Source organism: Amblyomma maculatum, chromosome 7, assembly GCF_055883805.1.
Source record: "Amblyomma maculatum isolate TAMU_Amacu chromosome 7, ASM5588380v1, whole genome shotgun sequence".
In the NCBI taxonomy this organism is placed as follows: Eukaryota; Metazoa; Arthropoda; class Arachnida; order Ixodida; family Ixodidae; genus Amblyomma; species Amblyomma maculatum.
In genome coordinates, this window is record NC_139350.1 from 107011598 (window position 1) to 107137376 (window position 125779).

Consider the following 125779-nt stretch of genomic DNA (forward strand, 5'->3'; position numbering starts at 1 on the left):
CTGCTTCGCTCCCTTTTATGTGTTGTGCATCCACTGCCAGGCCCAGGACTGCCATCTGTGGACGTCTCGCTTCTCGTGAAGCCTGGCAGACCTCCAGCAGCAGTAGTAGGTTAGGCAGAGCATGCAATATAGGGTTTACAAAAGTACGTCTCCCAACCGTGAGCGGCACGCTGATCCCGCGCTGGCCGCCATATTTTGTTCGCTCCATCCGTTCGCTTCGTGTCCGTCCGTCAGCGCTCGCTGTTCTGTTCGCCCTTTTCACGTTTTAACCTAGTGTGCTGTGCTTGGACCTCTCTTCGGTCCCTGGCGGTTTCTGTTAGCGATGCCTATAAGCGTATTTTGACAGCCGAGACGTGCCAGGGCCCACTGGCTGCGCTGCCGAGCGCAGCTACAAATTGCTCTACGAGTCGTGCATGGGCGCCTCGGCAATCCACAGCGTCATCCCTATCCAGGTACAGTATCCAGAGTTCTGTAATGTGGTTTTTTTGTGTGTCTGTGCGCCTTTGCTGTTTACTTAAACGCCTATGAGAGATCATCGAGAGTTCGCTTGGTTTGCGCAATCACCGTCGCTCATCCCACTGGAAGATACTTGGTTGGTGAAATGAGCGAGGATGCATTTTATTTTATGATAAAAGGATCGTGCGTAATTTGAGGTAAGTTGGACTGGCACTTAGCTCTTTCTTTCCCATGCCATCGACGCAGTAGTTGGCATTAGTCTCGGAAATAATCGGGGGTGCGTAAAAAAAAAGTGCCATGGTAATTTGTGCTTCCAGTGATTGAGTATTGGTTAGTGTGCAATAGGCGATGACGAGTTAATAAAATCTTTGTAATTAATTGATCAATTGATGAAATAAAGAAACGAAAGAAAAAGGAAAAATTGGAAAGTAAGGGTTTAAAGGTGTCAGACTGAAAAACCAGTGCTTGGTGATGCTAAGGAAGAAAATTTAGAATGTGTAATTGATTAATTGAAATAATTGAAGAATGTGTTCAAAAGCCGATTGTTGCTGACGCATGCGTATTGGTGTATAAAAATATAAAACGTCAAATAAAATAAAAATAAATAAAGAAATGATAGAAATATAACGTTATACATAACATAGAAATTTTATAACAGATAACATACTACACTTGTGTGTAGTATGTTACTTTTGACGAATTCATATTTCACTGCATTGTATTCTTTTCGCCCCTCCTGCTAGGGCCCAGTTAGGGCCTGTAGTATTTGGTAAATAAATAAATAAAGAGCTAAAATATAACACGTGAAGAAAGAAAACATTGTGCGTGTGTGTATGAGAGAGAGACACTATCGCGTATACATTTAACGGCGGAGCTTAAGTGACCCCCTAATTTTTCTAGAATGATATATAAATCTGATTTAATGAACACAGCCAGTTGCACAAAGCACAAACACTTCGCAGTGATGTGAGTTGACTTTTTCAAATTTTTCGTTTCAGCCGAGTTCCTCCTCCTCCGAGTTCCTCGAAGCTTCCAATGTCAGTGCTTTCATGAGATTACGGCTTCAAATGTTTACTTTCTGACAGAGGGAATAAACAAGAAATCGACATATTTAAAAATTCCAGTGAATTTCAGGTAGCTGTGAACTAGCGAACCATCGGGTGATTCGAAAAAACACAAAAGCGAGGCGCACGCTTCGTTATTTTATCGGCCGCGCTGGCAGGTATAAAACCCGAGCTGCGCGCTCTGGACGTGGACCGGTCGAAACCGGCTGCGCGTGAGCATGTTACAACACACTAGTGGGGTGTCATCTTTTCCTGCTTTACTAGACGCCGCGGGTTTGACAGCCGCTTGCTTTTGCAGCGTGAAACACGCATCTCAGGCGCACTAGACAACCGTATTGCTCTCTGCACCAAGCACTACCATTTCGTACGACTGTGAAAAGTAGTTTCGGTAATCATGCCCGTGTCTTAAATCCAATACACAATGGTAAATGCAACCTACGTACAAAATGTTTCAAAGAACGTATTTGCACAGCGTTCGTTATACATGCATTGCTCCTTCTCCCGTGTCCTCCATCGCGGCATAAGCTTATCCTTCAAGTTCACAAGGCTCCATAGCGCGCAAAACAACCCTGCTGTTTTTGGTGATAGCACATTCTCTGAGCCAACTCCCAGTTAGAGGGACGTGCAGTAATGCTTTACATGATGCAAGGGACCCTTGTAAAGCCGATTAGGACTGTAAACGAACGGTCGCATACACGCGTATACCTCGATTCTGTGCGCGTCTACGACGGTACGCTGGCTGCAGAAAGGCACGCAACATGCTGGCATCATTCCGAATAGAGCTTGGAGCTAACAGCGACTGATGTGATGTTAAAAAATGAAACAATCGCTTGTGAGCATTCAAATGCACCTTTTGGTGCATGCACGGGTTCTACGAAGGCGCACATTGACAGCATACTCGATGGGAGGCGCGGGCGGGCTGAACAAAACATGGCCGCCGCGCAGTTTGTTTCTTTCACTAGATGGCGCTAACTTTTGTAAAGCCGGAGGCCAGAGGACAACTGGCTGGCATCTTTACGGGCATAATTCAGGGGGCTCCGGTGCCTGAAGACTGGCGTCACGGAAGAGTCACCCTCATACACAAGCGAGGAGGGGACGCAGCCAGTCTTCGATCATACCGCCCAATCACTGTCACGAGTGTCATGTATCGGCTGTTCGTGCGTGTCATGAAGGAGTGGCTAAGTGGGTGGGCCGAGGCAGCTGGTATCCTCACCGAACTTCAGAACGGCTTCCGCCCGGGCCGTCGGTTGGACGATAACCTTTTCGTCCTCACTCAGTGTGCCGACATTGCTAGAAGGGAGGGGCGCTCTTTGTTGTGCTGCTTCCTTGACGTGGAGCAGGCATACGATAATGTTCCGCATGCTGCCCTGTTCAAACGCCTGTCGGAGCTGGGGATGCCCGAAGAGTTGCTGCGCACCATTCGTCGCCTCTACGACAAAAATGAAATCGTCGTGCACTTCGGCGACGCAATATCGGCTCCCATCACCGTAGCAAAGGGCCTACGCCAAGGATGTCCCCTCTCCCCACTCCTATACATTTTGTATGCCACGAGCATTGAGCGGGCCCTGCTGCAGGCACACATTGGCTTCCGCTTGCCGTACTCGACCAGCGGCTGTGACGAGGACCACCGGTTGCCGGGCCTGGCATTCGCAGATGACCTGGTGCTAACAGCGGAATCGCAGGCGGACATGCAAGCTCTGTTGGACGTCTGCTCCGCCGAAATCAAGCACCTCGGCCTGAGGTTCAGCAGCCGGAAGTCTGCCGTCGTTTGGCTGGCGGGAGGAGATGCGGAAGCTGCGGATCTCACACTGGGCGGAGAGAGTATCCCGGTGTGCAGGGCATTTAAATACCTTGGAGTATGGCTAAGCGCAGGAGTGGGCTTGTACGACCTCCACGAGGCGCACCTACGACAGGCCGCTCTTAAGGCGCAGTCCATACTTCGCCGCCGCTGCCTCTGGGGATACAACCGCTACATCATGGTCCGAGATCTGTGGAAGCTGGTGCATGTGCCGGGCCTTACATTCGGCAACGCGGTGGTATGCCTCTCGGCGGCGACGCGGGACTGGTTGGAGCGGCGACAGCGAGATGTGGGCCGCACCGCGCTCGGATGCCATGGCCGGGTGGCGAACGAGGCCATTCAAGGCGACCTGGGGTGGTCGACCTTCAAAGCCCGGGAGGCCAAGAGCAAGTTGGTCTACCTTGGCCGCCTGCGGTTCCTGCCCCGAGACCGGTGGGCCCGCCGTGTGTTTGAATACCTGGCAGCAACATGCGTCCGCACGGCATGGACACGTCGCCTCTACGCGATAGAAAAGGACTGCGGCATTTTTCGAGATCGAATTGTGGCCGACACCGTGACGAAGTGGACGGCTGAAGTGCGTGATCGTGTGCAGCACATTGAGCGGGAGGTGTGGGCTGCAAATATGGAGAAGAAGTCTACTCTCTTGTTCTACCACCTGCACAAGACAGACATCGCGCCTGTGCCGCTATATGAGAACAGCGGTGCTAGCAGCCTCCTGTTCGAGGCCCGGGCTGGGGCTCTCCGTACGCTGCTGTACCGCAGCCGCTTCGAGACAGCAGTGTTGTGCACGCAGTGTCGGGCGTGTGGAGTGGCGGGAGAAACAGTGGAGCACCTCGTCCTCCATTGTCGCGGACTCGAGACACCGCCCCTCGAGGGCGCTACGCTGTCAGAAGCTCTCGGGTTTGGACAGGTTAAACCGGCAGCAGTAGCAGCCTGCAAGCGCCGCCTGGCTGAGTGGTGGGCCGTGGTGCGTGGTGTGGACTGATGGTGCCAGGAGCACCGCTAGCGCAGCACATACTTGTTTTTTTTTTTAGTGTTGTACTTTAATTTTTCATTTTGGTCGGACTCGGTTAGCCCGACGTCCACCCGTTGCAAAGGGCACGACCGTTATATCATCATCATCATCACCTCTATTGTTGCAGCCGATGTCTTGATATTTTTGCTGTAGTACTTGGCAGACTAGAGCACTTCCTGTAGGTGTGAGCAGCCTCCTTTAATTAGTCACAAATAATGTGAATCCCTGCCATCCCATTCATTTATTGCTGACACCATACATCGATGTGCCTCCTTACTTCCACGGTCTTTATCAGCAGTCTGCAGCTCCTCCATGGAAAGTGAATCTGTTATCATGGCCAAAAAGGCACAATGGACAGCAAGCGGATGGCAACATGCTTGCCACAATTGAACCATGGGCTGCAAGAGCTGTGCAACCGAACAGTTTTCAATCCTGCCATTGTGATCAGGAAACTTGCGTACCTGTTCTATGAACTGCAAGGCACAATGATCAGCTTGTCGTTGGCAAACCATCCTACCACAGCACAGAACTTGAGAGAATGAAAAGTTATCTTGGGGTGAAGCACCAATCTGGACGTGGACTCTCTTCGTGGTTCTCTCCACTTTGACAGCACGTTCACAAGTGGCTCTGTCTCCGTAGCAGTAAAGCAGAAGGCACTCATTTTATGACAACTTGACATCACAAGGATTCTAATCAAGAAACGAGCAATCCATTGTGATCATGCAGGCTCCTCTGGATAGGAGGTCCCAATGACTGTCACAAAAATTGGCACACATTTTGCAAACTCAGCATGGCGCAAAAGTGCACGTGCCGCTGCGCATATTGTTCGAGAGCATTGGAGAAGCCTCATTTTCATACGTGGAGAGCGCGTAGCCTTGTGTGCATCGTCACTCCCTCCTCACCACTCGATGGTGGCAATGACTCACCCAGCAGAGAAGCCGCTAGTAGCCTCCAGAAAATTCCGCAGTGCCTGATCAATGACGACACACCTCTCGGTGGGAGGAAGACAAGACACCATATTTACGTGTATGTGTGCACACCTGCCTTGGTGCGTTATGACAGATGTGGCACGCAGTATAAATTGAGGTTGCGTTGCTTCGGCAAGCCAGCGAGTGTTGCTGCGAGTCGAGTGCTACTGCTCGGCTCCCGGGGTCAAACCGCTGTTCGGCAAGCCCACTGATCTGCGAGGGAGAGGTGCACGTCTACGGGACAGCCACGATGCGATTCCAGACGTCGGACTGCGACAGTGCCCAGTGAACAATTTGGTGTTTATTTGTTCACTCTCTCATGTACTGTGTTGTTGTGAAGGCTCCGTGTTGAAAGCCTCTAACTTGCATGCTTTACATTGCCCTTTTGTGAACCATGCCTGTGTGCTCCATGTACTAGTGTTAATTCCTCGGTATCGTCTCCTGCCGAATAAAGTTTGTTTCGATTGTTAACTCTGACTCCGACTCTTACTCTAGCTTGAACCGGCAAAAGCTGGGCACCAAACGGCTGCCATTACAGGTAGACAAGTTCCGGCTGAGCTTGTTGACCAATAGTCTCCTATTAACCCTTCTGCAAAGTGAAAAAGAATTATGATTTGGAAGTTTGGGCTTTTAAGTATGATGGTGGCAGCCGGCACTCAGCTGCTGTACTATTAATATTTCAGGACTGATGAAGGAAGATGACCTAACTCCAATAGTAGGACTGCTGCTATCATTCAAATCTGGTTCTTACCGTGACAATCCCAATGGCCAACCTGTTATATGCTTTGGGCAAACCACTTAAAAATGTCCTGTCATACCACTAGGAATGTGCAAAACTTCCATCTGGAACATGCTGTCTGCCTACCTAGTCAGCCTCCCAAAGCTGTGCATTTAATACAACCGAAAATGCTTGGGCTTCAAAAAAAATGTCTTTCCAGCATAAATCTTGGAGCTGTCAGGGTGCTCAAACTGTGGCAGGCATTTCCAGTCATCAAAAGTTCCTTGATTAAAACTCATAGAAGCTATCAATTCTTTGTGCCCCCACTAGGAACTGATTCACGTAGGAAAAAAAAAATGCAACAGTGTAACCGCTCGCCTTTTTTTAGCTTTAAGCGTTTCGTTTTTAAAAAAATATTTTTGGTTGATACAGGTGCATTAATTCTTCAGTTATTTCTTCCTGAAAATAATGTGGCTTGTCGTGTAAAATGAATATTCACTTTGAGTGTACCATATTTTCCGGTGTAGAGGATGCACCCTAATATATGCAGGCTTTCAATGATAAAGTTGGTATATAAGACACACCGCTGTATAAGACGCACCTTAATTTACCTATTTCGGGCAACGGGACTTGACTATACGTGCTTGCGCGACCACCACTAAATGTTCAGTGCCTGTGAGAACACTCCTTGCACAGTGCGATAAGATCGAAAAAAGAAAGTCAATACTCACGCCCAAAAAAAACTCGCATCGGCACAGCAGCACCACTTTTTCACTCAAAGCCTTCAAAGGTTTCGTCTTCAAAGGCGCCATCAAAAAGTTCGCAGATTTCTTTCGGGCGTGAAAAAATCCATCCTTGCACTTAAAAAAGCACTTCTCAAGCCAGACTCATAATCTCTTCGTCCATATATCCCTTCTCATCAGTTACAACAATGCCAGGTGGAAAGCTTTCCTTTGGCCTTGTTTTTCTTTTGAAAATGATCGGCGGCAGCTTTGTACCGTCGGCAGAGCACGCAAGTGTGACTTTTCGTGCCCAGTGGTTCCGATTGTCACTGTCTTATCGCCTTTCTGCGTGACACTCTTTGACATAGGAATGCCGAACGTTAAAGGCACTTCATCCATGCTAACGTGGCTGTCAGTGATGTTATTGTTGTCAAGTTCTCTCTTCACAAATTCTTGAAACTTCTCCACTTTTTCTGTGAAGTCTGACAGCTGTTGGCACATTATCGTTCACGCTGACTGAAAACACTTTGCGACACATAAATCTGTAGCACCATGAAGGCCCGCCAACAAAGCCAATGGGACCCATTTCATTGACCAGTGCGTGGGCTTTTAAGTGCAACTGCACGGTCGACAATGCCCTACCTTCAGCTCATTGTTCAAGAGCTTACTTGAGGAGCCGGTCTTCAAGTTCAGGCCATCACACCTTTCCACGGCTTTTCATCACCTGTAGCTTGCTAGACAACTGCCGCCACATGCGAATCATTTTCTCGGTGACTTCGAAACGCCGTCCTGCAGCCCGGTTCTAGTGTTCGAGAGCGTACGCGAGAGCGCATAACTTAAACTTCGCTGTGTAGCTCTAGCACGACTTCGGTGGCATGCTGTAGCAGAGACACGCGCAGTACACGCAGGAAGTCGAAAACACGGCAATGTTCTTAGAGACAGTTGGAAAACTGCGCGGTGCGAAGTGGTCCAAAACAATGGCCAGTCCGGCTTGAGTTGATCGCAAAGTGACCGCAGTGCCCCTCTCCCCTGCTGCGGTAGATGGGTGAGGCCATTGAGCTAATACACAGGCAGAAATTTTAAAATACTATTAACCCTCTTCTTTCAGCATAGCAACAAAAAATAAAATTGTATTTGCCTTTTCTAAGCACCTCTTTGTACCCATGAAACACCGTGTTTACAGACTTATCTCAAGCAGGCAGGTAGCAGACGACACGCTTGAGCCACGTCTGCAATCTCCTTGCTTCAGACGCATAATTAGACTTGATGGCTTTCATATGCGTGCAAAAGTTGGTTTAAAAACGCAAACGCAAATTTATTATCCGTTGAATTGCTAAGAGAAGAGTGTTAGTAGTATTTTAAAATTTCCGCCTGTGCATTAGCTCAATGGCCTCACCCACCTACCGCAGCAAAGGAGAGGGGCGCTGTGGTCGCTATGCGATCAACTCATGCAGGAGCGGCGACTGTTTGGGCCCACTTCGCAGCACAGCGCGCCAGCACAGTTTTCTAACCGTCTATATCTAAGAACGTTGAAACACATGCAGTAGCAAAGTTGCAAATGGCGACTGTGGAAATGTGGCTATGATGTGACTGTGGAAAAGTGAGTCGGCTTATCCTGGCTTGTATTGGCAGTGTGAGTGGACAGGAAGTGCGGATGACACCATCTTCTGGCATTTAAAATGAAAAAAAAGTGCATATAAGACGCACTAGCAAAATTTTTGAAAAAAAGTCTCGTCTTATACACCGGAAAATACGGTAATAACCGAAAATAAAGACAATGTTCGAAGCATATATATAAATGTACTCTTTATGACATGAACATCACTAGTGCTCCCACAGATATTTATTTTGAAACCACAGGTGCACATTCAGGCAAAACTTGATCTTTTGGCCATTCCTGTGACTGCAGCCAGATGTAATAGAGTGGCTGCAACTAAGCGGTGCATACAGACTGGTGCCAACACTAGCAGGTGCTGTCAATAGCAGAAAACCCACAGTGTACCCAGAACAAAGCAACCTGCAATGTGACTAGTGCACAGGATAAGTTTTTTGTTCATCCTACACAAGATGGCTTCATGCTCTTCCTGCATAACACAAGCTCAACAAAAAATGTAGCAAAAGCTGATCTCCAAAGATGAAACTCATTTTACAAGATGACCACTAAACAGTGTTACACAGCTTCACCGGTACAGTTGCTTTAATCAGAGCTCCATTAGTATAGGCACATCTAACTCATTAGTGCTGGAGTTGATCGCACGACAATACACAATGCCCTAAAATGTGACACTTGGATTACAGGATAGCCAGTAGGCTGAACTCAATGTTGCCATGGGATGCAGTTTTCCATTTCAAGATCAAACAGGGCCAACTATTAAGGGTAAAACACTCAATAGGCACAATGCTTGTGATTATACTGTAAGCAGCATTAAAAGGAAGAGCTGAGTAATGGAGCTGACATTTCACAGTTCCTCAAAAAGGCAGAACACCAAGGCCCCTCTTCGCATTTCCATACAGTCGAACCCGAATATAATGAACTCGAAGGGGATCAAGAAATAGATCAATAATGCAATAAATAAAAAATTGCTGTAGATAACCTTACCTGCAACCCAGAAGCGAGAATACATTGCACCCTTGCTTAGTGACATAGTTCTTACAACGACTTGACATGGTGCCCGCCAGAGTGCTGGCAGCACAATGCTTGCCAGACATTGCTATGTCTACCCTGCTTGAATCAAAGCCACCCTCGACAAACCTTTGGAGCTGGCCGCAGCATATTATATTTAATCTTATCACCCGTACACTATACATGAAATAATGGCTCATTAACAAAGGCACAGTTTGTTTCCGCAATGCGTTCAGCAGCAAAGCATGCCACATTAGGGCTGCTACTAGGCTTTAGTTAGCTTGGCATCACTGCATGCCAACAGGTAGTTTTAGAACAGGGTCAGAGTAAATAGGGGGATGCTAACCATACCGAGCCACACCCTTCACCTTTTCAGTGTAGCAATCTATGCATGCACACTGATGTGTCCCTATCTCCCTAACGAATAGGATAACCCTATTCTATAACTCTCTAGTGATGTGGCATGAAAGATTAGTACAAGAGAACAATGAACATGCTCAAGCCCACTTCACACTCATCTTATCATTTGGCTTGAGAGCTGTAGCACTGCCAGCAGTACGCAGTTTGATATACTGTCACAAACCAGAAGTGCAGCCGCAGACCTTACACCGGTCAAGCTAAATGCCAAAAACAGAGACCAGCCTAAGCGCTCATCCTCATGCAACTGTGCCTGCTTTGCCATCCTCACGGCTCAGCACGGAGGTCGTGCTGGTCGGACACATGGCAATTTTAAATGGCTGATGAATTTAGGTTCCAATATACAGCACAACCTTCCTGTACTAATACATAGGATGTTCAGGAAGATAATCTGTGAATTCAATGCAGCCAACTGTTCAAAACATTCAAGTTCAGCATATTCAGGTTCGACTCTAGCATGGCCCCTGGAAAACAAACACAGCCAGTCTGAGTGTAAAGAACTGAAGTTAATACCAGACTTCACAAATTATGCCACATCTGACACATATTTGTACGTTTCATAGGCATTCCAGGCCAGAAATCACTTGATCAGATACAAGCCTTAGGAAACAAAGAAAAATAATTTCAATAGGGCAGCAACAAGAGGCATTACCAAAAGCGATCTGTGCTTGGCCACATATACAAAAATATGGCCACTGTGACGACAAGCAGAACCTGCTTGCAATGTTCTTTTCCCCTTGCCTATTCATATGTGACTAATAGTAACAGATGAAGGAAAAACAAGACTAAAGCAGTGCAAGGTTAGCTTGATGGAAGGTAACGCGTGCTGTAGCAGGCATCAATGTAGGCACATGCCAGCTCTTCGATTACTGAACGGTCAGGGATGCTCTGAGCCATTCCATAGATTGCAGCCTGCAACAAAACAGGAACATTATTGGCATATCAATACTTGTGACAAAAAATAAAACAGCATGGGTAGAAATGAACATTAGGCACGGCATGATAAGTCATCCCTCCACCAGGTTTGAGGCTCAGCATTGGTTGCTAACTGGCCCCAACGTAATAAAGCACATGGCAATGAACGTACAAATATGTTGCCAAAAGCGAGGTTCAAAGGCCTAATAAACTACCAGTGGTGGCGAGTACAGCTGTTAAGCAAGTGGCTTTATGTGCCTTTTAAGTATTTTGTCACACAGCTGGGTTAGACTTCCAGTGGAGGACAACAACAGAACAAGCCTTCCTATTCAACTCCAATGTACTGAGCTAGCACAGAGCATTTTATGTGAACGCAACTCTTGTGTACCTCTCTCTTAAAGGGGCCCTGCAATACTATTCAATAAAGTTGTATGTCCAGAATACATTTCATGAATATCCTGCAGCAAGAATTTTTTTCTTCAAGCATCTTGTAAGTGGTAAGCTGCCTGTAGTAAGCGTAAGCTGCCTGTAGTTAACTGAATTCCTGTGTCTTCATGGCCCTCTCCATTTTCTTGTCATTTTCTGCATGCTCAAAGGTCCCACCGCCCACTGACAGGTTACTGGTGGACCCACAGCCAGGTTACTGACCAACACGGGAATTCCCCGAGTAGCAGAGCTTCCCGGCATGATGGTGTGATGCAGCTGACTGCCTGTGCTGATGGCAGCCCCATGATGTCTCAAAGAATCTAACCAATAGCCGTTTCTAAACAGATATATGCAGTCACGTTACACAGAGGAAGGCACAAATGTGGAAAATTTGTTGAAGAGGGCTTGCCAACTTGAGCATGTTTGTGGGTTCTCAGGTGCGCATACAAGCATATATTTTCGCTACACATTGATGACAAAACATTCTAGTGATTAGTGATTTTATACACTATACAGTCGAACCCGGATATATTGAACCCGGATAATTCGAATTTTGGTTATATCGAACTCACGCAATATTGTGACAGCACATGCGCATGCACAAGGCTGCGGATGACAGTCAGTGACTCATGGACACTGCTGACAGCACCATGTCGGCGTCGAGTGGCCAAACTCTAGGCATGCCCATATCTGGTATCGTGGCACGAAAACCTGCCCATATATGGACAGCCATTGACTACTCCCTTGGAACGAGACCTGCGAAAGGGCGAAAGCCGCGGGGTAGCTAACAAAGGCAGCCGGTGGCCGCGGGAACAGGTCAACCCGTGAAAAGGAGGCGCAACAATGAAGCAAAAGGGCTTAAGAATGGGAGAGCGGGGGTAAATAATTGCAGGCAGCGGACGAGATGGGTGAACGAAAGACGAGTAGGGCAGAAGACTGGGGCCGCGCCACCACTGAGAGAGCCTGGGGTATAGCCACCATTCAAGTTCGGTCCCTCTCATCTCACTTCCAAGCCTGGCAGCTCATCCCACCGTCAGCTGAACGAAAGCAGCAGTGGCAGCATTCAGCATTCCACCACCTGGCCTTGACGAAAACCCAGCCCTTCTTCGGAGCCCATGCCGACACAGCGACACAACCCAGGGACGACGAACTGTAAGCGAAACTGTGCCAGTTTTAATTATGTTAAAAACTATATCTTGAGTGTGTGCCTCCATCTCCTCATGATCAGTGTGGACCCAGGACCACTTTAAGTAACTCGAGTCATCACAATATCGCCTTGAAAATCACATGTAAAAGTATAGGAAAGTTGCATCATATATCGAACTCCAATTTCCCCGATCGTTAGATATATGGAACTCCACACCACGCACTGGAAGGTGCGCCTTCACCAGAGATGATCGCATCACCCTCGGCCGTTTTCCAGCCACGCCGCCACGCATGGAAGGAGTGAGAGAGAACGATTCGGCAACAGCTGGTCTAGAGCAGCGCCGCAGCCTTTCCCCAGAGATGTGCGCATCTGCGATGATCGTTTGCTGCACGCAGCATGTGATGTCTGCAAGCTATGTGCGTGAAGAAACGAGAGGGAAGCGGTTTGGCAATGGCCGGTACGGAGCATACGCAGCCAATGCAGCTGTGGTGTTCGTGAGAGGGAAACAACGCGATAGAGCGAAGTGCAAGGGTGTGCCCATTCTTCTGCCAAGCTTTCTCTCTCCCCTTCATCTCTTTCCCGGTCTTTGTTCGCAACAGGACACACTATGCATGTGCAGACAAGCCAGCTCAGCCCGTGGTAGACAGAACATCGGATGCTTTCTCCAGCATGGTCTCCATGTTCTCCAGTGTGTGCTATGAACCCTTTGTGTGTGGCAGGTGGCATGCGGTGCGTGCCTTGTGTCATGCTAAACGTGCGGCGTAGCGTAAGCTATGCAGGCTATGAATATTGATACATGGCAGAAGGTTAGTACCACAACAGGGGAAACCACAACAGGTGATGAGAGACTAGGTGTTCAGGCAAGCATCAACCGTTTTCTTCAGCTTCGTCGTTTATCACTGAGCAGTCCATCGTCGTCCTCTTTAGTGGTATATACGTAACGTTACCCCGGCACGAAAAGCACTTCCCGGTGCGTACTACGTCAAGGAAGAACAGCTGGAGTGGTACGACTTCATGCGAGCGACATGAACAATTTCTGTACGGGGCATATCGAACTGTCGATGTGGTTGCACAAGGGTGACCTGGTATGTCACGGAAGTGACTGGCCGTAAAACACGGTAGGGGCCTGTGTAGCGCGGCAAGAGCTTCTCACAGAGCCCTTTTCTACGAGCGGGAGTCCAGAGCAAGAGAAGAGAGTCCGGAGAGTAGTGGGCGTCCCTATGACGAGAATCATGGCAGCGTTTTTGAGAGTTTTGGGAGGAAGCCAGTCGGCGGCGAGCAATAACACGAGTGGCGTCAGCTCGGGATATGGCGTCACGAACATAGGAGCTTGCATTCGCGGTGGGAGGCAGTACACTGTCAAATAGAAGAGAAGGGTCCTGGCCGAACAGAAGATAGAACGGCGAGTAGCCCATTGTATCGTGACGGGATGCATTATACGCAAAGGTCACAAACGGTAAGGTAATATCCCAGTCACGGTGATCAGCCGATACATACGTTGACAGCATGTCCGTGAATGTGCGATTGAGGCGTTCGGTAAGGCCGTTCGTTTGTGGATGGTAAGCGGTGGTGAAGTAGTGCTTAATAGAGCAGTATCAGAGAATTCCTTCGACTACTCGAGCAAGAAAGCAGCGACCACAGTCAGTGAGCAGCTGGCGTGGTGCACCGTGGAGCAGGATGACGTGGAGGAAAAACACTGCCACGTTAGTTGCACAGCTGGTGGGTATCGCTCATGTAACGCCGTAGCGCGTAGTATAGACCGTAGCCACCGCAATCCATTTATTCCCCGAAGCAGACAGAGGAAAAGGCCCGATGAGATCAAGGCCAACTCAGGTAAATGGGTCTACTGGGATGTCGATTGGCTGTAGGGATCCAGCAGGCACAACCGAGGGTTTCTTCCGTCGCTGACACCTGTCACAAGAAGCCACGTAACGACGAACACAGCAGTAGAGGCCTGGCGAAAAGAAGCGCCGGCGGACGCTGTCGTATGTACGAGATACGCCAAAATGACCCGCAGTGGGCGCGTCGTGCAACTGCTGAAGAACAGTGGCACGCAGGTGGTCGGGGACTACGAGCAGAAGCTCAGCGCCATCTGGTCGCATATAGCACCTATATAAAGTGCCGTTGTGGAGCACATACAATGCAAGGGTAGCGTCAGGGTGATCAGTGCTGAGGAGGTTGATAATGCCGCAAAGCGTGGGATCCAATCGCTGCTCATGACGAATATTTGAAAGGCCAGAGATCGACAACACACAAGGGTCATAGTCACACTCACTTTCAGACAGCGGATCTACCGGTTTGTGGGACAGGCAATCAGCATCAGTGTGTAGCCGGCCGAACCTGTGGACGACAAAAAGAAGTATTCCTGAAGACGCAGCGCCCAACGCCCGAGACGACCAGTAGGGTCTTTCAGCGAAGAAAGCCAACATAAGGCGTGGTGGTCGGTGATGACGGAGAACAGGTGGCCAAACAATTAAGGGCGAAACTTTGTAATGGCCCACACGAGAGCTAAACACTCACATTCTGTGATCGAATAATTTTGCTCAGCCGCTGAAAGGAGGCGACTGGCATAAGCAATGACGCGAGTGCGACCCGTCTGCTGCTGGGCGAGAATGGCACCAATACCGTGACCTATGGCGTCGGTGCGTACCTCCGTTGGTGCTGAGGGGGTTGAAGTGTGCCTGGACGGGCGGGTTGGTGAGTGCTGCGATTAGTGCAGAAAAGGCTTGAGATTGTCGTTCTTCAGAAAAAGGGTGAGTGAACGAGCCGTCTCCGCAAAGTTGGGGACAAACCGCCGAAAATATGAGCAAAGGCTAAGAAAACTGCGAATGTCACTGGTACAGCGGGGTGTAGGAAATGCACATACAGCACAAATTTTGTCAGGATCAGGTTGAACACCGTGGGCATCGACCAAGTATCCGAGTACCTTGAGTTGACGTTGGCCAAAGTTACACTTCTTTGAATTCAGCTGAAGGCCAGCTCCTCGGAAGACTCCAAGAATGGCATCAAGGTGGTGAAGATGGCTCTCGAAGGTCGAAGAAAAGACAATGACGTCATCGAGATAACATAAGCACGTCATCCACTTCAAACCACGTAGAAGAGAGTCCATCATACGCTCGAATGTAGCGGGCGCATTACACAGGCCAATAGGCATCACCTTGAATTGGTACAGGCCATCGGGAGTAATGAAGGCAGTCTTCTCTCGGTCCCGTTCGTCAACCACGATCTGCCAATAACCGGAACGAAGATAGATTGAAGAGAAATAATTGGCACCGTGCAAGCAGTCGAGGGCATCATCTATCCTGGGAAGTGGTAAACGTCCTTCTTTGTAACTTTGTTGAGGTGTCGGTAATCGACGCAAAACCTCCAGGTATTGTCCTTCTTTTTAATAAGCACGACTGGTGGCGCCCGGGGCTGCTCGAGGGCTCTATAATGTTTCTTGCCAACATCTTGTCCACTTCGTCTTGTATGACGCGACGTTCAGAGATGGTGACTCTGTAAGGCCTTCTGTGAATTGGGCTGGTGTCTCCGGTATCGATACGGTAAGTAACGAGGGACGTTTGTCCCAAGGGTCGGTTACCAAAATCGAAAATGTCACTGTACGAGGCCAGAAGGCTAGTAAGTGCTTGAGCACGATCAGGACACAAGTCAGGAGCTACCATTCCTGATATGCGGGCTTCCGCAGGCGGGGATGGCGTATGTTGTGTCGATACTCCAGCAGTAGGGTCAGGTGAAAGTGTACGCACATTAAAGTCAGACAAGGGGTCAGTTCGGCGAGAGAAATGCCTTCAGGAAGAACTTGTACAAAAAAGCTGAAGTTCAGGACTGGAAGATAAGTGTGGTTATTCGCTACATGCACGATATTGTGAGGGAGGGCTATGCTACGTTGCAGAGTCACATCGGTTAAGGGGGAAACAACGTAGTCGCCATCAGGAATTGGGGAAAAGGTGACACGAGCACATATACAGCGGCTTCAGATGGCAGACGAGTAAATGCAGCGGAGCGAAGACAGAGCATTGAAGCTGCATGAGCTTGTTCATCGGGACAAGACGGCAGGTCTAGATGAAGCAGTCCAGAAGACAGTCAATGAGAGCAGAGTGTGCAGTTAAAAAGTCGAGACCTAATATAACGTCTTGAGGGCAACTGGTGAGGACTGTAAATAACACAGGGATGTTGTGGCCGGCAATGCTAATGCGTGCAGTACACATACCAATCACAGTAGCTGTGTTGCCATCCGCAACATGAACAGTAGATGAGGTGGCGGGTGTGAGGACTTTCTTGAGGCGTCGGCGGAGCGAGGAACTGAGGACAGAGATGTGGGCGCCAGTGTCAATAAGTGCAGAAATTGGGACTCCATCCACAAGAATATCAATGAGATTACGTCTAGGTGCAGGGTTCAGAACTGGGTTGACAGTAATAATGGCAGTCGATAATGCAGCGCCACTCCCGGGCGCTGCATTCGCTAGTTTCCCGAGTAGGTGCCGGCGTATGATGAGGAGGAGCCGCGACGAGGTACTGGTGAACAGGATCGACGAGCCCTGGGATATGGAGATTGGCTGTAGCGAGGAGCTATTGGGATGGTTTCGGTGCGAGGCTCATCTAGTTGAGGAGGAAAGCGTCCAGGTCGATCATAGGTGGGCGGGGCTCCTCTGATGGGGCAGCAAAGCGTCGAGGTCCATAGTAATACCGATGGTCAGAGTTGTAAAAGGAGCAAGAGACGGGGAAAGTCCAGCTACGGCAATACCGCGAAGTGTGGCCGGCTCGACAGCAAATGGTGTGCGCCACTCTGCAGGATTGTGATCAAGGTAGCAACATGGGGAGGCTGTGCTGGTGGTTGTAGCAGCTGCCACTAAAGAAACAGGGTGCGATGGTGGCGGGGGTGGCACGGAGCTAGAGGAGAAGCCGACGTTTGCAAGTTCCTGGCGGACAACGGCCTGTATCATGGCCACGGTGTCGGGCAGCGGAGACGGGAGTGGTGCAGGAGTTAGGGCCTCGAGTTCTCTCCGGACGATTCGAGTCACGGTCGTGGGATGGGAGGGCTGGTGCAAAGGGGCCAGGTCATCGCAGGATGAGGTAGCGGCCATGTTCTGAAGATGCTCAAAGCGATGTACGAGACGTCTTTGTTTAGCCTGCTCGAATTTTCGGCAGACTTAAAGCACCGAGTCAATGGTAGAGCAATTCATAGAAAATAGGATGTGGAACGCATCATCCGCGATACCCTTGAGAATATGCCCTACCTTGTCACTTTCCGGCATGGAGGTGTTGATCTTGCGACACAACGCAAGCACGTCCTGAATGTAGGCGAGGTAGGACTCCGTGGGGGTTTGAACATGGGACGAAAGTTCCGTTTTTGCAGCCAGAGCATGTCCAATTGGTTTCCCGAACAAGTCCTTAAGCTTTCGCTTGCATATATCCCAGGTAACGAGCTCTTGTTCATGGTTTTGAAACCATGTTCGAGCTGTTCCCGCCAAATAAAAGATGATGTTAGCGAGCATGATGGTGGCATCCCAGTGGTTGTTCCGGCTGCAGCGCACATACTCATCTAGCCAATCGTCAACGTCTGGGTTGTCGTCACCATTAAAGATGGGAGGGTGGCGAATTTTCCTTAGAACAACTGGCTGAGGCGATGTTTCTGCAGTGGTAGGGGCTGCTTTGGAGGTCATCGTGGCTGTTTGAGACGTGGTTGTGATCTCAAGTAGGTGGCGACTGCTTCGCAAATCCAGCTTTTGGCAGTGTGAATGGGCTAATTGGCACGTACGGGGATCTTGATTCACCTCCACCAAGATGATACGTGGCAGAAGGTTAGTACCACAACAGGCGAAACCACAACAGGTGATGAGAGACTAGGTGTGCAGGCAAGCACCAACTGGTTTCTTAAGCTTCGTCGTCTATCAATGAGTAGTCCATCGTCGTCCTCTTTAGTGGCATATACGTAACAATATGAAGCAGAAAATTTTTGTTTTTTTTTTTCTTCTTTTTGTGAGTCATCCATTCTTGCATCTATGAATCAACGAAAGCATGCAGTCAGCTGAGATCATCTTCAAACGGCATTTACAGCTATCACACTTTTCAATGATTTTGTGGCAATGGACTCCGCCTGCTATAAGCGCAGCGTGATATATAGAACCAGGCTTGTGCAGTCAAGCCATCACGGACAATCTGTCAAGTTCTCTTCCTGCCACTGCAGGAGCGAACATTAAAAGTATACTTAAAATATAAGCACGCCCGTGACTTTATTGCTTCGCAGCACCTTTATGCGCTACCAATAAATGACCTGTGGATGCGACGGCCAAAATAGAGGAAAACGCCATCAACTAACACTTTTTTTTTTCAAATTCTTGGTGGTAAAAGATGCGACGGCCAAATAGAGGGACACGCCATCAACTAACCCCCTTTCTTTTTTTTCAAATTCTTGGTGGTAAAAGTGGTTGGTGCGTTCATTACATGAGTGGGTTGATTACACGACAAATATGGTACAGTAAAAGCTAGTTAATTCGAACAGCCAGTTAATTCGAACTGATGCCCAGGTCCCTGCAAAACCCTGTGTATATCAATGGGCCAAAACTCCCGATAATTCAAACATGTCCATATCCCCGTCGGTTATTTTGAACTAGGAGCCGGTGGCTGACATTGCTTCTCGTAAATAGAAGTCGCCTCGTAACGAATACAATCCATTGAATTTTTTTTTAATATGTATAACGATGAGAAAGAATAAGGCAGCGCGTATTATGGCATGCACGAGGCGAGACGAATTTCGTTGCTGGAGCCTCTGGCGCATGCCATAGCAGGCTTTCGCTGACGCGCGGGCGCCACCGATGGGCCGATGCTCCGACGCAAGCCACTGCAAGTTTTCATTGTGCTGCAGCAGCTCCGATTGGTGGAAGCAGCTCCACAGACCTCGAGTAGTCTTTTGTGCTTATTGCCGCGTGTTGCGTGAGCTTGCTCGTTGGTTTGGTGTCTCGCCGGTGACATCTCATGAACTGTGCGAGTCATGGTAAGTTGTGGAAAGTACTCGGCAAAGGATTTAAAAACAAAAATGGAATTACGTATTGCAGATGGTCGAACGTGGTCTCTTAACAAAGACAGCGATTGTCGAGAAGTATGCCATCAAAAAAAGCACGTTGTTTACTTACATCAAGAACAAGGACTCTATCATCAACACCTACCAAAAGGAGATTGAGCCCTCGCAAAAAAGACTACGAACGTCGGCTTACCCCGAGATGGAGACTGCTGTCATTACGTGGATAAAGGATGTTCGCAGCAGGAATATTCCATTAAAGGAGTATAGACACCAGTTTTTGAAGCGTCGGAAGGAATACGATTGCTTTCCTGGTTATACAGAGATGCTCCCCCAGCAATCCCAACCTCGCACTTTTCCGCGAAGATATTTCAATTTGATTTTAAAAACAAGCCAGGCAAGTACTCCGTTTTTCAAAACCCATTGGCATCGACACCTCTGTGACGAAAACGTGTACATAGGTAAACGACATGACGTTATCAAACAACTGTGACGTGGAGTCGGCAAAGCAAAGAGCAGTGACGACACATGGCCGGACTCGAACAGCGCCGCCGCCGCTTCTGCTCGCTTTACTCGATGGCTTCTTCATTGGTGCATGTTACAATTACCTCACCGGTGTACGTATGGAGACTGCCTGCTAAACTCAGGCCCCAACAGCATGCCTGCACAAGTGCAGGGCTTACGGCAACGGTGCCTCTCGATGACGCGCCGGGAACATACTGCGCCGCTCCCCACCTACCCTAGACGTCGCTAGCCCTAGCTGGTTTCGCATCGAAGCGTCAGCGAAAGGCGCTTCGGAACGGGCTAACGCTGTAATAAACGTCGGAGTTTCGCGCCGCTTTACTGGCACGCCCATCTTGTAAAATAATTTCTTGCTTTGCGCAGCGCCTTCAGCAGCGGAGCTAGCAGACATCTGGTGCGTCGCACCGGGCAGCCCAGCTGTAGGAAAAAAAAAAGTTCGCTTGTATCACTGTAATTATTTCTACCAGGACCTCTGTATTGGCTGAATAATCCTCGCAATTTAATCGTCACTGATAGTCCTTTGTACAAATAGCTATGTAAGCGAATGAACAGCGATCTGCGATAGCTAAATTACCGATAGCGGATGCTATGAGGCATGACTTCTGAGTCGAGTGCGGCGGCCACGGCTTTACGCACCCAGATTGCCTTGACTGCGCCAGATGGCGCCACATGCTTGGACGGCGGCACGCAGGCCTGCCGCGTCGGGACCAATCAGCGCGTGAACAGGTGTGAGCACGGGAGCCATCGGGAGAGCTTACGGGTTACGGTGGCTGATCGCGTCATTACTAAAACATTTTTTTAGAACAGCTTGGCTCACAGCGTTGGCCAACCGAACTGATAAAGCAGCATCTTCACGGTTCCTTTGTTCAACATTCCTACCAGTTGACATTTCCTGCGTGTCAACCCACCAAGCTTTCGTGGCTGCTGCTGATTCCTGCTTCGTCGTTAGAGTCGCAGGCGAGCGGGTCGGGATTAAAGTGCCCGGCAATGTTAGTAACATCCACGCTATTGGGCGAAACAACGTCGCAGTACTAATTATGCTACGCTGAAGCGCTGCTCGACGACGATATTTTCTTGCACGTGCGACAGCAAGCAGACGAAAAACGCGACCCGAATGCGTCATCAGATTTTGTGCTTACGCGATCACCTACCTTGCCAGTAGGGGGCGCTCGTGTGGCGTTCTCGTATCTTTGACGTCATCGCGCGCTCGTGTCCGGAGAGATCGAAACCGAAACTGGCCCTGATAAATGCACTGATAACAAATTAATTGATCTGTGCTGGGGCTTTTTGGGTCGCAGTCACTCTGTTTTGGCCCACTGTGGATCGATTAAAGCAAAAATACCGGAACAGAAAATGTACGTGTCTATACTCCTTTAAGTGGACCCATTGCTGCGAAGGCAGCGAACTTCGCCGGCCAAATGGGCATCAGCAACTTCAGCGCATCGAAAGGCTCGTTATTTCGTTTCAAGGCCAGCCATGGGCTGACATTCAAAAACGTCTGTGAAGAGGCAGCTGCAGTCGACAAAGAAACCTGTGAAAATTGGGTCTCAGGTGAACTAAAGGAGTAGTTTGCTGATTACTCGCTCTCTGATGTCTTCAATACTGATGAAACCGCACTTTATTTTAAGTTGCTTCCAAACAAGACTGAGTTATAAAGGTGATACGTGCTCTGGCAGGAAGCGATGCGAAGAAAGAGTTACCATGCTAGTGTGCGCAAACGTGACGGGCGCGGAACGGCGCCGCTTGCTAGATATAGGCAAAGCAGCGAAGCCTCGTTGCTTTAAAGGCCTGAAGACTCTACCTGTAAAGTACACTTAGAACAAAAAGTCATGGATGACACGAGCAATCTTCACGGACTGGTTGTGCACACTAGACAAAATTCGCAGCACAGAATAAGAGCATTCTTTTGTTCATAGACAACTGTTCTGCACATTGTGATGTCAACGGACTAAAGGCAATCCACCTGGCATTTTTGCCAAAAAAATATTACTGCTGCACTGCAGCCTATGGACCTTGGGATTATTAAAAATCTCAAGACACTGTACAGGCGCCACCTCCTAGAGCGGATTCTTGTATGTATTGAAAGCGCCAAGCCGTATGATGTCAACCTACTCTGAGCTTGCCACATGCTAGCAATGTCGTGGAACGCCGTCAAGGCAGACACTATCGCAAACCGTTTCCGCAAGTGTGGCTTCAGTAAAACCACAGAAGCCTGCAGCACGACAGACATTGATGTTCAAGTGGTCCAATGGAATGACTCCATCGTGCTGAACCCTGTCTACGCTGTTTTATCGGAAGGTGTTGACTTCGAGAGCTTTGTAGACGTAGAGAACGGCATGGAGACAACGAGGCCTTTAAGTGACGTTGAGATTATCGAGACTGCGTGCAGTCAGCAGCATGACTCACGCGCAGCGAGCACGCCGGACAGCGACGACGAGTCTGACAAAGAGAACGAACCGTTGCCACCCCCGAGCGCATGTGAAGCTGCATCGGCACTCGATCTGGCAACGCGCTATTTTTCTACTGATCAAATTTCGGATGCTGCGCTGGAGATGCTGGGCATGTTGCAGACAATGCTTCTCGAGTCACCGCAAAGAAAGTGCAAACAAATGCAAATCACCGATTATTTTTTAGACTGTGAATCGAAGCATAAACATTTTTTGAAGCATAAACAGTGTCATATTTCATTATTAAATTTGACACTCACAGCAGTACATTTCTTATTAGTTCCAGGCGTGTGAATTTATTGGCCATCTTTATTTCCTTTGGTGTTTGGACTCGCATGGTTTTAATACCCACAGTCACCCACCGCAAAGTTTAGTAGTGCATAATCCATGATAACGATCCCAGATATTAGCTATTTTGGCTTCGGCCCAAGCAGCCAGATGCGATGACACTTTGTTTTTGTTTCTTTTGCCGCCCGCTCCTTAACTCAAACTCCGCTTAATTCCAACAATTTTCCAGTTCCCCTCGAGTTCGAATTAACGAGCTTTTACTGTATCGTTTTTCACGATCATAAGCGGCATCTCAAGCCAATTTCTGTATATCGAATTATTGATACATCAAACTATTTCACAATCCCCTTCGAGTTCAATATATTCGGGTTCGACTGTATTCCCAAAGTGTTGCAGGACCCCACAGAAAAGCAGTCAGGTGCATCAGCAAAGGTCTCATTACACCAGGCCTGCTCCATATTCATGCTTCAATGATACTCAATGCTTCAATGGAGAAACGATACTCATCAGCCCGTTATTATACAGGTTTTTCAGTAAACATTTAAAAAATTTCTTAAAATAGGGGGTAAAAATAAGAAAAAATAGATGTTCGGAACAATCAAACAATGCACGGGGCTCTAGATGCTTTCGTGTGTAGTGAAATTAAAGACAAGAAAGTGAAGATGCAAGATTCAATTGTCTTACAGCTGCTTAGAGACCAGTTATGGAGCTTGTGTCACTGTTTAGCACACAATATCGTCTGCAGGAACATGAAAAGTACTCAGAATGTGCTCGGAGTCTAACTCAATATGGCCACCAGCTCGGAAGTTTTACTGGTGGACGGAGTTTCTCGGCTGCCCGAGGTACCGAGGAAAATCGAACTCCGGACTCCTGTCAGCAAGTTGTCCGGGACTGCCCGAGACTGAAAATTGAACGTACCCACTGACAACCTTGCCAATTACATCACGACATTCCTTGAAACACCACCATCATCCAGCACTTGCAAAACATTTCTCCTCCCAAACCATCATCATCATCAGCAGCCTGACTATACCCACTGCAAGGCGAAGGTCTCTCCCATATTTCTCCACTTAACCCAGTTCTGTGCTAGCTGCATCCACTTGACCCTTGCGAACTTTTTCACCTCATCCGCCCACCTAACTTTCTGCCGCCCCCTGCTATGCTTTCCTTTCCTTGGAATCCAGTTTGTTACCCTAAGCGACCATCGGTTATCCTCTCTTCGCACTACATGTCCTGCCCATGCCCATTTCTACTTCTTAATTTCCACTAGAATGTCGGTAACTTGAGTTATTTCTCTAACCCACTCTGCACGCTTCCTATCTCTTAATGTTACTCCTACCATTTTTCGTTCCATAGCCCTCTGGGTTGTCCTCAACTTAAGTAGAACTCTCTTGGTTAGCCTCCACGTTTCAGCCCCATAGGTGAGTACAGGTAAGATGCAACTGTTGTATACTTTCCTCTTGAGCGATACCGGTAAGCTGCTAGTCATAATCTGCGAGTGCTTGCCAAATGCGCACCATCCTATCTTATTCTTCTTGTTATTTCCTTTTCATGGTCCGGATCTGTGGTTACTACCTGTCCTAAGTAGACATATTCGCCTACTACTTCCAGTACTTCGCTACCTAATGTAAACTGCTGCTCCTTCCTGAGGCTGTTGAACATTACCTTAGTCTTCTGCATACTGATTTTCAAGCCTATCTTTCTACTTTTCCTGTCTAGGTCATCAATCATTATTTGCAGTTCATCCCCCGAGTTGCTTAGCAAGGCAATGTTATCAGCAAATCGCAGATTACTGAGGTATTCTCCATCTACCCTTGTCCCTAACTGCTCCCATTCCAAGTCTCTGAATACTTCCTCTAAGCAAGCTGTGAATAGCACTGGGGAGATTGTGTCTCCTTGCCTAACAGCTTTCTTTATGGGAATTTTGTTACTTTCTTTATGCAGAACTATGGTTGCTGTGCAGCCACTATATATATCTTCCAGCACTATATATATCTTCCAATGATGCAAGCCAAGTCTCTGGCTTGCTTCTGAAGTAGTGCCCCGCTCATAGCCATATTCTTTAACCCAGTGACCCGAAACCTCTTAAATACCGTATATTGCCGATTATAAGTCGACCCCCCACCCTGTGAAACCTTCTTAGCAGAAAGAAGTTTGGCCCCAAATATAGGTAGACACTAAATCGCACTGCAGCCATAGGTCATCAATAAGTTTTTCGGAAGACTGAGTCATTCAAAGCCATTTATATGTGTACATGAAATACCTCTTATGATCTGTCATCGCTCGCGAGGACACAGTCGCGGTCATCTGAGCCACTGCTGTGGCTGGTCGTTGGAAGCGGTGATAAGATGCTATGTGGTGAATGCCCCAGAGACCATATCAGTTGGCTGTCGATACAAAGCATCATTGAAGCACGTGCCTTCGCATCAATTTCACTATTGCAAACACCCAAGCTCTTCCCCTCATAGTCATGAACCGCATTTTCAATGGCAGGGTATCGTCCAGACTTTGGTCCACAAAAGGAATGGCGCGCAAAAGCACATAAAAACACCTTCCTTTTTTTGTTTTCGCTAATTCGAACCCATCAAACCTCCATCCTGCCACAGCCTTGTTTTCTGATTCTGATCACTTCCCGCTTGAAAGCCATGCTGTATTGTTGCCAAGGTTGTGGTGGCATGTTGGCGTCTGTCGGGCACACAAGCCATGTGGACCACTGACAGTCAACGATCGGTGAAACGCAGTAATGGTGACTAGGCATGAAAAAAATGCACGAAAATGCTTCTGAAAGCATGTGACTGGTCACGTAATTTGGGATTGGATTGAATATCAGGCACAGCACTGCCAGTTTTACATGAAATGCCCACATTTTTGCCTACAAGTGTTTCCATCGTATGAAAGCAAACATTTGGGGCAAATCTTTACATAAATTTCCATATTTTAAGCAACCCACTTCAATACCACATCTGACAACTATTGTGGAAGTATGCATGAACATGCGTACATCACCTACAGCTCGGCCGAAACTGCCTTCGACCCCACATGTAGGTTGAATTTATGACTCTGCACATAGGTCGGCTCCAATTATGAGTCGACCCTCAAATTTCAGGCCATTTTTCGAAGAAAAAAAAAAAACAAAAAAAGGTTGACTTATAATCGGCAATATAAGGTACATCTTCTACACCTCTGAAAGCTAGGGCTCCCAGTTTCCGTCACAGTTGATTCCACATGCAACACCATCGATGATGGCCCGCTTGTCGCTAAAATCGTCGACAGTATGCTCGGTACAGCATCAAAATCTTCTGCACCTTCTGCCCTTCCCTCTCCAGTCAAGAGCTTTATTACTGGCTGCCTTCTGATTCAGCAAAATGGTCTTGTGCCTCTCTTCCGTTTCGGTTCTCTCAGCTAGCAGAGCAGAGCACAGAAAGGATTCGATACATGCAGCTGTGTGACAACTAATATGGAATCTGCCTTTTGCGGAAGGATGTGGCGCCATCATGCGGGAGCGGGCAAGAAACACACTGGACGGCAGTGTAGCAGACGACGCGAAAACGCACCATACGAAATGGCCACGCCAACGCAGGTAGAAAGCGAAAGCTCCCCCCCCCCCCTTTTTTTTTGGCCTCGGGGCGATAAGTAGTGACAGTGATTGCAGTACAGTAAAACCCCGTTAATTCGGATTTCGCGGGACCGGAGAAAATGTCCGAATTAACCGAATGTCGAATTATCGAGAGGGGCAAAAAAAAACGCAACAAACTGTCCCACACCAACATACCTTTATTTTTTGAAAAAATCTGTTATAGATGTCTGCTTTGTGCGAGAAACTTGCATCGCAACTACTATCTTACGCACCTCTGCCAAATGGTGCAGTGCACGTACGCTGTCTGCAGAGCCTGCACAAATGTCCTCCAGAACGCTCAGGGCGTCAACAGCCTCCGTCACAGTGTGATGCGGCAGTTCATCACATGCATCGTCATCGTCTTCGGAACTGGGCTGTTCGCTTCCTAAGGCTTCTGCGATGATTTCACCGTCGATGAGGTGGCCAGCAACGTCACTGTCGATAGCGACGTAATCACTCAGCCGAACATTTGATGGCAGAACGCTTTCGTAGTCTTCATCATCTTCATTGGCATCGAGGCCGTCCACACCGATGGAGTTGGTGCTATCACCGAAACCACTATGTCGGAAGCAGTTGGCGATCACTGCAGGTGGTGTGCCTCTCCACACGTGCACCAGTATGTGTAGTGCACTTAGAAGTGTGACGTCATACTTGCGTCCAGCTTCCGTGCATAAGAGCATACGTTGAAGCACCTGCTTCCTGTACCGGCTCTTCAGGTATTGAATAATTCCCTGATCCATCGGTTGGAGGGAAGCAGTGGTGTTGGGTGGCAGGAAAAGTAATTCAATGTTTTCGAGCCCGGACATATTGCTGTGTGCACTGCAGTTGTCAACGACAAGCAGCACCTTGCGTTTTTGGACTGAAAAGCCGCGGTCAAGTTGTCGTAGCCATGCTTGAAATATTTCCGACGTCATCCAAGCCTTTTTGTTCGCTCGGTATTGTACCGGCAGCTGCTTTATATTCTTGAAGCACCGCGGCTTTTGAGATTTCCCAATAACCAGCAGTGGCAGCCGCTCCGTGCCGGTCATATTCGCAGCAAGCAAAACTGTCTCTCTGTCCTTACTCCGCTTGCCACTGACACACGGGTCCCCTTTAAAAGTGATTGTCTTATCAGGCAGAGCCTTGTAAAAAAGTGCCGTTTCGTCTGCATTAAATACATTGCAGGGCTCATAGGCAGCAAGGCGCCTCGGCAGCTGAGCCCTCCAATCGTTCTCGACGCCTTCATCCACAGCGCCTTTTTCGCCGCAGACACTACGGAAGACTAGATTATGCCTTTTCTTAAATCGGTCAAACCATCCTTCTGATGCACTGAAGGCTTCAATGTCCATCATTAGTGCGTACCTTTCTGCTTGTGCACAGATGAGGGGTCCACTCAAGGGCAGCTGTGCATTTCGCGAGTCAGAAATCCACCGAAGTAGTGCCTCTTCTAGCTTTGGGTGTGGTGCTGTCCGGAGTCTTTTTCGCTTGTCGCTGAACTTCTGTCCGTCGTAGGCTTCGAAAATCTCTGAGCTTCATTTTTTATGTATGAGCTCAGTGTGGACCTCTTCACGTTAAACTTTGCCATGATGACTTGTCGAGGCATTCCTTCCTTTAAGGCTTTCAATATCTTGACTTTTTCTCCCAAGACCTTCGCTTTGCAGTACTTCGCCCGCTTTGCTGGGGCCGCGGTAGCCATCGCGGGGGCCTAAGAACGCAGCGCTATCGGGCTTGTTCCACGGGAAAAAATGAGAACAGGGGACTGCTGTCCACACTTCAGCACCAGCTTGACGCACACACCTCGCGAAAAAAAAAAGCGCACACCTTGCGTACGACACGCTCGCAACAGCTGAGACAAAGCGCGCTCTACGATGCACACGGAAAGAAAACAAAGGGAAAATGGCGAACTACGGCCAGCAGCAGAAAACAAAAAAGTATCCCATCGTGCCTTTTCCCATTTGATGTTTATAGCAATGAGTATGGTGCTGTTACATTTCGGTTGAACACCAGCACCACCCGTGCTATAGTGGCCAGGCTTATCCCTCATTCACCATCATCATCATCGTCAGCCGCCCTCATGGCCGCCTTTTACACATACATTCAAGCTCCGCTGCCTGTCCGAATTAACCGAAGGGCGGCCAAATTTGTCCCAATTAACGAGAGTTTTGCGCCATAGACAAGTAAATGCGGTTGACGGGACCGGATGGGCTGTCCGAATTATCCGATTTTCCGAATTAACGAGGGTCGAATTAACGAGGTTTTACTGTATATCATGTTCACGCAGTATGGGGGAATGTACAGCGTTTTCACAATCCACTCATAACGCACGCATATACAGTCGAACCCGGATATATCTAACTGGAAGGGGATCGCGAAATAGTTTGATATATCGATAATTCGATATACAGAAATCGGCTTGGGACGGCACTTGCGATGCGAAAAAGCGATACTGTATTTGTCGTGTAATCAACTCATTCGCATAATGAACCCACTCTCCACTTTCGCACTCGAGAATTTAGAAAAAAAAAAGCGTTAAGGCCAGCTCGCTCACATGCAAGCGATTAAGCGATCTCAGCGACGAGCGGCAGCGACAGAGCAAAAAATTTACAACTTGTTGGAACTGAGTCCCTCTGCCGTACGAGCCATCGCCACAGCTCAAAACAAGATTTCTGTGTCGCCGCGGCAGAAATCGCCAGCGTTATCGCTTGCACGTCGCACTCCGTTTCGGTCGTCTCATCCACAGCTCATTTCTTGGCAGCGTGCCAAGATGCTGCGCAGCGATAACGTCGCGGCGTGTTTATCTTTTGATAGCTCCTGCTGCAGCGGGGAGCGAACTTGGCAGACTGCCCGTAATGGCTTGATTGCACAAGCCTGGTTCGATTTATCATGCCGCGCTTGGGGCGGGCATAGTCTACTGCCACAAAATCAATGAAAAGCGTGATAAAGTAGCTGCAAATGCTGTTTGAAGCTGACTGCGTGCTTTCGTTGATTCATACATGCAAGAATAAACGACTCCAGCAAAAAAAAAAAAAAGCCGCTTCCTAACGCCATATCTTACGCTACGCCGTGCGTACAGCACAATGATAAGAACAAACGACTCTCGCAAAAAAAAAAATAGATTTGCTGCTTAACTTCTGCAGGCGCCATAGCCACGTCAGCCGCCGCGTACAGAGGGTTCGCAACACACGCTGGAGAAAGCGTCCGACGTTCTGTCTGCAAACGGGCCGAGCTGGCTTGGCGCATGTGTAACGCGTGCTACTGCGAACGAAGGCCGGGAAAGAGGAAGGAGAGAGATAGCTCGACAAAAGAATGGGCACACCCTTGCGCTTCGCTCTATCGCGTTTTTCCCCTCTCGTTCCCGCCGGTTCTCTCTGGTTCATTCACGCACATGGCTTGCAAACGTGACGTGCTGGCGCGCGGGAAATGATAATCGCAGATGCGCGCACCTTTTGGGGAATGGACGTGGTGCTGCCCTAGCCGAACTGTCCCCTCTCATTCATTCCACGCGTGGCTTGAAAACGTCACGTGGCAAACGGCCGAGGGTGATGCGATTGTCATTGGGGAAAGCACACTTTCTAGTGCGGTGTGGAGTTCGATATATCGAACGACCGGTGAAATTGAGCTCGATATATGACGCGGCTTTCCCATACTTTTACATGGAATTTTCAAGGGGATATTCCGTGAGTTCGATATAACCAAAATTCGATATATCCAGGTTCGACTGTACTATCTTCGTATTGTAAGAGTGTGTAGCGCGGGCCGTGTTCGACGTGACAGAATGAGACGCTCTCAGCGTGCAGGTTTTCGGCAGACAGGAGAGCACGGAGGCAGAGAGAGAGAGAGAGGGGATCTCAAAAAGCAAAGCAGCCAGGAGTTTGTTGATGCTGCAGAGCTAGGTGGAATCGTCTCCTGTGACTCTGAGTGGCGCATATGCGCGGGGTGTCTTGAGTTACCGAGCACACTGCGGTCATCGCAGCGCCGGCATGGTGCAATGGGCGTCGCTTCCTCCTGGCGTCATCTACAAGCGTGCGGCTACAGTTGAATCCCGCCACAACGAATACCGCCACAACGAAATTTCCGCGACAACGAATAATTTTTATTCCCCGCGAGTATCCTATAAGAATTAATGGCCTAAATTTCTCTGCACAACGAACCATTTTTGCAGAGCGTTTCCGCTTCAACGAAATTTTCGCGGGCAAAATCAAAACCGAAACCAGTTTTATTGACGAGAAGTCCAAGTCAAATCCAAAGCCACATTAAGCATGAAATCACGTGATTGCAGTTCTGCCATTTTGGCTTTGTGTCGTGGTCGCGTTGTTCACTCGCTGCCTTTCTCTTCGACAACGACGAGTTTTCATCCGCAGGACACGATGGCAACGCAAGTGAAAAAACGCAAAACTCTTTCCCTTGAGCAAAAAGCTCAAATAATCGCCCAAGCAGAAAGCGGAAGGAAGAAAGCGGCAATTGCTGAAGACTTCGGAATTCCTGCAAGTTTGCTGTCAACGATTCTAGGCAATAAGGACAGCGTGAGAATGGCACTTGCTTCAGGCACATCCTCGAAGCACAAAAAGGTGACGCGGCCCCTCCATGAAGAGTTGGACAAAGCAGTGTATGCGTGGTTTGTGGAAGCACGAGCCAGCAACGTCCCCCTGTCCAGAAGCATCGTCCAGCAGAAAGCCTTGAACTATGCATGCCTACTTGGCATTGATGATTTTAAAGCCAGCATTGGCTGGCTAAACCGTTTCAAGGCCCGCCATAGCATCGTTGGAAAAATGTTGAGCGGCGAGTCAACGTCAGCAGACGTGGACTGAGCAGCTGCTTGGAAGGCGAGTAACATGACCGGAATTTTAAGCAACTTCGCGCCTGCAGACATTTACAACACCGACGAGACCGGGCTATTCTACGAGATGTTGCCGGCTAGGACGCTCTACTTCAAGAAGCAGCGCTGTCACGGCGGCAAACACAGCAAAAAACGCATCACAGTGCTGCTTTGCACAAACATGGATGGCTCGGACAAGCATCCGCCGTTAGTCATAGGCAAAAGTGCCAAGCCGCGCTGTTTTAAGGGAACTCGTAGCCTACCTGTGCAGTACAAGGCGAACAACAAGTCATGGATGACCCGCGTTATTTTCACCGAGTGGATGGTGGCATTTGACCGCGACATGAAACGGCAGGGCCGTAAAGTTTGCTTGCTTCTGGACAATTGTTCAGTGCATCACTCCGACGAAGTCAAGCTCACTAACACGGAGCTGAGGTTTTTCCCTCCCAATTGCACGTCTGTCTTACAGCCTCTCGATCAGGGCGTGATTCTTAGCCTGATGCGCGCTTACCGCGGGAGGTTAATTCAGCGGCTGCTGTTTAACACTGAAACCGGCCGAGACACGAAGGTGGACTTGTACGTGGCACTGCAGATTATGTCTGCTGCCTGGTGCACACTGGGGCGCTCAATAATTGTGAACTGTTTCAGGCACGCCGGATTTGCCGAAGGTCGACCCGTACACTCTGCTGGCCTAACACCAGGCGTTACAGATGACGACGAAGAGGCGTCACCGGTTCCGGGGATCGCGGCCGCCTGGAAAACGCTGGAAGAAATAGGAACCGTGCCGCCTAATCTCGAGCTCGACGAATACATCGGCGCTGACGCTTGTGCTGTTGTTCACGAAGATGTGAGTGATGAGCAGATCATAAAAGCTGCCCGGAATGATAAGGACTCTTCCGATGAAGAAGACGACGATGTACAGGAAGCGCCGGCTGCGGCAACCGCCGTACAGGTGATGGACGCTTTTGATGTCGTCAGGAATTTCGTTGCTGTCTGAGACGACGATGTTGCAATGGGTTTGCTGACCGAGTGCGAAAATCGCGTGACGGCGTTGCTCGCCGTGAAGCGTAAGCAAACCAAGCTTACAGATTTTTGGCATTAAACGCCTTTGCTGCTGCTTGGGCAATTCTTTCTGCGTTTCACGTCAAATTTTTGCGATAATGAAGTTCCGCGAGAACAAATTTTTTTTCGTGCACCGTGAAATTCGTTATAGTGGGATTCAACTGTATAGGATTTCATCTACGAAGCTTGGCAGAGAGGCACTTATACACACCCCCTGAAAAGGGCATTGTCCCGGCCGGAATCACATCTGCAGGAAACGCGCAGCATTTTTCTGGCAATGGATGATTCAGCGCTGTAGCCGGTTTCTGCCCTCAGGAGTCAGAACGGACGTGGTCGCAGTGGTGAAAAGGTTCTCGGTGCACAGAGAATGGTCATTCTGTTGTGAAAGGATCCACAACCTTTCTGCCTCCGCCGCAATTTCTGCAGAATCAACGACTTGGTGACACATGTGCATCTCCTACATATTGGATGCGCATCTCGGTCAGGAACCAACCCTGTTCTACGTCCAGAGCGATCCACTCTGCAAGTGAACGAGCACGAACCCTCCAGGAGACTAATTTGTGCCGGGCGGTTTCCTTGCCGTTGCAAACGGTTGGACGAAGATGACAATTATCAAGGAACAAAATCCGAATGCTTTGGCATGCACGAAGGCGAGCCTTTAAGTAAAAAAAAATATACTGTGCGTCGTGCAAGAGTACGTCAAGTGCGTCATATGCTCCGAGCGGCAAAAACACAGATACTACAGGTATGTATGCATCTAAAGGAAATATGCATAATGAAAAGTACCTACTGGAGTTTGCACCCAGCCTGTAACGCACCAGTGATAGCTGCAATGAGGATTTCTTCGGTGCATGATTGCTTTAGTTGCGCCGGGGCCTAAAGGTGATGTATTTCGTTGTTTCTTTTATGTGCGAAAGAGCTAGGTAGCTTAGATATCACAGGCAGCTGTGTGCACTAGGCCTTAATATTTAGCATGTTTTATCGTGACTGCCACCTGACTAACAAGAAAAAAGATACGGCGTTTTAATGCACTGCCGTTCGCGAGCCTTATGACCAGCTCAACCACTCAACTCGCGAACGGCGGTGCGTCACAACAAACGCCCAATATTTTTTTCTTTTTAGTCAGGTGGCAGTCGCGATAAAACATTCTAAATATTATGGTGTAGCGCACACAGCCACCTGTGATATCTGCACTACCCGGCCCCTTCGCACATAAAGAAAACCAACGACAAAATACCATCGCCATCAGACGCGCTGAACAAATGCTCATTGCGGCTATCACTGGTGGGTTACAGGCTTGGTGCAAACTCCGGTAGATACTTTTCATCATGCACATTTCCTTTAGATGCACACATACCTGTAACTAAGTGTTTTTCGCATAGTCGAGAGTATGCAGTCTGTTGCTAAGGTCGGCCATTCACATCTTAACGCTTGGTGGCCCTAATTCAAGCTTCACGTCGTTGTTGGTCGCGACTCGCTGAAGGAAACCTGAAAAACCACTTCTTGCATCTCGGCACGCTTAGAGAGTGGCAACCGTACGCGGCAGATGTGGTTGGCATCGTTCTGCCAAGCCTGTGACGGTCACCATGCCGCCCGGTGCCGCCAGCCCCCATGCACTAGCGGCGCCGAGAAAGGCCGTCGACGCTGTCCAATGTGTTTTTATCGGTCGCCGCTACTACTTCGCGCATGCGCAGAAAAATCGCGCAAAAGGCGGATTGCTAACTACATTGCAGAACCGACCGAGAAGCAATGTTACACCAACTAGCCTGCAATAACACCCCCGAGAACCTAGTTCCTCCATGCCGTGCTCAAAAAGGCACCACCATGGCACCAAAAATAGAATTTGATGCCGCCGTGCCATTTGCTGTCAACTATGTCTGGTGTAGTTGAGAGGAAAGCAGAAAATAAAATCTCTGCAGCAAGCCCCTTGGCACAGGAGTTTTGACCCATCCTTGTGACTGTGCACGCTGCGGTATTCTGAGCCACCAGAGATCAATTTAATCAGTGTGTAGCTACTATAAAACGTTTTCAAGCAAACAGGCTCGTTATATCCATTGCAAGAAAATGTTTGCTTCGTTTAGCTGAGATTTCATATACAATGATTTCTATGGCAATTTCAATAGGAATTCTGATCTACTTCTATATATGCACTAGTTCATTATAATTAGGTTTGTCTGTATTAACGCAGCCTGGCAGTCTGGAGGTTAGTGCCACTGGCAGTTAACAGCCACAAAGAAGATGAATCTGTAGCAATTTCTGAAGCACAAAAGTTCTTGAAAGCCTTTCAGCACAAGAAAATCTAGGCCCCTATCCAAATTTGCATTCCTTTTCCAAACATCCACTTGGTGACACACGAATGACTCAAAGGGACATTTGAGAAAGGAATGCAAATTCCCTTATAAGTCCAGGTGCCTTTTTTGCTACTGTTCCATGGCATGCATTTTTTTTGCTTTGTCACTAGCCAGAAAAAAAAAAAAAAAAAAAGGATATTGTAACTATGTGGTTTTCATTTGTTTAGAGTGGTGAAGCAAAAGAAAGCGTGCACAGCAGTTTGAATTTGACACATCAGGCTTTGCAATACATCACCAAAGGGGATTGCATCATGGTACAAATACAGTTAAACTTCTATATAACGAGCCTCAATGTAGCGAATTCCTCTATATTACGAAGTTTTTCAATTCCCCATTGAAGTGCATGTACAGTCTAACCCGGTTATATCGAACCCGGATATATCGAATTTTGGTTATATCGAACTCACGGAATATCCCCTTGAAAATCCCATGCAAAAGTATAGGAAAGCCGCGTCATATATCGAACTCAATTTCACCGGTCGTTCGATATATCGAACTCCGCACCACGCACTGGAAAGTGTGCCTTCCCCAAAGACGATCGCATCACCCTTGGCCGTTTGCCACGTGACGTTTTCAAGCCACGCGCGGAAGGAATGAGAGAGGACAGTTCTGGACAGCGCCGCGCCCATTCCCCAAAGGCGCGCGCATCTGTAGTTATTGTTTCCCGCGCGCCAACACATGACGTTTGCAAGCCATGTGCGTGGGTGTGCCCATTCTTTTGCCGAGCTATCTCTCTCCTTCAGCACGCGCTACGCATGCGCCAAGCCAGCTAAGCCCGTTTTCAGACAGACGTCGGACGCTTTCTCCAGCGTGTGTTGCGAACCCTCTGCGCGCGGCGGCTGACGTGGCTATGGCGCCTGCGGACGTTAAGGAGCAGCAGCTCTCTCTGTTTTTCTTTTTTCTTTCTTTTTTTTTTTGCGAGAGTCATCCTTTGTTATCGTTGTGCTGTACGCGCGACGTAGCGTAAGATATGGCGGCTGCGGACGTTAAGAAGCGGCAGGCTTTTTTTTTTTTTTTTTGGTGGGAGCCGTTTATCTTTGCATGTATGAATCAACGGAAACACGCGGTCTGCTGCTGCGATTATGACGCCCGCCCCAAGCGCCGCGTGATAAATCGAACCAGGCTTGTGCAATCAAGCCATCACGGGCACTCTGCCAAGTTCGCTCCCGGCCACCGGAGGAGCTATAAAAAGATAAACGCGCCCTGACGTTATCGCTGCGCAGCATCTTGGCACGCTGCCAAGAAATGAGCTGTGGATGCGACGACCGAAGCGGAGTGACGCGCGCCATCCACATGCAAGCGAAAACGCTCGCGATTTCTGCTGCAGCGACACAGAAACCTTGTATTGAGCTGTCGTGGTGGCTCGAGCGGCAAGAGGGACACAGCTCCAACAAGTTTGAAATTTTTCGCTCTGTCGCTGCCGCTCGTCGCTGAGATCGCTCAATCGCTTAGATGTGAGCAAGCTGGTCTTAACGCTTTTTTTTTTTTTTTTTTCAAATTCTCGGGTGCAAAAGTGGAGGGTGGGTTCATTATGCGAGTGGGTTGATTATGCGACACATGCGGTATCGTTTTTTGGCATCGTAAGTGCCGTCACAAGCCGATTTTTGTATGTCGAATTATCGATATATCGAACTATTTCGCGATCCCCTTCGAGTTCGATATATCCGGGTTCGACTGTATTTGAAAACTCCATGTAACGAACATGTCGCGGCGGTTGACCTTGATATAACGAACTCGCGGCGCCGACTGCCTCTTAGCTAGTGCCGAGCAGTGTTGCCAACTCAAAAATAAAAAACCCGCAACAGGAACTCCCAAAACCCGCTAAAAACCACTAAATGTATTTTTTTTTTGCCAAAAAGTTCATTTTTATACATTTTATTAAGCTTGTAAATAAATATAACTAATAATATAAAAAAGAAAGAAAGAACTTTTTCTTTTCGACTAAAAACCGTCGACTATATTATTTATCGACTAGAGACTACGTACTTTACGCTAAAGTTCAAAAAACTATTTTTTTTTTAAGTTTCAGAAATGGAAAGTACTGACTAGACACTGCTGAGTCCTGACTGACTGCAGGCACAATCACAGAAAGATATCTGCTTCATCTATAAGCGACTGTCCACTCGTACCGCTTGTCCCAGGTCCATGTAGGCTTCCAGCGCTGTTGGCAGCGTACGCCTCCATCGTGCCGATCTTTTGAACTACATTTGGCGGCAGTTCGTAGTCTGAGCAGCATTTACCCTGCCTCCGGAGTCCGGCTCGAATAGTCAAGATGGCATTCGTCATATCTGTTGACAATCTGTTCCTCTGTTTACATTTGATAACGTTCAGCTGACTGAACACGCGTTCAACTTCTGCGTTGGACCAGGGCAGAACCAGCATGGCAAGAGCAAACTCGGCCAATTCGGAGAAGGGATTTTTGTCGGAAGCGTCCCTGTATTTGTTGACTTCGTCCCAGAATGCAACTGTGCTCGCACGGTTATTCCAGCTGACTAGAGTGAGCTTCTCCCATTGCAGTTTAATGGCAGCGATTTTTTCTTGTGGCAGATCCAGGAATTCCATAAGGGGCACCAACGAGTCTTTAACTACACGAAGTGCATTCCCAACTGAGAGCAGGGAAACTTGTCTGAGTATTCGCATGTTGTCGGGTAATCTTTGCTGGAGCTGTTTCAGCAGATGAGACAAAAATCCGACACACCGCTGTCTAAATACGAGCTCGGCCTTTCTCAAAAAACCACCCTTTCTCAGCTCGTGCAGCTTTTTTTCAGTCTCCTAGCCGAGGTCCGACGTCATAATAACATAGCCGTCGACGCTTGAACTGAGTGGGTCTGCGCGGCACGTAGGCACGACGAGCTTTTTTGACAGCCCTTCAATTAGTAATGTTAGGTCACTTAGCAGCTTTAGGCTGTCAGCCGAGATGGACTCAAACGCCTTGTTCACACTTTGTACTTCTGCAAGAATCGGCTTTACAAAAACAAGGTAAAGCAAGTTCGTCGTGTCGCACATCATCGAATGCAGGAGTTCTGCTGTGTAACACTTCTCAGTTATCCTTGCAGCTGCAAAGTGTGACAACGATTCCTCCCATTGCTCCAACACTCTACCGACCGCTGTTTCAACCGACAGCCATCTGGTTTGGCAAGAGTGCACTATCTTAAGCGGATCGTGTCGGTTGCTGAGTCTTCGATAGAGTTCCCGGTAAGACAGCTGTCTTGATGGTGACCGAGAAAACCAGTTGAAAGTTTCGCTCACCAAATATTCGAGATTTCTCGGAAGTGCTTCCGCCACGGCACTCGAAACCGCCAAGTGCAGCGAATGGCAAACGCACCTGACCAACAAGAGATGAGGAACATCCATCTTAAGCTTCTGATACACTCCGTTATTGACACCTACCATCACACTGGCGTTGTCTGTCCCTATTCCCATCATTCTACGCAAGTCAATTCCAAAATGAGCCAGGCATTTTTTCACTGCATCAACGATTGACTGAGCTTTCGAGTCGTCGAGCTCGACTAAACTTAGAAAGGTCGACACTACTTTGCCCATCGTTTCGCTGTAGTACACAATGACGACTCCCAATTGCTTGGTCACAGAAATATCCGTTGATTCAACAAGAATCAGGCTGTATCGCCCAGATCCTAAGTCGGACAGCAAATCTTCAATGAAGTGAGGGTATAAGACATACTTGATCAAAGCGCTGCACTTTGATCGGTGAAGCTGGAGATGCTCAGCTCCCTCGCTGTCGCGAAACTGGCTACGGCACAGCTCACCAAGGTGGTCTGAAGCCATAACTGCGGAGTGCGCGCATATGAATAAAGCAAGGGACCCTTCGGCAGTGCGTGACTTGTCACACTTGCGACTTACAACTTCTAGAGTCGTCTGCCTTCCGGACGAAAATGGCGCTGTAGCCGAGAGGTGCATCTTCGTTGTGGTGTGCGCGACCAAATCCACATGTTTGGCAGAAAACTCAGTCTTGCAGTAACGGCATCGCGCTCATCTGGCATCATTTGGAACTTCCAGTAACCAGTCTCTAAGCTTAGGGTCCTGCAGCCACTCTTTCCTGAACTTCTGTGCATACTTTACAGGTCCCATTTCTCCCGGCAGGTTCGAAGATTAGGTTCAAAAGTGCCGCAGAAATCGATTCAAGGCGTGTTCCGATGTTCCCCACAGTAGCATAGCGGCATTTCAGCGACGTCATGCCCTCACAGCGACATGGTGACGTTTTCTCGCAGACGAGACTAGAATTTTAAGACACGTTTACTGTTCAGAAATAAAATACATTTAACTACCAAAAACCGCCAAAGAAACAGCCAGAAATTCTTAAAAACCGCTAAAAATTCCGCCTCCCGCAATACAAGATTTTTGCCCGCTAAATAGTGTAAAAACTGGCTAAATTTAGCCGGAAAATCGCTAAATTGGCAACACTGGTGCCGAGTCACTGGAAATTTGGCACAACTCCGCAAAATTCAGGACTATAATACATGAACTGGAGTGAGAGGAATGCCTACTATAGCAACGAGCGACCACAGTTGGTCCAGAGCTTCCATTTCAGCGCCGACGCCGCATTTGCTTGGCAGACACAGCAGTCTCCGCTGCTTTTGCTGTCGGAACATGACACCTAGGTCATACCTAAAAGCGGCAAAAATAACAGAAAAAAGACGCGGGGCGAGCAGGGCGCGTCCATCGCTTCCATGTTGTTGTTCGCGGGCTATCGCGCGTTGGTAGCGGGAACGGCGGAGAGCGCTGGCAACGCGAGGTAGAGTCGGTTTTCTGGGGCAACGGTGGTGGGCGTGCGCGCGCGCGGCAACAGCGGCGCCAACATGCGCGCTCTCCCACAGACCGATTCCTCCTCCACCTCCTTTCCCCGCTCCCTCGTGGACGCGTCGCACGAGCCGCGGCAGAGGTGGAGGCTACCGTCGCAGTTGCACCGCACTATCAGCGCGAGCGCGAAACATTTCCCTCCTTCCATGACTTCGAATAATTCTGATTTACTGTAAACACTTTCAAGGTGGTTTCCCTTACATCAATTCATAATCTGGTTTTCGTTCTACATTCTCCTTTTCGGTATTCATGCGAAAACTGCATGTAACTAAAACCTGGATGTAACGAAACATTGCAGACATTTTACAGTTTCGTTATAACCAGGTTTAACTGTATAAACAAGTGCTGCTGCTCACCTTTCCACTGCTGGGCAGCCGGGGGGCCTGCATGATGTCTGCCGTGCATTCGCGTATGTCAGAGACGAACTGTTCAGCCACATTTTCAGCTACATGCAGCAGTGTGACGCAGAGGTGGAAGCCTGAGGGGTACTGCAGAGGGTTCAGGTTCCAACCGCGGTGTGACAGCTTGTCCAGCAGCTGGAAGATGTCAAACTCATCCGAGCCGACAGCCACCACGCTCACATCCGGGCTGCCCAGTACTTTGATGCCAGGCACTGTGTGCAGCCTGCATGATTGTACCAAGAAGCTTGAACACTGTTCTAACAATCATACACAAGTCGAGAGCCAGCAAAGCCAGTCTCGGTAAGCACTGCAAACGAATGCCCTCTCTCGGTGCCCCATTTCATCCTGTAACCATTGTTAAACCTGTAAGCGCATAAGAATTACCCTGATATCAATGTAGAGGCACCACTGCTTTTCTTGGCCTTTTGTAACACTTACTCGTTAACGATCTTTCGTGTAGTGGTGATGATCTTGCGTGTGGCCTCGACATAGCCTTCCCGGCCGTAGTACAGCAGAGAAGCCCATGTGCAGGCCGCCACCGACCCTGGTCGACTGCCTGAAGGCAAGAAGAAAGTGAATAGTCATTCATTTTTCACAGCATGGCAGATAAATGAAGCAAATATCAAGCGTATCTGCCACAAGCAGTCTAAAGATGGAACCATGGAATAGTTTGTGCAAATGACTCGAGAAACAGAATGAAACTAAAGTATTTTAGAATCTTTAACATGGAACAAGCAGCTCATCATTCAACAAATACAGTCGAGCCCGCTTATAACAAACCTGAGCGTCACGCGGCGTCCGTTCGTTATATCCCGAAGTTCGTAGTAACTGGACCACAAACTAAAAAAGGAAACAAAAATTGGCGGTCAAAACACGAAATTTATTTCTTAGCAAAAAAGTCTGTGATGCTCGTCTGTTTCTGCAGTGCAGATGCGATGAGGGCGGTCTCCAGTTTATTTAAAGCACTAGCGTGCTCTTCGCCGAGTCCCTTGGCATAGACAAGTTGTCTGAGGCCCTCTATATAGCCTATTGCTACAGATGTGCTTACGGGTGCTGGCTCAGACGTTTCATCTTCATCCGATTCTTCCGCGTCGCTCTCGGCCCGCACTTCAGAAACGATGCCTTCGTCCGTGCACGGTTCCGCAATATCCGCGTCTTCATTCGCAGAAATAAAATCCTGCCAACCAATGCCAGGGCCTCCCATGTCGGAGTCGACGACGTGCTGCCACAAATCGCCGCCGGAATCATCATCATCGGTGGCATCAGGCCCGACGTCCGGTACTGCGTCGATGAAGCCGGCCTTGCGGAAACAGTTTCGCACGCAAGCGGTCGTCACCTCCGCCCAGGCCGCCTTCACCATCTCAAGGGCTGAATACAATGAAACTCGGAGCGGCAAGCTAGCAGCCGGACGACGGTCAACGGCGATGAGCAAGCGCTGCACAATGCGGCGCCTATACGATGCCTTAAAGGAGCCTATTATGCCCAAATCAAGAGGCTGCACTTTAGAAGTGGTATTGGGGGGCAGGAAAAGTACAGTCACTGCCGTCAGAGACGTTTGCACGTGGTGCGCTGAGCAATTGTCGAGCAACAGCAGCACGCGCCTGCTTTGCCTCTGCATGTCGTGGTCAAACTCGCCCAGCCACTCTGCGAATAAATCCCGTGTCATCCAGGACTTAGTATTGTGCCTGTAGCGCACGGGTGCATGGTTCCGAAAGCAACGTGGCTTCTTGGATTTTCCGATTACAAACGGCATGCGCTGGTCGCTCCCATTCATATTAGTGCACAGAAGAACTGTAACGCGCACTTTACTGTGTTTACCGCCAGCGCATGACTCCCCTTTCATGGAGTGCGTCTTGTCTGGAAGCATCTGATAAAATAATGCAGTTTCATCTGCGTTATACACATCCTGCTCCGCGTAGCTTGCAATAATGGCTTGGTTTGTTGCAAGCCAATTGGCAACGTCCTGGTCACTTACCGAACGCGCCTCACCGACAATCGATTTAAAAACAATCCCATGCCGCACTTTGAACCGATGTAGCCAGCCATTGCCTGGGCAGAAGTCGGGAAAATCTAGTAGGAATGCGAAGTCTTTGGCTTTGCCCAGCATCATTGGTCCACTTATCAGAATGTTGCGAGCCCATGCGTCGACGAACCACTTCAGCAGCGCATCCTCTACGTCCACATAGGTGGCCTTCCGCAGGCGCTTTCTGTCCACTGTGTTGGCGTCGGAGCTGGCGATCTTTTCCTTATTCTTCAGAACTGTCGAGATGGTTGATTTCGACACGTTGTACTTCTTCACCAGCTCGCAATCTTTAGCACCTTGAGACAGTTCCGTCACAATTGCTCGCTTCGTTGCCATGTCCAGCGCTTTTCGTTTCGTGACCGCTGGAGGCAGGCAATTCCCGTCCGCCATCCCTAATTATACGACTCAGGCCCGACAGACGAAACGCTCACACCACACACACGAAAATGACAACAAAGCGCTACAACTGACGGAGCACGTGCGCACGTGCGACAATCACGCGAGGCAAGCGAGGAAGTGCCTAAGGAATGGAACGGAACGGAACGGACACACAGCGGGGCATGGTATGCAGCGGGGAGATCAATGAGAGGCATCCCTGAGCATCAGTGCTGCCACCTGTTGGCTCCTACCGTAGTTGCTTTCAACCACCCATGGCCTCCGAGATTACCTCCGCAAATCTCGGAGGCCACAAACCGTCACCGCCGCTGAATGCGCAGTGGCGCGCGCGTGCCGCTGCGCATTCAGTCCGCCCGTGCGAACAGTACAACCGCTAGCGTATGGAGAGGCCTGCCTCCTGGCGCCCCGCGCCCCTGGCACGGCCGCTCAATGGAACAGCCAGGAAACGAAACGACGAAACTTCGAAGACTATGCCGGCGGCCGGCGCCGTGGAGACAGGCGAAGACGAGGGAATGGCGAGAGGAGAGGGGAGCGGAGTTACGAAGAGGGGCGGCAGCGTGGCCTTGGAGGCCACACCACGCGCCGACACTCGTAGGCGGCGCGCTTCGGCGAGCAAAGGGTAGCTCGCTTGCGAGGAGAATTGCGAAAACAGACCAAAAGGGATAGGAGCCCATCATTATCTCGTATCGGGGCGCCGGGTTTACGCTGTCCGTTCGCTGTAACCGATCAGCAGCGCTCATGGACGTTCGTTATACGTGCGATCTTGTGCCATTGAAGTAATGTATATTTTGGCGGTCGCTCCGGTCTCGTTCGTTATAAGCGAAAGTTCGTCTTAAGTGGGGCCGTTATAAGTGGGCTCGACTGTACTGCAAGCAAAAAATGTATTAAGGGGTCTTAAAGTATCCTATCCACCACTACCTCTCATGTTTCAGACAGGAAGCAGCAATGGAGGAAGCGGCAAATGAAAGGCCGCACGGACACCTGGATCGGACACTTGGTGAGGTCAGCTTCGTATATGCATGAATTGCCTTGCAACGTTATGACCTGTCGTGACGGTACATTGCGCGCACCTTGTCGAACACAACCAGCATTTCACTGAACGCATCAAAGTTCACCACCGTACTATAATTCGTTTACAGGAAAAGAAAGGCACAGTATCTGACACTCGTGAAATCCTGCTATCATTCTCACTGTAGACAAGAGGAATCATGAAGAGCGTTTCACGATCCGGAGCGTGGCGCAGTGGTAAAGCGCTGGGCTGGGGATCCAAAGGATGGAGGTTCGGTTCCCCGGTGGAAGACAAGGTTTATTCATTTATTTTTAACTCTCGCTCTCAAAATGCAGACACATTTGCCGACACAGCTGCTAATGCCAGAATGAGGCATTAAAGGAGTATAGACACCATTTTTTGAAGCGTCGGAAGGAATACGATTGCTTTCCTGGTTATACAGAGATGCTCCCCAAGCAATCCCAACCTCGCACGTTTCCGCGAAGATATTTTAATTTGATTTTAAAAACAAGCCAGGCAAGTACTCCGTTTTTCAAAACCCATTGGCATCGACATCTCTGTGACGAAAACGTGTACATAGGTAAACAACATGACGTCATCAAACAACTCTGACGTGGAGTCGGCAAAGCAAAGAGCAGTGACGACACATGGCCGTCATTGTTCATTCGAACAGCGCCGCCGCCGCTTCCGGCCGTGCCTGAGAAAGAACTCCGCTTCTGCTTGCTTTACTCGATGGCTTCTTCGTTGATGCATGTTACAATTACCTCACCGGTGTACGTATGGAGACTGCCTGCTAAACTCAGGCCCCAACAGCATGCCTGCACAAGTGTAGGGCTTACGGCAACGGTGCCTGTCGATGGCGCGCCGGGAACATACTGCGCCGCTCCCCGCCTACCCTAGACGTCGCTAGCCCTAGCTGGTTTCACATCGAAGCGCCAACGAAAGGCACTTCGGAATGAGCTATCGCTGTAAAAAACTTCGGAGTTTAGCGCCGCTTTACTGGCAAGCCCATCTCTTAAAATAATTTCTTGCTTTGCGCGACGCCTTCAGCAGCGGAGCTAGCTGACTACATCAGGTGCGTCGCACCGGGCAGCAGCTGTCGGAAAAAAAAAGTTCGCTTGTATCACTGTAAATATTTCTACAGGACCTCCGTATTGGCCGAATAATCCTCGCAATTTAATCGTGACTGATAGTCCTTTGTACAAATAGCTATGTAAGCGAATGAACAGCGATCTGCGATAGCTAGATTACCGATAGCGGATGCTGAGGCAGCAATGACTTGGGAGCCGATCGCGGCGGCCACGGCTTTACGCACCCAGATTGCCTTGACTGCGCCAGATGGCGCCACATGCTTGGACGGCGGCACGCAGGCCTGCCGCGTCGGGACCAATCAGCGCGTGAACAGGCGTGAGCACGGGAGCCATGGGGAGAGCTTACGGGTTACGGTGGCTGATCGCGTCATTACTAAAATATTTTTTAGAACAGCTTGGCTCACAGCGTTGGCCAACCGGACTGATAAAGCAGCATCTTTACGGTTCCTTTGTTCAACATTCCTACCAGTCGACATTTCCTGCGCGTCAACCGACCAAGCTTTCGTGGCTGCTGCTGATTCCTGCTTCGTCGCTTGAGTCGCAGGCGAGCGGGTCGGGATTAAAGTGCCCGGCAATGTTAGCAACATCCACGCTATTGGGCGAAACAACGTCGCAGTACTAATTATGCTACGCTGAAGCGCTGCTCGACGACGATATATTTTCGTGCACGTGCGACAGCAAGCAGACGAAAAACACGACCCGAATGCGTCATCAGATTTTGTGTTTACGCGATCACCAACCTTGCCAGTAGGGGGCGCTCGTGTGGCGTTCTCGTATCTTTGACATCGCGCGCTCGTGTCCGGAGAGATCTAAACCGAAACTGGCCCTGATAAATGCACTGATAACAAATTAATTGATCTGTGCTGGGGCTTTTTGGGTCGCAGTCTCTTTGTTTTAGACCACTGTGGATCGATTAAAGCAAAAATACCGGAACAGAAAATGTACGTGTCTATACTCCTTTAAAGGCTTTTGCCTTAAAAGGGTGAAAGACTGTTCTCAGTCTAAGTCTCAACTGGAACACCTAATTTGGCAGCTCACTGCAACGCTCACAGCACTGTGGCTGCATTCACAAGTCCCTTTCCATAGCACGTGAACAATCTTGGTGCTTTCTGGGGAAGAAGAAAAAAAAAATCTTTACATTCTTTTCCCACCACAAACAGCAAAATTCGAGACAGTGGGAGCTGCAACTATTCAGTGTGGTTCAAGTAGTTGGCTCCCAGGTAATTTAGCTTAACCTTGTCATATTTCCTGCTTAAAAAATATAGTTTTTATGCAACACAAGCACAGCTCAGACTTTGCCAAGCTACATAGCCCACATGACGAAAATCTTGCGGAAATCCAAAGTAACAACAACAACCCTCCATAAACAGGCTAATTATATGGTTGCAACTACACCAGAGTCCGTATTCAGAGTTTATGTCGTTTTCAGAAGCGTCGTCTCCCTCGACGTTTCCATCAATCAGGTTACTCGAGGTCAGGGAGATAACGAAACTTCTGAAAACAAAGCAAACTCGAAATACAAACCTAGGGAAAGGGTACCTCACCTGTACAAGAACAAAGCTTCCCCTGCAATTGCATTAAGTACCAGTCAGCTGTTCAAGAAACTTTCAGCCTGATCAAGCTCAATGAGAATCCGATTTAATTTTCTACATATAACGTTACTCTGACTGAGAAAGAAAAGCTTTACTGATGGCTGTGCAGAGTGAGGCTAAGAACTGCAAAACTGTGCATCTTGCAGTACTTCGCACATCAGCTCTGGGTAAGAAGATATTATCTTTGATACCGATATTCGACACCGTGAGAAACTATTTCCGATGCCTGCAAACCCAAATCGATTTTCAATACAAATGATTGATACTGTACCATCGTACTTTGATACATAAATGAAATATTGCATATACATAATAGCTGTAGTTTCATGATTACCAATGTTTATATCAATGAAATTGCAATAAAATAAAGCAATATTATTAGCGAAGTTGGGAAGCTTCTGCATATTTTCTGGAGCCTTAGTGTATTCTTGTAGTGCCCTTTTTCTCAAAAAGCATAAATGAATACGAATCCACGGCTGTGCAGCTGGGCTTCTTAGGACTTTAGATTAGACAAAAGCCAAAATAATGACACACATTTTGCGCATTTTAAGAAATTTTCAACTCTTTCTACTTTTTATAGAGCACAGTCACTGGCTGCCACACTCACAGGAAGAAAGTCTAGACGACCGTCGAGATTTTCTTAGTCGGCTGTTGTGAACTGTGAACTGTAGCACGGGTCACCGTGCTTGGTGCTAAAGCGGCAGTTCTTTAGGCATGGCAGATGTGGAATCTACACTTCAAGTTAAATGACCACGCCCTTGCGCACAGAGCATCAGTCAGCGAACTCCTGGAAGCCGTAATGTTGGTCCTCTTTGTTTTTGATTTGAACTTTTTTAAGGGCTCATCGAGCAGCCCCTTTTAGCGCCATTAAAATGGGTTTGTTTCAAAGCGAACACTGTAGACTCCAAGAAGAGCAGTAAGCCAACTGCATCGTGGTTGACTGAGGCCTTATAGAAGCTAGCATTCTCGCCACTAAGCACCACTGACACAGACCCCTGGGCTTTGAATAAGTGTTGTATGTAATTCATTGCATTCGACACAGCACCGCTTGATAAAAACCAGATGCCTCATAAACAGATAGGGAGGCGGACGGCAAAGGGTGGAAATGCGACTAGGGCTACAGCAGTGCGGGCGGTTCCTACTGCATGTTCGCCTTCTTTAATGGTTAAGAATGACAAACAGCTTTATGGTACACATTATGTGCTCACAGGTAAGCAAACTCGTGAGCATTAAAGTGCCATGGGCTCCTTAGGTTTGAATCTGGAGAAAGGAAGACAGGGATTTTAAGGGGACTCCAAGCAAGAGGGAACTCGGGTGGTAGAACAAGCTGGCTGAGCTGTTGCCCAGCCACCAACGCGATGCCTTACTTACAGCGGCCTCAAAATTTGCAGGTTTTTTAGTATCGAGTATATTGTTAAAATACACGATACACAAAAATGTATTTTTGATGCTGCTACTCTGACACACTCATTTTCAGCACACAACACCTAACACCGATACAGAAAATGTATCAAAAGTAAGTATAGTACCAAAGATACATGTATCTTCAATACTGTCCATGAATGTCCCACATCAGCTATTAATTTACTTATTGTTCATATAGACAGCAACAACTTTGATTGTGACATACACAATAAAAGTTAGTGCAAGAAATCACTGAATGCATCAAAACAGCACAAAAAGGTCAGCAGTACTGGAACAACCTATAAAGCCTATAAAGCAACCTATAAACCTATAAAGCTAGCCTATAAAGCAACAACTGTGTGCACATTAATAGAACACACTGTTATAAAAAAAAATTGAAGTGCTGAAGTCATTTTGTTGATACATCAAAACATATTGATCCTAAAATGTCACAGCCATGTCAGACCAAGCAAACATTTATAAAGGAAGAAGACCCGGCATCTCATTTCCCTCCTTTAAATCAAGTCTTCAATTCAAAATCGCACTTTCTAAATAAATGCAGTAGCCAAAACGCTATAACAAAATTGCATCTAAACACAAATAAAACTGTATCTAAAGTTTTCAACTCCAGTATTATGAAGTTCTAAACAGTCAATAAAAATTCTAATCCAGAACATACAGGCAAACAAAATGGTCTTTTGAAGGAAATAGCGTGCTACACAAGGAACAACAAGACAAATGAGGCAGATAGGATAAGCGCACACTGACAACTACGATCTACTCAGACAAGAGGTACAATTAAAAACAGTCTATGAGCATCCTCAGTTAAAAGTACACACTCACTGCTGTCTGCAGTGTCACATCCGTATGCCACACCTACACTTCGTTATTAGTTTTAATTCAATTGTTAACATGACTGGTGGTGTGCTTATACACTTGTCTCCCCTAGCCTCCCATATGTTAACATGTGCATCAATGTTTACAGTGAAAATGCACAAGGAAGGGAATCTGTTTCAGATCATAACTGATGACAGAGACACTTGGCAAATATGTGCGGCTCAATTTCTACAAGAGCGCATTTCAAAACTGCAGCTGGATGACAGGCCATGCTAACAAGTGAGGAAATAAAACTAAAAGAAGTGTAGGTGCGTACAGATGTGACGCTGCCAGCGGCAAAGAGTTTGCATGAATACTTTGAACTGAGCATGCGCATGAACTGTCTTTAAATGTACCCTTTGTCTGAATAAACTGTAGTTGTTAGTGTGCGCTTGGTCCTGTGTGCCTCGTTTGTCTTGCCATTCCTCGTGTAGCGTGCTAGATGTAATAAAATGTGCAACCAAGTAGCCCCCATTGCTGCCTTACTTGCCTAAAGTGTGCTTATCAAACAATGAGAATCTGTGAATCCATGAGCAATGTTACCAGCAAAACCACGCAAGGATGATGCAGCATTGGTATATATGTTCATGAAACCTGTTCCTGTAACAACTGCCCTTGTAACAGCAAAGATACCATTGTGCTTCACTTTCACCAGGTTGTCATCATTACAAGAAGGGAGCAACAAAAAAAAAACATGGACACAGTCACAAACAAACACAATAACTGTCGACGATACTGGAACAAATAAGGTTTCAAGTAAGGCAATTAGAAGCACGCCATTTTTTTCACAATAAATGATTCGTATGGAGAGGTATCCCAAAGACAATTTACTCCAGCAGTCAGAAGCCAACACTGTAAGGCATGAAGGCACCTCATGCAACAACCCACTTAGCATTGTCATCAAGTAGAATAGTACTTTCAGACTGGACGGAGAAAAGTCTCCTTCATATTAAAGGTTGTGTGCCTTCCAGTGAAGAAGCTGTTTGAGAAATTTATGCACAGCAAAGGTGCCAGTTTACTACAGAGCCATCCAAGCACGCTATGCAGTACAGTATGTTTCACAATATGCGCCTAAATATAGACATACTAATCTCGGTATTCACAAAGGTAATCACACTAGTATATGTAGAGTACTGTCACGTGGTCCTTGTTCTTCCATGAGTAATGACTAACCTGCTTGGAAAGATTGCAGAATGTACTGCAGTATCATATAAACTAGCCTTGTAGGCCCTGCTAAGAACCAGCAGGAGTAAGCCGACTTCTGAAGATGGCCAGTGGTAATACATTCATGGCTTCAGTAATGATGGCAGTAAGAGATGAAGCAGCATACTTATGTAGAAACACTGGTTACCAGTCCACAAATTCCAAGCACTCATAGATTTTGCAATGGCTGTCTTGAGATAGACATGGCTGCTCACTGAGGTGAAATGCAAGCAAAACGACACATCAGATACATTGGTTCTCTAAAGGATCATAGTCACCATTCTAGTGGTACCACTACAAAAGCTGGTGACAGCCAAGGCAAGCATTTCATGCTACAGCAGCAAATTAGGTCACCTGTACAAGTTAGAGAAAAGGTGCAAAAAAGAAAAAATCGGAGCATCTGCTCTGTTCACAGCTCGAAATAAAATTTAAAGAATCGAATCTGATACTTGAAACACTAAAGTTATCCAATAAAAGCATGCAATGTTTAGTCTCATCTCTGCTGGCCAGCAATCTTTCAATCTATGCATAAATTTGTGCCAGTGAATGCCTGGTCGGAAAATGGCAATATCCAGACAGCATGCTATGCCCATCTGAACACCTGAACATCTGACAGGGCTTGGCCAACAGAGTGGGCCATTCTCGAACCAAAGATCACCAGGTGTGCATGCTTCTACTACTGCAGCTAAGCCCAGTTTCTTTTCAGGGCACTAGTTTGCCCAAGCAAATGGTTTGTTTTTCAATTCATCCAATGCCCCCTTGTCTGAGTGTCATCTGCAAGTGTTACCTCTGCCTTGTCTCTGAACTGCTTGATGTTTTAGAGCAGACGACGCACTAAGATTCATTTTATTTTTTTTCTAGCCTGCTGTCAAGTCACATCCACAGGTAAGTGAGCCCGAGTACTGTGCTGTTTCCACTTATTGTGTCAGCTACCCAGAGACAACATTCTGTACATGTAGGCTGGATTGCATGCCATATTGCCTCCCGATAAGAAATTCACCACTCCCTTAATGCTTCCCCTCAGGCCCGAGCAGAAACAGCAAGTGCCAAAGCCCCTTCGCACTGATGCATAACAATTGAGGCATCATTTACCAGACATGGTCGGTGTGGCGTAGACACCACCTGGCCAGTCAGTGGCCACTGAGAACTGGTAGTGGTGGTGCTTGCGGCTCCGGTACATAACCATCGATGAGCCCTTGGGGGTGTAGCCATACTGCATAACGAGCATGACCACACTGAGGAGCTGCTGCCGGCCCGGAAGGTCACGCTGTTAAAGCTGCAATGAACTCTTTGCAAAAGCTATGTTCCTCTTTTTGTGCAACTTTACTAATGACAATGACTATAGGCCAATACTACACTGGCATTTCACAGTCCCACAGAGAATATCCCCAACAGTTACTTAGTCACGGTTTCAGGAGCCAGATTTACTGCGAACCACAGCTAGGGCACCTCAAAAGCAAGACCGCCATTGCACAAGCACCATGCCCACTCTTTCATGCTGCTGGTTTTTGGGGGAAGGGGAAACTTTTGTAATGCCAATGAATTCACACACATACTTTTGACCACAAGAAGAGCAGCTGAGACATCAATTCAATGCCAGACATTTCACAATTTTGCGAACTTATTGCCAAAGAACTACAAAGCCAGCACAATGATTTCAAAAAGCGCTGATTGCAACCTGCCTCATTGGCCCATCTGTAAACAGTTTTATCTTTTGTGAAAAATGGTGAGACCTTGCATATGGCTTGCACTAATAAAGTTGCTCTGCACAATGGCTTCACACTGGTAGACTGGGTGGCACGTGAAGTGAAAGCCACTCCACTACTTTTGTATTTCAACAGCGCTTGTCAAGCTGCCTTCCAGTTTTGACACCTTAACTCCCTCCCTCCCTCCCTCAAAACAACATTACATATGAGCCAATTGCAAGACAAGCCAACTATGGCCAGAAAAGAATTCAACTGACCAAGAGCAGTTACTATAATTCTCAAGGTGCATTGCCACTGCCCTTTGCTTTTATGCAACTTCTGGGCAAGCAATTTAGTTAATTCAAAAGCTCAAGGTTAACCCAGAATTTTGCTGCCCATTTTTTCTCTGATCACTGCCATTTTCAAAGCAGCATGCAGCTAGTTTATTAAACATTTCTTAGGTTAGCAAGCATTAAAAACAAGGAATGCACACCAGCTGGTATGCATTTTAACCAAGGTTAGAACATCTTAAAAATCTACATTAATCAGGCCACTAATGACAAAAGATACATTCTAGCACTTCACTTGGCCTCTGAGAAAGGTGGCTGAGCTCTGAACAATACTGAAAAGCTGCTTGAGTAGCATTTGCTTCTAGAACACAAGGTTAGATATCTTGACAATTACAGTTGATTTTAAATAATTGGCTTTTTTGAGAAACATAAGAATGTGCAATAAATCGACAAGTGCTTGCTCGCCTAACAGCGACGCTGCATGAAATTGGATGTGTTGACTGTAAAATAAAACATTTTTTCCTCAATTCTTCTAGTTTTGTGAATGTGATCAAAATGTGGTTTACTATGACCTCATCACCACATATTTCACATACAGGTCTGTCTTTCTTTAAAAGTAAGAAATTGTGTGTAATGTGTGCGTGTCCTATATGTAGACGACATAAAATCACTTCAATGGAATGCTCCTGATGTTCCTAAAAAAAGCTGCTTTCCATCAACCCCTGGGAACCACCAAAACATTTACATTTGCAAAAACTGTCACATAATTTATTTTCAAATTCTGCAAACTTTCTTTACAGCCCGAAAGAAGAAAAAAAAAAAAGAATCAGGCAAAAGTAGGTTAGAACACACTTCAACTGTATTTTGCCAAGATGGCTGTACAGCTCCTCTGATTATATTTGTACACAAAATAAGAGAAAAGAATTGCACATTTGACTTTGTTGCACTAGCTGTAACAAAGCATATTACAAAAAAATCGTTTCCCAATGCACCACTTTTCTGGAATCCTGGTGCCAGTTTGCCGGCAAATACTCAGAATCAATTTGCCATGAAAAAGAATGTCACCTTGTGCGTGTCAGCCGAGATGCTTGTGACGCCATCAAGGCGGAAGTCAAAGGGAGGCAGAGGGAACCCGGCATCATCCATGAAAGGAACGAGAAAACCTCCGAGACAGGCATCAACATGGACAGGGATGTTGTACTTTACCCCCAGCTGCAGCAAGGAGGTCAGCAAGGTTAGCATCACCAAGCTATGCACACCGGTCACTTACTCGTGCGTCCAAATCCCAGCAATAATAATAATAATAATTGGTTCACAGGAAGGGAAAGGCGCAATATCTGTCACACTTGTTTCTATGGACACATGAACTGCGCCGTAAGGGAAGGAAGGGGGGCCAATCTCAGACGGCCACTTGCACACGAGACATGACTGCTAAGCACCTGTGTGCAACCATCCAGTGATCTCAGCTGCAGTGGTTACACTCTACACATTTCAATATAAAACTTGCCTGGCTTTTTACAATGTTTTTATAGCTTTTTTTAGGCTGTGCTGAACTTTGGTGAACAAGTTCAAGACAGACCTGCTTGTCTGAAATGAATCATTTGTTATCACTTATGACCAGTTAGAGCTAGTAGTTAGAGCCTATTGTGAAGAATGGCTAACATACCTTAAAAAACACAGTGAAATTTTATAAACAATGACTTAAAGAAGGCCAAGCAACTGCTTGCATACCAACTTCATGTCAAATTTCTTTCACAGGTAACTCCAACTTTAGTGAACTGAGGCCCTGCACCTAACAGGCTAAAGCAAACCTACCTCAGCAATTTCTTGTATGGGGTCGATGCAGCCATGAGGGAACTGAGGTGCGGATCCCACAAGCTACAAAGAGAACACGCTTTTTAGTTACTTTTTTTTTTTTCTGTGCAATGGCAGAAAGTAAAAAAAAAAACAACCAGCACAGATATCACTGCTGTTCGCATGTCCTGCCTGGACCCCCCCCCCCACAAACTTTAGTATGCAATAATATTTCAAGCCTGCCAGGAAACAAAACAAAGTTTTATGTTAGGAAAAAAGTAAAAACAACAAACACAAAAAGGAAAGAAGGCATGGTGTGAAACTAAAGCTTCTTTGTGCCCAATATTTTTTATGCCCTCTTGACGTGGGGCCACACCAAGGCCAATATAATCTGATGATTCTAAAACTGGTTCCATTTTTATGTACTTCTTGAAGGAGTGAGTGAGGGAGTGGGGAGGCAACTTTGGGAAACACAGGAAATGTAAAACCGGCATAGAAATATTATACTTGCCCCATTTGATGAAGTCACTCACCATGATGGTGTTGCCGGTGATGGCCGCCTTCATTTTCTGCACATCGGCCTTCATCGTCTCGGGGTCAACCGGAATGTGAATCACCTTGATCCTCAGGTACTCTCCTGCCTGAGAGGAGACACGCAACATGCCCATCTCATTCATCACTTTCTGGTCAAAAATGGCAACAGGATCTTGCTGAGCAAAGAGGCCCTCAAGGTATGACTCTCTCATGCATGGCAGACATACAAACTACGCAACATGGTTACCTCTGAGCGCTTGACTACTGCCCTGCTAAACCTCCATTTTCCAGCACCCCCATCCTTGGCCATCGAATACGAGCACATTACTGACCGGATGTAACACACAAATCTGAAATGACATCAAATATATCATTGTAGAAGAGGAAGCAATATCTCTGCATGTTATTACACAGCTTCAGATTTTTTTTTGTATTGCCAGTAATGTGGTCATATTTAGTGGCAACATGTATGTGTACGCTAGGGTATAAAGGTTTAAAATTATTCCCAGCTATGACTGAACACCTAAAGCTTGATTACCATACAAGACAACTAGCTACCTGTGCTATAACAGCTTTGTCACCACCTCAAGTCAGAAATTCACACCGCCGCTACTGTTATTAGGCACCAGGTGCTACCCTGGCAACTTCCTCACATATTTCAACAAGTGGCACCATCAAATACTGCATTGGTACTGTTTTGGAGTGTTCAACAGTTTATGCATGCTGCTTCCATCAACCACCAGGCCACATGCGAACCCTGCAACGTACGCAGAAGGCTTTCCTCAAGGCAGCAAACTGTCCCCAGTTTAAAAAAGTTTGACAGATACACGCTTTGCAGCAGCTGCAAAGAAACGGCATTCGTGCTTTCAGAAAATGAAGGACGGCAACAGGACGGGCAGCAAACATCAGGCACCGCCACTGGCCAATAAAACAGACGCCGGGACAAGCGAAGCTTCTCATTAGCATATCTCATAACGAATGCACCACATGATAAAAAGAAATTCAATGTTCAGCCACCTAGATTAATGCTTGCTGGTGCTCCAATGTGTTTCCGGTATTGTTCAATGACTACAGCTTACAAGAAGAACTTGCTCCAAGAGGCCAACAGTCACTGATGCTAAGAAACACAAGGACAGATGGACGTCCACTGTGGGTGGATACTCTGTCCAATCACAAGCAATTGACTCTTCAGGTGCACCAGCATGAAGGGGCCTTGAGACATTTGCTCAATTCCAACTTATGTGGTCAAGAGGGCTCTTTGAGCATTGCAAAGACTAGTGCGAAAAGATACATTAATGACTACGTACAAACAAAGGTCATCCCCCTTCAAATATTAAATATTAAAGCAGTCAAAAGAACACAAGAACCACACCTCGTGCACACACATGCCACAGCTGTCCTGTCTCTACAGTTTCTGTGTCATCCCATTCATGCCTTCAATGACATCATCAAGATGCACAGATCAGCCGTAAATCCAACAGATCTCCCCAATTCTCGCAAATAACACTTTGGGTGCAAGCAGAATTGCACAGCTCTTTTTCTTTTATTCCTCCTCTTCTTTTATAATTTTTTTTTGCGCTTTTCTTTTCCTTCCTTTTACCCACTGCTCCACTGTATTTTCTTTTATCTTCTGATTATTTCTCGTTCTTAGAGCACATCATCCCTACAAGAAAGCTTGGAATAAAAGGGAGAACTGGGACTCCAAGCACTATTTATGCTCTTTCTCATCAAGTTCTGATGTTCATTGCAATCTTTTCTTTCACAAAAAGAGCATGAAACTAAAGAGCACTGCTCTTTGCTGCCATCTACCAAATGCAAAAAAAATGAAATGCAATCTGAACAGCCAACAAACCAAGACAGCAGCCTATGTTTGGTACCTCGTATAGATCGCTGAAACTGATGGTATGTCAAGAGACAGTGAGACCGAAATGAACATTTTATTAACATTTATGCACTAGCACTGGGTGTTAAGGCTTCTCTAATATGACAGCACACAAATTATAAATAACTACATGCCTGATTTATAACAGTGACTTTTTGGTGACTAACAAATATTCCTCAGGTACCCTCCCCCCCCCCCCCCCCCCCTCCTCCTCCAGAAATGCTGATAGAAAATCTATTAGGTTTTTTATTCATGGGTGATAATGAGCTCCTTTAAAAAAAATAAAGCATAACAGGCAGTCTTACAGGCTATTAGATTGTCTGGTACTGTGATGTTACTTCTAGACTAGCGATGGGACAAAGTTCATCTGGACCGCAATAAATGCTAACATCTCTCAGTAACACAAAGATATCGAAAAGAGAACCAGTATAAATATAAATGCAAAAGTTCGCAGTCAGCCTGCACAAAATGATAACTGTAGTTTATCCTTATGTACCACTTCAGAATGGCTTCCTGACAGGTAGCAAGCTGTTGGTCTGCCAGTAAGGTAACCAAAATTAATCTCGATGCTTTGAGTTAATTCAAGGCTGCCATAAGCACCTACCTAAATTAGAAAGCAACAGCAGAGGCTCCCATGGAAGAGTGTGTTGCTTTACCTAAAATCTGCAAACTGTACAGGTCCAATAAAACAGATAACTCCCGTGCTGGCACAACACCTTGGCCTACCATATAATTTGAATGGGAAAAACAACAAAAGCCCCACATATAGGCAAGACCTTTCCTTCTTACCATCGCCCCTGTTACGTAAGTTATGTGATATGCAAAACTGACTGTATGGGCTTTCTCTTTGTATTCATAACACCGATAGATCTAAATATAAGGGTATATTTCATGCAATAGTGGTGACATGCAAAACTTGCCAATAACTAAAAGCCCAACAGACATCATTGTATTTAACTAATTGGCAGATGCAGATCACTTTTCCAATAGCAAATCCAATAAAATTGATAAATGTCTGTATTAGACAAACACAATGCTCAAGCCTCTCATACACAAGACTACCAGATGTTTACTACAAATCTCTTAGAATATTTAGAAGAACATCCTGTTGTGTGACTCATTCTGTACACTGGCACTTTGGTCAAGTTTGAACCCAAGCCTGCCATGAGGATTTCGATGGCCATCCAATAAGCCTCACACATGCCTTGCCAGTAAATACAATATACTGTTGTTCAAGGGCTTAAGTATGCTGCTCGAGAGCCACAGTCACACCCTGCTTACTGCGAGATATGTACCGCAATCTAATGCTTTTAGAAATGACTTGAGCACTCCTTCCTCACCTTGTCAAAGCCAGCATGCGCTGTTGCAGGAACCACCCTGGAAGATAAATTGAGCCTGCTGTAGTCAAATCACACCTCAACAATGGGCAATGCAGCCCAATGCACACAAAGCCATGCAGAGTCCATGCTTCTCTGTGACCTTGTGAAGTGGTGCCACCACCACCTGCAGACAACAGAATTACCCAGCAAGCACAGCAGGCCCTGCTTTTAAGTTGAGACAGCCACTTGTGCTTGTCTTGCCTCTTTTGTGCAGAAGCAACATTCAGGCAATGATGGCACTGGCTCAATGAACCATAGGTGAGCTACACATATTTATTACAGCCACATCAGGGGCATCTTGAATGGCTTGTGGTGAAATTACTGGAGAGCGGAATAGTATACACTGTGATGAAGGAGAAGCTAGCACACCTCATCGTGTACAGCAGATGTTTGCAAAATGTCAATGACATGCAGTCACGACAAGTGTCCTGCATAAGTGCATAGTTCTGCATCAAGAGATTTTTGCACACACAACCAGGTGCTACAGAGAGAATGTAAGACACAGTTGATTTGTTTTGTTTATGGAGTTTAACATCCGAACTATGACTAGAACTATGAGAGATGCCATAGTGGAGGGCTCCGGAAATTTCGACCACCTGGGGTTCTTTAGCGTGCCCTGACATCACACAGCACATGGTCGCCTAGCTTTTCACCCCCATTGAAAAGTGGCTGCCACGGCCGGGATTCGATCCCGCATCCTTGGGCACAGTAATCGAGCTCCCTAACCAATGCACTACCACGGCGGTGCAGGAGAACAATAGGCGGGCTTTCTGATGTTTAGTAGGCAAATGTTACTGCACAGTACGAAATCTTCAAAACACGACCTCTAGAATCCATTCTGTCACTACCCCCAAAACTGGAGTGCATGTTAAAATCTCCTATTATTAAACAATGGCTCTGGTAGCTGGTCTAATAGATTTTCTAATTCATGGATTGTTACATTAAGATGAGGCTATATGTAAACGCAGCATAAAGTAATGGTTTTAAATACGTGTAGGATGGCAGCCATAGCTTGAAATTTGATTTTAAGCTGATGTTCTCAAGCTGCTACTCCATTATTTCTTACAGTGATAGCAGAGCTAACCGAGAGGCTGGTCACCTGTTCTTGGTTGTGGAAGAAGACTATAGTTTTAATATGTTCTCGTGCTTGGATCCTAAGTTATAGCTTCTTGCAAACACAAAGTTACAGGTGAATGTGTGTGTAGTATGTCTTATACAATTCAGGTTAAGTTTTACTTAACCCCCTGCAATTTCAATATATGAAAGCCATTGAGCATTATGTATGTACAGTAGAGCTAGGTTTCGTTTTCGGGCCTCTTGATTCGGGGCTTCTCTTTTTTGTTTCGATCCAAGGTGCCTCGCTGTCCATCTGATGTAGGTGGTATGGGACCGCCTTGGCTTTTATCCATTGCATCCTTCGATACGCAGGACGTCCATGTAGAACACATGAGTATGCTTGTGTTTGGCCTCACCGTGTTGCAACAGGCCTTGGGGCCCATTGACCAGGACAGGTCCACGCGGTCTGTTTTCAGGGTGGTAGCACAGCACTAGCCGCTGCCAACTGGGGCACAGGTGGCCCTGCTCCAGGCTTATTTGCTATTGGACATTGGAGGCCACTGTGGTACTGTGCCCTGTTGAACCACAATGCAGTAGCTAAGTCTAACAGTGAAACATGCTTTTGGGCTTCCTGGGAAGTTGTGTTTTCTTTTATTTTGATGGCGACAATTTCTTTTTTTATTTCCATACAGGGCATGTGAGTGAGCATGCAGGATGGCTGCCCTCACAATTCACACAAAGGTGTGCTGAACTTCACAGTTGTGTTTGTTGGAAAAGCACTTAGCACACGTCAATTGACCTAAGCAGTTCTGAAAGTTATGGCTGCGGCATTGGCACTTGAAGCAGCATCGTGGTTCAGAAAAACACTAATTAGCGTAAAATGGCCCGACATGTTTAACACAGGAAAATTAGGGCACAAACCAAAATAACCACCGAAAGGAACGCCACATGACAGGCACTATTAGCACTTGTCCCGTGTTGTTTCTTTCCGTGGCTGCCTTTGTTCACACTACAACCTTCCAGTCTTAAACAGCACAGCATCATGGCTTTGGAATATATTGTCTGACCTGCAGCTTTATGCATCTAATTCTATAGATTCCAAAAGTATGCTTGATGCAGAAGTCAGTACATTGTGCTTTCTGGTTTGTTCCTTGTTTTTGCACCTGCTTTTTATCCTGTGTACATTGGTCATGCTTTGATCCTTTAAGCCTTTTAAAAGTACCTCTTCGGTTTAATATTTAGGATCATCATCACAGACAACTCCATGGACAGTGTTGAATAAGCAGTGTGTGTTTATCATTACTGCGATTCCTCCAAAGGATTTCAGTTCAGACAGTTGCACTTGTTGGTATGATTATAGAGCACTTTTAGAAGTAGATTGCCATTAGCGAGTTTTTTTTTTATACTTTTCCTATAGCATTTGGCAACATTTTGGTAACAAAGAACAAGGAGAGGTCAAGCGGTTCTCTCCACGTGTTTGCTACAAAGAATGTGGAATCGTGAAAATCTGATAGCATTTTTTTTTAACTATGCTGCCTTAGTGTGCCCTCTCTTTTAAGGGTGATCAGAGTGAAGAAGGTGCTAAGCCATAAAAGATTAAATTCTCGACCGTGGTGCCAGCCTCAACATGGGAAAGAGACAAACTTAACAAGTGGTGCCAACTACACATCCTAACTGTAACTTAATATGGGACCACTCAGGGTATTTACACCCCAAGGTTAACCCTCGCCAAAAAGAAAAAAAAAAATCTAAAGTAGGAGGAGACAGGAAAGTTGCAAGAAAGGAGGAAAGGAAAGGTAGAGTGGAGGATAGGAAAAGGATAGGTAACACCAGAGGTGCCGTTACCTGTGCCGTTACCTGGAATTGGGGACCAAAGTGGCTTGTTGCCTTTGCCAATGAGGGTGTCGGCTTAACTACTAGGATCCCCCAAACACTGCAATGCCAAACAGATAACCGTGGGTGCCCAGGGTCTATGGCGTCACATGGTACACCAAACAGCTACTTTAACAGAAGCCCCTTATAGGGCTGTCGACTGTATAACTGACCACTGAAATCAGTTACGTCTTAGATACGGTATTAATTGGTTACTTGTTTTCTGCAATGTGCACAAGACTCCTTAGAGCTTCATCCGAGAAAGATCAGAGCGGATCATCACTGAGCAGAAAGAAGGGGCATCACACACAGGTTCTTCAAGAACGCTGCACATGACATGAAACAAAATGTGCAGTTCCTAATCAAACGTTCGTGCACTGTGTGGCATCCCTGTAGCAGGTGCATTTTCTTCCACCAAGCACTATCGTACAAAATAAAGTGCATGCAGCTAGGCAAGAAGAATGCCCCACTAGCCATACCTTTAGCTTGCCACCCCCCGAGAGCAAATGACGGCCTCCTCTGTGTCCCCTCTGTCCTTGCAAATGATGAAAGCGCTTATGTGTGTTAAGGCAGCGCAAGCTACGTGGCAGCAATGCCACAGCCTCTGGTTCTCCGTAATGGATGACAAATTTATCAGTTCAGTTCAGTCGTTCAGTTGTGTCCGACTCTTCGTGACCGTATGGACCATATCACGCCACGCTTGCCAGTCTCTCACTATCTTCCTAACATCACATAGCTTCATCAGCAGCGCCTCGAGGATGCCATCTAACCATCACGTTCGCTGCCTACCCCTTCTCCGGTAACCCTCAACCTTTCCCGACATCAAATCTTTCTACAGCGACTCCTCTCTTTTCATCAGATGACCAAAGTAGCTGAGCTTTAACTTTAGAATTTGACCCTCCAATGAGCAGTCAGGGTTTGTGGTCGACAATATCGACTGATTTGATCTTCTGGCCGTCCAAGGAACTCTCAAGAGTCTCCGCCAGCACCACAATTCAAATGAGTCAATTCTTCGGCGGTCAGCCTTCTTCACAGTCCAACTCTCGCATCCATGCATCACAACTGGAAAGACCACAGCACGAGTTATACGGACCTTGGTTGGCAGTGTAATGTCTCTGCTCTTTACTAGGCGGTCAAGGCTAGCCATGGCTCTCTTTCCCAGAAGCAGGCATCTCCTAATTTCATGGCTGCAGTCTCCTTCCGGGGTAATCTTGGAGCCCAAGAAGACAAAATCTGTCACAGCTTCCACTTCTTGTCCCTTGATGCTCCAGGACTTGATAGGACAAGACGCCATGATCTTTGTCAATTTAATGTTCAGTTTAAGCCCGAACTTCTCACTCCCTTCTTGTACGCGCATAAGAAATCTCTTGAGTTCCACTTCACTTTCTGCCATTAAAGTGGTATCATCCGCATATCTAAGGTTGTTGATACGTTTCCCAGCAATCTTCACTCCAGCTGAAGATTCGTCCAGATCGTCCTTCCTCATGACGCACTCAGCATATAGGTTAAATAGGCAGGGCGACAGTATGCAGCCTTGTCTCACTCCTTTCTCAATCGGAAATCAATCAGTAAGATCATGCCCAGTTCTGACTGTGGCCTCTTGCCCTTCATACAGGTTCCTGAGGAGACAGATAAGGTGAATTGGAACTCCCATCTCTTGGACAGCTTGCCACAATCTGCAGTGATCTACGCAGTCAAACGCTTTCGCATAATCAATAAAGCAGAAGTAAATGGGTTTCTGGAACTCACCAAACCTGACTCAGTGAGATTACCAGCCTCTCCCAATGAGAAAGTAACCTCTCTGGTCTACATACTCACATCTCAGGGTAAACGATGCCCTTTTCAAAGTAGCCGTAGTCTCTGTGAGCTTTACAGGCCAGAATGAGACTCTCCGTGCCACCAGATGTCATCTGCATAGAAATAAGGCTCCAATACTGACGCGTCTGCTTCAAGCTGGGTTCACTGGAGACACGCATTGTTTCAAGCTTCTGCTCCAGCAAGATCATGCCTGGGCAAGTATGAGAACTATGTGGCAAACTTCACTGTGCAAAAAATGATCATGCAAGAACTAGCACACATCTGCCATGATAGTCCTTGCCCTGTCATTTCCTGCATTATGAAAATCGCCACTTTGTTCCAGAGCATGACACGCTGCAATATCTAGCAATTTAATCGCCAAAGCGCTTATGGAATGTTGTTTAATCATATTAAACAGGTTGCCTAAATGTGTTTAATACACCTTAAACCACTGTAGTAATATGTACGCTGACACATATTTCAGCACTTTGCTCCAAGCTAGGCTGCTCAATTCTGTGGCTACTAAACAAGCCTCATTTTTGCTGCAACCTAATGCGTCGCTTTTGCAGGTTCAGGCCCGCACCGTAAAATGTTCGCACCTTCATATCATAGCTACCTTCATTGCACCATGATCCCAGTATGACAATGTGCTCCTTTCTCTTAAATGCTTTCAACCCTATGAGGAGTTAGCAAATAAAAAAAAGAGGCCAAAATATAAAAAAAAAAGTCCATTAGTTTTCTGGGGGGGCTCCTGAAGGTGAAGGCACTAGAAAATATAATTTCCTTGAAGAAAAGTGCCCCTAAAGAAACGTATGTGAGCATGCTAGGTGTGCACACATACATGTTACAAGAAAACGGAACTGGCCAACTAAGCATGCATATATTGAGGGTACACTGGTGTGCCCTTTCCACTTGCTGCACGAGATGCATCGTTCCTAATATTTTCTAATCATTACTGTAACGCCCTGCCTTACAGCACCAGTACTTCACCTGCACTAAAATATACGATTCCCACTATCTACACAATTTCTATCCAAAGCACACAAGCCTGTACCCCTACATAAGCAAGACACTTCCTCGCATTTAGACAGCTGCAATGCAATGTTGGCCATCTCCAAAACTGCACACCACTAAAAATTATCAGTGAGGTGGGCGCAAGCAGAATGCAGAGAGAGCATATGCGGCCCATGCACACAGTCAATTCTTCCACATATCAAAATAAACGTAAGTAACACAATAACTCAGGCGTGTTGGCATGAGTGCATCTTGAAAACTGCGCAAGAACTGATAAATGAAAGGCCAGTATTCATCCTTTCCGCACAGTTTTTAGGTAGCGGAGGCTTTAACGAAGTATGTTAGCATCATTGCCTTTGCAATGAGGTAAGAAAAAGAACCCCTTCTGAATTAGTGCTTTCTACCAGACCAGGACTTGATGTTCTCTCTGCAGTAAGTTAATATATAGAAACCACCTACCATAAAAGACCTATGCTTTCACTAGTTCCATTGACTCGTGACTTTTTTCATTAAAAACATGCTACATTTTGCAATGAACTGATCAAGGTAATATATTCTTGCTCCACCAGGAACAAATCATGCAAGAGCTAGCACATATCTGCCATGATAGTACTTGCTCTGTCCTTTCCTGCACAGTGAAAATCGCCACTTTGTTCCAGAGCACGACATACTGCAACATCTAGCGGTTTAATCACCAAAGCGCTTATGGAATGTTGTTTAATCAGTCTATACAGGTTGTCTAAACATATTTAAAATACTTTAAACCACTGTAGCAATATGTATGCTGACATAAAATGTGCCCGCAGCCTAAACTTTTTACTCCCAAAGAAAGAAAGTTCTGCTGGGTGTGTAAAGAATAACAAACAAACCTGAAAAAAAAAAAAAAGAAAAAGAAATGCTACCAGCTAAGGTACAAGAGCTCACTTATAGCAATTAACTATCCAATATTATGTATCCAGTAACATGCTGTAAAAATAAAGAAAGCAATAATGTATTGCATTGAGGAACAAACTGGACAGTTAGATGTTTTCAGTAAAGAAAATTTTACTTCACCAGCGTCAGCTCTTTTCGTCTTAATCCTCTGCCAAGGTGGAAAGAAACGCTGACATACTGCATCGATGCAGCCACACAAGTGTCTTAGAGGAGCTGCCGGAATCCCCTGTCACATTCAAAGAGAGTCTATTCCAAATTTCTCTAACCGCACTCAGCCCCTAATGCAGACGCCACTCACCGACCCACAGCTGTCAGGACCTCCATGAAAGATCTTGCAGCACCAACGAATCACTTCTGCCTCCATCTTGCGTACACCCACAAAAACGTCAGAATGCAAAGGGTTTGATCGAAGATGTCGCTCATAGACCGAGATCATCATGGCCTCCAGGCGGGGGTCATGCTCTGTGTAGATTGCGCCAGACACCACCCCCTTCTTCCAATCTACTTTACAGAGCCCGTCATTGCGGTCCATCTCTTCAAGGATGGCCTCCTGCGAATGGCAAAAGCAATCCCCGTGCCTAAGTTTGGGAATGAAGTGAACCAGTGACATTGAGAGCTAGATGCCACCAACTATACAGAAATGCACTTACTGTCATGGTGGAAGAACAAATGTTCACAGATATGAAGCAGACATTTCTATTTTACAGTCAAGACTCAAACATTTAACTCTCGATTCTGTTTCTCTCTCGTATCCCCACTGGAAGTCTTCTAATGAAATCACGCCATACTGTGGATTATTAGCAGACCACTAAACAATTTCTTTTTCTGAAAGGAAAGGAGATCTAAAATTTCTCGTATACTGTCTTATTAACTGGCTCAGGCTAACATAGCCGACCATGCCTTTATACAGACATGGTAACAGGTGGTTGAAGCCTCTCCAGTTTTCAGAGTATATACCAAAGCATGCAAGTTTTCATTACAGATCAGAAGAATAACTTGAGATTTGTTACACAAGTCTGGAGGAGCTTAAAGGTGCAGACACACCAAAATTTTAGATGCATTTTTATCTCTTTGGAATAATGTGCAAGACAATGGATTCGCCTACATCAGCTAAATAATATGCAATTGTTTCTTTTTTTTTCTCGTGCAGCTTTGGGCTTCATTTCACCCACTGAATAATAGTGCGACATCACAGACAAATTGAGGCCACGTGAGCCTTAATTAAAGCTGTGATACAATTGCTGCTTATTCATTTTTTGCAACTCTAGCTCTTTGGCAGGATTGCATGAGTTATGCAAATTAAAATAAAGAAAAAACCATACTACAATTTTTGTATGCCTCATGTGACCTCGGCCCGTCTGTGATGCCACAGCATCGTTTGGCAGCTGAAACCGAACTGCACTGTAAAAAAAGAAAGCAAATCAATAATAAGCATTAAGTGCAATCCACTTATAACGATACCACATATAACGATATATTGCTTATAATGATAAATTCTTGAGATTTATCAGTTTTCCCATAACCAGATATAATGATCGATTATCGGCGGTACATCGAATATAATGATAGCTTTATCGCCGCCCGATAGGTGTTTACCACAAAAATTTGACTGAATATTCAATAAAAGATAAAATAGTGAGAAGACAATGACGTGAAAATGCGACATATGCGGCGAAAACGGAAGAAAATGAGCACTGTCATCATCGCAATCGCAGCCGCACAAAGGATGCAGCTGCGGCCGTATCGTCATCGCCATCACCGAATCTGCCATGGCGGAAGTAGAATGGTGGCGAAGGCTGGGCCCAAAAGCGGTTCAGCGGTACCGCAGCATAGGCACAGGTCGCGGGGCCAACCACTCAGATTAAGAAATTATACTACCACAAATTAAAATGTATCAATCAACATAAAAAGAATAGACATTTTGATAACTTCGCTTGTGAATGAGGTAAGGTATTTTATAAATACATTCTTAACTTTTTTTTAAATCTTGCAACACTCTTATCGCCCCACTCCCTTGATGTTGCATCGGTCAGGAGGCGCTGCCAGAGGTAACCAAGGCAACGGACATAACGAAGCTGACGAAGCACGAAACGGTTTCTTATCGCTGTCTGCTCCTCGTCTGCTGTGGTGCGGGCCTTGGTGCGCCCGGGAAAGCGTAATTTAGTTTGCAGGTCTGAAAATGTCTTTTTTGTGAAGATTTCGACGTCCTTGCTGGTCGCTGCTATGTCGCCTTTTGGTGAGATTTAATATCCCCCTGCAGCCGCGTTTTTTTGGTTTTGTCCCCTTCATCGTGCGGGCAGTGCGAAGTCTTTTTTCAGTATTGTATTGCGCTTAGCGTTTTATCGCAAGATGAGCCCGCACAAAGTGAGGAAGCGATGCTCTGTGGCACGTTGCGACAGCGTGGACTCAACTGTCGGTGTTTTACCGCTTCCCGGCTGGCTTTCACCAGTGAGCAGTTCTGGAGGTTGCACACAGACTCAATGTATGCTCTAATGCTCCTGTGTTAAGCACGTTTGTTGATTCTAAAGCTGTCTTGACTGGTGCAACCTTGAAATTTCTTTGAAAACTGCTGTATACTTTCTGCCGAAGAATTTAAATGTGAAGAGTGATACCAGTGCTCTATGCTCCACGTATGTTTTGATGCACTTACTAATTCATGACATTTTTATTTCAATTGCAGCTGTCATAGCTTTGTTTTCTGTACATGCATGTTTCTTATCTGGTGATGGTTTGTGGCAGGCATTTCAAGCCTTTTTCATGCCTCGGCTGTGATCATTGAGATGATTAGCCCGCTTAAACAGCGCTACTGTTTGTGCTGTTTGCGACATGCATTTTTATTGTTGTGATTTGTTGCTGTATTTTATTGGTTGATGCAATAAACCATGAATATGAAAACCATAATTGTTCACTTGGTACACTCTGTTGCGAACTGGGCACAACTGCCCTGTTGTACCAGTATTTCTGGACCGCACCTTACTGTGCTGAGGGACAAAGGAAATGGCCAAAGTACTTGCATGACTTACAGCAGTATTTGTATTATGAATTTGCATGCGTGGTCTCTATTTGAAAGTGTTGCTGCCTTTCTATGCCGCCACCTTTGCCAACCACTTTCATAGTGCTAGAGCAACTGCTTACAAACAAGGGCGTAAACAACAAACTCGAGTTCTTTTAGATGGTAAAGGTTGGCGCGCGCTGAAAGGCAACAACCTTCAAAAGATGCAGGCTCATCAATGCAACGCGGTGGTTTTTTTTTAAAAAACTTGTTTATAATTCGCGCCAAAGTGAACGTATGTGTGACGTTATTTGACATCATGGCCCCCCAATTTTCATTGGTCGCTGGAGCCCATGCACCGCCATGTTTTGTACGTATGGGCGTCTATGGAGCCTTCGCTACCATAGTACATATACCTTGAATCTGCGTCCGTGGAAGACGGCGGCAACCACAGTGACGGACGGCGCAATAGCTCACGAGATGAAACGACACATTCATTGCGATTTTTGGCAGGATTTCAAGGTTGGAGCCTTGTAAAAAAATACGGACATTCTCATTCTACGATTTTAACGATCATCAAAGCTGGGGATGTCCTTTAGTTCATTCAGCCACTAATCGCTTTCGTGCACGCAAAAAGGACTGCCGCCAGCGAAGCGATGCTCACAGCGATTGTCAAGCTTCAGCTGCTGCTCAAGCGAGCGCGAATTTCCGACTTCTTTAAGTATGCTTAAGTTATTTTATGGGTATTGATGTATACTGTAATAAAGTGCCTAGTGCTCTTTACGATGATTAGCGTTGTTCAACCCGATTTACTCGTCGCTAGTAGTAGGCAAGCCTGCGTACTTGCCTACTACTACAACTTTTTTTTTTTTTTTTTTTTCGCCGGTCCAGATATAGGCACCATGCAAAAACCCAGGGGGCAGCACTCGTGGCGAACAGGCAGCGCCACGAGTGAGCGCCGGAACAGTTTGATAGGGAGATGCGCGGCCGCCTAGGCAGGGCGCGCGCTTGAAAAGGCGGCCTGCACATCGAAATGGTAGCAGTTTCAGCCAGCTCGAGCGACGTAGCGAAGCACAAACGATGCGAGAGCCACGCGACACAAGACGCAGAGACAGAGACGAGCCCTGGCCGCCCGCTGGGTGTTTATTTCTAGGCTGAAAACACGCAAAACGGAAGACGACAGGAGAAGTGCGCGCAGTTGGAAAAGGCCGAGCAAAAAACGAAGGGGGTGGGAGGGTGGGGGCGTAAAAAACATGGTAAAAATGTAGAAAAATACAAAAAACATTTGTAGCGAACGCCCCTCCTCCCAAGTGTGGTACAGCTTCACAAAGGCCAGCTCGAACGCCCCAAGCTGGGGTGGGTGAGTGAAAAAAAAAAAAAAGAAAGATGCGGGGTATCGAGCGGCCGAGAAGGGTAGAACGAGTATGGGAGAAGAATAGGAATGAATGAAGCTGTAGTCGAAGAAGATAAAAAAACCTAAAAAAAAGGGACAAGCCTGAAAACTCGATCGAGAACGCAATTACCGGGGCCTGAAGATGACGCAGGCACTTACATTACGCAGACGGATTTTGAAGAGCTTAAGCTGTTTTCTGGTGAGGTGGTTGCCACTTTTCTTGACAATAAAGGAAAGGTTCCATTCTCATAGCTGTGTCGCTGTATCAGCGACACAGCTATGAGAATGGAAACTGCCTTGCAGCACCGCACAAACGATCTACAGTTTCTAATACACATTCATGTCTTCCTCTCTGTCACATGCCAGAATTGTAGCATGCTTAATTTTCTTTTTCGTTGAAAGAATGTCCTGCCTCATCCCGACTTAAATGCTAGTTTTCTTTTTTTTTTGCTTTTTTTAACGATCCTTAATGCCTCTTTAACGGTACTTTCAAGTCCTCTGCCACAAAATTAAGTTTTGACAGGGGAAGGTAACAGGTGGCAGCCAGCCGCTCGACAACTTGTTTGGAGCAGGATGGCATGTAATGAATGCAAGATCTGTTCAGAGTGTCCACGAATAAGTAAAAAAAAAAACATTTTTTTTTACTTATTTTTTATTATAATCTTGATTGAGCAGTATCGCATGAGAAACAGCTTATCATTCGAGGTTCAACAACTGAGTAGGCATTGAAATGTCATTAACACAACTAAATGAATAAAGCATATGGAATGGCACCTCCTGAATCACATCTACAGAGGAGGGCGAAGTGGACAGCGATGGATGGCGAGGAAAAAAAAAATATATCAGGCTGGGGGACGGACAAAGGAAGCCACCCAAGAGGAGAAGGAAAGTAGCGGCATAAGCGTGGAAGGAAAGGGTGTGGAAAGAAGAAAAGGAACGAGCTGAGAGGAGGAAAAAAATAATGAAAGCAAGCAAGCAAACAAAAAGTTGCCAAGGCAAATTCGCGAAACTAATGCGCAAGACATAGTAAATACGCCATTTAAACACTCCATTCCTGTTGATTACTCTCTGCATTGTACTGGTGCTTATGCAAGCTATCGTAGACAGGGAAATATAGACCACAGGACAGCATAAATAAAAATTATGCAATGAACAATTGCATCCACGAGCGCGGCCCACAGGCGCGCACGGCAGTCCCAGTAGCGCTGATGCCTATGAGTTGCCCAATTTCTTTAAATATTATTCTTTTTTTGCGGGTTGAGAAAGGATGCTAATGCAGGTGAAGGTATAGTCTGTCCTCTTTCGGGAAAAATGCTTCGCGGTAAATCTGGACGCGGCAATACCCGGGCATGATTGCCAGCTCATTGCTCGTTGGAAGGCAGCGATTCGCCTTAGCGTCGCTTCGCTTCGTAAAGCTTATTCGGTGGCGCGAAAAATATTTTATCAGGCCAGTGAAAATGTGTGCAACAGCAGCAATCCAAGGTCTGCAACCTAGCAATTCATTTGTGCCCATAGAATGCCGCGAATCGAAAGAATGAACGGCGAATGCGCCCCACGCACAGCAGATCCGCCGCGTCTTCGCTGCACGGCCGGGTGCACGTCTCCCTACCAAACTGTTCTTCCCGCCGCGAGGGGCGCGCGCGTCGCACCGCGAGTTACTCCTGCACGGTGCCTTAACGATAATCGGTTATAACGATCGGATTTTCAGGTTTTCTCAATATCGTTATAAGTGGAATGCACTACCACTGTTTTGCATAAACCACCTGGGCCCGTATTTCGAGTTTGTGTCGTTATCGAAGTGTCGCTATCTCACGTGACCTCGGGTCATCTGATTGGGCGAAACTCCAGACCTGGGTGTTGCCAATACGGAACCGGATGAGGTGGCCACATCATATTCCGGGGTTTCCACCAATCAGATTACTCGAGGTCAAGGAGATAGCAACACATTCGATAACGACGTACACTCTGAATACGGGCCCTGGTAGCTCATGTCTTATAATGTGCTGCGCATCATTTCAGACAGAAAAACCACGCAACTAATATTTGGTGTCTACTCCTTTGACACTTTCTATCAGCCAAGCTCTATTTTACTGAAGCAATTAATTTTTGTTTTGTTTTAAACTGTGATCTATGAACTGAACGTTCAATTAAAGATTTCTTTTCTACATACAATTTTGCATGCTTAACTTTGAACTTCAAGACTATAGGTCTCTCCATGAAGGGCTACAACAGAAGTTTGAGTGTTTGCCAATTGCAGAAAATTGGCACTTTCTCCCACAATAAAACAATGCAAGTGGCAAATGTTTCAGCCAGTTTTTAAACACCTTTCTTTGGTGACAAAACTTATTTGCCGCCAAGGCTTCTTCACCTCTCAGAAAAAAAAAAGAAAAAAAAAAGATAAGCATGTGCCGGACACCGCCCATGCAACTTTCTCATGGCTAAGCCAACCATATAGAACAGCGCTGTTGAGCCAAATACAGAGACTATGAGCAGGACGACGGGTTCTTTCACTACTGCTTCTCTCTGACAAGACACTTTTGAATGTTTTCTTGCACTTCTATAGACGTCAATTGTGCCTACACAATCAGTGCTGGCTGCACAACAACAGCGATTGCATCGCATCATAGCCACACAAGCGATGTAATCCAATTATCTGAAGAATCCGACACTGACCTCCACCCCAAAACATGGCAGAAGGGGCAAAGGTTCATGCCTTCATGTATTCTGGGAACTAAGGTACCCCAGTAACAAAGTCTAGTATGTGGTTACTGGAATTTTTCCATTTGAAATCTCAAGGAATAAATTCGATCCAGTTAGGTTATCAGACTTTTCCAAACATTTCCAAGAGGTTGCGATTAATACTAGCTGGTATCCACATCGGATTTATGAAGATTTGCTGGATCAAAGTGAAAATTTTCCTAATAGAACAGGTTAGGTTTTTTTATTGTTCCAACTGGTTCCGACAGCAGCAATCCCACTGGCAAGCTGCAATGTGGAGCAATTTTCAGAGCACAAAAAATTCCGATCTGAAGCACTTTGAAGCATAGGAATGCCAATTTAGGAGCAGTCTGGAGCATAACACGTCTAGTTTCTAAATCTGTTAGATTGGCAAACAATGCTGCAAAAATTGAAGCGATGTGCAAGGAATGCTACACCATTAAGTTTGCCGTTATTGCCACAGTTGCACCTAAGAGGCTTTCAGTTATGTTTTATGCTGTACAATTAAAAAGAAAACTTCAAGATATGCATAGCAGACAATCATTAATTCAAATTTCAAAGTCTGAATTATCAGCAGTTCAAATTACCAGCACCTTAATGTGATTCAAGGCTAAAAGCACTATGCTTTATGGATATATCCGCCCATATACCTGAGCGAAATGAGATGCAGAGGATGTACAGAAAGAGGAAAACAGAGGATGCAGTCCCCTGCCCATCTGGACCACCATTCCCCGGCAAGACAGTCAAGTTGCTGCAAAGTGCTCACAAGCCTCAAGGATAGATTGCCCTGCAAGCAGCCCTGGGCCCAGCGGAAAGCATCGGACGGTCTCGGCAAAACATGAGGCATTGTCTAGCAAGATTTTCCCATTTTTGGGAGTAAATAGTTTATCAGCACCATCATCTAACAAAAACAACGCTTAGGCCTTGCACAGTGTAAAAACGGCCAGTGAAACAGTCCAAAATGAGAAAAGAGATGCGTTAACACAGAAGGTAACACCACCACGTAAATACTCTCAAAGTCCACAGGGAAAGGGTTCAGAAAAGCGCAGGTGACAGTCCTGCCATCGTGTGCAAACATGCATCACTGAGGCAGACACGAAAACGCCGATAAACCTCTTCGCCTTAGCCGAGGGTGACGACTTCCTCCCCCGAGCCCCGCGCTTCGACAAGCTTTTGTGCGCGCACAGAGGAAGATACGTGCTAATGGAACATGCTGGAACATGTCAGAAGCAGCCAGCCAGAGCAAATGTTGGGCGCCTGTCTACACAACACTGACATGGCCCAAAATGTCCGCCACTCTGATTGATGCATTCGGATCCGCTGCAGCCATACCAGTGACCCCACACGACCAGGGCAAAGACAACACTGGCCGGCCAAAATTTCGAAATACGTTTGAATTAAGCAAAAGTATGAATCACCCGAGTGGATGTTACGAGTCTACTAAGTCATACAATGTTTACTTAAAGAGCACCTAATTTGCAACAGTCGCAAACGCATGTACAGCAGCTTAATGTGCTGATGTGTGACTGTTCACTGTTATTCTTCTTTTGCAAAGCAAAGGTTTTATTATTGAATTTTATGGTGCAAAAGCAACTGATATCTATAATGCGACAAACCCAACGTTAAATTTAGACTTTATTAAATCTTCACATTAAACCCTCTATACATTTTCATTTATGTCAGCCACTTCTGCTGCATTTTATCTACACTTAATTGTACTTCCTTAATTAAGAAACAATTGGACATGGTCCCCTTCTCCATCCTTGTGAGCCGGGCCAGTCTTAACCAGGTCTTTGGCCTGCCAACCGCAATCTTATCCAGAATGCGCACAAAGCCTGCGCTAACCCTCCCCAATCCTTAATTTTTAAAACAAACAGCGGGGTGCCTGAGGCCACAATGCTGCACAAGTGAAACAAATTGTGAAATGCAAACAGAACAGCTCCACCCAGTTGCACCCATTTGGACGGGCGGATCACACCTAGCAGCAAATCTCACCGTCAGACTCACTTCCAGAAATTTTCATGAACAGACTTTAGAAGAGTGACTGTCATGCTCCAAAAGCTCAACTGCATAGCAAGAAACGCTGTCTATGTGTCATCGTCGACCCCATTCATCGCGTGGGCTGAGCTCTCTCGATATGCTGTCGCTCGTTAAGCTCAGCAAAGTATACAGTGTGCCATATTTGCACTTTTGATCGGTTGACTCATCTGAGGCCTAATCGGCTGGCTAATTGGATTTATGCTGACAAAAGCTAACCTAAGACGCACAAGCCTGACTCCTGAGGACGTCGACCTGCCTGCATCTCGATATGCGCGCTGCACAAAAGGGCAGTGGCTCAAAACGGGTGCCGAAACTTCACCGGACCGACTCGGCTTGTGTATTACTGTCAAATCTACACTATGCAAGTCCGCGTTGCCGCGCGTCATGATAACAATCATGAGCAGTGAAAGTACCATGCTGCCGCCTTACCAATGATTTCCCTATACACCCCCTAAAGTAGCGTACAGTCACCCAAATCTATAACTTGTGTGCATGACGGCTGAATTTTATGTGTTTCTGAGCGTTATAAAAGAGCTAACCTACGAAAAGTCCAAGTATAAGCAAGGGCTCACCAAGACCTTGCTTAATCTTGACCTTCCGACAACTTTTATCGGCCCTAAGGCACAGGAGCAGAGAAAAGGTGGCCATTGCGCACGCAGATTTGGGCGACTGTACACACCCCCTAGTTTTTCTGAACACATCCTCTTAATTCGAAACATTTTTTTTTTCTGCACTGACCAAAGATGACTATTGCATGCTTCTCCTCTACCCTTAAACACCTCCCCTCCTGTAAAAATTTAGACTACACCCCTGCACCACAGACTCGCACGATGCGATAACGAATGCCCCAATATCTACGCTTGTTGCACTTTACTCATTCATTCATAAATCTTTACTGACAAGGAAAACCTCAGGTCTAGAAAGGGAGTGGGTGGGTTAGGTGAGGGCTTTGACTAAGCCCTCTAGAAACAAGTGACTGCCGCATCACATGCCAGTTCGGAGTGCCAGCACTCTTGTTGGTGTCTGCCTTCCTTGCCTGTGTCTACATAAATCTATGCAGCGCAGTTCGTATATAGTAACGAAACACACTGTACATGTAACAAAGATGCATGCATTACAAGAGCGGCACTCTCCGATTGTGACCTATAGGAGTGCATTTTTTTTCAAAAAGGAGTGAAACATGGCCAACCATCTGCTCCATCAAAGGGAATTAATGCTAAGACTCACCGGTGTCCAGCGTTTTTCAGGAAGCTCAAGGATGAAGTGGCAGTCGGCGTAGAACTTGTTGAGTGACCGCTCCACATCTAGCGCGATAGTGTCCATCTTCTCGCGGACGTAGTCGCGCACGATAGGCAGGCTCCTCAAGGTAGCCAAGAAGCCACGCCTCACATTGGGAACGAAGCCTGCGCACACGCAGCAGACGCACCCATCACGAAAAGCACACGGGCACTCCGTCTTGAGCGAAGACGTGGGGGCCACACGAGAGAAGCTAGGAGACAAATTGGATGGCCTAGAAAATGACAGTACATCGGGCTACGAGCGCTCTGCAAGCACTGGCCTTGCAGCACTATACTATACCAAAGCTGCAAGGAGTGCAGAGGTGGCACCCTGACACTGCACAGTGTAGTACCAAAATAAGACGGGCATTTGGGGCAAAGTGCCTCAAACTGTGCATTCACCAAACGCCATTTCAAATCCCAAAAGAGCGCGACCAACAGGGCGGCACATTTCGAAGCAGAACAACTGACTTCAAAGTGAGCTCGTCGCTGTTGCTGTGGCTTTCTGCACGTTAGCGCCTGTGTGCTGTGTAATTTCATTGCACGCTAAAGATACCCAGGTGATCGAAAATATTCTGCAGCCCTCCCAGGGTGTCTACCAAGCTGATGTTTCCAAGTTTTCCCTGAATGCATTTGTAAAATTCCCAGAGTGATACAGTACTTTGTTCTATGCTAAAATGGGCTGGCACAATGCCGCCTAATGCTATCACTCTCTAGTAAGCATGTTAAAAAATTAAACGACAATACAGTCCCTTTAAATGTTAATGAGTAGAGTTTATTTCATTTAAAAGAAAAACAGAAAGCAAACATTATTAAATCATAACAAATCGAGTATCTTCAAAAAAATGTTATCGAGTAGCCGACCGATTTTTCAGACTCCAATAATTCGTACCTGAGCAATATTTCGGACCTAACTCGGGGACCGTCAGGCGCCCTATAAAAACGTGTACATTTTCCCGGCCAGTATTTCGGACTCTGTGGTGTCCGAAAGTTCGAATTTTCGGACCAAATTTAGCGCCAGCAATACTGTGGAGATCATTTTTTGGGGCGAAGACTCGTTTCTGCGGCATAGCGCAGATGCGAGCGGGCATCGTTGTCGCAAGCAACCGGTTTCGCGTGGCCGTGAAAGCTAGGCATTCATTTGGGCGGCCTAGCTTGGCCTCGGCCTAGTTCATCATTCCCATTTGAGGTAGTGACAATAGGGGAACGCGTACAGCCTAAAATGAGCGCGCAATCGGAGTGAAAATGGAACGTGAGCACCGTTTGGCGCTGCTCGTTCCGCCGCCACCCGTTGGTAGGGGGGGGAGTTTCTCGCGAGTTTCATCTCGCCGCATTCGCAGCCCTCGTTAACCATGGAAACAATGTTATTCGCGCAGCGCGTGCATATTCGTTCGCGGCATGAGCATGACCTACAGCTGCGTGGTGAAATGATGGCATATGACGAAAGCATGTCTGCATGCATGGCGAGATATTCTAACAGAAGTGTTATAATGGTTGCAGCTTAGCCCTTTGGCACGATCCATTTCTGCGGGGCTACATTGCGCATGCAGCGACTCCCTCGAATGCGACTTGCATTGCTTGCATGCTTCCCGGCGGCGCGCGCTCACTGGCGACCACGCCCGCCATATCTGACCACGCTAGCGCGTGCGCATAGGCGGCCGTGGGGAGCGGCGAAATTCGTGATCTGCTGTAAAGCCGTTTCTTCGCAGAAAAGTTGTTTTTTTTTTTTCTTTTCTCAAATTTACGATAAGGCGCGAAACTATATCCCTCTCTCCCAAAGCTGCGCCGCCTACATTGCTTACGTACACCCCCTGCGGCAGAAATGAACGCTTCCATCAAGGCTGTGCACAGGGAGGAATTCATTTGGGAGTTGCATTTCTCCCATTGGAAATCGGACGCGTCGCAGATTCTCGCAACGTTTTCTGCCGCCTTGTTGGAGCTATGTCTACTGGGAGAGACGACTGGGAAGGCCGTCGAACAGCCCATGCGCGATCCCTAGGGAGTGCGTGCTCTGCCGCATGCGAGAGAGCGTCCGCTTTCAACACGCTTCGAAATTCGAAGCGCTTTTTATCGCCTCTGCTGGGATATGGTACACTCATCACAGCACAACTCGCGGAGGCTGGTGGTACAACTCGTGCAATGTCGTTTATATCGCGAGTTTAGTTCCTTTTAAATAGAACTGCAAATAATTTTCCAAACACAAATTCCCCGAGTTTTCCATGAGTGTTTTTCAGATTATCCAAATTCCCTGATAATTTCCGGTTTTTCCCGGTTGCTAGGTGCTACGTCGATGCCCTACCTCGACTACGGCGCCTCTTCTTCCATTCCCACCTTCCTCCCTCCCCTTAACGCGCGGTTCAGTGTCCACGGAGAAAGTGTGGCAGATACTGCGCCTTTCCTCTAAACCGGTGTAAAATCTCATTTGGCCTCGTCTGAACTGGAGCAACATCCACGAATGATTAATTTTTCTTATTTGGAGTGCCGCTCCTGGGCCTAAACGAAAATGTCTGTTGTTAAAAATGGTTTCACTTCCAAAAATTAAATGAGGCGCTTTCGTTTGCTCACGCTGATATGACAACGTAAGGATATGGCAGACAATGTAATATGGCATGCAATTCCTCGTTCGGTACGTGGCCGGCATCTGTTTAGGCTATTTTCCAACCAGGCGACGTGCAGATAACGAGGCGCGGAGGAACATTCTTAAGGCATTCTAGTGATTGGCTGAGGAAGCCTCCAGCTTCCACATTGCTGAAAGGAACTAATGAGATAGAGTATGGGTGTAGCATGGGACTTCACTGCTGCTTAGTGCTTCAGTATCACCACCCTTTGAAGAGAATTAAGCCTACTTTTAATGTGACTCGAAGCCTCACCAAGGAAAGAACTACGACTAGCCGTAAAACTTGCTCATCGGTCGAAACAGCGATGACATCACGTGGTCACGTGACATGGACAGGCGTCGATGGAATGTGCGAAGTCATGAGATCATGTGACATGTCCGAGTTTGCAAGTGCGCTATCCACGTGACTTGACGGGGGAAATGGCGAGCTCAACGTAAGTTAATTGGCATCTGCGCTTGGTTGTGTGCAGACGTGTCTAGACATGTCTCCTTGTATCAGAGTGCAGCCAAAATCCGCGCCGCACATATAGTGGAAAATCCTCGCAAAAGGCGACCACGGCAGTATGTCGCTGAAGATGTAGTGTAGCCATTGCATATGACTCTGTATATGGGGCAAGCAGAGTTATCTGAGGAGAAGCAAGCAGAGCGGACTTCAGTCCTTAACGTTACAGCATTCTCAACACGTAATATAACGAAGCCCCATTTTTTTACGCCGATGACATTTATGGTTTCAATACGTTGGGCGAGCCATGGCGCTTTGCGAAGCGCTGCAGCAGAAAGGAGGAGAATCGATGGCAAAGGCGCAGCCGGGTTTAACTCCGCTTCAACCGACTATGACATAAGAAACGCCGTGTGGCATGGTTTTGCTTGGTTTGGTTTTCGGCGAAAGGCACAGTATCTGTCGGCGGACACTTGCACTTACAATTAACGGCATGGAGGTCGTCGGTTCGAGTCCCTGTCGCAAGCTAGCCTCCAATCTGACTAGCAGGCGGCTGCTAGATGAAAATGGAAATGCATCACAATTTGGTTACGAACCACCATTTTTGTTGCCACTTCCAGTACACGGCTCCGCCGTGGCGGTGCAGTGGTTATGGGCACCTTGCAGGAAATATAGGAGCGTCCCATTTGAAACGGGGTGGTAGCAGATGCTATCATCGTTTTTTTTTTCCTATATCTTAATTATTGTTTTAGATCGGTTAACTATACCATAATTCTATTTATTGAATTTTTGTTTCTACTTTACTAACATTATGTCACTTTTCTGCTTGTAAGACACCAATCTTCCAATCGTTTTTTGCTAGCTTCCATAGCAGGTTCATTCACCCCTGGTATCTCTAAACCCCAGGGCCTCGGGAAGAGTGACAGCGCCTGCATCGACTTCCGGATGGGTACCATCACATTCGAGTATAAGATGGTTAATTGTTTCTGTGGATTTACTACATACTGCACATGTGTCATATTCGCTGTTAAATTTCTTTTTGTAGCTGCGTATTCTAAGGCACCCTGATCTAGGTTCAAAAAGTAGGGCACTGCCTCTTGAGTTATCAAAGAAAGCTTCCTTCCTGATCTGCCTTTGCCACTTTCGGTATAGTTCCACACTCTGTTTCTTTCCCACAGAATTTATCCAATTTTTACCTGCAGTGTTTTTCACCTGTTGCTTAACGCTCACCTGTTGCTTAAGCACCCGTCGCAGCAGGAAAAAGATTTTTGTAGTGGCCGATGCGCCCGGCCGCGCCGCGGAGACGCGGCGGATCTGCTGTGCGTGGGTCGCATTCGCCGTTCGTTCTTTCTATTTGCGGCATTCTATGGTAACAAATGAATCGTTAAGTTGCAGTCGCTGGGTTACACCCATTTTTACTGGCTCGATAAAATATTTTGCACGTCCCCAAATAGGCTTTACGAAGCGAAGCGACGCTAAGTATGAATCGCTGCCGTCCAACGAGCAGTGAGCTGGCAATCATGCCCGGTTTTGCCGCGTCCACATTTTTCGCGAAGCGTTTTTCTCAAAAGAGGACACACTACTTTCACCTGCGTTAGCAGTCATTCTCAATCCGTTAAAAAAAGGGGGGGGGGGCAACTCATCCATCTGCACTATCCGCATGGAGGCAATTTGATTTTTTTTAGTGCGTGGCACTACTAGCCGCAATCACGAATTTCGCCGGTCTGTCCGAAGCCGCTCTCTCTCTCTCTCTCTCTCTTCGTGAACTTGAAGGGGAGAAAGAAAAGGTGGCTACACGCGCATCTCGCGGCTCAGCATTGAGGTGGAGTGGTCGCAGAGCTGTAGTAGGAGCCCCTCTCTCTGTCATTCCATCTCTCCGTGAACTTGAAGAGGAGGGAGAGATTGTGGCAACGCCCGCATCACGCGACTTAACACTGAGGGGGCGGAGCGACCGCATGATACACCCAGACAGAGTACGACAGTGAGAGAGGGGCATGTCAGTTGCGGACGTGGCGGCCATCGCTGGGCACCTTGCACAAGCGTGTGTGCGTTTGCTTCACGTCGCAGGTTCGCCGTACTCGACGTGCTGAAGTACGGTTACGAAGGCAGAACCGGAAAGCCGGAGGCCCATAAATCGACAGTTAAGTTTGCGGGTTTCTCCCAGAAACGAAGTGTTCACCGCGGGTCCACCGTCGCGGGGGAGATTCCGAAGGGGCGGCCAAGGTCAAGTGGCAGCTTGACGCGAGTTTATTTATGACGGTCGCGCAGGCGGCCGCTCTTCGGAAGTGGGCGACGCCGTCGGTTTGGTCCGTTCCGATTCTCGGAAAAGTCGCGATTTGACCTGTTACGTTTCTCCACCGACAAGTGTGACAGCTGACGCGGCCACCGCATAGCAACAGGCAGAACCGCGAGCGGATCGGCCATTTCGGCGCCGTTCATCGGCCGCCCAACGCTTTCTCCCGCGGGCAAGTCTCGACGTGATCCTGCCACGCGCCAAATGTGTATGCGCGCGTGTGTGTGCAAACGCCGGCCAAGCCTGGAGCTCGTGAGAGAGTGCGTCGCCCTCGCCCGTCTGCAGGAGGTGGAGGAGAAGCGGTCGGGCCACCTGCGATTGAGTCATCCCGTCTTGACCAGACTTGTCGGGCTCTCCCTTCCCTGTGAGGGCTCCCCCTTTCCCAGTGAACTGGCAAGCCTATAAAAAGCAGCGGCCGACTCCGCTGAGACAGAGACTACTTTGACGCGCCGTTGGAACGACGCTAGACACCAGCTGTGTGAGAGTGTCTGTATTCTCTCCGGGCCGGCTTCTATGCCCGTTTCTTCATGATGTTGTAGTAAAGGTTGTTTCGTTAGAAGACGCCTCGTCTTTGCTGGGACCGTTGATGCCGTCCGCCGAGCCACGGAGCCGCCAGGCCAACGCTACCGAGGGGCCACGAGACGCACGTAATAACTGGTGGCAGCGGTGCGATACCACAGGCGCGCGACCAGAACGTAATAGACCGTGCCACGAAGGAAGCAAACCAGCAAACCAGAGCAGTTAAAAAGCACAGCGTAAGCGCAGTGGTTGTGGGTTCAGCGCTAACTGCTCTGTCTCTCGGTTTGAGGGGAAAGGGCGCGGAGGCCATAAATCGCGGCGAAACACGGGCTGCGAAGAACGCGCGGCAGAAGGAGCTGCTGTCGGTGTCTTCTCGGAAAGACGCCTGGACATACGTCCCTTTGAAACCACCACTCACGCGCAACCGAGCAAGAGCAGCGATCGGAATGTTTGGGCCTTAGGTTTGTGTGTTGTGTGTTTTGGAAGCGCAACCGTCGGCGCTGTTTGTCTTTGTGACTTCTGGCCACCTCGTGCGTGAGCTTTAAATAGGAGAGAGTGTAAATCGCAGATGTGTGTGGCAATGCATGAAATGTATAACGGGGATAAGCGGTACTATGCATTTACTTCGTATTTGATTAACTATTCAAATCGGCCATATTTTTTTTTCTCGGAGTAATGTATATTACGTCCAATCTGTTTCCCAGCGATGTGCTGTCATATAATGTGTTTTCTATCGTATAATTCTGTGCATATTTCGTGTTGGTGTGTCTTTATGCGATTTTTTTAGGTTAATTTCTTTAAACAGTCTTCCTACGGCGAAGGTGGCACTTAATTCGTCAGGTATCGATACACCTTTTGCCTGCTCTCTTCCTGCTTTCATTGCTTTTGTAATGGAACCCAAATGAAATTGTGTAAATAAAAAAAAACTTGCCTATCTGACGTGATTACCAGCTGTCCACTTCGCTCTCCTCTGTAGATGGTATTTATAGAGCCCCTGTCTGCCATTCCATACACTTTATTCATTTAGTTGTGTTAATGACCTTTCGATGTCTACTGAGCTGTTGAACCTCGAATAATGAGCTTTTTCTCATGCCATACTGCTCAATAGAGACTATAGTAAATAATAAAAATAATATAGTAAAAAATAAATGTTTTTTTATTTATTTGTGAACGTTCTGAACATATTTTGCAATCATTACACGCCATCTTGTTCCAAACAAGTGGTCGAGCGGCTGGCTGCCACCTGTTACCTTCCCCTGTCCCAACTTAATTTTGTGGCAGAGGACTTAAAAGTACGGTTAAAGAGGCGATAAGTATCGTTACAAAAAAAAAAAAGCACTCAGGGCGTTCTTTCAAGGAAAGACAAAAGTAGGCATGCTACAATCCCTACATGCCTGACAGAGAGAAAAACATGCATGTGCATTAGAAACCGTAGATCGCTTGCTGTGCCCTGCTGTAATGTAGCCCATTCCATTCATATGGCTGTGTCGCTCTTTCAGCGTCCGCGTGGACAGAGCGATCAGTGTGAATCTGTCATCCTTTCCTTTATCGTCGAGAAAAGTGGCAACCGCTTCACCATCACCAGAAAGATCAACTAAAGCTTTTCAAAAGACTTTGTGTAATATAAGTTCATGAGGCATTGTCAAGCCCAGCGGTAATCGTTCTCAAGTTCTCAGGCTTTTCGCGTTTGTTTTTTTTCCCCAAGGCTATTTTCTCCTCTTGGGCTCCAGGAATCCATTCATTCCTAGGAAGAGTGTTCGCCACAACTGTTTTTTTTTTTTTTACATTTTTACCATGTTTTTGTTTCCCCGCCCGATCGACTACTGGGACCAATTAAAGACGCCGGACCGAATTCCGGTTGCGGCGGCCACGTTTAGATGGAGGCGAAAAGCTAGACGTCCGTGTGCTGTGCGATGTCAGTGCACGGTTAAAGAATCCCAGGTAGTCGAAATTTGTGAGTTTCTCATAGCCGTTAAACCGTTCAACCACTTCTTGTCTTCCCTTCTCCCTGGAGAGAAGCACCCTGCTCATGCCATTCATGCATGAGGGAAGGCTCTTCCGCGCCTGGAGCCGCCCATTTTCGCATGGCTCACGGCAGGAGCGCTTCTGAAAGCACGGCGGTCACGTGCTCCACGTTTCCCTGTAAGACAGCCAGTGCGCTCGCTCAAGGTGAATACCGTGAATGTGGCTCGACCGACCGACATGTGTTGTCGTGCCCCAGATACAGCTCTGTACAATGGGCGCGTCAGAAGGGGGTCGACGAAGCGCACAGTGGATGGGCGGGGGTTCTCTGTAGCGCGACGGCTATGCGTCACATTTGCCGAACGCTCGTGTTCAAGCCTTTGCGCCAGAAAAGGACACTTCTCGGGCAATTTTCATTGTTAAGCCGGAAACCGCACTCAGCTCTTACTAGCAGATATTAATGATGCAGCAGCACGGGATTAACAAGCACAAAATATGAGCGTTTCGAGCCGCGCGAGGAGCCCTTGCAATTGTGCTCCTAAGTGCATCTCGTCCCTGCGCACTATAATAGAGAATTGTGCTCCTAATATCACTCCCACCGATTTAGGGGGAGAGGCGCGTAGGAGCACCATTGCCTATTGTAGTGCGCGTAATCCTGATTGGACCTGAGCATTTCTGGCATGCCCTCCACCAGAACCAGCGAGCTGACTAATCGAAGGATAATCGAAAGAAAAAGATTTTCCGATAATTAACGTAGATGTAAGATTACACGCGGCGCCTGAAAATTTTGTTCTCAAACGGACGCATAAACGGCTGTCATTGAGGTAAAGCGACTCAGGCTATGAGAGACGACGTGCGTAGTGAAAGAGTCCGGAAATTTCGGGCCACCTCTTGGGTTCTTTAACGTGCACCGACATCGCACAGCACACAGGCGCCTCGCTTTTCGCCCCCATCGAAAAACGGCCGCCGCGGCCGGGATACGATCCCGCATCCTTGGGTGATCTGGGCTAGACCACCAACACGCACGCGGGTGGGCGTACTGCTGCAGGCTTCGATTTCGGCACCGCCTGACCGGGAAAAGGGTATACAGTCGCTGCAGATATGCTTACCACGCCGAACTAGGTGCACATCTCCGACAAGACACAGATGAATGCAGGGAGGTGCACACCTTCCGTAGTTGGCCAGAGAGACAAAGGAATCTCGCCGAGGTCGAGAAATACTTTGTTTTGTTTTTTTTACGTTGACCTGGGCGTACGATAGTTTTCGGGAGTGCGTTGGCGGCTAACCACAAGCCTTTAGTGGGCATTTCCAAGGGACAGACATTACACCTCGATTGCAGAGGATGATGCGTTCTTCATACGAAATCGTGCATGTTCCTGGCAGAGATATCGTCGCTGCCTCGCCATGCAGCCGGTTCATAAAAACAGGCGACCTTGATGAAGAAGTTGCATCCTACACATCAGAGCCACAGTCGCGAGTGATAAAGATTGGCACAACGACGCCACAGGAGGCGCGACAAAATCGCACCGCTCAACATCGCATGCGCCGTTCTTTGCGAACACGCCTGGCGTTTTTGTTATCGGCGCTTTCGTAACCGCACCGCGGCGATTTGTTATCTACCTCATCGGAGACACGTCACTGGCAACCTTCCATCAACAGACTAGATAATGAGGGAAGTGCAGCATTTAAAGGATCTAATCTGCACGCTTTCGAGCCTGTACAGCATGGATGAATCGAGATTAAACTCCACTCGAATGCAGATACTACAGGCAACACATATCAGGCACGACGGCTAATCAAAGGACCAATGGCAATTCTGCAAAGCAACACGCGTATGATTCACTAGGGCCATTAATTCATGTCTGCATAGCGGCCGGGCATATCAACACGAAATTAAGAACTCGTCCGGCGATCAGTCGATATTGTCGACCATAAACCCTGACTGCTCACTGGAGGGTCAAATTCTAAAGTTAAAGCTCAACTACTTTGGTCATCTGATGAGAAGAGAGGAGTCGCTGGAGAAAGATTTGATGTTGGGAAAGGTTGAGGGTCGCCGGAGAAGGGGTAGGCAGCGAACGCGATGGTTAGATGGCATTCTCGAGGCATTGCAGATGAAGCTATGTGATGTTAAGAAGATAGTGAGAGACCGGAAAGCGTGGCGTGATATGGTCCATAGGGTCACGAAGAGTCGGACACGACTGAACGACTGAACTGAACGGCGATGTACGCAGTGCATCAAGAAGCAGACAGGGGTGTCAGTCCTCAAGCCATATACGTCACGAGTGACAGAGGGAGAAGATAGACATGTCCCACTGGGGAGAAAGAAATTACCTCCAGGTCGCCGTCCTATTATTTCTGCGACCCGGAAATTACTCTGCTGTCGAAAATGAGTGCGGCAGAAGTATCACATGTCAAGTTTATTTCCCAAGGCATGGAACATCTGCGGGTCCTTCCATGCCAAACGTACCAGATTTTGCGCTCGACCCCCTCTGATCTTGTCGATAAAATGTGTGGCTCTTTATTGAACCGGCTAAAGAAGTTATAGTGAGGCGGAAAGTTGGGCGAGGTGAATCTGATTCGTGGTGTAGTTAACGCCAGAAACGAGGGCCAAGGTGGGAGAAAGACCCAACACGAGCGCTCGAGCGGCGTCTCGGTCCTCGGTATACAACTTTGGCGAAAAACAATTTCCCCCTCATGTGACAGCCCGTCGACTTTCTCAGAACAGTGCGAAAGTTCATCTCACTAAAAAAATTTACAAAAAAAAATAATCAAATGTCTGACTTTTGCAAAGTTTTTGTGCTGCTTTCCCCAAGAAAGCAGCATTTTTGCAGTTTCCTTTTATACGCGACATTGGCGAGGCACATCATATGTTTCGCCACTTCTCTTTAAAGTACAATGCAACACAATATATTCAGAAGAAAATAAATTTACTTGAAAGAAAGGGTGTGCTGTGAAAGGGTATTTCGTACAGAGGCGTTCCTAGCAAAAACAAATTTAGCTCAATGAATAGGTATAGTTGCACTGAAACTCAGTGCAGCAATTTTCATCGAGGCCTTTTGCGTTCATCGAGCCTTGCAGTGTGAAGTTGGCTGAACTCTCTCATCCAGCACAGCGACACGATGTGGCTGCTCGATGTCACGGCGACTACCAATTTGGTGGACGCACGAGGGAGGCTCGATGGCTGCAGAGCGCTCCCTTCTCGTCTTGCTTTGTGCAGTGTTCACGGTTTTCAATGCCATATCTGTGGCCAGTGGACGATTGTACGGTGGCTGACCAGTGCGCAAAGAGGCGCCAATGGGTCGTTTGAGCTTTGGCTACAGTGGCTGGAATCTAGGCACTGTACTTTGGCTACTCATGACCCCTCAATGACAGCTTACTTTTTTCTTATATATATAAAAAACCTTCAGCGATTGTTCCCTCGGCACACGTTGGTGCCGCAAGCACGTGTGCGGAAAAGAAAACGTAGAGGAAGGCGCGCACCCATGACAGGATAATGATGAGTCTCCCTTGCTCTTCGCCAGGTAGTGCGTGCGTTACTCGAAAGATCCGTGTGTGCCACCTTGGACGTATGCTGCTGGGAGGCCCACCCCGGCAGCTTGTGCATTGTGTCGCGCGCGAGGCTGTGTATACACACCCATGCAACTATATTGTAAACAATTGTAGTGGCCGCTCGCGCACAGGCATTTGTGGACAGCGCTCGGACACTTGCGCGCGAGCAGCGCCAACTCGTTGACATTTTTTTTTTTTTTTGCAAATAATGTACAAAGCTCCACCTGTTTTTTCTTTCTATCGCTCCCCTCTATACTTCCCCTCGCTATCCTCTACCTATCCCCTTTTCTTTCCCGCCGGCCGCCGCTTAGGTGCTTCAGATGATTTAGATAGCAGTTGCCGCGGCCGGCAACGCTCTTTTCCTTCTTTTTGATTACTCAATAATAAATCACTACCACCACCGCAGAGGTTCGGAATGCAGTGACATAAGTGCTGTTCGTATGTTCGCTTGAGAAATCTTCTTTCCCAAGTATTTGATAAGTTAATATCCTTTCCACAGTCTGATTAGCTGACGGAAACTTTATTTTCCTTTCCCTAACCATCGATCGGTGAGACGTGTCGCTTTATTGCTTATTGGCTGCTGTCCCCGCCAAAGGCGGAGACAGATAGCTTAAAAGTAAGCGCTCTTGGTTAAACCAGGGCTGATTTCGTATGATCAACGGTTCAGTCATGTAAATAGTTTTCTCCTTGCTTGCTTCTTCTTGTTTTATTTATGTGCAAATAAATAACCTTCTTTCCCTGCCGTCGAGTAATGTGAATGTTTCGGAGTCCGAACCACCAACCCATCAAGAACCATCGATTTCATCATTGTCAAGTGTTTCCTCAAATGGCCACCTGAAGGGGAAACTCAACTGCCACTGCCTTGCTCATGCGTCCGCCGGTTCTCTAGTCATATGCTGCCCAGGAAGCACGCTGCAGAACACATTAAAGAGATAAGAGTGCTCCAGGGGGCTTTTGTCCTTAACAAAGGCTGTTCGTTGGCCGGCCGCAAAATTAGAACTGGTCCACGGCGACATTCTTTGTCGTTATCAATTCGTGGAAAGCAAGAACGCACAGAATAAACGTTCTTGCAATTATATTACATCAACTCAGTGTTAATCAAAGCATCCGTATTCACTGGGTCAGCATTGCCACAAAACACCCAGCTACGCTGCTTGCTCCACTGAAATGCATCTATTCTGTATTTCGGATAAGCACTGTACTGCCCCTTGCTTATTAAGTGAACCACACTCGTTACAAAATTCCGGAGCAAAACGAATTGCGCCGGCTACGGTTGAAAAAAAAAAAAAGGGGGGGGGGGGGGGGGGGCAGGAGAAAACAGACCGCAGATGTGGACCCCGCGAATCATTTGGTGCTCTCTTCCATGCCCATGCTGCTGTGTTCAGCAGTGCGGAGCAACCATGGCTCGAAAATGAAAAATGATCCGATAAGCATCGCTGAGCAAAATTTCAATACAACAGCTATCAACTGAGCTACAATTATGTTTTTAATAGAAACGCCTCTGCACGAAATTGATGCCTGAAAATACTGCACAGAATTTTTTTTTTTTAAGTTCGCCATTTTTTTTTCTAAAAAATATTGCGTTTTAATATAATTTAAACCACTTAATGAGATAGCATATATTATAGAGAAGCGGCAAAAGATGTCAGACGCTCGTCAATGCCGCGAAAAAAAAAACTGCAAAAAGATGGTGAACTATGCCCGGGCAGGACGAGGCCAGAGGAAACTCTGGTGGAGGTCCGAAGCGATTCTGACGTGCAAATCGATCGTCCGATCCGGGTATAGGGGCGAAAGACCAATCGAACCATCTAGTAGCTGGTTCCCTCCGAAGTTTCCCTCAGGATAGCTGGCGCTCGATGGGAGAGCAGTCACACCTGGTAAAGCGAATGATTAGAGGCATTGGGGTCGAAACGTCCTCAACCTATTCTCAAACTTTCAATGGGTGTACGGGAGGCCTTCTGGGTTGAGGCCTCCCGCTGCGATGAGAGTGCCAAGTGGGCCACTTTTGGTAAGCAGAACTGGCGCTGTGGGATGAACCAAACGCCGGGGTAAGGCGCCCGAGTCGGGACGCTCATGAGAACCCATGATTTTTTTTTTTTTTTTAGGAGGGGGAGGGGGGGGGGGGGTAATAAAGTAAAAGGTTTTCAAGCTCAACAGTAAATGACGTTTATTTTTTATTTATTTATTTAGTGAAGCTAAGTTTCGCACTCCTCTGAGAAATCCTAAGAGCTGCCACATGATCAGGATATTTTTTTTTTCTTTTTGTCAAAGTTGTTCAGGGTGATTACTTTAGCCGGTTCAATAAAGAGCCATAAATTTTATCGACAAGACTGGTCGAGCGCGAACCCTGGTGCGATTGGCACGGAATGAGCCCTAGCGATAACGAACCCTAATTGAGCAGGGTCACTGGCTGAGTTTTCACAACATAGGCCAAGATTTGCTTAAAACAACGGTTTCGTTGTAATGCAGTGCGCATCGTCAAGGAGAGCACTCCAAAGAAAAATGGCGACGTTGGTCTTTGAACTTACGGGGCCATGCGGAATTGTAAATGGCACGAAGGCTGCGAACGCCCTAGACCATCATCGTACGGACTAATCGAAAGCAGGTCGTGCAAGGATAGGAGCAAAGGAGGGTAGCCGAATACAATAAAAATCGCGACAGGAAACATGTCCATGGCCAAAGAATGTCGCCAGTCACAAAAACTCAAACAAATATAAGACTGAAATCTTGTCAGAACAGCGAAAGCCAAACACTGGAGGAGCCTTCCACGACGACATCATTCCCAAATGAACTGAAGGTTAAATACTGCATGAAATTAGGGCAAATATTTTGCCACAGGGGTGGCCAGGCAGTTTATGAAAAGAGCAGAGAAACATCTTTTCACTTAAAAGCCCCAGTATAAAGGGAGGCGCGCCAATATTTTTTTTTTTTTCTATTTCGCGGTGGTAGTGAGGTCACAGTAATTGCCACTCATGTAGCGATTGCTCCTTGTGCTTCTTGCATTGCACTGCCCTATTCTTGAAGCAAGCGCTCTCCCGTAGGAGGAGGGGGAGGGGGGGGGGGGGGGGGGAGAGAGATTTCAGAGTCGCGAGACGCACCAGGACCCGTGAGGAGTCGGAAGTTTGAGATACGCCGTATTGGAAGGCTCCAGAAATTTCGATCACCTGGGGTTCTTTAACGTGCACTGACATCGCACAGAACACGGGCGCCTTGCTTTTCGCCTCCACTGGAAAGCGGTCGCCGAGGCCGGGGTTCGATCCCGCACACTTGGCAACAGTAGTCGGGCGCCTATAACCACTGCACCACCATGACGGGGTAGTTTTCCCCAAGGATATCCAAGCTACCGTAAAAATGAGCTAAGTGACTTGAAATAAATTCTGACAAGTAAACAGCTCTCACTCCGCAAAATGCACAGTGCATGCAAGTTGCTACCAATCCACGTAAAAAGAAATGAACAGTCATCGTGCAGTCCAGGCTAGGACGATTCCAGCCATAGAGTTTCTTATACTGCTGTCACACGGGCACAGCTGAACTCCTTTTAACTCCCTTCAACCAAGGTAGTCTTTATCTCAATAGAGATACGCGCCGTGTCACACGGCACTCCTTTAGGAAATGAAGTTTAAGGAAGTTCCTAGCGTAAGGAGTTCCGATCATGTCCCTCGAGCAGGTAAAGGGAGTACTCTGGTTCCCCGTGAGCTTCAGTGCAGGTGTTAAAAAAACGCATATGCATCAATTTTGAGTTTATAACTAATTTTAATACTGTAGCACAACGCAAAGCATGGAAAAAAGTAAATATGCAAATATCCAAGCATGCACGCAAGAATTTCGCAAGCACATTGTGGCCAGTAGAACAGCCAAACCCGATATGCTAGTAAAAGTAACAGCGCACTCCTTTCACATGAAGATACATTTATATTTTAAAGTAAATTCAAACTTGAAAAGAAAGCAGCTAAAAATTATTTTACATGTTTTTAACTTGAATTTTTATACGCATACACAAAACGAACAGCGCCTAATGGGACCCCGACGGCGTTTCGGAGAAGCTGGTTCTTAGCCGTGTGACACTGCGACAACTCCTTTAGGCCTGAACTCCCTCCATGGTCCTTTATGGAAAAGACGTTCGAGGGAGTTGGGACTTGCCCGTGTGACAGAAGTATTACTCTTACCTAGAGGGAAAGCTGTGCCGCCGTCTATGGGAGTTTACATGGAGTTTTCAGACGGCCAGTTCAGCCACCATGGGCGCTCAAAGCATCATGGGCCGGAGAGCTACCGAGTGCAGAACTACAACTTTTGGCCCAAACTAATGCAAAGATAAACATTGTTCTACAGTAAATAATGTCCTAACATTGAATATTGCGACTATAAATTGCAAAAAGAGAGAGAAACAGCATGTCAGTGTGATATTTATCCAATATAAGCGATGGCTCTTTCTCCTATTGGCTTAGTTTTGAGCAGCACAAATACCAATATTTCGCACTTAATAGACAAAATTTTAAATAAAAATACGTTACAAAAAATTTATGGTTGTACAATCACTGAAGGAAGTTTTTAGAGGCATTTCGGGAAACAGAAACCATTTATTGGCGACGTCTGCTTTTGCGCCTTCGCTTTTCGCGGTCTATGTACGCACCTTCAGATGATGATGATGACGAAAAAGAAACCTCGCAGTAACGCCACCTCACGTACCCGACAAAAACCGACTGTCCCGCAACAAGTAGCACACCGGCCCATGATTCTTAGCGCGCCCATGGTGGCTGAAGTGCAGCTCCCTCAGCTTTCCCTCTAGTTAGTGTAAGGAACTCTATGATTCCAGCCCCAGAGTTTAATTGTGCAGTGGATTTGGGCGTGCATGGGGAGCAAAAAGGCGAGCTCACCTTCCCCATAAACGATCCTGCGTACTGCACGCTGCCCAATGTATGTAACCAGAGCTGTTGTGACAATGAGGACAGCTGGCTCGGTGTCCCGGTACCTTGCGTTGAGCATGTCTCGGTGAAGGTTGACGAGGCCACATACTCGCCAGAAGGCATACAGCAGGCTCTCCTTCTGCACATTTCAGCAAGAAAATAGCGAGAAACAACACCCTCGTCAGACCAATATTTAACGCTTTTTTTTTTTTCAATTGTTACGAGAAGTAGTGACTAATGCTCAAGCAGACACTCCTGGTGGTAGTGTTCACTCACTCTAAATGAAGGGGTGATAAGTAGGCCATTTTTACTCAGTTATTAAGCAGGCTTAGCTCGGCCCGGAGTTGCCTAGCTTACGGTACTTCCTCATGCACACACCTAATAATACTAACTTGAGTTTTAAGTCGTGCGAAGTACATATGGACAAGCGTCAGGCAGTGACGTCACAGAATTGCGGCGACAGCAGGGACTTGTGCAGGCAAAAGCCGGAACCGTTCGCATTTGGTGTGCCACGCTGGCTCGTTTTAAAACAGTAGCCTCAGGGCATCCAGCGTCCGTCGAAATTAATTATTCGAGATGCTAATAAAAAAAATATGGCCGATTTGAATAGTTAATCAAATACGAAGTAGGTGCTTATCCGCTTATCCCCGTTATACCTTTCATGCATTGCCACACACATCTGCGATTTACACTCTCTCCTATTTAAAGCTCACGCACGAGGTGGCCAGAAGTCACAAAGACAAACAGCGCCGATGGTTGCGCTTCCAAAACACACAACACACAAACCTAAGGCCCAAACATTCCGATCGCTGCTCTTGCTCGGTTGCGCGTGAGTGGTGGTTTCAAAGGGACGTATGTCCAGGCGTCTTTCCGAGAAGACACCGACAGCAGCTCCTTCTGCCGCGCGTTCTTCGCAGCCCGTGTTTCGCCGCGATTTATGGCCTCCGCGCCCTTTCCCCTCAAACCGAGAGACAGAGCAGTTCGCGCTGAACCCACAACCACTGCGCTTACGCTGTGCTTTTTAACTGCTCTGGTTTGCTGGTTTGCTTCCTTCGTGGCACGGTCTATTACGTTCTGGTCGCGCGCCTGTGGTATCGCACCGCTGCCACCAGTTATTACGTGCGTCTCGCGGCGCCTCGGTAGCGTTGGCCTGGCGGCTCCGTGGCTCGGCGGACGGCATCAACGGTCCCAGCAAAGACGAGGCGTCTTCTAACGAAACAACCTTTACTACAACATCATGAAGAAACGGGCATAGAAGCCGACCCGGAGAGAATACAGACACTCTCACACAGCTGGTGTCTAGCGTCGTGTCAACGGCGTGTCAAAGTAGTCTCTCTCTCAGCGGAGTCGGCCGCTGCTTTTTATAGGCTTGCCAGTTCACTGGGAAGGGGGGAGCCCTCACAGGGAAGGCAGAGCCCGACAAGTCTGGTCAAGACAGGATGACTCAATCGCAGGTGGCCCGACCTAAAGCCCCTCAATAAACTAAAAGTAGCGCCAACATGTGAAGTTTGCCGCCCACCTCCTCTCCTGCGCTCTCCTTCGTCGTTCGACCCTCTCATTGGCCGAGCGCCGTCACGTGCGCGCGCGCGCTTTTTTTTTTTTGCTGGGCGTGCAGCTTCCTCCTTTCCAGCGGGGCGGGCGGCGCGCGCGCGGCACATATCGCCGTGTGTTTTGCTGCCACGCGGACTGCTACTAAATCGTTCCCGCTGGCTATTTAATTTTTTTTTTTTCAAGCATGTTGCGCTCTTTGGCCGGCGGCTGATAGAAGCACGGTGGTGAAGGCGAGTTCAACCAACGCAGACATCGGGTACAAATGGTGTCACGCACTGACAGTTGAAAACGGAACCGTTTCAGCGCAAAATATAAAAAAAAGCTGCTACCACGCTTCTCAAGTTTCACGGTAGCTTACAATTCAGTCCAACCTGCAAAAAAAGACACACAGACTGCAGCTTCCGCAGCCTAGTTAATTTTTTTTTTTTCAAGCATATTGCGCACTTTTGTCAACGGCTGACGGACTCAAGGAGGTGAAGTCGAGTTAAATCGACGCCAAAATCGTGTACGTATGGTGACACACCATGGCAGCTGAACACGGCACCGTCTCAACGCCAAATATAAAAAAAATAACTGCTACCTCCCTCCCCAAGTTTACCGGTAGCTCACAAGTCAATCAAAGCTGCAAAGACTCCACACAAACTGCAGCTTCCGCCGCCTATCGTTAATTTGATCTGCAGCTGAAGTTGCAAATACATGGAAGACAGCTGCTGCCACACTTCTCAAGTTTAGCGGCAGCGCGCAATCCAGTCAACGCTGCGAAGAAACCATACACAGACTGTTCCAAAATTGTTCCTGTCCGCCGCCTAGTTACAAATTTTATAAAGCATGCCGCTGAGTGGCCAAATGTGACGAACTACGGACACACGGAGATGACGGCGAGTTGAACCAACGCCGAAATCGCGTATATGTGGTGTATGACACTCACAGCTGAAACTATTCCGGTGGGAAATCCCTGTCAACATTCGGTAATTATGTCTCAGCAGTGAGTAATATTTTAACCTGAACACATTGCGACAAAATGCAAGGCTCTGGTGAGACCCGGCGCACGGCCGCCTCGATCGGCGCGCGCGCGGCGCGCTTAAGGGCCTGTCACACTAGCACGACACGACACCGACGCAGACCCGACAACGACACCGACAGTCGGCCAACTCGTCGGCCGACCATGTCTGCGGCCGACCAAGCTGTCACACTAGGCCGACAACGACACCAACACGACCGAAAACCAAATGTCTTCCCAGTGTGACAGGCTTTGAGGCCGGGGACACCGACAAAACCAGTCTGCCGACTGTCGGTGGCCGAGTCTTCGAGAGATCGGCCGCCGAGCAAAAACTTTCTCGAAACGCAAAACCGACTCAGTACACCTCGTCGACAGCGAATACCTTTCAGCACTAATATACGTAAAAAAAGTAGAATCAATGCATAATCCGTCACCGAAACGCGAGCGTGAGCCGCCAAAATACTCGAGGCCGCCGAATGCGTGTGGAATATCAACGGCAGCGTTTTCTTTTCGGGGCGAGTGAATTCGGGGCGCATAGATTTGTGGCGCTCGTTGGGACCGTGAGCAATCTTTCCGCTTTTCCGAACTGCACAGAATAATGCAAAATGAACATAGTACGTGACAAAGAAATGATGAAAAGAAGCGATTATTTTCCTGAAGCCAGCAGAGATGCCGATCCTCCTGCGCACTTCGATCATTGTGTTTAACGTCTAGCCGCTGCGTCGCTACTTCGCAACCCAATTTCAACGCTATGTTACGCATCACGCAATAATTTTTTGTTGCATAATTCAATGTGTTTCAAGAATTGTGTGCGCAAAAAGCGCAGAACTTGCGTTTAAACTTTACAACAGAACCAACAGCAGTCGTGGTCCCGCGGCCGGCCCTGTGAAATGCGCCTAAGGTTTTAGAAAATCTGCCGAAAGTTTTACCTTTTACTGCACAACATGGCATGATTCAAACTATCTGCAGTTTACTCTCAGCAAGCTGGACAGTCAGTTAAGCGGTAAACGCTCCTACTACCTTCGCGACTTTCGCACTGCAAGACAGCGTATTAGCTGGAACCATATATCTCAGCCTCTGAAAGGGCCGGTTAGGCCTAACTTTCGTGGTGCAGTGGTTAGCGCAGCTGGCTATCAAACAGGAGGTCGTGAGTTCGATCCCAAGGGTAGAGTTTTTTTTTTTCCTTTTTTTTTTTTTTTTTTCACCTTTTAATATACACTGTCTCTTATTCGCCGTGGACAGCGTTTGTTTTTCGAACACTAACGTCGTTCTGATCCAGCAACCTGAGCCGTAAAATACTGGGCACTATTCAGTCTCGGCCCATAATCACGACTGTTGAGACGCATGTTTTGGTATGGTCGAATACATGAAATAGAATTAAAATTAAGCGTTCCTTAAGTTGTTACGAGAATAAACCATGAAAAATAATATAGGGAGTAGCTACAGAAAGGAGAATTTTGCATGGTAGAAAAAAAAATAAAAGGATTAAGAAAATGAACGTATAATGACACGAGAAGAGAGTGAGAATGAGAGGGCCTGGTCGGTGGGGAGGTTTCCCACGTTGTCTGGCTAGTGTGACATAGGAGTTGGGCGACCGTCGGCCGACAGCCGTCTTGCGAGCGACGCGGCGCCGACACCGACTGTCGGCCGACTGTTTCCGTCGGCGCAGTGTGACATAGACGCAGACATCAGGAAGACGCGCTGTTGGCAGACCAAATCGGCGTCATGTCGTGCTAGTGTGACAGGCCCTTTATCGAGACGGCTGTGAAGGGCGCCTGCTCCGGAGAGCGCGCGCTAGTCGCGCACCCCGTAGGTGGAGCCACGGTCGAAATGCGAGAGGAGCGGCGCCGCCGGAGGAGGAGAGAGGAGATGGCGCTACTTTTAGTGTATTGAGGGGCTTTAGCCCGACCGCTTCTCCTCCACCTCCTGCAGACGGGCGAGGGCGACGCACTCTCTCACGAGCTCCAGGCTTGGCCGGCGTTTGCACGCACACGCACGCATACATTTGGCGCGTGGCAGGATCACGTCGAGACTTGCCCGCGGGAGAAAGCGTTGGGCGGCCGATGAACGGCGCCGAAATGGCCGATCCGCTCGCGGTTCTGCCTGTTGCTATGCGGTGGCCGCGTCAGCTGTCACACTTGTCGGTGGAGAAACGTAACAGGTCAAATCGCGACTTTTCCGAGAATCGGAACGGACCAAACCGACGGCGTCGCCCACTTCCAAAGAGCGGCCGCCTGCGCGACCGTCATGAATAAACTCGCGTCAAGCTGCCACTTAACCTTGGCCGCCCCTTCGGAATCTCCCCCGCGACGGTGGACCCGCGGTGAACACTTCGTTTCTGGGAGAAACCCGCAAACTTAACTGTCGATTTATGGGCCTCCGGCTTTCCGGTTCTGCCTTCGTAACCGTACTTCAGCACGTCGAGTACGGCGAACCTGCGACGTGAAGCAAACGCACACACGCTTCTGCAACGCTGCCCAGCGATGGCCGCCACGTCTGCAACTGACATGCCCCTCTCTCACTGTCTTTAAGTCGCGTGATGCGAGCGTCGCCACTTTCCCTTCCTCCCCTTCAAGTTCATGGAGAGATGGATGGACAGAGAGAGCGAGAGCGGCTTCTCCTCAATGCTGAGCCGCGAGACGCCCGCGCGTAGCCACCTTCTTTCTCCACTTCAAGTTCACGAAGAGAGAGAGTGAGCGGCGTCGGACAGAATCCATGACTGCGGCTAGTAGTGCTACGCACTAAAAAATTCAACAAATAAGGAGAGGGACCAAATGGAGCCAAACTTTTTGCGAGGAGATTATTTTAATAAGATGTAGGAAAAAACGAGCGGAAGCTCCGTTAGCCCACTCCGACCAGCGCCTCGTCCCTGGTACAAAGCGACAAGGCCCCAAACGAGCGCAGCTGCGCTCTCCACAGCGGGGTGACGTGACGTCAAAAAGACGAGCATGTCGCGCTCTGACAGCTTAAGGTCGCCAGATGACGTTGGGAGATTCCATGAAGTACCACGATGGCTCGTTGGCCCAAGCGTGTTTGAGAAGGACCCGCAGAATGCGTTGTCGTGGGTGTGACGTAATAGCACGCAGAGAAAAAAAATATCTTAAGCGACCCTCAAGTATTTTTACATCTTTTTTCGAGTGGTGGAGGCATTATTCGCTATTTTCCTACGAGTTGTGGTGCACACTATTGGCTGCGAAAAGGCAGAACATCTGTTTTCACATAAGGGTCGGGCCGAGACGAAAGTGATGGGCACCGTCGCGGCTAGAGCGCAGCATTTCTGCATTGAAGCTCGATCAGTTCGCTTGCGGCTCTTAATCATCATGGTTGCTCTTCGGTCGCGAGACGAATAGAGGAAGAATAAATGGCCTGCTGCTCGTTTAAGTTTTCGCCGTGCTCTTAACAGCGAAGTTTAGACGCGATATTCCATGCTCGTGTGATCTTCGTCGAACGAAGCGGGACTGCTATCAGAGCCAGTTTGTCGAACCGGAATCTTTTCGGGTTCGGTTCCGGTTCGGGTTCACACCTTTCGGGGTCCGGTTCGGTTTCGGCACCGGATACGCATTCCGTTCCGGTTCGAACCGGCTCGACCCTGCGCGGACCGGTTCAAACAGGTTCAGAAAAAAACGAAAAACCTTCGGGTGTATGTTTTGCTCCACTTTTTTAATACTGGGTTGTTTTTCCTGTTTCAGTATATAACAAATTCTAGAGGACACTTTGGGCCACTAAAGTGCGATGAGGCGAAAGCCATTATAGCGCGGTGGATCGTAGCCCTCCACTACGGCACCTCTGTCTCTCTCTAGTCTTTCACTCCCACCTTCCTCCCTTCGTTTACGGCGTGGTACATGCGTCCGTGGAGAATTGTGACAGATACTGCGCCTTCTCTATCCTGTAAATAAATTTCAAACGCCGCTGATGCCTGCTGTACTAACGCCTCCTAGTCTGGGTCTGCTTGTGTTTGCTGTGTAGTGCGGCGTTCGAGGAAGCACCAATGAAAGGCGCCGCACGGACGCCTGGATCGGACGCCCGGAGGGATCAGCTTCGCCTATGCACGAATCGTCTGGTGACGTCATGACCTGTCGTAGCGGTACATCACGCGCCCCTTGTCGAACACAACCAGATTTCATAGAACGCATTAATGTTCACCGGCGTTCTTTAATTCGTTTACAGGAAAGGAAATGCGCACTATCTGTCACTCGCGGAATCCCGCTATCATCCAAACGGTAGACATGGAGAATTATGATGAACATTTCACGATGCGGCGGAGTGCACGGCGCAGTTGGTAAAGCGCTCGGTCGGGGATCCAAGGGATGGAGGTTCGATTCCCGGTGGAGACAAGTTTTATTTATTTATTTTTAACTATCTCCCTCGAAAGTGTGACACCCTCTGCCGACAACAATGAGGCATTAAAGGCTTTCGCCTTAATAAACGCTAAACGTTCATTAGCAGTCATCATCATCAGCCTGACTATACCCACTGCAGGACGAAGGCCTCTCGCATATTTCTCCACTTAACCCGGTTCTGTGCTAGCTGCATCCACTTGACCCCTGCGAACTTCTTAATCTCATCCGCCCACCTAACTTTCTGCCGCCCCCTGATACGCTTTCCTTCCCTTGGAATCCAGTTTGTTACCATCGGTTATCCTCTCTTCGCACTACATGTCCTGCCCATGCCCATTTCTTCTTCTTAATTTCCACTAGAATGTCGGTAACTTGAGTTATTTCTCTGATCCACTCTGCACGCTTCCTATCTCTTAATGTTACCCCTACCATTTTTCGTTCCATAGCCCTCTGGGTTGTCCTCAACTTAAGTAGAACCCTCTTTGTTAGCCTCCACGTTTCAGCCCAATAGCTGAGTACAGGTAAGATGCAACTGTTATATACTTTCCTCTTTAGCGATACCGGTAAGCTGCTAGTCATAATCTGCGAGTGCTTGCCAAATGTGCTCCATCCCAATCTTATTCTTCTTGTTATTTCCTTTTCATGGTCCGGATCTGCGGTTACTACCTGTCCTAAGTAGACATATTCGCCTACTACTTCCAGTACTTCGCTACCTAATGTAAACTGCTGTTCCTTCCCGAGGCTGTTGAACATTACCTTAGTCTTCTGAATATTGATTTTCAAGCCTACCTTTCTACTTTTCCTGTCTAGGTCATCAATCATTATTTGTAGTTCATTTCCCGAGTTGCTTAGCAAGGCAATGTCATCAGCAAATCGCAGATTACTGAGATATTCTCCATCTACCCTTATCCCTAACTGCTCCCATTCCTAAGCGACCATCGGTTATCCTCTCTTCGCACTACATGTCCTGCCCATGCCCATTTCTTCTTCTTAATTTCCACTAGAATGTCGGTAACTTGAGTTATTTCTCTAACCCACTCTGCACACTTCCTATCTCTTAATGTTACTCCTACCACTTTTCGTTCCATAGCCCTCTGGGTTGTCCTCAACTTAAGTAGAACTCTCTTGGTTAGCCTCCACGTAGTAGTCATTAGTAATGTTTCGTCCGGCTGCCAGAACAGGACTTTGAAATCAGATCAAGGTCGAACCAAGCACACACGCCAAGATTAACGATGTGTGACTATATATATATATACGTGTGCGTGTGCGTGTGCGCGTGTGTGTGTGTGTGTGCGTGTGTGTGTGTGTGTTTGCGCGTGCGTGTGCGTGCGTGCGCGTGCACGCGCGCATGCATTTCGCGTTTCCATGTGGGTGAAAGGCAAAGGCACCCGTGTGTTGTGGCCCGAAAGACGCTGACAGAAGTCCCCTCCACCACGTATTGGAGTTGGAGTCATTATCGTATTTGCCGGAGAACCGGGTTAATTGTCTCGCTCCTGTGGCCGCGACGCGATGCGGCCACCGCCTTGTTGCGAGCCATGGTTGCCTGCATAGGCGGGCTATATAACGTCTTCTTGAGCACTGAGGCTCTAAGACTGGTATGTTTATTCGCATAATTTGCAATAAGCATTACATGACATCATGGCTGCTCGCAAATATTATAATACGTGCTCAATGAATGCTGCCAGCTGTTTTATTCGCCGGCATAAAAGACCAAAGGAAGAGCTCATTGTCGATGATTGTTGACATCATCCGATTACATGAGAGGATGTACTTTAGTTCAAAAATGCTCTCTCGGCTCTGGCTTGTATATACTGTAGCTAGTGAATACAGTTCTGGGCGCCACAACTTCTCCCAAAATTTCAAACACTCGAGTCTTTGCTTATTCTGGACACCTCTTCAAATGCGTAGAGCAGGCTCAGTCTGTACTTGTTCAATTTTGAGAGAACTGTCCGATACCTTGCAGGCAGTCTTCTCTTTCCATAAGAGACGCTTCAAGCTGAGCTTGTGATCTCTTAGGGGCAGGTTCTACCAAGCCGCTTCCGTGTGGTGACCAAATGCTGTTTTTCTCGGCACGTTTCCTCGCTGGTCAACGTAATGTGATATCGATGGCCTCACGCTGCAATTCAGCGGTTGCACAATTACTGCCATTTCCTCTATTTGTTTATTCGTTAGGGTCTAGCTGAAGGCTCCTTCGGTCCACTTCACCTCGTCCCTCTCCTTGCCTTTCAAGGTTTTTGTACCGAACTCCCTCGTCACCGCGCAACCTGCAGACCATGCAATTTAGTCATCAGCTACGTTTTCTCTCAGTGGTGCACTTTCAGTGCCGCTTTCTAGCCAGACTCAGTGATGATGGATAATGCGATGAAACGCACTTTTTTTTTTTCGACACCGTAGTTTTACAGGCCGAAACGACAGCACACCAAATAGAGCTTGCGAATTAATACTCCTACCGGTAATTTCCCTTGCTGCACCCAGTCTTCAGATTTGAACATCGGAGCTTCATTCCTGGCATAATCTAACATGCCAAGGGAAATAAAACAAACAGTAATCGCTAGGGACAAACGGAAGATAAGACAAAATGGGAAATCGACTTATGAAATCATCTTTGTGCAAAGTTCAGATGCAACTCAAGAACAGACCGGTAAATTGCTGTCCAAGGCGGCCTTCCCGCCATCAGCGTCGGCTTATCATTCTGAAGTCTCGCTCTACGAAATGCTGGCGTCGCATCGCATACGCGGCTACTATGCACATGCCATGTGACGCATTGCTACGTCGTCGAACGAAAGGAAAATAAAAGGATTTGCGTGACATTTTTTTTAACAGATTTATCATTTAGTTATTGAGTTGTGCATGGTTATTTATCGAAATATGTTATTCAACTTACGAATTATCTGCAATTATTTCACTGCCTAGGAAGGCTCTCCATGAGCGGCGCCATTGAGCAGTGCAGCGGCCACTCGTGTTCGGGATGAAACGATAGCCCGACACCAGAGACTAATTCCATGCATGTGGCAATATATTTTCATTTGTCCTTGTCATGTTTTAGCAAAGGACAAATGTTACAAACATAGTTGAGGTGTTTGCAATGTGCAGTGGCGCTTTGGAAATAAGCTAGGAGAGCGCTTTACAAGCAGCGATAAAAGAAAAAGTAATCAAGGTAAATTGCCAGCAAAAGTGGGTCGGAGCAGTACCGCAAACCGGTTCGGAACGGTTCCTCCGATTTGTTCCCGTTCGGGTTCAGTTCCAAGATGACGAAAAAAAAAATCGGCCGTTCGGTTCAGTTCCGGTTCCGGGCGAAAATTCGGGTTCGGTTCCGGTTCGACACCCTGATTTCAGAACCCGTTCATCTGCACTACAGCCCGAGTAACACTTCGTGCAAAAAAGAAAGGCATTAAAGTTGCTGCCAGTCACCTTCAGTGCTCACAACAGGTCGCAAACCGCAGAGTTACTGAAGTAGCACAGAACTTGGGAAGTACAGAGCGACACGGTAACTTTTTTTTTTTTTTCTATTTCCTCTTTCGGGGGCTTCAACAAGTGAGTCAACATCGGGCCTAGTAGGATCCCGCCATCATCACGCAGTGTCATTTCTCAGATTGTTTGAATTCTCACTGAAGGTGGTTCAGATTGAGAACCTGGCGAAGACTATAAAAATAGCACACAAAGAACCACTCGACCAAGCAAAGAATGTGCATAGGGCTCAATGTCCTAAAGCGGCATCGTTACGAGGGATCAGGCAGAATTCGACGGACAGTTGAATAAAAATTTGAAGGTGTATGACTAAGTATCTAGTTCAGCAGCGTGACCGTGATTTTGGCGACAAGCTCGAAGAAAAGGTCTAGTCCCCGAATTTTCAAGCTTTTCCCAGAGTGCTTAAAAAAAAAAAATCGCCGAGTAGTAATCCGGGCTGACACAATGTCACCTGATGTTATCACTTTCTTAAGCATGTTAAAAATAAAAATACAACTTATTCCAACTCGAATGAAGCCGCCAGATGATTTTTCAGACTGCGGTGCCTGAACAATGGTCGGAATAATCGAACAGCCAGGAAATATACACGACGAGTTGCTGAGCGATTTTGCGGACGCAAGTCAGCCCAATGAAGATTTGAGGGCCACGCCAGCTTTCTCGTTTGTTGCCTACGGCACTGTCAACGCCACAGGACAATATACCTTCACATGAAGACCTCGAATCCTGCTACAAACGTTTGTTTTAATGGGGTTTAGCGTCGCAAAGCGATTCAGGCTATGAGAGACGCCATAGTGGAGGGGAGGATGTTTTTGCAGGTCCTGAGTGCGCAATCACGTGACAAAAAAGCTCCTGCGAGCCCTATGGGTGTTCTTTCTTTTTTGCTCTTTTTAGGGTGGGAGCGGGGCTTCGAGCTGGAGGAGGGGGAGCGCCTAGCCGTCCTGCCAGCAAAGCACACAGCAGCACGCTTTCTGAAAGGAGAAGCGGGCAGGCTAGACAGCGCGGACCGTTCGCAATCTTTTGCTTTCGTTCTTCCGGTGGGGTGGCTGGTATTCCGCGTCTTCGCAGCGCGCTGCACGGATCGCGTGTTTGCTTTCCTCATTGTAATGAAAACTTGCACTGACTGTATGCGGGTCGCATATATATTGAGTACCTGGGCATGGGTTATCTGCACACACGTGCGCCCACACATGCAGTTTTGCAATGGCAGAAAAGAAATAACTGTCAAGATTGAGAACATCTAGCTTCCAAGGGCGCGTAAATGTTGACGTTTGGAATTAAGCTGTGAAATTATACAATATGTTGCTTAGCATGGACAGACAATTTTTCGTCTCAATAGTTGTTTCCCATAAGAGGCTCAATCCAAGATGCAAAAAGATCCCATTGAGAACTACGCGAGTACAGAAGCAGTCAAATCTTTAGCGCTACCTAAGCTGTCGCTCAGGCCAAATCAGCACCTAACTGCTAGGAAAAAAAAAAAACGATAGGACTGCTCTGTGCTTTGCCGAGGGCAGCTCCAAGCCGCCACTGGTTTGAAACCGCGTTGTATACGTTGGCTAGCCTGCCCACTTGTCCTTTCAGAAAGCGTGCGTGCGTGCCGCTGTGTGCTTTGCTCGCAGGATGGCTAGCGCACCCCATCCTCCAACTCGAAGCCCCGCTCCGACGACCAAGCGCCTCCTTGCATCCCCACCCTCTGATTCCCTTCAGTAAAACGAAAAAAGCAGGAGTGACGTAGACCCAACGTCACTTTTGTATCACGTGACTGCGCACTTAGGACCTGCAAAAACATCCTCCCGTAGTGGAGGGACTCGGAAATTTCGACCACCTGGGGCACAGCAGTCGAGCGCCCTAACCACCGCAGCAGGCCTGCTATACATATGTCTGTTTTGTCAATTGCAGAATAAAGAAAATAATTTGGCGGCGCCACTCGGCGAAGTTACAAATAACAGATTTCTAACTCGATGTAACTGTACGACTTAAGTTCCTAGACATTTTCCACGTTCTGCAGAGTAGAGATGCTTGGAGAAAGCAGAAGTGAATACATGTTTGGGCACGCCGGTGATTCATCCATGAAGCAGCAACAAAATATCTCGTCTTTGTCCCCGTTTAATACCGCAGGAAGCGCGTCACGAGTTTCGCCACACGAAAAAGCTGCTTCACGTCGTCCATTGTTGCAAAGGACTTGCAGACGTCCCACCGATGCCAACGATGCATGAGGCCCGCTAGCCCCAAGGGTAGCAGCGTTGGCCTGGAGGCTTGGGTTACCGCAGGTCCCGGCAAAGACGAGGCGTCGAGTAACAAGATCAACGTTTCTCGAAAACGAGCAGAAAAGCAGCCCCCCCCCCCCCCCCCCCTTTCCGTAAAAAAAAAAGGAGACACGTTCATACAGGTATCTTGACAGCTACTCATCGACGGTCGACCGTCGATCCTGTCGGGGCAAGCATCATCGACCCAGACACGATGGCACTGACAGACCTCCTCGCTCTAGCCGAGGGTGACACACGCATGGACACACAACGCACGCTCGCGACGACACGTGGCAAAGGGGCGCGTCAGGACAAGCGTTGGGCGGCGGTTGGCAAAGGGCTCGAAATGTCCGTTGCTCAGACTGAGAGAGTCCACAGCAGCAGCGTTGGCGATGCGGCGCGACGGAGGCGAAATGCAGCGCGTGTATCCTTTCTCGGTTTCATTTATTCAGCCGGCGCCCGTAGCCGCACTGTTGCAGCTGCCTGTTCTGGGACCAGAGAAGGACGGCGATACAGCGCTACGCCACATAATTCGATCTGGGCAATAGGCTCAAAACCACGGTGTTAGAAGTAGTTTAGGTGATACGACGACGCCTCCGGAGGCGGTAAACATTTGTACCAACTTCCGTCGTCCGCTCCGAGATGGCGCAAGCGTGAGTAGGGCCGCCCGTGCCGGTCGTCGAGCCTGTTTCTCGTCCTGCCCTATGGGTGATCATGTGAACTCTGACGATGCATTTACTCGCCTTAAGCGGATACCATTAATGTTACATGGCACTGTTAGCGCGAAACACCTTAGCGTGTATGCCAATCAAATATAAGCGGTTTTGAGCGCGAAATCGCCGTTGATCGCGATGTACCGAACTGCGGACGCAATGGTTAGGTGCTGTGGGGCGGCGCAGCGCTATTTAATATAATCTATGTTCACCATTTTAATATTTATTTTTCCCATACCTAATGCCACCAACTCGGTTCATGAGGCTAGGCAATATATATCTATACTTTTAATATCAAGCTAGTACTTGTGTGAAGCTGCAGACAAGCTGCAGATGCGATTCTGTAGCGCAGATCTAATGAGGCAAGTAAATTGGCAGAGTCTGGGATACACATGATTTATTTTTACAAACGCCAGTGAAGCAGGGCAATAATCAGCAATGATAGCACTTGTTAAATAGGGACAAATACAGTAGTGACGATATTTTTAACAAAATATTTACAGCAACAGCAGAAAAAAAAAAATACACGACACATTGCAAAGCTGTACCTACTGTAAAAGTAATACACATCTTTAACCACACCTCACCAAAAAATGTGTATCTTTCGCTAAGATTTGCATGCAGGGTCATCATAATATAAGGATGATCAAGCAGGCCGAATGACATGTAACAGAAGGCAGAAGTTAATTTTTTGGGGGGGAGTGAACACTTAGCATTGTTTGTGACGTGAAAATACGCATGTCTTGCTTTTCAATAAAATATTTTGATCCAAATGAGGGTTGTGAGGAGTCTGTACTGGAAAAGCCGGACAGCCCAGCAACTTAAACGTTGACTGCAGGCGCTCAGCGCGCGTTAAGAAATTTTTCTTTCTCGGTTTTTAATAAATAGTTCGTATCGAACATCTCATGACCTTTTGCTTGCGTGCTGGCTGGTTTCCTAATAATGATACTTGGAGCATTCATCTTACGTTCAACTTTGATGAAGTTATCATCTCATGGGAGCCCATTGCATTCAATAGAAAGTCGGACTACTGCTTATGCCAGCTTTGACAGTTTTCGAAGGTTTTGGCTTTTGTTCGGCTCATTTTTCTTGAGCTGTTTGCAGTATTGGCGCATTCGCAATCCTACGTAATAGTCAGACACTTGTGCCATTATATCTCTTTTACGTTCCGCACATGGAAAAGATAGATTGAAGTTTTCTAGCGCATAGTCTATGGCTATGTCATACACTTGTTTATCGTCAGCGTCCTTCTGAAATATTTCTTCTGTCTGCTTCATGAAGTAGAAGAGCGCAGAGCGAGGATGTTGAAGCCATCCACGTGTTTTGCATAAAACGAGAGCTGCTTCAGGCTTTCTTGCCACATCATCTGTGGCTACTAACCCTAGTCTACACTTTGAACAGCTAGTGGTTCTCAGTAGCTTCCTCGTCAGAAAGCCTGTCACATAGTAAACAATGCAGTCTGTCACACTGGTTTCCACGGAGACATTCTCAAGCACAGCCTCGCATTCAATTTCGCTCTCCACATAGCTATCAAGTCTTGCCTTAAGCTCTTCCAATCGAGACTTACTGGGCGCATCTTTTAAAAATGCGGCTGTCAGATCAGACAGACTCAGCAGACGTGGTTCTTTAGCCTCCAACTGGCAATTGCCGTACTTAGGCGGTCTCATGAGACTGTAAATAGACAGCATATTGTAAAGCTGCAGAAAAGTTGGCAGGCAGGGGTGTTCATTTTGGCCACCTGCATGACGGATTACGCCAAAAAAATTTTCCAGGGCATCCTGATTAAATTTTGCGGTCAAGACATACTTGAAGTCACATGTTTCCAGGAGGTGTGTAGAAAGCTGGATTGTTGAAAGAATTGTCACTCGCAGCCCTTCAGCGGTTGAGTCCGATAAAAAGCTACGGGGATCAATTTTTCCAGCCTTGACGTCTTTCTGCCACTCATTTAGCCACTGTAAAGAAGGCTCCAGCACCTTAAGATCCATGACCACCCAACCTCAGGCCTTCGTTTGCATGTCTGCGATTTAATGCGTCAAACAAATTATTCATTGTGATTGTGAACTCAACTGTACTTTCTACGTTTCTGAGTCCCTCGATCTCTCGCTTGGAATAAAACTGCAAGCCGTTCGCGACGCTCATACTAAATAGCTGAGTAGCCAGCTTTACTCCTATCTTTTCTGTGAAAGTTGGGTTCAAATGAGAAAATGACAGAGTTTTGGACATGCCCTGAGTCGGCCTTCAAATTTTGTGTCCTCTACATACAGCTTGTCATAATGCGACCACAGCACTCGGCTCCCATTTATGCAAAACATTTTGTATTGTAACAGGCGATTGCGTACACATTTAATGAGGTGTGGTGCGCCCGAAAAAAACAAAAATATTGCGGTTGTCGCATGCAGGGTTCAAGAAGCTATTTTTGGCGCCGTCTAGAGCTCCTGTTACACCGAAATGTTTCCACATTGACCGATTGGTTGCAGCACCGTCACATACAATTGCATCAACAAGTGCACCAGCATCTTCAAGTAGAAGGATAGCCTTTATTATAAGTTGTGCCAATATGGCCCCTTTTGTTGGCCCACGGCTTGCGAAGACTGCGATAGGTTGGAAATAATTTTCCCCAAAAGAGCGAAACGCGAAGACTAGTTCATGGTCTGCCAATTGGTTAGGCGCTTGTACCTCGTCTCCAAAGTCTGCGTGGCCAGTGTAAGTCATTGCTCTTGCAGCAAACAAGGACACCTTTTCAGAGCACGTCTTGTAACCGGAGTTACATCGAGGAACGAAGCACTTTCTCCCCATGCCGTCACTTTCCCATAATTTACTCAAACACTGCGAGACTGGACACAACGGGCTTCTGCGTGTAACAATTCTCGTGAACAGGAGAGCGCCGACAACCGTCAAACACCACACAAAGGCTGGCTACCAAATGACACGACCCGCACGTGCGAACGTTTCTATCTCCAGGCGCGGACGCTGCCGGCCCTTCCGGCCCGGCGGCCCGGCTCAGTGTGGCGCCACCTCTCGGCTTGCTGGGGAAGTTTGTCCCAATGTTCTCCGCGGCGGTTGCATGGCGGAGGCGCGCCGTCGTATCACCTAAAGTACTTCTAACACCGTGGCTCAAAACTAGCCTTCAGGCACATTCAAAAACGTCCCTCAGCACTAGCGACGCCAGCGCCGCTTGGCACAGTGTAGGCATGGGGCGTTTTTATGCGGGGGTGTACGCAAAAACAAACTGCCGACCACAGGGTTATCTTTGCATCGGTCGCAACTGGCGAATCAGCGCAATTTGCACGTTAATGCTAAATTGCGAGTTATTTACTTAAAGGTATCAAATAAAGAGAGGAGTCTCGGGAACTGGCCATAGTCGCGCGCGCGGCTGCGAGGCTAAAAGAAGACGGCGGCGGCTGATGGTCGGCGCGGGCAGTAAATTAAAGTGGCACTGGTTTATGCAAACGGTATACTAGAACGGCAGTTTTGGCGAGTTGGTTATGCTATAAAAAGACACGGCACCAAGAAGAAGGAAAACCCAGGCACATGTCCTCGCGCTGTTTTTGTACGGGTTTTACCTGCCGAAGAGAACAAGCATGTAAGCCCGCACAGCTTCCCAAAAGCAATCCGCGAGTCGCATTCGAAAGTTTAAACTTGTCCTTTCGCGCCGCACGTTTTACCCTAGTCACGGCCGGTCTCGAGGGAGAGAGCGCTCTCTCCCTCGAGACCGGCCGTGCCCTCAGCAGCTACTCAGCAGATGGATTAGCGGGCAAGAACTTGGTAGTCGAAAACATGCAACACCACCGCCACGCCCATCGCGGCCGCGCGCACTGGCGGAAGAAAAGCACGGGGCGTGTCGCTTTTCACATGTCGGAGCACTTGGCCTTCTAAAGGAAGCTTCTATTCCCATAACATACGAATAATATGCTTCTAAATGTAAGTTTCAATGATACGACATGAGTCTAAGGTTTCGGCTTCCGCGACAATCTCAAGACTGAAGCCAGGAACAAGCGTGGTTCTCCGAGGGTCACTACTATGTTGAATTCTAATGTCAGATCGCGAGCGCTTGGTCAGATCAGAAACGGAGCGCATCGCTCCGGCGTAGATCCCTTCCTCCATATTTGCCATTGGAATACGTTCGCTCCCAAGGGAGCATGCTCCCTGGTGGACGTAAGCAAATCGCGCGCACACTGGTTGTCATGGCTCCGCCCTCTGCAATGGCCGCCTTCGCTCTGATTGCGAGTACATTTTTGCAGCTGTCGACAAAACAAGCGTATCTAATGGCACGAATCTCTATCCGAGAGAACTACTCTGGACGCCACAGCGAAACAAACCGATAACTGACGGGCGATGAAGGTCTTCAAGTTTTTAGGAGAAACAGGTTTAGATTCCCGCCTGTGACAGTTGCGTGTGTACTGCGACGTGCGCATTGACCAATGTGGATGTGTATTTTGAATTTCTTTGGTGCAGTGATGTGCATGTTTAGGCGTTTGTGCCTGCAGAAAAGGTCCTCTCTGACGAGTGGCACTGTGGTATACTTTCATCTGGTGCATTGCGTGGCCTGTATTTGAAAGAGCAGAGACCTTCTGTAACAGGTAGAGCTATGGCTAGTGCGGTGCGCGTGCGGCAACAAACATGGAGAGCTCTTCTCTACAAATGTGCAGATTTGTACAGGGACAACTGGTGTGTGTGTGTGAAAGTCCCGCAAACTATGTGCCAATTCTCATATATAACTTCGGACAATAAGTCCATTGTGTGACCCTTTTCCCAAGCATTTCACCCCAGAAGAGCCGAGCGCCAGGCCGGAGGAAAGCTTGTACCCATTGAAAAACCGGTGGGTAACCGGCGGCACCAGGGATCGAACCCGGTACCTCCCGAATGCGAGGCGGATGCTCTACCACAAGGCCACCGCTTCGGTAGAGCATCCAGAGGCCGACCTCTCCGCCATTAATTAAATACGTTTCTCTCTCTCTACAGAGAAAGCTAGCCCGCGCATTTAGGTGGCCAACGAAAGCGCACACCCATGGTACTTCTTTCGCTGGCCGTGCAGCCACATGTAAACTGAAGCGTTATATAAAGGGGCCGTTATCGAAAGATTCTCGTAGCGGCTACCTAAGCGATGGATCCGCCTTACTGTACAGCCTTACAGCGTGCACTGATTGCTGATGGAGCTGATAGTGGATGCGAGTTCTGCGATTCAACTCGTATCTTGGTCCATACTATATCGCGGCTGTATGCGTATGTACGCGCGTGCCCTGGGAATGCGAGCCCGACAGTCGATCGATACTCGCCGCAGGCCCGCCTCGTAAAAGCCGCATCGCTTCTATTGCAACACATCTGTAATCTCTCCCTCTAGGGAAAGCCGGACGCGATTATCTGAGAATGCGTGCGACATTGTGGAAGCCGCCGTGCAGGGGCGACCGCGTTTACATTTATTGAATCAGAGAGCGTGCATCACAAAGGCTCCCAAGTGTTCTCGGCGCTGTCTCGCTCTCGCAAAGATACAAGTCAGTTTCTGTCCATGAACACAGGGAAGCCCTGGTTTACTTTCTTCCCCAGTTTATTTGCTCTAAGTTTCATATTCATGCAAATAGGCAAACTAATGCCACGATTTACCAAACATAAGGCATAGCAAGCTTGTTGTAGAAAAGTTGGCAGTGGCTTGGCTCGGCTACGCCAGGATATACGTAGCGAGAGGTACTTTCCTCTGGTTTCGGCCCCACGCTGCCGAGTCGATTGCCCTTGATCTTCTGTCGGCTCCATCTGAGCTGCTTTCATCCTGGCGTCTCCGTTTGGTGAGATGCTCTTCTCTTTGTTCAGGCGTCTCTGCTGCTCGCTTGGCCTTTCGGTATTCATGCTTCCATCACTGAGCAGCGGCCCGACTCTCCTTTTCCATGCGAAAACTGTGCTGCGACCGCAGTTTCTCGCCTCCGTTTATACACGCAGTTGCGCATGCGCATAGCTAGCATGTGCCATCCACGTGACGTCAAGCGCGGCTCCGACGGTGGTGTGGGCGCGCGGCCCAGTGCGCCGGACCGCCAGCTGTTCCTCTTTGCCGCGTATAACCGCACGGTATCGGCGCGCGCGGGAACCGCACCAGCAGCGAAGCTGTGATGTCGCGCCTCTCAATTAGGATCTTGGTCTGGGCTAGTTGGTTCATAACCATCACGAAATAAACACAGCGCGAAGAAACAGGATGAAGACACATAGAAGACGGGACTGGCGCTGTGTATTCTTCCTGTGTCCCGTTTCTTCGCGCTGTGTTTATTTCACGCCTCTCGCACCTGCTCGTCATCTCTGCGGCACATTCCACACATTCCAGAGTGGTTCCACAACGAAATGCTCGACTGATAGCTGAATGTAGCTCTCGCTAAAAGAAAAGGAAAGTTTGCAAAATATCACAATTAATTACGAGTACCTCATTATGCTCAACGGAGTATACTGTGGGACCAACTGGCCCCACAGTATGCTTTGGTGTATCCCCTATTCGCTGAGAACACTAACGAAAAATAGATCAAATTTAAACCAGTGAACTGTCTCCTAGAAGTCAACTGGAGTGGAAAGGAATTCATAGTAGTAAACATTTTAATGAAATCTGGCAGACAGCGAGCTCATCACCACATAGCTAACACAGAGGTTTACAAATAAAAAACTATGTCATGTGTGCATGTTCAAAATGATGATAATACTATGGCATCGGAATGCTCTTGGTGTGTGCACGACTTCTATTCTCCTATGATCGGTTTTACCAGGTGTAGCTTACTTAAGTATTTCATTCATTTTGCTAACTATCTCTCAGCTGACACTTTGCTAACTTAAAGAAATCTATATAGATTATGTATATTTTCTTTATTTCCTTATTTCGAGCTTGCACAGAGCATAAGCTGGCTCTCTCATTGCCATCTATCCAGACATGGCTTGGAACCCACCTTGTGTTGTAGCTTTTTATATATAGTGGATGATGCTTACTGAAGTTTTAGCTGTACTTCTGGAATGTGACACCACACGTAGAATCAGTACAAATTATGATGTTTACGAAGGTCTGGTTAATTGTTTTTGTCGACTACTATGTAAACAGCATAACATTTAGCAGTAACCTGGATGCATAGTTCGGTAGCCTAAGTAAATTTTTTGAGCAGCTTGATTTGATCTATAAAGTTTAATGCTCAGTAAAGTCGAAATTTGGGCTAGTTGGTAGTGATCCATCTTTAAAACAGCACACATAAAACACGAAACACAGAGAAGAGCAGGACGGACAAGCACACACTAGCAACTGATGCGTGGTCGAAGAAACACCTCTCACTCGCCAGGAAATTCAGCATGTGTCTAAAACATAAAACCAAATCCAAAACATGACGTAGTTGTGCCAAGAACATATGGAAGAACCCCCCAACAGTAGAACAAAAACACACAAACAAAAACAAAACTATGGTATTAGGTTTTTCATCTGCCTGTTCTTATATACTTGTTGGCATTCAGGGGCTGTCAGCAGTGAACCATGTTTACTTGAATCTAGGCCAGCCTCGATTTTAGACCGACCTCTGAAATTCAGGTTGGCATTGACTGGGACTAGAACATGCTTTTTATTATGCATGCGACACTCATCGCAGCAAGTCTAATGCTTACTCATCGTCGTACTTGTCGATATTGCTGTCCTTTTTTCTGCTCGCTCCTTCCCAAGGCACACTGGGGTCTGATCAGCGTTACAGATTTGGCCCAGCCTCTAGTCCTTCTCCAGCCAGTTCTTGATAATGAAGCGCTGTATTGCGGCTAGCTTCTCCTCAAAGTCAGGGAGTTGGTTTTGGCACATGGAAGTCCACCGTCGCATGCTGAACCAAAAACACTTCATGAAACGAGTGACCCAGCCCCTGCTGGCCTTAAATTGGGTTCGTGCAACACCTCTTAACATTTGCGATCTCTCTCGCCTTCGCCTGTATTATCTCCATTGTCACCGGGCATTGCAACTTCGCTTTGCTTCCTGAGTCGGCCCTTCTCCAACTCATGGTGTCGCCCACTCTTGGATCCAGTGAAGGCCATTCACTTTGCAGTGCAGTTGAAAAGCTCGTTCCGCTGCTTCTGCCACTGGCCCACACTTTTTTTTGTCCTTTGGCGCATGACAGCCACAGTTGCTTATGCGTGATAAAACTCCGTATAACCACTTCTTTTTGTCCATGCCAAAGTCGCACTGGGCTTGTTCGTTTGAAGTTCTCTCCGCCTCCAAAACTACTTTCTGCTTAAAAGCCACGGTGTTAAGGCATCGCTTGTTCACAACATTCGAAAAAGCAAAATGGAGCCTGCAAACCTACAAGTTTGTAGCCACAAGATGGCACTACATGTCTAGCAGTTGCAGGTAAGCCGCATCCTTGAATCTAAGCCAGCCCCTGAATTTTGTGAAAAATTAAAAAAAGAAAGTGCCAGCCTTGATTAGAATAAATATGGAAATTGCAATGGGGAGTAGCAACCACCTCATTTGTGAACTTGCTTCCGCAAATTTTAGACACAACTGAGCTGTTCATAGAAGTCACATACTTTCAGTCTTCATATATACAGTGTTCCAGCTCTCGCCCTCTTGAAAGTTAAGGTTTTCTTGTGTTGGAGATCTGTGGAAAACCTCCCAGGTTTTATTTTGTTTCCTTCTTTCTTTCTGACATTCTCATCTAGGCCACACCTTGTGATTGTGATGCACAACTCCCATGGCCTGTGGTATAGCTAAGTGTGCTACTTCAATAATACAGTTTGTAAACATTTCATTTAATGCACCCTCAATGACGACCTCTAAAAATTGATTGATTGATTATTTTTAGAGGATTCTGCCTCCTCCTCTTTACCCCCATCCTCTAAAATAATTTTTCAAAACTGGCTTCAGACTGCAACAGTGCCAGTCAGCTAAGTGCAGCTTCCAATGTTGTGGTTTTCTTGGGATAAATTGTGGTAATTAGGTAAATACTCTCATACTGATTATCTACAGCATCCATTTAAAGTTACTAAAAACAGAAGGTGCAGTATAGATAAAATTAAAAGTTTAACAAGGTTGTTTGCTGGGCTGGTTGGTATCGCATCATAACTTTTGGAAGCGCTGAGGCAGACATACACGAGAGAAGTTGATGGGACAAATGCTAGCGTTTGTTCCAAGCGTTTGTCCTGTTTACTTCTCTCGTGTACGTCTGCCTCAGTGCTTCCAAAAGCTCTCATAAATTGAAAACCTCATTTTCCCTGCACTCAGGTAGCACTAGGCCGGTTTAGAAGTGTTCATTCAATAAACGAACATTAATAGACAATAAACTCTTCTATAATTTGGTCTCTTGTAGCTGTTTGTTTATCCCCCTCCCCTCCTCCCCCCGCCCTCAAAATAAGGGTGGGCATTAAAACCTCCAACTACCCCATATGACTCTGGGAGTAAAATTAAAAGGTGTTCTAATCCAAGGAGGGTTATTCTCAAGTGCAGCTCCAAAATATGCAGAGCACACTAATTGTTTCCAATGTAAGTAAGGGGACTGCCACGGCTTTATATCTGATATATAGTTTTATTATGTTCATGAGGTGAGATGTATGGGTCTGTGCGGGGCACGTGTAATTCGGAAAGAGTCCAGTTTGGAGTCGGTTGGCAGGTCAAGAGAACGCCCTGCCCGCTGCCAAGGGAACGGCGGCGTAGCTGCGGAGTACGTAAGGAAACGCGAATTGTGCACTATGATGTCAATACCACCTGGGAGCCTGGCTGTGTGCTCACAGCAGAAAACTATATATTTTAGTATATTTGTGTGCTGTGGATTAAACTGGTTTCCTGTAGCATAACATAAAGGGCAAGAGTGAACCTAGAATGTCTCTTATATCAATGTAGTTAAATAAAATGTACTCTACAGTTCCATTCAGCTAGACAAGCCATCTGATATGAGTGAAGCAAAAAAAAAAAACTAGGTTATTCTGCACCTGAGATTTAGCTTGGCCCTGGCGCCTCAATGGCCCTGCCCCAGGCTCACTGCATTTGGCATGAGCAGGCAGTGAAGACCGTTGTGGTGCCACACCCTGTTGCACCATAATGGAGCAAGTTGGATTTTGAACTGATGAAAGTCTCTTTTGCACTTCCCTGTAGGCGATACAATGTTTAAATTTAAGTGCAAGGCCATCCTTCTCTTTTTTCCATGTTGGCAGGTGTGTAAGAAAGCAGCACGGCTGCCCTAACAGTTCCTACAATCACAAGTTTTTTTTCACAGTTATTGGCAAGATGCTCATGGCAGGCACAGTTAGCACGTCAGTTGACCTCGGCAGGTCTGCAAGCCGAGCTGTGACTATACTTCTGATATTTGAAGCAGCGACATGGGTTTAATATGTATAGTCTCTGTTTGACCTTTGCATACCTTACAATACCAACTTCAGGCAGTGTGCCCGGTGTAAAGGTAAGAACTGTACCCTTAGTTGGCGTTTGTTTTCCTGTCCAATTTTCATTCTATAGACATTAGTGACGCTTTGTTCTTTCAGTCCTTGCAAAGGTTTATCATTACTCAAGTATCGTTCAAAAGCAAAGAGAGACATAAAACAAAAAACTCATTCAACCAGGATGGCAGCCACCCACCATGGAGCCCAACAAGTGGACAAAACAGGAACTTAAAAAAACAAAATACTTCCTGCCAGATGTACATCATAACTAAAGCCAAATATGAGGCAACTCAAGACAGTTACTCCACACATGCTCGACCCTAGCCACCAGGTAAAAAGAAAATGCAATAAAGGCAGAGGAGGAGAGGTTAGACCTTAAAGGTCTAAACACTCGGCATCACCTCAACCACCCACTTTTCCATGTACACTCCAATGCCATGTGCAACTATGCATGGGTACTCAGGGTCCACGATGCGTACACACAAACATCTGCCTCAGCAGATATCCTCTGTAGGTTTTTCATATTTACGTCAACCCACATCTCATGCTAATCTAGTCAATTGAATAGCACCTGGTCTGCATTCTGAAATTCTATCACACAGAAGCTTCTGTTTGCAAATGAAATATACTGCCATTCAAACCTATAGCAACTTTCATTATACTGCAAAGTGGCATGAATTATTTCTAACTTTGTAAGTCGTTTACTTGTTAGTTTACTTTCTGGACACTGCTAACATCACAGTCCGAGTAGGACCAGAACAGCAATGTAAAACTGCAAAATGAAAGAAAGCAACATACAAGCTCACATCACAGCACCTTGAAATAATACATAAACTTTCTACGCCAGTTCTTATTTCTTTTCTAAAGAGTGACAACCAAAGATCTTTAAGCACCCCTTTTCCTTTAAGGTTCTTTTTTTTTTATTATTTTTGCACTTGTGCTGCCTGCTGCATTATTATCCTTTCTCTCACTTGTATCAACTGCATTTTTTACACCTCCCTTTCATGCTTACGTGTGGAGCTTAGTGTACTGATATTCCTTTTACTGTCCTAGAGCCATATAGAGCATTTCTAATCAGACCAAAAACACCTAACCTTGGATAATACTTATCGCCTCAATTGCCGCATCAATCTTACGGTACATTTACGAATTCATCACTACCCTTCACTCATTAAATTCACGACTCACCTTCTTTTTTATTTTATTTTTCCGGCTGGATGCGTTTAATCTCATTAAATGAACACTGATGTAGAGATGAACTCGCTGTACCAGTAGACCAATACTGCGCGGGAAGAGCCAAAGGTCATAAAGAGATAAACTAGTGACAACGTATTTTTCTCGCTTGACACACTCAATGTCTAGGTAGGTGCGTGTCGCGAACCTCTCAAGGCTACAAGCCATTTCAAGCTGTAGCAATGCGGTATTTGTGAGTTAACTACAGAGAACTACACCTGGAAGTATAAAGGCCCTACAGGAGTGTTCGATGCACCACTACACGCCAGCGCAGAAACTACGAATCTTAGTACGAGTGCTTACCAGGGACGACGAGTCAGGCATCCTCGGCGGGCGGAGTTTCAAGTTTCGCTTCACACGCAACGGGCGGATCGAGGCACACGGCGACCGCTAACCTCGCTTCGCTGCTCGAACGCCACTGTCTGCTGTTTGACCGTGTAGTAAGCGCCCAGCTTATCGGCGCACGAAAGCACCGATACCATGCCGCGATAGGAGAGAGGAAGCAAGGGCCGCTTTCCCGGTCGACACCTGAACCGTTGGACAGAATGGAGCTCTCCTCCGCAGTCTACCGCTGTAAGGTGCTTGGTGCCGGCGGACAGGTTGTGACGCGTTGTAACTGCTACAGCGGCGAAAAGATGACACGGTAAGCGCAGAACTGCAGCAGAAAGCACACGGACAGCACTACTCCTGTCGTGCCGGCGCTGGCAGCTTGGCTTGGATTGACCGGAAACCTTCATGAAAGAGAGCGATAACTTTTTGGATGTTCGGCAGAGTGCGCACCAATCCTTGTGCACGCACTTGTGTCTGCTTGTGTACTAGCACCTATTTCTACCATGCTAGCACACTAGTGACACTAGTACATACCTTACTGCCAGGGAGGTTATATATCGTTCCTCAGTGCTGTTATTTTAACATTATTTCAAATTGTTATGTAAACGTATGTATAATGTTAAAATAACATAATTACGTGCGTCCATAACGTTTAGGCCTAGTTGGAAAAAAATGACATTAAGGACATTCCATAAACGTTTGACTCAAACATATAAATAACGTTATTATAACGTTTCGGTGCTACTTGGGTACTAGTACTTACTGCCTGACTCCCGAGGCCGGCGTTGCTCTTCGTTGTTTAATAATGTATCGGCAGTTTTGGCGTGTCTAGTACTGATCCGCATTCTAGAAAGAGAACGTACTATAAACTATAAGAGAACTATCGGAAAACAATTGGTGTCATCGGATAGTGCATCGAGAAAAGGTGCACCGGAATTAAAAACGGTCGATGTAAGTGATTTAATTGAGTGAGTGAGTGAGAAGACTTTATTTACACCGACATGGACCTCGGGGCAGGGGCTCAGCCATGGGGAGGGTCTCTTTGCCGGCTTTCCTGCGCCGTGGCCGCAGAGAAGGTCTTTGAGTAAGCCTCCTCCGCCGGCGTAGGACGATCTTTTGTTCATCCACATTTGGGCTGCGGATGTAGGACTCCCAGGTAATTTGATCAATTGGGGATCAGTTTCTTTAGCTCCCGGTCTTAATATTAATTCATGTTTCTGTATCTCGCGGGCTTTCTTAAAACTTCGTGTGGGATCGTTTTGTCTAATATGCAAGTTGCTTACGTCTTGTTTTCGTTGAACAATTTTTTAAGCAATGCAGCGGTTGGACGTTTATATTTGTTTCAGCAGTGGATATAACTGCTAGAAACGCATATTTTACACCTAGCGATAAGAGAATGGAATGCTCTCCCCTCTTCTGTAGTTAATACTATCGATTATGACCAGTTTACTTCATTACTTAACGATTTTCTAACAGCGTAGTGGGAAATTTTCACCTCTTGTGGTTTACTTTTGTTTCGATTTTTCCTTTTGCTTTAACCTTTGTGTGTCATGTATTTTCTTGCATATTTCCGTGTTCCGTGTCATCATATTGTGATCATGTTTTTCCTAATTGCTTCTTCTTGTATATTTAGCACTTTTACATGCCGCCACGTTACTGTTCCGATTTGTTCATTGTGTTTATTTCATGACGTTACCACCCCCCCCCTCCCCCTATGTAATGCCCACTTGGGCCTTTAGGGTAAATAAATGAAAAATATATAATATGTGAATGCCATCCTGAACGCTTCAAAGCCAGTTGTTAGCAGAGCACGTAGGACCGGCGTCTCGCATTCAATGCATCTGCTTTTTTCCAATTTCGTTTCGTCACACAGTGATTAGCTGCCAGCTTCCGTGAGGTCCGGAAGAGGAACGCTGTGCTAGCGCATTGTATGTATACAAAATGATTATAGTGACTATATATGATGGTGTGAAGCAATTGTAACCGCATTAAGAAAAACCAAGAAGGCTGGGGAGAGCTGTAACACTGCGTATTTTATTCGTTTAAGTATATCTGAACGACACGCAAATGGCAAACTCGACATTGAACTGCCGAATGCAATCGGTTTTCAAAATGGATCTGTGCAGGGCGCAAATTGATACGTCCCGTCATGTTACGAACGCGCCCAGCACGACCCGTAGCCGTGATGAATTGCTTCAAATGCTCGCTTGATGTGGAGGAACAGCTCAACAAATCGAGTCTTCGCGTTCATAAGCATCGTAAGCGTGTTGATATATGGTACCACTAACTATTACTAAGCGGTTCCCTGTGGGCAGGCATTGCGATGGTGGACGCGTGGAGGTCGACGTGCAGGGACCGCATGGCCACGCTGGAAGGTAGCCTCCAGGTGTTAGTCGATGTGGTCTTTCACCAGCCGCCCCGAGAACATCTGATCTTCCATGGATCTGTCCATCCGCCCGCGTGTGCCAAACGAGACGGACAGCAGATTGACGTCTCGATCGACCGGGTGAGTGGCCAGAGGAAAGGCCTCCGTGGAACTAGCACATCAACCACTGGAAAAGCCATCTCCCTCCTTTCTTTTCTCTCACACCTCGCCTGTCCCACCTGCCGGTACTTGTACGACGGGTTGAACCACATAGTAGACGGCAATGCGATCGTGCAGTGCACCTGGAAGAGCGGTTCTTCTCGGGCTTCCTGTACACGTCGGTAAGCACGAAAGCGACGACGACGTCCAGCAGAGGTGCCTGCTCCGCGAAGGCTTGAGAAGTAGCGATACGCCATTTGTACCTCTGCTCGTCATCCGGGACCATCGGGATTAGCCTCGAGAGCAGCTTCACCTGGGAAAGCGTCCTTTCGAATTCGCCGGCCGTATAATCCTGTATTTTGGTCATCTCCAAAATGACTTCCACCGCTGCCGTCATCGTTCGTCCTTGAGACAGAGAGATGGAATGCGGACACGCGCAGCCCGTGCAGCAGCTTTCGCTCGCAGGGTGCACGCGCTGTACACTGTGCCAGTGTTGCCAAGTCAAAAGCAGGTAACCCGCCGCATAATGACCCAAACCCTGCTAAAAACCACTCAATTTAGTTTTCGCACCAAAAAGCACATTTTACGTGTTTTGTTCTGTTTTTGGACTGTAAGCAATATAACCAATCTTATAAGTGCATTAAATGCGATTTTACCATTTTGAATAGAAACACTATATGAATAATTTCATTCTCAGAAATAGCCCGGGGATATATAATGTTTACAGGAAAGGAAGGGCGCAGTATAAGTACACTTGTTTCCGTGGACACCTAGACCGCGTCGCAAGGGAAGGGAGGGAGGTGGGATTGAATGCAGAGGGAGAGAAAGAAACGCTGTAGTGGAGGGCTACAGAGTAATTTCGACCACCCGGGGATCTTTAAAAGGCATTGACATCGCACAACACACGCAGGCATCTCCGTTTCAACTCCATCGAAACCCAGACGCCGGCGGTCTAGATCGAACACGTAATTAGTTTGCGGAGGATAAGAGAATGTCTTAAAGCCAAAACAGCGGAGACAAACTCCGAAACAACATGAGGAGCGCCTTGCGAAACGCCGCCCGCGCCGCTTCTGCGTCCCCATGCTTCACCTATCTCTTCACACTACGTTTCCGAAACTAAACCACAGCCAGCTTTTATCCAAAACACCGGTTGTTCGTTTATTTGTTTACGCAGTGCGATAACTCCGTAAGAATATTTGAGCGCCATCCTGGGGAACGCTTCAAAGCCGAGTTCTTGGCACAGCGTAGGGCCGGCGTCTCTCATTCAATGTATCTTCTTTTTTTTCAATTTCATTTCGTCACACGTTGACTCGCTGCCAGCTTCAAATTAAATGAAGTCTGGGCTGTCCGAAGGTTGTTGCCAGGAGGAGCGGAACAGGAGTGCTGTGCTGGCGCGTTTGAACTATATATCGACTATAAATGGTTACTATATAGCACTGTATGGTGTGAAGCAATTGTCACCGCATTAAGAAAAACCAAGTGGAGGCTGGAGAGAGGTAACACTACGTATTTTATTCGTTACGTATATCTGAACGACACGAAAATGGCTAACTCGGCATTGAACTGGCGCACGCACTCGGTTCTCAAAATGGACCTGTGTAGGACGCAGGATGATACGCCCCGATATTACGAACGCGCGAAGCACAAGCCAGGATCCGCGAGGAAGCTTCAATTAAACGCCCGCTTGAACAGCACGGCAGTCCCTGTACCGATACTAAACACAATTACACTGATGTGGATGAACAGATCAACAAAGCGAGTCTTTGCGTTGACCAACATCTTGGCCCCGCAGGCCTCTACACGGCGATGGTTGACATGGAGGTCGACGTGTAGGGACCGCATGGCCACGCTGGAAGGTAGCATCCAGGTGTTAGTCGATGTGGTCTTTCACCAGCCGCCCCGAGAACATCTGATCTTCCATGAATCTGTCCATCCGCCCACGTATGCCAAAGGAGACGGACAGCAGATCGACTGCCCGGTCGACCGGGTGAATGGCCAGAGGAAAGGCCTCCGTGGAACTGCACATCAACCACTGGAAAAGCCATCTCCCTGCTTACTTTTCTCTCACACCCCGCCTGTCCCACTTGCCGGTACTTGTGCGACAAGTTGAACCATATAGTAAACGGCAACGCGGTCGTGCATTGCACCTGGAAGAGCGGTTCTTCTCGGGCTTCCTGTACACATCGGTAAGCACGAAAGCGACGACGACATCCAGCAGAGGTGCTGCTCCGCGAAGGCTTGAGGTAGCGAGCCGCCATTCGTGCCTCTGTTCGTCATCCAGGATTATCCACGAGAAAGCGTCCTTTCGAATTCACCGGCCGTAGCGTCCTCTACTTTGTTCATCTCGAAAATGGCTTCCACCGCTGCCGTCATCGAACTACAGAGGCTAGAACAAAATGTTCTAGCCTCTATAATCGAACGTCCAACGGACAGGTAAATGGAATGTGGACACTTTCTACGCTGCGCCAGTGATGCCAAGTCAATAGTAGATACCCGTCACACAGGGCCCCAAAACCCTGCTAAAAATTGCTAAATTCGGTATTGGCACCAAAAACGGCATTTACTCATTTTATTCTATTTTTGGCCTGTAAGGAATGTCACCAACCATGTAAATATATTGAAAACACTTTTTCCCTTTTGAATAGAAACTTTGTACACAAATAATTTCACTCTAAGAACTATTCCGCATGTCTCCCAAAGTTGTTGAGACTCCAATTTTTGGTTGGCTCATTTTTTGTTTCAAACACTGTTTATTGCTCCTTGACACGTGATGCATTCTCTCGGATTCCTATTTGTGCGGTATTTTTTTTTTTATGATTCGCATTGAGCAATTTCGCATTCGGTTTCTCGCTAATATGACGTAACAAGCAGGAACGTGCAACTTTTATCACGTGGGTCGCAAAAGTCATGACGCATCGCCTGTTCCTGCTGTGTCCTCTGCTGAATAGGGAACCAAAGCTGGAGTTTGCTCCGCGACGCCAGCGCTCGGTTTCCAGCGGAGCGGAGAGGAACTGCAAAACCTACGCGCATCCGCGCCCGCGCTGCGCGCGGCTGTCTGCGGAGTCCACGGTGCAAGGCGGAGTCTGCGCAGCCCGCTCGCTCGGGAGCGCGTGCTACAAGCAGCCGCACGTGCACGCGGAGCGGGAGAGTGAGGACGAGGGGGGATGGTCGTAAAACCCCTCAATAAACTAAAAGTAGCGCCAACATGTGAAGTTTGCCGCCCGCCTCCTCTCCTGCGCTCTCCTTCGTCGTTCGACCCTCTCATTGGCCGAGCGCCGTCACGTGCGCGCGCGCGCTTTTTTTTTTTTTTTTTTTTGCTGGGCGTGCAGCTTCCTCCTTTCCAGCGGGGCGGGCGGCGCGCGCGCGGCACATATCGCTGTGTGTTTTGCTGCCACGCGGACTGCTACTAAATCGTTCCTGCTGGCTATTTAATTTTCTTTCAAGCATGTTGCGCTCTTTGGCCGGCGGCTGATAGAAGCACGGTGGTGAAGGCGAGTTCAACCAACGCAGACATCGCGTACAAATGGTGTCACGCACTGACAGTTGAAAACGGAACCGTTTCAGCGCAAAATATAAAAAAAAACTGCTACCACGCTTCTCAAGCTTCACGGGTAGCTTACAATTCAGTCCAACCTGCAAAGAAACCACACAGACTGCAGCTTCCGCAGCCTAGCTAATTTTTTTTTTCAAGCATGTTGCGCACTTTTGTCAATGGCTGACGGACTCAAGGAGGTGAAGGCGAGTTAAATCTACGCCAAAATCGTGTACGTATGGTGACACACCATGGCAGCTGAACACGACACCGTCTCAACGCCAAATATAAAAAAAAATAACTGCTACCTCCCTCCCCAAGTTTACCGGTAGCTCACAAGTCAATCAAAGCTGCAAAGACTCCACACAGACTGCAGCTTCCGCCGCCTATAGTTAATTTGATCTGCAACTGAAGTTGAAAATACATGGAAGACAGCTGCTGCCACACTTCTCAAGTTTACCGGCAGCTCGCAATCCAGTCAACGCTGCGAAGAAACCATACACAGACTGTTCCAAAATTGTTCCTGTCCGCCGCCTAGTTACAAATTTTATAAAGCATGCCGCTGATTGGCCAAATGTGACGAACTACGGACACACAGAGATGACGGCGAGTTGAACCAACGCTAAAATCGCGTATATCTGGTGTATGACACTCACAGCAGAAACTATTCTGGCGGGAAATCCCTGTCAACATTCGGTAATTATGTTTCAGCAGTGAGTAATATTTTAGCCTGAACACATTGCGACGAAATGCAAGGCTCTGGTGAGACCCGGCGCACGGCCGCCTCGATCGACGCGCGCGCGGCGCTGATCGAGACGGCTGTGAAGGGCGCCTGCTCCGGAGAGCGCGCGCTAGTCGCGCACCCCGTAGGTGGAGCCACGGTCGAAATGCGAGAGGAGGAGCGGCGCCGCCGGAGGAGGAGAGAGGAGATGGCGCTACTTTTAGTTTATTGAGGGGTTTTAGATGGTCGTGCGTCTGTGCGCGCATACCCGGCGCTCTTTGCCAGTGGTGTTTCTTGTTTTTGCTTTTTTCTGTGCCCCGGCTGACATAGAGTCTGGCTGGAGGCACGCTTTTTATCGGTGCTTTCAAAAGTGAGAAATTATGATTAATTGATCGCCGCGGACATTGTTTTCAAAGAGCGCTTGTTGGCAGGCTCAGATAAAAAAAAACATGAACGCGAATTTGGTACTCGAAGGCAGAGGCAAGCGACAGGTATTTTGAAGGATTTGAGGCAGCACCTCTTGATGTCTCTTCCATGTTGTTCAGGGAATGAAGGGTCCAGCCTTCTAGTTGAGAATTGATACGCGTGTACACAGCGACGAGTGCTCCGGGCGCTGGTTGGGGAGCTTCCTTTCCATTTGTGACTGCTCACTTGAAAGGGGCCTATTCAACTCTTTGGGGACAGACGTTTTAGGAGATGCTGCCGGCGCCGTGGTGCCTGCTTTCGGCGCGTTTAGGACGCGTTCCCTACAAAGGCACAAAGCATGCCGCCTTACCCTTTGGTTCCCGCTGACAGCGGTCAGCGGAAGTTTGCTGCTGTGGCGCTGCCATCCGAAATCAATGACTTATCTACCTTTAACGATGAGAGGTTTCTTAACGACCTGGATCACTGACGAGAAGCCGAGGCATGCCATTTTTTCGGCAGTTTCCTCTCTCCGCGAGACGAAGAGCGAGGAAATGCCTGACGACTTTTCATGCAGGCGGGGACATCTCTCCAAGCAAACCTTTGTCTTCTTAATTCCACAGCTACGCTGTGCAATCCCTAGTTCAGTTATCTTCTCTAGCGAATGCGCAGTTTTGAGCTCCCGAAGCAGGATCGCGTATGAGGATAGAACGATTGACGTATGTGTTTTCCCTTTATAAGCGCCGAGTGATGGCATTAATGACATATATCTGTTTCTTGATGCCGACTTGGTTCCGCGATGACTGCTGCGGCACCGCCAGTTACAAACAGAGGTGCGAGATACGAGCGGTACGAGATACCTAAAAAAACCGACAACTATCGTTTCAACACGAAAGAGAGAAGAGAGAAAAACACTTTCACGAGTTTTGCGAAAAAGCGCGCCGACACTTTTTCATTCGTTTTTTTTTTTTTCTTTTCTTTTTTTTTTTTTTTCCCCCTTTGTTGGAGCGCGACGGCGGCCAGAATGCTGCCGGAGGAGGAGAGAAACAACCGAGCGCGCGCGCGCAAACACGTGCTGGAAAGCAGCGCGGAGCAGACGACAGCATGCTCTTCGATGCGGCGCGGAGCAGACGACGCGGCCGCGTTGCGCTAGAGTCCCCCTAGTTGCGCGGAGGTTTTGACGGGGTCTCGGGTCTCCATGAAGGGCGCTGACGCACAGAGCGGCGCAGCGCCCCCGTTCCAGTTGGCAAAGTGTAGGCTTTGGCGCAATCATATGGTGAAAAAAACCAAGCAAGCGAGAGCGGCACCGTGTTCTCAAACCCAGCGGTTCGCTTGGGCCGATCTCAGCACTTGTATTTAGTTGTTTATTTATAACGTTGTTTTTTTTGCCTCAGGGAATAATGGAATATCTAAAAAATAAAGGAGGTATTAAATGAAAGAAAAAAAGGTTAGCTGTTCGAATAAAGTTCAAGAGAGAGCAATGATAAGGCCCTTGAGTCCATGCAATGTATGAAGATGGGTTGTTCGGCGAAAGGCCCACTGCCGTCAGGTGCCCAATTCTTGTCGGCTTCAGTGCCGGGCAAACCCACAAGTGGTGAATATCTGCCTCGTGATCTGGTGACTTGCAGACAGGACATCCTGGACGTTGATATAAATGTCGATATTGCGGTCATGTTCGTGTCACCGCAGGTGTGAGGGCAACCCGACCCGGATCCTCCGTAGCGCAACCCGACCCGGATCCTCCGTAGCGCAAACTCCTCAGCGCGGGTAAGACCGCTGCGGAGGGTTATCGCACGCGGTGGTACAAGAGCACGTGTGCGGCGCCGGAGGTGCTCCTTTCTTGTGAGAAGCAGAGTGGCATCATCCATAGTGAGGAATTAGGCGTGTCAATGATGAAGGTAGAGTCGCCTGGCGGGTTGCAGAATCTGCAGAGGTTTGAGAACGAAGTAGGTCACGTGGGACCCATTCAATTCGAATGGTTTGCGAGATGCGAGCCGCCAAACGATGTATATTCTGGCAGATTTCTGGGCTGCGACTGACGAGTCAGAGCAGACGTATTGCTTGTAGGGCGTCGGTGCGGATGACAATTTTAGCTGTAGGTAGTAAGGTCGTGACGGAGAGAGAGCGAAGGGCCTCTTGGACAGCAACCAGCTCAGCACAGAAAGAAGGAGGTTCAGCAAATTGATATCTGGATGTGCTATTAAGCGCCGTCTTACAAGGACAATGAATTGCAGTTGGTTTCACATCCGTCAATGCTGGCATCTACATATGCAATTATTGAGCCTTGGAGCAGCTTGGTGTCTTGCTCTGCTATCCTTTCACGAAGGGATGATGCCGCATAAGATGTCGTTGGTCTATGAAGGTCAGTAGGTTTGTTTTCGCTCAGCTGAACAAAATTCCATGGCGGAATAACTGGCTATAAACTCGTGTGTTGTCTTGTGCTATAAACTAAATACAGTATTTAGTTTATAGCACAACACGACGACGATTCGTGGCGGGCGCCTGTGTCGATCGGCGGCGCTCGCAGCCGTGAGAAATAATTGCCAATCCCCTCTTCAACCCGCTTGGGTGGTGCGGACATGGTGCATTGGCAATTGCGACCCCGCCTCTGCAGGTGGGAACAAGCCATATTGCACGAGTCCCTTGGCTGGAAAAAGCCCGCTCCCCGAAAAAAACAAAAAAAACAAAAAAAAACACCAAAACTTTGTGGCGAACGGGGGAGGTCTTGCTTGGTGTCATGGAGGAAGGAAACCTAAGGAGGGCGCGCGCGGCAATACTCTTGAAGCCTAGTCATAAAAAATAAAAAGGACTGAGTAGGTATTCGCGTGATAGCGTGCAGAGAGCGTGCGAATCGGCGCCGCGCGGGGTTTGCCGCGCGCGCAGCACCGGGGAGTCGGCGCGACAACCCATGCTCTCCACAGCAGACAGCCGCGCGCCCGCGCCAAGGCAGACGCGCGCATTAAAACATACCGACATCAAAACATAGAAACAGACTGGGACATCGAAAAAACGGGGGGAGGGAACGGCTTCCTCGGCGCTTGGCTTGCGAAGATTGGCCGCGCGACGTTCAGGAGAGAGCATGAAGCCTAGTCATAAAAAATAAAAAGGATCGAGTCGGCATCCACGTAGTTAGACCTTGGTTAGACCACGTCGTGTGGTAATATCTACTACCGCTGCGCATCGCGCATGCGCGAATCTGCGCCGCGCAGGGTGGTGGTGGTGGTTACTATGATGATGGGGGATGGG

At 47.5% G+C, this 125779-nt stretch overlaps 1 protein-coding gene across 1 annotated transcript; it reads right to left on the reverse strand.

The window, feature by feature from the left end:
* Positions 1–8530: 8530 nt before the first annotated feature.
* On the reverse strand, positions 8531–115752 carry Sply (Sphingosine-1-phosphate lyase). The gene is made up of 13 exons (XM_084609321.1): positions 115328–115752; positions 90091–90259; positions 73788–73963; positions 63716–63967; positions 61492–61583; positions 56707–56743; positions 53484–53591; positions 52972–53034; positions 52222–52368; positions 50274–50394; positions 40026–40143; positions 39543–39810; positions 8531–10693 (listed from the first exon to the last, which is right to left on the reverse strand). Exons 1-13 carry the CDS (start codon positions 115346–115348, stop codon positions 10583–10585), a joined length of 1683 nt encoding a protein of 560 aa, XP_084465447.1. The 5' UTR covers positions 115349–115752; the 3' UTR covers positions 8531–10582.
* Between the last annotated feature and the right edge of the window lie 10027 nt (positions 115753–125779).

Bases quoted from the DNA above. Each gene is read 5' to 3' on its own strand.
- Sply (XM_084609321.1), bottom strand. From the start codon at position 115,348: ATGCCTGACTCGTCGTCCCTG. The intron at 90,260-115,327 runs GTAAGCACTCGT...TGAAATGTGCAG, and splicing joins TGCCTGACTCGTCGTCCCTG to AAGGAGAGCCTGCTGTATGC. The intron at 63,968-73,787 runs GTGAGTCTTAGC...TGCCATTCGCAG, and splicing joins CTGAAAAACGCTGGACACCG to GAGGCCATCCTTGAAGAGAT.